At 40.8% G+C, this 144179-nt stretch overlaps 2 long non-coding RNA genes and 1 pseudogene across 3 annotated transcripts; 1 reads left to right on the forward strand and 2 right to left on the reverse strand.

The window, feature by feature from the left end:
• The first annotated feature begins 48989 nt into the window (after positions 1-48989).
• Positions 48990-98637, forward strand: LOC124237848 (uncharacterized). The gene is made up of 4 exons (XR_006888158.1): positions 48990-49086; positions 56320-56406; positions 70764-70949; positions 96367-98637. It is a non-coding gene; the product is annotated as an uncharacterized LOC124237848 (long non-coding RNA).
• Positions 66006-72708, reverse strand: LOC124237849 (uncharacterized). Of its 2 annotated transcripts, none has more exons than XR_006888160.1 (3): positions 71998-72708; positions 70997-71155; positions 66006-66686 (listed from the first exon to the last, which is right to left on the reverse strand). It is a non-coding gene; the product is annotated as an uncharacterized LOC124237849 (long non-coding RNA). The 2 variants fall into 2 exon arrangements; XR_006888159.1 differs by having other exon boundaries at positions 66006-66689.
• A 28172-nt stretch (positions 98638-126809) lies between the features above and the next one.
• On the reverse strand, positions 126810-128574 carry LOC124238145 (tigger transposable element-derived protein 1-like; annotated as a pseudogene).
• Positions 128575-144179: the final 15605 nt, after the last annotated feature.

Here is a 144179-nt window from a genome sequence, read left to right on the forward strand (position 1 = left end):
AGAACCCAGCTAAGGCCAGATGGTATGATTTTGGAATGAAAACAATTGATCCACATTCAAGATTTTCTCTGGTAATATTCAGCAGCCTGACACACGAGCAGACAATGTGAATAACAGAGTTTGCTCAGAACTGGGGCTTGCTAAGGCAAATGTCATGGAAGAGGGAAGGCACAGAGGATTCTGAGGTACTAATGGGAATAATAACAAATGGTTCATTATCAGAACCAAGAGTGGATAAGGAAGCAAGTAAAGGAGGACATGAACGTAATGGAGGAAATAGAGGAACAAGCAGGCCGAAAGCTGTGATGGGGTGATTGCAGCAATTTTAGTATATGTCAAAGGGGAGGGAGGATTCAAAGAGGGGAAATTTAGGCTGAAAAACCTCATAAGGGAGCAATTCTGCAGAATAACAGATGCAAAGGGAGATGTGGGTGCTTCAGTGGAGGTGCAGAGAAACTGAAGGGTCTAGAGGTTGGTAGAAAACGGTAGCAAGGAGGGAGTTGGGAGTCAAAAGGCTAGGCTGAGAGCTGGTGGTAGAATGAGGGTATGGGAGTGGCTGGGAGGAGGCAAGAGTGTGTTTCCTCCTAAATTATGATAATTCTGAGGAGTAGCAGGAGTAGACACTGCTGGGGAGTTTTGACATCCTGTCAGGTCAAGGTCAGGGGAGGAACAATCCAAGAGAAGGCCGATGACGTCGTTGAGCTAGATTCAATTGGATTCCCCAGGGCACGATGTTGAGTGTTGGCTTACATACCTGCGGTTCTGCTGGGAGTCCTTGTACCCATATCTATCTCTAATCTCTGTCTTTACAGCACCTCCACTACGTCACCATTAAATATCCTCTTCATCTAATACTCCTCAGGTCTTCAGAGTCTCCCAAATGTTCACTACATTCCTGTGAGCTCAAAGAAAGATTCTACCAGAATCTGCCGGACAGGTGAAATGAGTTGGCCAGAATAACAGAATAAGTCGGTGTTGAATCTGGGAAAGGAAAAGACAATAACAAGGACAATGGCAGTTACATCAAGGAACTCAAATCTCAAGGTGGGGACGAGCATAGATGAGTCTAGAGCTCTCATGCTCTGTTTCTCCCTTGAAAGTATCTATGCAGTTTTGGCAACAGTCAAACTGAAAACAAGGTTTTCTCAAGCCCTTTATAGCATCTGTTTGCTGTCTCTGACCATGGGAAATCAGTACCTTTAATTACAGCAATTGAAAACCAGAAATAACAAAGTCAGACAAATTTTCAACTAGTTGTAATTTTTACCTTGGCTTTATCTTTAAGCACATATATTATCTATCAATGTTGGAACTATAGGCCGTATCCCTCTCTATATTTGTGCCTTACTGTCTTACTCCAGGATAGTTTTGAGCATGGGTTTATAAAAATTTTCCAGCAATGCTATGAAGCCTAGGAATCAGGATGGAGAAACCAGATGCAGGAGTTTAACAAGGGGTGGGAATTAGTGAAGATACTACTCTCTTCTATTTGAGAGAAGTTTAGATTATTGGTTTGAAGGAATTATAAATGAGAACATTTTAAACTCTACCTTTTTGTTAGGTTATAAAGTCTGCTTTATATCACCAGATACAATGTCTTGACATGTAGAACTCCTAAAAGAATTTCATGTGGTACGTGAAATACAAACAAATTGTGCAATCTACAGGTGCATATGATTTGGCATAGATGCCAGAACAAGATGGAGTTATTGGATAGCTTTCCCAATAAGAGTAAATGATGGGGACTCTCCCTCCGTATACCAGATAAAAGTGAAACTCTTCAATGCAGTTCATGTACTTTTTATAGTGCTGTCAAATGCGATTCACATAACTTTGTCAATAAAAGGCAGATTTTGTTAATTGGCAAATCAGCGATCAGCTGAGTGTTTCTTGATGGATTATTATATGATAGACATTGAGTTAGAAAGAGATCTATTCCCTTTCCTGGAGGAACTGACGATCTAAGTGGAGTGACAAAGCACACAGACACACACAAATAAAAAATTGTGTTGAGGGAAAAAGGGACTCATTAGGGACCCCTAAAATATTGGTCTGTTTCCTTGTTGGGTTCCAAGAAACTGGAGAAATTGAGTCTTTCAGAGATTTCTGTTACATATGGGTTGTCTATATAAGAGGTTTAGTTTTACTGAGTTCACTTTCCCATAGTATTGTTTTTATTAACTTTAAGGTTGACTATTTTTACTTTCATATATATATGACCCTTGGAACATAGTCATAGAATCTCAGAGCTTCAGTAGACTCTGGAGCCACCTAGCCCTAGAGATAAAGGCACTGAATCCCAGAGAGGGGACACGACTGGCCTGAGGCCTCATAGCTTTGCTGGGTAGTTGCAGAGGCAAGACTTCAGGAGGGATCTTTAGCAACGTTTACGATGTTGGCCACTAGACTGTTCCTAGCGCAATGATGTGGGGACTTGTGCTTCTGCGACTGTGGAAGAGAGAGGGGCAAAGGGGAAATTAAGGCCTATCCTTCAGCTAACTAAAGGAGGGAAACCAGAAGTTGACGAGAAGAACCATCATCAAAAAAGAGCTAAGAGAGCGGGAAGCCCTAGATCCTTGGTTTGGTTATAATTTCAAGGAAGGGGACTTTAAATTAATGAAAGTCAGGAGAGTTACCGAGATTTGGTATTGAAATAGACAACATTAGTTAAATATTAATGAAAAAGCTACCGAAGTGTTGCCCTTTGGTATTTATTTATTTATTTTTAGATCATTAGCTCTGAAATGTGTGATCTGTATATTAATTATATATTTAAACCTATAGCTCTATTTTATCATACCAAATAAAAAAAGCACATGTATTTCCATCTCAGGTAAACTACACCTGAAGCATGGTTAGTGGACTGAAAGCCAAGAGATCTGACAGGGAGACTTTGGGCAAAAACCTTCCCTAGTTTGGTAAAATGCACAAAGGAGACAAGTTGATTTCTGCTGCTCAGGCCGTAAAGACGTCAACATCATCTCGTGGCTCCTTACCTTAACTGCAGGGGCAATACATCAGGATTTAAATAACCTCTTGAGTGATGATAGAAATATGCTAGCACCTTAGGCTCAGTTTCCTTCAATGATTTGTTCAAGGTCAAGCAGCCAGTGGCTGACCTCAGTGGACTCCAAAGCTGGCTTATGCTGTGTCACTGTTAAACCTAAAATGTGGAGTGATGGCAGCCAAAAGTACTTGCAGCCTATCAGTAGTTTCAAATTCTTCATGTCTGGTTCTCTTGTTGGTAGTATGTACTGTCAAATGCATCAGAACTATCCTCTTGAGTTTATACAGGGAGAGAATATGTCTTTTTCTCAAAGCATTCCTTTCCACCCAAAAGGTTTGGAGACTAAGAAAAACCCCCAAAAGATTAAAGAGAATTGATCACATATATTTGCAAGGTATGTAAAAATGGGGATCTCAGATATTCAAAAATGTGTAAGAAAACAAAACAGCTCTTCTGAGGATTGACTCTCTTTAAAAAATAAATATGGCCAAACACTTGAGGTGGCTCTGGGTTTATGATGGCAGGGAGATGGGGGCCTTCTGGCTGCAGAATGGCTGCTGATGATACAGGAGAAGTTGTGGAAAGAAAGGGTTAATTTCTAGTGCGATTCATTAATTAACTCAACAAATATTTACTAACAGCTTACTAGGTGTCAGGCACTATTCTAGATGCTCAAGGTATAGCAGTTAGCAAAGCAGACCAAACCCCCACCTTCATGGAGCTGATCTTCCATCAGTTGACTCATTAATTTGCAGAAGAAAAAAATGCAATTCGGAGTGAATTAATCTCTTAGGGCCAGGGGAAGAGTTGAGCAGAAGAGCCCTAAGATGGTGGTCAGGTAGAGATGAATGAGAAATGGAATGTGGGAGCTAGGGACTTGGGAGGCAAAAAATGCTGATGGAGATGGGGGCCTCGAATCAGGAAGCAGGTGCTGGACCCCAGGGGAAAGGCCAAGGAGAAGTTTCCAGGGCAGGGTCTGAAACAATAGCGGCAGGCAAGCAGGCAAGTGAAGCCTTGAAAAGGTGGACCTGGAACCGAGACAGGAAGAGCTGACATTTCCAAGTACCTAAGGATGGGGAAGAGAGCACTCCAGCTCTGTCTGAACGGCGCTCTCCCTAGGGAATGAGCCATTGCCAAAACATGTGAGCAACTCTCCACTGTGTAATTCACCTGCGTGGCAGCCCGTTCCTTTACTACTGAGGGGATTGTCTCAGCGGGCCTTCAGCCAGGCCATCACCTGCAGGTGGATTTTCCTCATTGCCCAGCAGTCCACGGTGAGGGGCTGGGGATGCCCTCACATGGTTTTGATGAGGAAATTAGTGACTCACTCTCCCGCAGCTGAAACCACACTGAACCCCAGTGAAGTCTCACACGGTTTTTCACTGGAGAGTTTAGGTAATTTTCTCAAAGTTCTATGAGTTTGTAGGTGGGGAGAGGAAACTGGGCGCCTCGTCAGCTTTGTGTGTCTCCACAGCTTCCTTGCTCTCTTGCTCCCTCAAGGACCGAGGCTCACTGCTTAGGCCTTGGGCCCCGTCCCACAGGGACCATCCCTTTCTTAATACCTCTCCCTTCTTTTATTTCTAGCATTTCCTCTAACCCCTTCTCTGTTGGTGTTTTTGACCTACCCCCACACTTTTCCCTAGGACCCTCACTATAATAATCAAATTTCTAGGCTCTCAGTCCTTTCTTATGAATTGCAAATTTTGCAGCCTCAGGCATTACTGATTGTCAGTGTTTAGCCTAATACTCTGACCTTATTTTCTCCTGAATGAATAACTGGTTAATATCGCTACCACAGTATTCACTGGTTCTGTGGCCCTGAGTTACATTACAACGTGTTCTCATGCTGGCTGGTGATAAATGATGTCTGGTTCCAATCACTCCCCTCTGATCCTTAGATTCACCTCTACCTAGGAACATGGAGGAGACGAGAGATGCTTCAAAGGACTCTACAAACAACCAGAACGACAATTTGAAGGTAAATAATACGCTGGGAAAATCTACGAGACAAATATGACAGATGAAGACCTAAAAATTTAGAGACGCCTCAGCTTTCAGGAGAGAAATATGAAAGCAAGGCTTTATTTACTTCAGATATAAATGCTTTTTAAGATATAGCTCATTATTTCATTTTGCTGAGAAGTTTTTGGAGCTAATTGTCAATAACTTTTATAATTTTAAGTTGGACCAATTTGATAACCGCGATATTTAGGTCCCCATGGAGGCACTTGAAAAATGGGTTAAGTAACACAGGGCTGAGGATGAGCCCTGTAACAAGCCACTTGACAGCTCCCTCAGGTGGGCGCGGATCCTAAGCCCAGGGGCTGGCCATTCACCTCAAAGAGAAGTCCCCCAACCGTACTGGCGTCCAGCCCCCACTTCTTCGTCAGGATTCATGAAGATTGTGAAAGACAGCACGTCTCATGAAGTCAAGAAACACAGTAGTTACGGAGTTCTCCAGCTCTTTCACTAGTTGAATTTTCAAAAATGGAAGTGAACTCAATTTCATACGACTTGTTCTTACTGCATACATGATATCTTCTGGTGAGCCACCATTTCCTCTTAAGTTCACAAACCATCTGTTTATTAATGTCTTTCGTGATTGTTTTCATTATTTATCTAGAGTTGATGGCTTTTGATTTCATTCCTCTTTTGAAAATGATGACTGTAATTTGCTTTCCCTCAGTTGCCGGGCACAGCTTTCCTTCTCTGCATTTTCTTAAAGATTCTTGAGATTCTTTCCCTTCCCATTCTCTCAAAATAGAAAAACTGGGAAGCATAGGTGAATTATCAGTAAGGCCAAAGAACATTTTATGTGAGCTTGCATGTTTTGGGTGGGAATTACCATTTCCAAAGGACTGAGTGAGTGTGCGTGTGTTTGTGTGCTGGGGAAGAGGTTGGGAAGAAGGCAGGGCAGGGGGAGGGACTCGTGGCTTGTGGCTTGCTTTTCTTCTCCTGTGGATGTCTGAGGCCTGGAAAGCGTTAGGGGAAAAAAGCTGCAAGAATGGAACTTGTGCAGTTAGGATTTTACTATGTTGAGTTTACTCTTCATTTTTTTTCTACCTCGTATGATTATTGGGTTGAGTATAGACTCAATAGGAGAGTCTTACAGAAGGAAAAAACCCAAGAATCTGCTGCCTTCATAGAATTCCTTTCTACATTGCAAATCCTTGAGCATGTTAACTTCAAGATCCGTTCAAACTGAACCAAATTAAACTAAATAAACAGGCAAACAAAAAAATCCCCAAACAATAATGGTTATTTCAGACCAGAGGGAGGATAAATCAAAGCTTGAATGCTTAAAACCTTTGTTTTCGACAAAAATCATTACAGTTGAGGATGCTTCTGCCAAAAATTCAGAATGCCAGAAGGCTCAGTAGCTAACAACATGGCTTTTCCTCCAGTCGAAGTTTTCAACTTTAAGTGATATGAATAAAAAAGACCACATAGTTTTTATTTTAAAAAAATGCCACCACATTCATTTTCATTTGTTTGTTTTATTGGCAGCTAAGAGCTATCTCATAAGCTTGACATTGTAAGCGTTCTTCTAAATAAAACTCTGGGGTTTGCTATTTCAGGCTTTCCGCTCAGCAAGCCCCATGCCTTGTGACATTACTTCTGCTCTGTTTACCAATAGTGTGAGTCAGGGCTTGTGGTTGTGGCAAAGTCATCTCCCCAGCAGCTTTATCTTCTCTGACTTCAGGAAAGGCACCCATGGACTGGAAGAGAAACCTGGAAGATCCAGTGGTCCGAGATGTATCATCTCTGCATGGCAGCCTTTGGCCTAGTGAAGTTTAGAAACTATAGGCCAGATTGTCCCTGGCTTCAGCCTGAAAGGTTTCTGTTCATAAAATAATTCTTTTGCGAAATGGCACATAATTACTTCACAGTTGAACTTTGGTATTAGCTGCTTTCTTTGTGTACAATCTTCAACCCATTCAACAATAAAAATGTCATCAGATTAATCTTTCCAAATCATGGTCCTGATTGTCAAGATGGCGACTACTCCCAACCCCAACTCTAGATTGAATTTGCTTCTTATCTGGAAACGTGAAGGAAAAAAAATCATATGCCCACTTTATAACCATCCAACATTTTCTTGATTGGAAAAAAGTTTATGGATAAATATTATTTCTCAGTAAATAAAGCAGTCGCCTTTAAAATAAGTCTTCGAGTGAGGGTTACCCAAACAAGGGTGCAATTTACTAGGTAATTTCAAATTTTATTGAGTTGACATTTGTTGAAATTATTTCAATATTGTCTAATTTGTCTTGAATTTTTTCATAGAAAGAATTTTCAGTATAGTTTACAATGTCTGGACTTAAAAGCAAAGTAAGAATATGTGTGCAACTCATGCTAAGTAAACTGATATTTTCTTCAATATTCCAAACACTCATCCTGAGAGAACTGTTTCTAAAAAAAATTAAAATTGTTATAAAATCTATTCAGTCGTAAGTTAGAGAACCAGTGCTCACTAAATATTCTGTGTGTTTCCCTTCATTTCCTAGCCTCCTTTGCCATTAGGTTGGGGCCACATGACTAATTCTGGCCAATGGATAGTAAGTAGGAGGGACACATGTCTCTCTGGGACTGGGGCAAACTGGGAGGCCACCCGTTCCAGATGGTGCAGGCACGAGATGGTGGAGGCTCTGTCAGCCTGGCTTCCTGGATGCTGTGCAGGAGAGCACTCCACACACCAGTGCTGGACATGAAACTGGAGCAAGAAATAAACTTTCTGAGATTTGAGAGTTAACTTGTTACCCCACATAACCTAGCCTTTCCTAACACTGCAGTTCAACAATAAGTACCACGCATTAGGTACTCCTGCAACTGTATTGAAACAAATGGAATATGAATTCCTGTCTCCTCTTCCCGTGGTTTTCTGTGCTGTGGAGGACACCTGGCTCCTTGTTGACTGCCAGTTGAGACCTCCTGCCATTTCACCTTGAAGTCTTGGTCCTGGGTATATTCTGTACTGAGGCTGAAGATGACCAAGCTCTTCAACACTGCCTAGCAGAATCTCAGCTGGTGCTGGCCTACAGGGCAGGACCAGTGCTAGGTCCTGCTCCTCCCCTTGCTGCCCTATCTTGTCATGAAGAAGCTGCCAGCTCATGACACTGGATCGTATGCACCGAGAATCATGACTTATGGATTAGAAGTCACTGTGCCCTCTGAGTGCATTCTATACAGTCTCAAATTTTAGCCTGACCTTCCAAAGTCCTATCCCAATCTACCTCTCAAATCTCAGGTGTTACCACAACCCTTCCCAACTGATTTCTGTGGACTTCCTGGTCAGGCCTATCTCCCACTACATCTTTCAGTCGCGTCATTGCTTCTGTCTGAATGTCTTTCTTCCCTCCCTTTCAAGTCCTGCCTAGTCTTCAAGATGCAACTCAAGTTTCACTTGGTTCTGATACTTTCTCTGAACAATGCTAAATTTGCTACAGATTCACAATCCCTTATCTTCAATTCTAAAATCCAGGAATATCTGAAAATGGAAAGTTTTTAAATAACTCATTTGGCAGCAAAACCTAGACTGATCTGAAAACATTTGGAGAAAAAACTTGAACTGCACTGACTTGTCTTTATTTATCTGTGTTTTTTATCTCATGCAGTGTGTCTATTCCTATCCTGTTTGATGTGATGTGTTCCCCTAGGCCATTCTGGGGCTGTTATATAATATTTAGGATTGTGTGTCTAAAATCTGAAATATTCTGAGTTCACAAACATCTGCCCCCAGGGGTTTTGGTAATAAGATGTGCCTCTGTTGTTTTCCCTGTGGAAAAACTGCTGTGTATCTGTTTTCAAATTTCATGATTTATCTTAATGTGCTTTAATAAGACTAGTTTCAAGCATAGATTGAGATTTTTGATAAAAATATTTTTTATTAGTGTTTTGGGTACAAATTTCTACAAATCATAAATTCAGTTGTACAAAAATGTGCTTTCTTTATTTTCTTATAACTGCACTCAGTTTTTACTTCAAGCCCCCATCTCCACCTGCAGAAAACATCAGGTAAATTCGTTTAAATGAGTGACTACTCAGTCATTGGAGGTTTTGACTCAGTCACTTCAGGGAAATAAGCCTCAAATTCCTGCCCCACTCGAAGGGCCCTCTCCTGGCCACTTCCCACGCTCCTCGTGGAGGACAGGATGCTTTCTGCTACTTATCTGTGGCTCTTTGGGACCCAGAGTCTTGCCGTGCCACTCTGCCTCCACGATTTTCACTCTCCTGTTGCCAGACCGTCCCATGTGGGTAAACGTATCGAAATCTGCACCAGGTTTGCCGTCTCTTGGGTCTGGGCACGGGAGGTGAGGCCCAGCTTTCAGAACTCTCCAGACTTGATGGAACTTTGATCATTTTTCCCTCCCAACTCCCAAGGTGTAGGAATGGGCCCACACAGTCAGAATGTCCATGTCTTCTCTGATTCCAGTAAGATTATTAATGAACTTTTATTCTCCTCCTCAAGTGACCAGGCAAGAACTCTTCTAAACTTATTTTTTATGCTGACAACTCAGTTTTTGATATTTAAAAAGCCACGTCTCACAAAGCTATTTTATATGACACGGATTTACAGAAGAATATTTTAAGGCTTGAAGTGTGTACAGCTAGAACGGATGTGACTGGAACTCTGTTCTCTGGCTGTGATTGCTTTGGCTCTGACCCTGAGGAATTAGCGTTATCTGACTCCTGGATAAAGGCTCCAAGACAAAGAATAGGTGGGAGGTGGGGTGGGTGGCGAGTACCTAGTTAATACGTTAGAAGTTCCTTCTATTACATGTGTTCTCCCATTTGGCATCATTCAGACTCCACCTGAAAGAGCGGCCTCCTGTGCAAAGGTAGAAGCTTTATTTTTCCTTGCATAAGTGGTTTTCAAACTGGTTTCCGGGAGGAGCACAGAGGAGGCTGCTGAGAGAGCATTTCTTTCTTTCTTGCCCTCTTCCCCATGCCAGCCTCAAACACGTCTCATGCATATTTAGTCAAAACAGTTCAGTCTTTTATGTCTTTTACACATTGTGGGTCTGTTTATGATCTAATTTAAATAAAGAGTAAGGCTAAGAAAAATATTTTGAAAATCCTTGTTGTGTCTAAATAGGGTTATGCAAAAGAATTTTGAACGGCCTAACCAGAACCAGCTTCTACTTTAGCTGTGAGTGAACAATTCAGTGAGAACCTTCTCACTCAGCGATGGACGCTGATCAGTCCTCAGGTCTGGTGCCTGCAGGGTTCAGGCTCCTGGAAGTGTAATTTCAGAAGGCCTTGCCATCAGTTTCCTTTCAGCGTCGCTCCCTGCAAAGCCGTATGAAACCTGGGCTGCTTGTGTAGAGGGCCCAGGGAGAAAAGCATTGTTTATCATTCTTACTGCTCTCTCTTTTCCACTTGGGAGACACAGAGAGAATGAAACAAAAGGAAGACTTTCCTATGCTCACTTGGATATCCTTGTTCCTGCTGACTGAGAATAAACATGATTAGTTTGTATGTTTTGGCCAGATTCAGTGTAACTCCTCAGACCTTGGTGCACACCCTTCATGTGTCACCTGAAACCTCGTCCTGGCCTCCAAACTACTCTCCCTCCCTCTATTGCTCCCTGATCTTGCCCACTTTTAAAGTCACCCGAGTGTTCTTTTTCTAAAATGTACGTCTAGTCATATCATTCTTAAATACGTGTATATTTTTTTCCTGAGGAAGATTTGCCCTGAGCTAACATCCGTTGCCAATCCTCCTCTTTTTGCTTGAGGAAGATTAGCCTGGGCTAACATCTGTGCCAATCCTCCTCTAGCTTTTGTATGTGGGTCCTTCATAGCATGGCTGGCAAGCGGCGTAGGTCTGTGCCTGGGATCTGAACCCGCGAACCTGGGCTGCCAAAGCAGAGCACACAGAACTGTAACCACTAGGCCATGGGGCCGGGTCCCTCAAATATTTTTTAAAGATTTAGAAGAAAACCCCCTTATTGGCTTTGCATTTTTACAGGATGTAATTCAAATTCTTTGACTTGGATCACAAGATCTTTCACGATTTCCAGCATAATACTGGACAATTATTATTAACATTATTAACAGGACAGTCATTAACAATTGTGTGTATTTTGCTAGTCAATGTGACAGGACATTTCTATCATTTAACTTTCACAACAACTCTGTGAGTTTAGATTTATCTCTGTGTTTTAAAATGAGAAAGCTGTGCTTAGAGCAACTAAACAATTTTCCCAAAGATAATGAATGGCATATTCTCTTCTGTTGCTGGTCCTTTCTCCACACCCTCAGGTAACCAAAGCACTGCAGGCCTCATTGAGACCAGCGCTGAAATACACACGATTGCCCAGCATGCTTTCTACCTTCCTCATGCTGGGTCCTCTGCCTGCAATGGGAAGAAAGCTTATTCACTGGTCAGTCTTTAAGCCTCAGATCCAGAGCACTGGTTCCTTTCTCTATTTCATGCCTTGGGGGTAGAAATGGCTAGACGCCCCCTCCCTTGTGAACCAGTGACCCTTTGTGGACATGTCATATCACTAGATGGTGAAACGTAGGTGTGAAAATTGTTCCCCACCTCACTCCTCACTCAGGGACTGTTGGTTCCATCGGAAGACAATGATTTCAGGAAACTGAGGAAGAGTAGACTAGAGAGGAACTTTCAGTGACAGTGGTGTTCCCACCAACTAATGCCTGCTGATTTTTCCCTTCTTTTAAAACATGTTTTTGATATTTTGAGACCAATGTGCCTGCACAAGGAGTTGGTGCCCATGTGTTCAACTGTCCAACAGAGAGATTTCTCTTATTTTCTAGGTGTGCTTTTTTAATGAAAGAAATTTTAATTGTAGTAAAATATGAATAACGTAAGATTTACCATCTTAACCATTTTTAAGCGTACGGTTCAGCAGTGTTAAGTTTATTCACGCTGCTGTGCAACCCATCTCCAGAACTTCTATGTCCTGCAAAACTGAAACTCTATACCCATTAAACAACAACTCCCCATTTCCCCTCCACCCAGCTCCTGACAACCGCCCTCTCCTTTCCATTTCTATCAGTTTGACGGCCTAGGGACCTCATGTAAGTGGAAGCAGACGGTATTTGTCTCTCTGTGACTGGCTTATTTCCCTGAGCATGGTGTCCTCAAGGTTCACCCATATAGCATATGTCAGAATTTCCTTCTTTTTTAAGCCTGAAAAATATTCCATTGTATGTATACTCCACATTTTGTTTATCCATTCCTCTGTCAATGGACTCTGGGGTTGCTTCCACATTTTGGCTATTGCAAGCAACGCTGCTAGGAACATGGGAGTGCAAATATCTCTTTGAGATCCTGCTTTCAGTTTTTTGGGGGAGTGGAATCCCTAGATCATATGGTAATTATATTTTTAATTTTGTGAGGACCTGCTGTACTGTTTTCCATAGTGGCTGCACCATTTATATTTCCACAATAGTGCTCGGGGTTCCAATTCCTCCACATGCTCTCCAACACTTGTTATTTCCTGTTTTTTTTTCTTTTTTAAAAATATTAGTCATCCTAATGGGTGTGCTAGGTGTGGTTTTGAATCAAGAAAAACTCTAAAAGATCAGTCGGATACTTTGTACTATGGGCTTCTCTGACTTGAGTTATATATAAAAAAAGATTGACTATTATCATTTGCTATTTTAATAAAAAATCATTGTTCATAGAAAAAGCACAATTGAGTGAAAGCAAAAGAAGCTAAGATCTTTGTGCAAGCTAGCAACATCTACGTGAAACCAGGCAGTTCGGCCACAAAACCACAGCCCATAAACTACCCTCTTTCTGGAGGCATCTTCCCTCAGGGGCTGTCGCAGTGTCTTAGAGGAACTAAGCAGTTTCTAGAGTGTTAGCCTGAGATATGTGACTTTATAAGGTATTAGCAATTGTCAAACTCCCCAACTAAACCAAGAGTTTCTGGGGGGCAGGGGCTGTGCCTGTAAATTTTTGTGTAGTGCCTGGCATTGTGCAAGGCCTGTGGCATTTCATTTAAAAAAATGCATGTGTATGGCGCCCGCCATATGCCAATTGGTCATCGTGGGAGTCATTGGGGAAATGGCAGTGAACACAATAGACGAAAGTCTCGGCTCTCAAGCATCTTAGAAAATAGTGGTGGGGACCGACTATAAGCATGTGGGTGTAAATGTGATAGGTATATATGTATATAAATGGTATGGAAAAAAACAAAGCAGGAAAGGAGACTAGCACGTAGCAAGAGGGAGGAGGTTGCAATTTTGAACTAGTTCAAGGAAAGCTCGCTGAGATGTGGCATTTGGCCAAATACCTAAAGAAGGAAGGGAGTGAGGTATGCAGCTTGCTTTCTAGGGGAAGTGTATTCCAGGTAGAGACAACAGCAAGGGCAGAAAGTCTGAGATGGGAGTGTGTTTGATGTGCTGGAGAAGAGCGAGAAGACAGGTGTGTCTAGAGCAGAGGGGGCAGGAGGCAGGAGAAGGGGTAAGATACACGACAGGGAGCCAGACTGCACAGGCCTTGTAGCAGCTTAAAGACCTTTGGTTTGGGAGGCCTTTGAGGAGGGGAGAGGGTGGCTTCTGAGCAGAAGAGAGACAAGATCTGACCTACATTTAGATGGATCCCTTTGGCTACTGCATTGAGAAGAAACTAGGGGCCAAGGGTGGAAGTAAGCTCTCAGAAGATATTTATTGGTTGATGGACGTGGAGTCCATGGCCTTTGGACTTGGGTGTTCTGTGGAGGGTGGGCAGGGCTGGCAGACTTCACACAATTGACCGCGCAAACTCCAAGGAGGCCAGGACCCTGGGCACTGTTCCTGCACAACTTGAGCAAGGCGGGCATGCTCCAGAGAGTGCCCCCTGACGTCGGGGAGGATGGCCAGGGACCTGCAGTGCAAGGCCTGCTGTCTGCTCTGGGGTTAGGGCAGTTGGTCTGCTGGAGGCCCTGTGATCTAAGCCACATGTTGAGGTTAGCAAAAAGGACAGTTGCCCACAGAGGAACTCCTTCTTTCTGAGTGAATGGGTTAGACTCACCTTGAGAAAATTCTGCAGGGCTTAGATTGGAGGGAATTTGAGAAAAATGTCAGCGGGTTTTCAGTGGTGGCTATGGGTGGTGGACCACAGCTGGGTGGTTCCCGCCAGAGAAATTCTCCTTTATTCCTTCATGACTGCTAAAGAAACTCACGATGGCGAAAGGAAATCACATGACGAGACCACAGCTGTTTCGCCGAGAGTGCTGCTCACTCGAGGTGAAAAGCCGTTCGTAACCTCTAACCTTGGACCTGTGCCTCAAGGAAATAAACCGAAAAGAAACAACCAAAAAAGTAATCTGTACAGACATGTTTTGAATTTAAAAGGGCTTATAACTGAGCACGTCTAAGGAAGAAAGTAATAGCTGAACAAATAATCAAAAACTCATTAGAAGAAGGGGGAAGGCTGCAAAGCCGCTCGGAATAGATGCTCAGGGGGCTCTTTAGCTGCACTGAAAAGTGTGTAGGAGATGGTTTAGGTGAATGATGCATGACACAAAATAGAATATTTATACAGTGTAGCTACATCAAAGATGTGTACCCACCAACGAGTGGATTCAGAGAAATGGAAATAGAGTTTGCAAATGAATTTAGAGAAATGAAAATTGAGCTTACGCTCCTTGAGTGCTTTTAAGTAAAGTGATTAGATTATAAACATAAAGAATACAGTCTCCAAAGGCAATGGGGGTAGGCATTGAAAGTGCAGGATAAGGCTGCTGGCCTTTTGTCCTCATACGCTATGTACACTTTAATTACTATCCAATATCTATGCCCCGTCTTCCTGAATATGGCCCCTTCCCTATGTGCTCAGAAGACTGAGGAAGGAGCAGGAGAGGTGAGAGTACTGGATTGTTGGCCTCGAAAGCCCACCCTAGGAAGGTGGAAAATTCTAGGTTTCCTGTGCACGTGGTCACTGGTGAGGCGCCAAAGGCCATATGCATCTTGGCCAGCTCTAAGAACAGTCCTGCCGCTTGATTTCAGGGTGAAAGGTCAGAAAGCTGCCTCTATGTGGCTGCTTTGTCAACAAGCCGAGGCATTTACATTGTGATGGCTAAAAGTAGGACTGAATTTTACTAGCAAAGTCCCTCTGTTTAGCAAAGAGAATGATGTACACTATAAGAATATACCCTTTTTTTTTTTCTCCAAGGGGCTCAATAAACTTGTAAAGAAAGTATTTTCTGTAGTATTTAAAATATAGACCACCATGGACAGTAGGATTTATGGTTAATTTTACTTTCTTCTTTAAATGTTCCTATACCTTTGAATTTTTTTAAACAATGAATACATTATTTTCATAACAAAAGGTAAATTTGTTCTATTTGAAAGAAAAAAAGTACCTAGTCAATATTTTTATTTTTCCTAAATTGGCACTTATAAAGATTACTAGATCAGACTACATAAAATTAAAAATCTCTCTGTGACAACTTTCCTCAATCCCACCATTAATAACGTTTAAAGGTAGGTGACAAACTGATAGGGACTATCAGTTAATATCACTAATACACAAACATTTTATAAGTCACTAAGGAAATAGTGAGAAAAGATCCAGAGATATAAATAGGCAATTTACTGTAGAAATGGCCATAAACATGAAAAAAAGGGCTAACCGTATTTGTGGTTAAATAAATGCAAATTAGCAGAATAATCAGCGATTGGTTTTCATCTGTTGGAGGGAGAAAGCTTAATTGCTACTATTCATGGTTGCCTGCAGTCCAGGACCACGGGCGTTCTCCCCAGCTAGTGAGAATGTACCTTGGTACGAACTGAGGGCAACAGCTACGACAGTTTTAAATTCGAATACTTTGACCCACCCATGGCCTTGCAAGGAATTTCCTAAGGAAGTAATTGTAAAGTTTTACACAGGTTTTATGATTAGATTGCTTGTAGAATTGCTATGTTATATAGCCACTGAAATAGCTTGAGAATGACAAAACGGAAGGCCTACAGGCTCCGGATTTGAGGGGGAATGGGAAGAGGTGGGCGCGGGGAGACCTTGAGCAAACACTCCAAACCCAAAGGGGGTTGCTGTCCCCACGCGGCTACTCCCCCCTCAGGACTGGGCTCAGGGTTGCCAGATCTTCCAATTTTTCAAAAGAAGGATTTTTACATAACATTTTCCATATTTAAAAAGGTGGGCCAGGCCGTCAAAACTTTTAAACGCCATATAGGCCAACACGATATGGCCAAAATCTAGGCTTTGGTCAAATTTTTTCAACCTACTTATAATTTTTTTACTTCTAAAATTCGTGTAAAGTATGTACAGAAGGGTGAAAATAACATATATGTCGTGTCTGAAAAATCGTTTAAGAAAACCGAAATCATGTTACTACTCTCCACCCTGAGAAACAGAACACGCTGGAAATCTGTCCACTCTGCTGCTGTCACTTGTGACTCATTTCCTTTCGGAGGCAATCACTGCCTGAATACTGTTTGAATTCCTTGGTTTTCTTTACGTTTTCAGCACCTCATCTGTCTAAACACTGTATTGCTTAGTTTTTATTGTTTGTGAACTTTGACAAGGAAATTAGACTATAATGTATTTTCCTGAGACTAACTTTTTAAGATTCATCTCTTTTTTGGTCTGAATAAATCATGCTTTTAGATTTAATGTAAAATGTGTTTATGTACGCCCAATTAAATTACTTTAGAGCATTAATAAAGGAGAGGGGCTGTCAGCCCAGCTGGTTTGCGATCCCCTACCATCCTCTGGCCGTGTGGGGTCACCAGGCTGCCCTCTCCTCACCTAGGGCATCAGGGCCGCCCTGAGCACTGGCTCTGGGTTTGGGGCCCTTCAGACACTTGCTAATGGTTGGCCTCAGCATGTGTAGAGTCGTTTCTGGTCACCAGGCTCCTACGTGCTGCCATTGTCTCCTCAGAGACCTCCACAGTGCTGCCTGCCTGGACCGCCAAGGCCACCGCATCTCCCAACGTGGAACCTCTGGGTCCCCTTCATGGCTGCAGGGGCTGGCTGAAGGCTCCACCCCTCCCCGGTGCTCTTGTGTTCCATTTATCCCTTCATGACTGGCCCGGGGGTACATGAGACAGTAATGCAGAGAACTCAACTTGTTCTAAATGTTCCCTACATGAAATTGAAGTCCAGGAGGGAGTAGTCCGGCCAGACCTCCTGGGCCTGCCAGCCCCACCCCTAGGGACGTGTGGGTGCCTCACTGGGGTGAACTCAAGAGGCAGGCTCCTTCTCCTGGCCTATTTTTGGTCCCCAACTCCTCAGCCACGCCTCAACCCAGGGTGAAGGGCACACCAGACACCCTTGGACAGGGCCAGAGTGACTGGGCGAAGAAAGGGAGTCACCATCCACCGGCTGGAGAAACCACATACGGAGGACAGCAATGACTTGCTGACCAGTCTGTCTGCACCATCCATCTCGGGGCATCCAGGTCGCATCCTGGACTCTTTCCTGTCATTCCCCCTGACATCCAGTCCGTCTCCAAGTCACATCGGTTCCTTCCTCCAAAATATCTGTTTGGATTTGTTTCCTTCTCTCTTCTTTGCTGCCATCAATCTGTTCAGGCAGCGTCTCAGGCCGAGGGTACTTTCGGTCCTTGCATGGTCACCGAGCAGCAGGGAACAAACCCGCGAGGCCCTCGCACTCTCAGATCCTGTCTCACTCCGGTGGGCCGGCCCCTGCACCCTCCCACCCTCTTCTGCCTTTGGCAGAGGCTCAGACTTGCCTCTCCCCCTGGACCTCCGCCGGGGGTGGGAGGAAGCCTCGCTGCATCTTGCGCATCCTCCATGCCTCCCTCGCTCTCTGCACTGGTCTCCGTTCTCTTCTCCAACCTGCCCTTGCGCCTTTGCACCTGCTGTTCTCTGTGTGTGCAGCGCTGCCCTTCCATTTGGGTCTCAGTTGAAAGGTCACCTCCTTGGAGATGCCTCCCCTTTCGCGCCAAATCGCTTGCCCTGTCTCATGCTCTTGGTTTCTTGGCCGCACTACTCGCCCGCCTCTCCTCGAGGCTGAGTTGTGCCGACGCGGAGGCCAGGGCTCCGTGGTCCCTCCGCACCCCATGAGTGATTTCTGACGGAGGAAGGAAGCCACGGCCCGTGACAGCCCCACGCCCGGAGCCTCTCGGCCCTGCGCGCCCTGGAGTGCCTCATCTCCCACAGCCCCGCAGCCACCCATCCATATTTGGAAGATCCATCCACGTGGATGTGTGAAGCTGTATAACATTTCATTGTATGAACACACCACAAGTGATTTATGCATAGAGAGACCCACATTTTCTGGCATAAAAAATGACAAATGAAGAAGGCTGATAGCAACATAAGTAGAACTATTCTCCTTTGTAAAAAGTGGAGAGATATATATACATATTTCATGCACACACCCTCACACCTGTTTTGGAAGACTGTGGCATCGCAGACTGTGACAGTGATACGATTAAACCTAACCTGAGATTCAATACCTTGGCCTTGAAAGAGTCAGACATTTTCTCAAAATGTTTGCTAGTTCCGGGAGTAATTTCCATGAGCTTTCACATTCCTGCCTTTCGACATGCTATCTCGCTCGTGTTTAATGTCACGAAATTCAAAACTTTGATGAGTTCCTGTAAAAGTTTCCTTGTCCTGAAACATTTCATGAGTTTAGTAATTTTATTAGAGGGACCTAAGGAAGTCAGGGGGAAAATGTCACCTTCTAGAACTCACACCCTCTACCATGCCCTCGGCTTTCCTCTCATGCTCTTCTTAAATTCTCTTCTCATTGCTTTGGGCAACAGGAAATCCCCTCCCTCACCTCACATAGAGAGGGTCTGCTCAGCTCAGGGCCTCTCAACCTTGAGTCTTAAGGCTCATCAAATATTTTATTCCCCATATACAATTCTTCAACAGAAATTCTAGTGAATACAAGTGTCTATCCTTTTTACACAACAAAATGAGTGGTGGGATTATAAGTAATTTAAAAAAATCTTTAGCATACATTTCTGTAACAGAACAATGAAAAAATATGTGTTTTACGTGTATAATTAGAAAAAATAACAAATTTACATTTTAGAAAAAAATGCTATGAAGGAGCTTTAACATAAGCCAGAAATTGGTAACAGCGGCTTTCAAACTGTCTTGAACATCATCCCCAATAAGAAATAAATATACAGCTACCGGTAAACTCAACTGAAACAAAGTTTCTTGAAACAGTATTCATCCCTATTATGTAAGCTGGTGACTCACTAAATTGATTTCACAATCCAGTAATGGATCTTTAACGGAATTTTGAAAACATGGATCTACTAAATTCTCCAAATTTGTCAAACTAATTTTGAAAATTAGAAATAAATTAATCCAATTATTTATTTCTCATTGTTCATATAAGAAAGCTGATTGCATGTCTTTCTTATTCTCTTGCTGCTTGTCATAATCCCACGCAAACCCAAGCTCACAAAGAAATGCGGTTTATGCTCTGTCTAAAGGTTCTCCTCTGCGTTTTCTTTGCCAACAAAGGAGTATTTGTAAGATTGTCTGTTCTGATTCTGCTGTGGGAACTCACACTCACAGTGTCATTTAAGTTTTTTAATTTCTGGGAGACACTTTTGTGTTTGGAAAGGACGATATGTGGTCTTAAATTACTATTCAATTGACTAAAGTTCTAATTAAAAAAATGTTTTTCTTAAGCTAAGTTCAATCTTCAAATTTGTATTCTATAAATGGAATAATTTTTCTATAGAAAAAAACAATTATTTCCACTTGTTCTTTAATTACAGAGTAATTAAACACGACTTCATTAAAATTTAATAAATTAAATTCCCTTAAACATTAAAAAAAATGTATAGAACATTAGTATCCTGATTTTCTCAAACACTTGAAATGCCCTTAGGCAATCCTTGTATATCTAATAAAACAATTTATAACTCTAATAAATCAGGTTCTCAGCTTTCAAATGCCATTCATAAACAAATCAAAGAGTTTTATACTTTTTGGATTAAAACCTCAAATCAAATATCAATTACACTTCAAATTGAAATCATAAGGATTACATGTAAGATCGTTTCAAATTAAATAACAAGTGCTCCTAGGCTATCCTGATGATTGAAAAATGTATTCCCAGAGGCAGAGCACATAAAACTATAGGCAGCATGTCATAATTGCCTTAGTTATTTCTATACCTTCACAGGGCTGAAAATTAACTTACTCAACTGAGGCAAGGCTCTACCATCTGCCTCACGTGGGCCGAGGCAATTGTGTTGAAGATTTCAGAGTGCACTCCAGATTCACGACTGAGCTACAGAGAGCGTCTTCCAAAATCACGGGTGGACAGGCTGAGCTGAGTCGGGGGTTCTCTGGCACTGGATTCTGCAACCGGGTGCATTGTGTGTGGTCGACATCTATTTTAAGTTTCTTTTTAATTTTTCTTCTCCAAATTTTCAGTGTAAACTCTCAATGTTTTAACTTCTTTTTACTGGAGAACTTTAAGCATACAAGAGGGGTAAGAATGGCGTAAATCCCTATACCCATTAACTAGGTTTGACAATCATTAATTCATGACCAATCTTCTTTTATCTACACTCCCATCCATTCCCCTCCACCTTGTTTATTTTTAGAAGAAAACCTCAGACATTACATCGTTTAACAACCCACTTGAGTCACTCACATTTCCCTAGAAGATAAAGCCTTAAAAATAAAAAGAACCACAATATCGCATCTGAAATTAATAATCATTTCTTACTATCATCAAATATTTAGGCAGTGTTCAAATTTTAAATTGTTTTATATGTGAATTTTTTTTTTTTTTTTTTTTTAGTTTGTGTGACTGTATCCAAATAAGATTTCTGTAATTGGTTAATATTTTTCTGAAGTTTCTTTTAACCTATTGGTTTTCTCTTCCATCTCTTATGTTTTCCTTTGACATTTATTTGTTGAAGAAACTGGATAGTTTGTTTTATAGAGTTTCCCAGTCTGGGGTTTGCTGACTTGATCTCCATGGAATCATTTAATGGAGTCATGTTCCTTAACCTCTGTTATTCTTATAAATTGTTTGACGCAGAGGCAGATTCAAGTGTGTTCTTATGTTGTGTATGTGTGTGTATGTGTGTCACCATAGCAAAACTAATCCCTAAGTAGTGGACTATCCCAGTCATGAATAGTGTCTAGCTGTCTCTTCAATGTTTTTGAAATCAGTTGACTTGTGGAAATCAAATTGGGCACCCCACCCAGGTTGCTGCTAACTTGGTTGCTGAGGGATTGGAGTTATTTGAATTCTTCTGTCCTCTTTCCTGTTTGTAACACTTTCCTTTTTGTGGGAGTACCACACGGGAATTCCTCATCTGTTATGTTTTACTTTATCACGTCTTGTAAACCACATTTTATAATTATTTTAACAATAAGCTACTGCTGTGAAGGTGCAGGGAGAATGCTATGTACAAGCCAAGGAAGATCTGAGGCCCCCAGAAGCTGGGAGAGAGGTGTGGGGCAGCTTCTCCCTTACAGCCCTCAGAAGGAACCCACCCTCCTGACACCTTGCTCTTGGACTTCTAGCCTCTGGAAGCGTGAGAGAATATTTTTCTGTTGTTTAACTCATCTAGTTTGTGGTATTTTGTTACGGCAACCCTAGAAAACTAAGGCAGTTGAGAAGCCCAGTGAAAAAGTACTCTTGGAAAACTGGGAGTGGGCGAGAGACAGTGGCGGGGTAAAATGAGGGCAGATAGACCTCAAAATCTTTAAATAAAAAAGACAAATTTTCATTAGTAAAGGATCTAGGCCGAGACTTTCTTGAATCTCCAGGCCTTTTTTTCCCCATCATTTCTTCCTAATATCCCTCCCAACCTCCTCCCTCCCTGCCTTTCTGGGTGGCATCCACAATGCATTCAATACTACACACTGAGTTCCCCCTGTGTGCCACGTCCCGTGCTGGACAGTGAGGCATGCAGCCCTAACGGAGCACACAGTCCAGAAGGGGTAACAGTCCTGCAAGCCGGCTTTCAAGCACAGTGCGGGAAGTGCGGCAGCAGAGTGACTCTACGGGCAGCTTAGGCTGCTCTTAGGAGGGACACCTAATCTGATTTTTGTTAGTCACAGAGAGCTTCCTGGAGGAACTGATTCTGAGGTTTGTTGAGACATAAAGGATGAAGGCAAAATGGGCAGGGAAAAGTGCTCCACATAGAGGGAACGGCACGTGAAGAAGTCTGGAGGTGAAGTTCGTGGCTGCTTCTGAGAATGTAAGTTGGCAAACAGTGAGACATGAGTCTGAAGAGGTGGGCAGAAGTCAGGCCATAAGATGCCTTTTGATTTATCCAGAAAGAGTAGGGGAGCTGTGAAGGGCCTTATGTTGAAGAGAGTAGTCATATTTATATTTTGACTGGCTGCTCCATCGACTTGCAGATGGCAAATGGAACATCAACAAATTGAACAGGCAGGAATCCCCCTTCTACTCTGGACATGGAGAAATGATATCAATATAGTAAAATTGTATTATTAAAAGCACTTTCATGCTTGAAAACAGAAAATAAAGGGAACTCTTCATAAATCAGAAATCCAGAAGTTTGCCAAAAAATGAGGGGCGGGAAGTAGGCAGGAACACATAGTAGTAAGAAAGGTCAAAGCCATCGGGCTTCCAGGAGACTGACATTGTAGGACCTGATCCTTCCAATATTTGGGATCAGGACTGACACTGTTCCATCTGCCCATGGCTGGGGGCTGAGAGGGGCCCACCTGCTCCCAGCAGAGTCCTAGAGATCCTCTGCCTCACAAGAACAGGGTTTGGAAAGGGTGTGATCCTTTGTGCACCAGGTCCAGGCCTGCTGTGGAGCTGTCCCCGATGCAGGGCTGGGGATGAGGCCATTGCAGGACCATCCATCTGGAGACTGTCACAAGTTAGGATGCACTTAGGAGAAACCCACGAAAGACGAGCCTATAGAAAAGGACTACAAAGTATCAGAAGAAGAGCAAAACCATGAGACACAGACAGCAAACAGAATAATTGGGATAAGGTGGGAGAGGTGAGGAGCCAGAGATAATACAGGAACAAAGAAAGGACTTTAAAATAAATATTTATATTATTATCCAAGAGACAAAGTAAGAAATGGCAACTGTAAAATAAGCTGAAGAGCAAATTACTAAACTCGAAGGTGAACCAGAAGAAGTCTCTTAGAATGTAGCATGAAGAATATAGACAAGAGAAATATCAAAGAAAAGTTAAGAGAGAGAATGGATTCAGGTGATCCAATATGCATTTACTAAAATACGTGGGAGAGAATTTCGAATAGGCAATACAGAAATGAGAGTTTTCCAGGGGCTGGTTCTGCGGCCGAGTGGTGAATTCCCGTGCTCCGCTGCGGCGGCCCAGGGTTCGGATCCTGGGCACGGACATGGCACCACTCGTCAGACCACATTGAGGCAGCGTCCCACATCCCACAACTAGAAGGGCCTGCAACTAAGATATACAACTATGTACAGGGGGGTTGGGAAGATAAAGCAGGAAAAAAAAAAAAAAAAAGAATAAATGAGAGTTTTCCAGAAGGAAAGACAGATATGAATCCTTGGGTTGAAAAAAAAAGTCCCAAGAAGTACTAAATAAGACAAAAAAAAATTTGTATCTAGACACTATGTTAAAAAGTTTGTAACATTAGATATAATGGGAACACCCTAAAATCTGCCAAAGATATAATATAGACTAAAAGAATGAGTGTTAAGATAATATCAGCTTTCTCATCAACAATGTTAGATGCCATAAAACTAAAAACTCTGATAAAAAATCTTTTAATACAGAAATACTTATTATTCAAACTTTGCATCAGGAATTAAGGTTTACGGATATTTTCAGACCACAAAGATGCTGAGATTTGTCACATGTAGACCCTTGCTGAAAGAACTTCTGTAGTGTATATACTCCAGCAAGAAGGAGTGACTCCAAATGGTAAGAAAGATGTTGGTAAAACACATTGGTGAATTAAGATATTTATTGATTTTAAAAGCAACATTAGGGGAAACATGGGTTTAGTGACAACCTAGGAAGTGATTACTACATGGTCAATGTGAGGGGGGAATATTGAGGGAACCGAAGTCATGCTAAGTTTCTCATCTTCTTCAGGAAGAAGACAGATATAACGAATAAATTTAAACTTTATTAGAAAAGTATATTTAAGAACCTATGGTGAAAATTTAAGGGCAATTATTAAATGAATAGCAATACATAACAGCCCTTTTCAAGACATTTGATGAAAAAAATGTAACAAAGTAAAATGGGTTAGTATGACGGAATGAGGAAAGGAGAAAGAATAGGAACAAAGTGAAGACGTAGCAAGGAGAAAATACGAAATACTTAGAAACAGCACACACACCAGTAACCGAGTAACGAGGACAGGCTGACCAGCCCCGGGAGAAGACGGACCTTGTCTTTCCATTTGTCCCTAAACCCTCACCATGAAGTCCGGCACGTGCAGGCATTTGTTTTATGAATAAAAGATACAGTCTCTTAGATTGGACTTTTAAAAAGCCTCTATATGTTGATAAAAAGAGACTCACTGAAAGAGATTCCTGAAAGGCAGAAAATTCAGGGATGAAAAAGGATAGGCTTCCTGCTCAATTTTGCTGTGAACTTAAAACTGCTCTAAAAAATAAAGTCTATTAAAAATTATACTAAAAAAAGAGGGTAGATCTCCTGTTGTGTTCTTATTCCTCCCCTCCCCCAAAAGCCCCCCACAAAGAGTCACAAGGAAACTTTGTGAGGTGATGGATATGGTGATGGTTTTGTGGGTTTATGCATATGTCTAAACATCAAATTATATATATTAAATATGTGCAGTTTTTCATATGTCAATTATACCTCAATAAAGCTGTGAAAAAAAAGATATGCCAGACAATTGCTAACAGCAACAACAAATATCTAGTACAGCAAGATTAGAATCACAGATAACAAAATTCAGGGCAAAATGTGTTAAAAGGGACACGTTGGCAGTTCATATTGGTAAAAGGAACAATCTACTAAAAGACACAACAGTCTTTAACTGTTATGCATCTTAAACACGGCCTTAAATGATAAAGAAATAAAATCAGATAGAGCTATGGTTGGAAATTAAAAATTATAGTGGGAAATAAAAGCGAGGCTCTACTTCAACAAGAAAAATCCAAACAGCTCAGTTAAAAAATGGGCACAGGACTTGACTAGACATTTCTCCATAGAAGAAATACAAATGTCCAATAAGCGCATGGGAAGATGCTCAACATCGCTAATCATTAAGGAAATGCAAATCAAAACAACAATGAGATACCACCCATTAAGATGGCTACTATCAAAAAACCAGAAAATAACAAGTGTTGATGAGAATACGGAGAAATTGGAACCCTTGCACACTGTTAGTGGGAATGTAAAATGGTGCAGTAGCTATGGAAACAGTATGGCAGGTCCTCAAAAAATTAAAAATAATATTATCGTATGACCTAGCAATTCCACTTCTAGGTATATACACCAAAAGAATTGAAAGCAGAGACTCAAAGAGACATTTGTACACCCATGTTCGTGGCAGCATTATTCACAATAGCCAAAGGCAGAAGCAATGGATAAACAAAATGTAGTATATATACACAATGGAATATTATTCAGCCTTAAAAAAGACACATGCTACAACATGGATGAACTTTGGGAGTATTACACTAAGTCAAATAAGCCAGTCACAAAAGGACAAATACTGGATGAATCCACATCTCTGAGGTACCTAGTGTCGTCAAAGTCACGGAGACAGAAAATGGAATGAAGTTTGTCAGGAGCTGGGAGGAGGACGGAATGGGGAGTTCTTGTTAATAGGTATAGAATTTCAGTTTTGCAAGACGAAAAGAGTTCCGTGGATAGACAGTGCTAATGGTAGGAGAACAGTGTGAACATACTTAATACCATTGACTACACAATTGAAAATGGTTCAGATGGGACATTTTATGTGTATTTTACCACAATTAAAATAAAAAATGAGACTACTTTTGACGTACTTGGAGAATGGTTTAATGGGCAAACAAGACAGAGACCAGGTGGAAAATTTTTCTGCCAATCAGGGAGGAGAAAACGGTGACCTTAATTCAGAGAATAAGTGGGGTTGAAGTCAAAGGGAGGAATTGAGAAATAATTAGAAGGTAGGAACAAAAGGACTCTGTGATTGGCTAGATGTGAGTGGAAAGGGAGAGACAAGCCACTTTTGATGCTTGGTTTCAGGCTTGGACAGCTGGGTAGATATTGGAGCCATTTACTGAGGCAAGGACACTGGGGGACAAGATGGTGAGTTTAGTTTTGATGAAGATGAGTGTGATATGTCTGTGAGACACCAAGAGAACAAAATTTCTTTCTGTGACTGCTTAACACTCTCTCTACTTCTTCCCCTAAGACACACGCTTGGCTTTCTTTCTATGTATCCTTTACACAAAGGAACAGTTTTGTTCCCTTCAGGAGTGTGACTCTATCACTGCAGTGTTGCGTCAGAGGTAGATCCTGGGATTACTCAAATGTGTGCTTGTCTCAAACAGGATCTATTTCCCTAAGGTCAAAGAACGCCTAACGCAATGGGACAATCGTGTTTCCAGTGGACGTTGGAATCCCAGAGGCAGAATCCTGACAAGAAGTTTGCATAGGCACAAGACCAAGTTCATTTCATTCTCAACCACTGTAATGCATCCCTTCTCGAATTTCGCTGATGGTGTAGATAAGAAGACTCACAGCTGTCACTGGGACCTGCCAACTGTTCTCTTTTGCTGTTTTCCTTCCTTCATTTCCATTTACATAAAATGCTTTTGTGAAAGTAACTTATGGGTCTCTAAGTTTGGCTTGTTTATATTTAGTGATGAGTTGTGATGCTAACAGAGCATATTCAGGACACAATACTTAATGTAGAATGGTTGCGAATCCATCAGGTTTTGATGTTTTCCATTTGGTAGCAGACACTGCATCTTTCCTAAGTGCAAGGACAACGGGGAAAGCAAGGACCCTACACTCAGTGAATCGGGTGCAGTCCGAGCCAACTGTGTGATCCCGGGCAGGTAATTTCACCACCCTGAACCTCAGGGTCTCCGCCTTTAATTAACAGAGGCATACAAGCGCCTGGTTTGTGGAGTCATTAGAAAGACTGAATGACATATGTGTAAATGTACTTATCACGATACCCAACATATAGTAGACATTTAACAAATGTTAATGTCTTTCCCCTGGTGAACTGTTTTTTGATTAAATACCACATTTCCTCAAGCCATCCCAGCCTGAAGGTAAAAAGAGAACCACAAGAATAGCATAAATGTCCCCACGATCTTAGGTAGAGCCTTACAAATTCTCTGCAGAGAAATCCTCCTGAACTTGCAGAATCCCTGGGATTAACTCGCATGCGCTCGAGTGTAGTGCTCTCAGCCCACACCCGCTTTGCCATGTCCTTCTCTCCTTTGACTGGACGTGACCATTTGCTCCTGGTTCTGCCGATCCTGGTGAAGCAAATGCAAAAGGTGCCAAGAACCTTCTGGTGCCTTTGGGAAGATGTTGGGAAATCCCCTCCTGCCACTGCCAGCTTCCACCTCCTGTCATGAGGCTAGACATGGTGCAGGGTCATTACCGTTCCCTGGGCCCGTGTTGCTAGCATTGCTGCCACAGCGCACCAGAACCACTTCATTTTCTTCCCTAAAGCAGCGAGAATCTCTTTTCTGTCTTCGTATTAAGCTGAATTCTTTTCCTTATTGCATTCAGCCCTTTTCTCCTTGGGGACTTGCTGATAAGTCCACGGGGCCTGAGCCAGAGGAAAATTCGACAACTGGTGTCACACCCAGAATCTGCCCCCTGTTCCACCACTGAAGCCTTATTGTCAGACCGGGCTTGCCAGTGAGGGCCTCTCTTCTTCGAGGATGAGTTATTTTTCATCTCTCATGCCAGTCAGACTCCCTCCTCCCACATCCCTTAGGGACATCTCAACCGTCTTCCAGACATTCTAAGTGAACACTTATGCTCCAGTTGAGAATTCTGCTACAGTTTCATGTGCAGCTAGGAGAATCTTTAGAAGAGAGGGAGGGAGACTAAAAGGAGGAAGAAAGAGCGTTAGGAAATGATAGTGTGAAGTTAGGACATGAGGTAGGGGTCCTAAATTTGGCTGGTGGCCATGGAAAGAAAGGGGAAGATGCAAGAGGCTTGATGAGAGAACAGACAAATGTAACCAGCGACTGGACTGGAGAAAGATGCTCTGACAGTTGTCATGGATGATTCTGAGTTTTCTGGGAATTGCTGGGAAATCTGACGTGTTTGTACAGCAAAAATGGAAATTCCAGATCCTCAATGGCTATTTTCAGGATCCTGTACCCCCAGCCCTCACCCGACCTTAAAACCACTGATTTCCTTAACTTCCTCTGGGTCTGCATTGAAGGCCCTGCTTCCTTTGCTGTTCCCTAAGCACCAGGCTTGTGAGGGAGTTGCCGTAACTTGTCTGCTCCCCCATGTGTAATGGTGACACGCTAGTCCTCATAAAGCTACCGGTGAATTGGACTCCCAGGGCCATCTGTCTGTCAGTTTTGGTAGTATTGCCTGTTCTCAGTACGAGATGGAAGGGAGACCCCCGGCGTTCCTCTGGGACTGAAGACAGATAACGTTCTCTGCATTCAACTTTGCTTTGAGTGAGCATTGTTCACATGCCCATGGTCAGGAACAATTTAAGGGGCATTTATAATCAAAAAGTTGCTTGGATTTTCCCCTACTTTCTTCACAGTCTATAGTTAGGCTCCAGTCTATTAAAAACTATTTAAGAAGAGTATTTGACACATTTCTGAGATATTAATCTGACCCTTTAAGCAAATGAACAAGAGCAGGGACAGCTTTGGACAGGGACTCTGAAGGGGCCCTTCCTCTTCTTTATCAGTGTCCTCAGCCTTGGCCCCTGGACCCCCGGAGCTCTTCCCAGGGGACTTCACCACCACCCGCCTTCAAGAGCTCTGTGGCTAAGCATTTCCTTCCCAGGATCCAATCTCAGATTGTCATGTCCCCAGAAGTCAGGTTAATAAGAAATAATGGGAGGGTTAATAAGAAATAAGAATAATAATAGATATGGTTTATTGAGTGCCTGGCATTGTGCTTTTCACGCATTATCTCATTTAATCCTTATACCAATCTTAGGAGATGAGTGTTACCATCCCTCTTTACAAAAGAGGACAGACTGAAATCTGAGAGGGTAAGTGAGTTGTCAAAGGCCTTGTGGCTTGTAAGTGCCAGAGGCAGAAGAGGACTGCAGATGTCCCGCGTAAGTGACACCACTTAAGTCTCTTCCTTCCAAGCAACCGTTTCTCTGGGGGTGCCAGGAGCCCAGGCCGGCTCTCAGAGCCTCTTTCTTTGATAAGGGCTTTATTCCAGGGGGGACTTTCTTCTCTTAAACTTGCTTCTTAATGAAGTAAGCTCTCTGCAAAGCTCTCTTTAGCAGAGAAAAGCCACATGTCCTAGTTCAAAATGTACTTTGAAATCTCATAACCTGTACCTTTTTCAGCATATGGGGGCAGGTGAGGTGTTTAGCTTAAACGTTTTTTTTTTTTCACCTCCTTACCGCCTTTCAATAAGAGTTATTTAATCACATTGTGTTAAAAAGGCTGAAGCAGAAGTGAGGTCTGTAAAAATATTTGCCGTCTTTGGCTTTTCGGTTTCCTGATTCTGAGTGACTCTGAGCGTTGTGGGTCAAACGCCTCCGCACCTGCACCCGGCAGGCCTGCTCGCACTGGGCTGGGCCCTGGGCAAGATGGCGGAGCGGCTGGCGTTTGAAAGCAAGCACGCATTCACAGCTCCCAGCTCCCGGCTTCGTCCTCGCCAGTCTTTTCCCTGCTTTCTGTTGCTTTTTTAGAAAAAAATAAAATAAAATGCAAATAAGACAAACTTTCCCTTTCCCCTCCACCCAAAGGAGTATCTTCAGACGGGATCAGCATTTTTGTGTGATTTACAGTAAATGTGATTTTTAATCTCATGATATTGGCATTTTCAGCTATACCTTTAATCACAGAACAAAAGATTTTCTTTTTGGTCTCCGGCTGAGGGAATTTCGGGTGGAGAAGCCTTGGTGGTGAAGCGATGGGGGACACCAGGAGGAAGACGTGGGGTGGTGAGCCCCACACCCTTGCTCGTCTCCCCAGAGGGGACAGGTTTCACCAGAAAAGACGTGAAGTAGCTACTTCTTTGCTTACTTTTTTCTTTAAGTGGATTTTGATAGCTCTCCTCTGTCAGATGATACTTAAGACCCATTTTTCACCCTGCATGACAGGGAAAGAATGGGGTTTAAAGGAAATGAGCTCTCCTCTGCTCCTGGCTTGTTGATCTGGGCAAGGTCCTTACTGCCTAGTGCCCTCAAGGGATGGAGGGACGAGTTCCTGCTGCCATTCTGAAAGGGTTTAGAGAATGAATCAAAGTTTACAAAGTGCATTGACTGAACAATCAAATGGAAAAGTTTTTTTTTTCTGAGGCGGATTAGCCCTGAGCTAACATCTGTGCCAATCTCCCTCCACTTTCTATGTGGGTCTCTGTGACAGCATGGCCCACCAGCAGTGTAGGTCCACATCTGAGATCCAAACCTGTGAACTGGGCCGCTGAAGTGGAGCATGCTGAACTTAACCACTACAGCATGGGGCCAGCCCTGAGAAGTTTTTAACAAATACAAAATATTATTAAAATGGAGCGTGGGTTATGTGCAGTAACTTTGGTTTGAAACAGTCTCTTAAAAATTGAATTATCATTTTTCCCCTCTGATTATAAAAATACTTAATAGCAGTGTCATCTTGTCTTACACCCGTTGCACAAGGGTGGTAGAGAAGAGGGTCAAAATGCAGTGATAAGCATATGATGGCTTGTGTGGGGAACCACAGAGAGCTCGCAGCATTGTGCTGCCCACCCTGTAGCTGCTATGTCAGGAAGTGATCAGGAAGATGGCTCTTCTGTTCTTGCCTCATCAAGTCCCCCTACTTCCTATTTTCTGACTGGACTACGAGTTTTGTGCTAGTTTGAAAGTTTCTCACGTCTTTGGACCATGGCAAAAAGCAATCCCACGCTCTTGCTGCTGGAATGTTTTTCGTGTTCATTGAATTTATTGTGACCTGAGGGCTCCCATCATACAGGGAACTATCATGAGAAAATCTCCCATGATCTCACCCTTGTGTTGCATGGTCACAGCTCACTGGTCATCCCTTACCTCCTTGATGAGTTCCTTTCCCTTGACCCACAAAACAATACTGGCTTAGAGCCTAATCATCCTACGGCAAAGTCTGCTGTCAGGTCTTTCCTATTTTCACAGAGTTTCTAATCTGCTTTTTGTGTCTTAAATAAGTTCCTCCTGAATGTGAGTGGACAGTTAAAGATCCCTAGTTATTTGAGGAAAAACTTTAACATGAAATGAACCCAGAAGAAGCAAAAGCAATGTAGGAAACAAAGAAAAAAGAAAAGACCAAACAGATTCTCAGAGAGATAAGAGAAGATAATGAATCTATGAACAAGAAAAGGACACAAAAAAAATAAATAGTAAGAGAATAAAAAGAAGTCTACGTATAAAAGTTAGGAGCAGAAGTTTAAAATTAAACCAAAGGGGTGATAGGAATTTGAGTAAACGTTAAGTCTGAATTGTGTCCCTCCACCACAGCCCCACATGGAAGCCGCAACCTGCAGGGCCTCAGAACGTGCCTTTGAATGTACTTCAGAGACCGGGCTTTAAAGAGGTGATGAGTTCAACGAGGTTCCTCGGGCGGCTCCAATCCACTCTGACTGGGGGTCTCGTAAGAAGAGGAGATTAGAACACACAGAGAGACGGCAGGGGCTGTGCGCACAGAGGAATGACCACGTGAAGAGGCAGCAAGAAGATGGCCATCTGCAAGTTGAGGAGAAAGCCTCGGAGGAGACCAACTCCACCTGCAACTTGACCTTTGACTTCCAGCATCTGGAACCGTGCGGAAAGTGAATTTCTGTTGTTTAAACCACCCATTCTGTGGTACTGTGTTATGGCAGCCCTAACAAACTATTACAGTAAATTTCCCAGAAAATCGAATTACAACAAACAAAACAAAACAATATGAACAAACCAAAACGAGAAGATGGAAAATGTGCAATGAAAGGAGAAAATGAGAAACAATCCGAGCAGTTCAAAATTTCACAAAGAGAAAATGGACAAATAGAAGGAAGAAAGGTATAAAATAAGTAATATAAGAAAATAAGATTAAAAATTTTGCCAAGTGCCTGGTATAACAATTGAAACAAACCACACACCCAATCATACCATTGTGAAATTTCAGAACGCTGAGAATAAAGAGCAGATCTTAAAATCATCCAGAGACAATGAGAAAGAAAAAGAAAGGTCAAAAGTTGATCCCACTTAGAATGAAACAGAAACCAGAATGATGTCGAATTTGTAAAGAAGAAAAAGTGTACGTGAACAATTGTAGTGAGTAATTATTAACTCATTTTATTGATTGAATTTGTTTCTATGACAATATCTTGCGAAATTTCCAGGAACTTTTCTACCAGAGTAGGAATGACTTGTGTCTAACCCAAATTATTAAACACCATTACACTTAGTAAGTTGTGATGTTTTCTGCATCCGTGCTCAATAAAAGTTAAAGGAAAAGAAGAGGACAGACTAAAGGTGATATGGCAGCAGGATATGCTGCCACCAAAGAATTGTACCATTGTGCTCATCTGATGACATTTGGGTAACAGGATTGTCTTCTAAGCCACAGAACTAAAAGAGACTTTTTCAGAAGACAGAGAATAAGAAAGCAAATTAAGTTGGAGTCTACTCAAGCAAGAAAATAATGAAGGAAATAAGGATGTCAATGCTGAAAAAGAAATGTCTTAGTGCAGCCAAGTTTTAGTCTTCAAATAATTAAAGTGCCCTCACGTGGAAGAGAGATTAACCTCTTCAATGTGGACCAGAGACCAATGGATGGAAGCTTCAGGAAGAGCTATTTTGGTTCAATAGAAGGTGTATTAGTTTTCTTTTGCTGCTGTAACAAATCGCCACAAACTTAGTGACTGAAAAGGCCACGAATGTATTATCTTGTGGTTCCAGAGGTCAGAAGTGTGAAATGGGTCTCACCGGCTAACACCGAGGTGTCATAGGGCTACATTCCTTCCAGAGGCTCCAGGGAGAATCTACTTGCTCATCTTTTCCAGCTTCTTCAGGCTGCCTGCATTCCTTGGCTCATGGCCCCTTCCTCCATCTTCAAAGCCAGCAGTGTAACATCCTCCAATCTCCAACTCTGACCCTCCTGTCTCCCTCTTATTAGGAACCTTGTGCTTACACTGGGTCCACCCCAATAATCCAGGATAATCTCCCCATCTCAAGATCCTTGACTTAATCAGAGCTGCAAAGTCCTTTTGCCCTATAAGGTCACATATTCACAGGTTTTGGGGATTAAGATATAAAATCTTTGGAGGGCCATTATTCTGCCTACCACAGTAGGCAAAAATTTTCTAATGGCCATGGTGATTTAGACATAGAATGGATTTCTTGGGAACCAGTAACTTCCATCCATTGCTGGGAATGTCCAATCAGTAGGAATGCTGAGGGGGAATATTACAGGCAATTGCAGTAGGTGACTCTTAAAGTCCTAATAATATTGACTTTTTTTTTTGGTGAGGAAAATTGGCCCTGAGCTAACATCTCTTGCCAATCCTCCTCTTTTTGCTTGAGGAAGACTGGCCTGGAGCTAACATTTGTGCCAATCTTCCTCCACTTTGTATGTGGGTTGCTGCCACAGCATGGCTTGGTGAGTGGTGTATGCTTGCGCCCAGGATCTGAACCTGTGAACCCGGGCCGCTGGAGAGGAGCACGTGGAACTTAACCACTACACCACTGGGCCAGGCCCCACAATCTTGACATTTAAAAAGATAATTATTCTGTTTTTCATGATGTAGAAAATTGAGTCTGAGAGTGTATGACACTAGAGCAGCTGGATGAAAAGAAAAAAACTTAATTAATGTTATAATCTATGGTGTTGCATGCACATATTTTAGAATTATGCATGCACAATCTAAAAGTTAAGTAAGAAAAATAGTTTGATGCTCTACCCTATAGAATCAACAAGTGGATGGGGATGATGGAATATGTGTGGTATTTTCCGTTGGTCAGCTCTAATAATCAGAAAGCCTTTTTAAAAACATGTTTCCCTATCCCATCAACTCATTGGTCCTATTCTGCTTTCTGGGGCCACACAGATTAAGCTCCACCTTTTACATAAGACAGCCCTTCAGATACATAAAGAGGTCTGTCATATGCCCCAAGTTTATTCTTTAGTCTAAACATCTTCTGTTCTTTGAATAGACTATAGTGCATAGGCATTTATTTCATACTAATTTTGGACATTACGTTTCTTTTCAATTTAATCTCAATGGTTAAATCAATTGGCTAATTAAATTTTAACCAATTTAATCTCTTTGGTCTATCATTCTGGCCAACAATATATTTTTAAAAATTTGTTCTTCACAGTTTTTAAAAACTTTTGAGATCCCACGAGTAAAACATTATTTTCATGACACTTGTAGTCAAGTAGGGACCTCTGTTTGTTGGGATTCATTCCTGCATTGGGTGGAAAGTTTTAGTAAATAGTGTTTCAGTTAACCAGTGCAGCAAACTTCATTGAACATTCCTAAACTAAAGCAATTTGGGGAAATATAAAGAAGTGGCCTTTGCTTTCAAGAAGCAGCTTTGATATTCTGTGATGCTGTGCTTTGCCTATTTGTCAGGCTGATCACGGAACCAAACAAACTTGTTATCAGTACTATACACAAGAGGCTGCCCTCCACTGATGAAACCCACGAGAGCTAAACTCTATTGCTTGGTTTATTCCTCTATTACTCAAAACAGGAGGGGAAGAAGGAAGCATTTTTGTTTACTCTAGAGAATTCTTACTCTTCCAAATAGAATATTTCCTCTCTTATTACCCCTAAGCACCAGGGATGCCCCAAGGATCAAGATCAGACTAAGGCATAGGAGAGAAGGTGGCCAGCTGTGTGGTGTCTACTCTCATATATTTCTCACCGTAGCCTGTGTGTGTTGGATATTCAGTTATTTACCATTCATTCCTTTATGCTCAGCCTTGCCCACTCCTAGTAATCTCCTTTAGAATTCAGGATTTTTTCCCCCGCAAATCTCTCAGTGTGGATTAGTTTAATAAGGCAAATTTATTCTCTAAGTTTTAGAATTAGGCTGCATCAGATGATTGAGAAAGGTCTTGGGCAGAAACCCTAAAACAGGGAGCTGAAGAAAGGAGCTGGAGATTCCAACCATTGGCCTGTTCCACAGGTGTGCCCACTACCTGCCCCATCTAGGATGGTTTGAACCGCGACCTCCCTGCCCCAGGAGGCCGTGGAGCTGGGCGACAGGAGCTGAGCGCTAAATGAGTGTTGACGGTCCAGGAATAGACAATGCATTTGGCATCTTGAATACAAACAACATTTAAACATAAAAAGGTCTAAAAGTTAGTTAGCATTTGGGTCAGTTTAAAAATACACACATACATAAAACCCTGAAGAAACAAACAGTGTCCTGCAATTGAGTCAGGAGAGAAAAACTAGGTCATTTTGACCCAAATATTTACCTTTCTCCAACTTTCTGGCCAGTTTAGATAAAATATAAGCACATTGCCCTCATTACTCAGATAATCCTGTTTCCATTAATTTGGCATTTTATTCAGTAGATAAAAATAACATACGTGGTTTATTTCAGAAATGATAATTTTATGAAGTTATCTTCTTTTCAATGCAGCCAATTCACCAGACTTCACGAGAATGGAATGAATAAGTATTACACATTTTTTGGCAGACTTTACTGAAGATTTGGAGGGTCCTAAAGAAGGGTCATGTCACACACGGCAATCCATCATTTTCCTTGCCCTCATTCCCCCTCTTTTTTGATTCGCATTTCCCCGATGATTAGTGATGTTGAGCATCGTTTCACACACCTGTTGGTGATTTATATGTCTTCTTTTGAGAAATGTTTATTCAAGTCCTTTCCCCATTTTTTAATCGTTATTTGTTTTTTTACTATTGAGTTGTAAAAGTTCCTTATGTATTTTTGATATTAACCTTTTATCAGACTATGTGGTTTGCAAATATCTTCTCCAATTCCATAGGTTGTCTTTTCACTCAGTTGATTGTTTGCTGTGAAGCAGCTTTTTAGTTTGATGTAGTCCCACTTCCCTATTTTTGCTTTTCTTGCCTGTGTTTTCAGTGTCATATCCAAGAAATCATTGCCAAGTCCAACATTCTGAAGCTTTTCCCTTATCATACTTTTAGATTTTTTGAGTTGCCAATTGGTGCGGTAGATGGTAGACGTTATTACCTTATTCTTGAGTCTTTCCTCTTCCTTCACCTCTACTCATCGCTGACATCACCAGCTTGAATCAGAGCTGCTTATGTGCATGACGCCCCTTCGGCTGGGCAGTGCATCATCTGTCCTGCTTTGAAAGGTGGCCTCAAATGGAATATGTTTGAAAGTATTCAATATTTTCTATCTTCAGGCAGGCTGTTGCTAATTGGTAATGATATGGACATCCTTTGGCTGCTTGAAAGTCCATTAAAAGGGATAAAAGGGGAAAGGAGGTGTTGGGAATGACGGAGTGAGGCTCAGGAATTGCATCTCTCTTTGCAAAAAGTACACTTAAGTCTTTTTATTTTCACCTTTCTCTGGCCCACCGAAATGACTATCTTGGTATATGCGCTGACAAAAAGAATGTAAGTCTACCGTCTCCACTTAATCCCCACCCACTCACTTCTTAACCTCCTGTAGCCTGACTTCTGTCCCATGCGTCGTGGAGAGCATATTGCTTCCAAGAACACTACTGACCGCTTAATTATGACTGTCAAGCAATATGACAGACATCCTTCCAGAGGAAGCTCTCTAGTGTGAAGAAAGCTCAAACTAGGAATGTGTTAGTTAACTTTTAATGTCTCTCCACCAATCAACTTTTTTTAAAAGACAGAAGTAATGTATTTGGAGGCAACAGTTTAGACAATGCAGAGTTGTTTAAAGAAATGTTTAATTATTTCGTCTCTTCCACTCCAGTCTCTGAGTTATCAAATGTTAACCGTATGGTGTGTATCCTTCCAGAACTTCCTCTATATTTATACAAAGATGTACAATAAAATTGCACACACACACACACACACAGTGTTTTTAATTTTAAAAATGAGATTATGAAGTGTAAGTAGTTCCACAGTTTACTTTACTGACTGATATATTATTGCCATCTTTCTAGGTCAATATATGTGTATGTCACTCATTCTAAAATAGCTGTATCATCTTGCACATAAGGGAGATCCCGTAATTTATTCAAGCATTCACATACTGATAGATATTATATCAGGAGTCTCATGGCACATTCCCTTGACCACTCTGATTTCAGACACACTTGAAGTGGACAGTTCCATTTGAAAATAGAATCAGCTTGAGCTGACTGCATGTTGCTCCAAGCATGTGCCTTGAGTCTTCCTGCTTTTTACCTCCGGAGCTTCTCTAAGGCTGTGCTCCCACCTCCTGACCTCGGTGGACCATGCTGTAAGCTATTCAGGTGGCCAGATCAAGGGCCTGTTGCCCTCAGGGGTGATCAGTTCCACTCTTAATTTGGCTCTTCTGTCTTCCCTGTCTCACTCTCCCTGGTCTCTCATTCTTGCCTCTGGAATCGCCTCCCAAATAAACTGCCTGCACGCAAGTCCTTCTCACTGATGACCAACAAACAGATGGCTTTTACTGTTGAGAAACAGTGCTCCTTGAAACTTTTCTTTTTTTAATGTTGCGTATCAAAACTTCTTAAAATTTCTAAGTGTTAAATTCCCAAAATGAAATGTGTTGTCAGATTGCATTTCTGAATGGCTACAGAAAATCACAGGCCTGTCGGCAGTCATACGAATGCCTGTTTATAGACGTGCTAACCAGCAGGGGCGTATTACCCTAGAATTTTTGCCTCTCTGCTTTGAACAAAACAGTACGTCACATTGCTGTAATTTTCCTTTCAGTGACATTAAGGAGGTCTGTATCTTTTCATGTTCTTAGAGATTTATTTACTTCAATCCATGCAACAAAAATAAATCCCAGATTGATTAAGGATATAAATGAAGAAACATAGTAAAAGTATTCTGAGCTATTTCGGGAGAAAGTTTGTTTAACCATGCCTGAGGGAAGACATTCTTAAGTATAAAGGAAAGACATTCTCACCCATAAATAAAGATGGACAGATTCAACGACATTAAAATTGCATTTTTAAAATTTTAGTTGAGCAAATGATACCGAGAGAAATTTAATGAAAAAATGCAATTGCCAAAAGGCAAATGATGGATTGGCAAAAATATCCACAAAGCGTTTAACAGATGCTATGAGTTGATATGAGAAAGTCAAACTGTCTTACAGAAAAATAGGCGAAGAATGAAAACAGAAGAGAAAAGCCGTGGTGCCTGCCCTGCTCTTAGCAGTGTGATTTTCCGTGTTATTTGAAGTGCGTACAGAGACACGCAAACGGAGGCCCGTGAGCCCAGGACCGATCTTTTCATGAGAATTTGCCCGACAGTTTACTTTGACTTGGGAAATACAAGTCAACTGCTCTGGAATTTGAAGGCCACGTCTATGTAATACAATGGAGGTTGGAAATGATCTGATACATTTTGTCTACCTAGACTTGAGCATAATTTCCTTGTATTATCTGGACTGCTATTCACACACCTAAATTCACTTGGCCTGCATCATTCAACTGATTGCTCCCGATATATTGGGTTAGGCAATTCCCAGACCTTATAAATCCACTTTATGTTTCTTTATAGTTCTCCCCATAATACCAGCCACCAGATAGAACCCCCAAGGCGCCACCAGTCTGCACAATTTATTTTGATATCTTAAAAGCATTTTTTTAAAAATCTCATTTTACACGGAACATAAACTAGATATATTGCCATGCAGAGATGCGAGGTTGGTTAACACTTCTATTTCATCTTTACTCAATGCTCCATGGTGAAATAAAAGTCTTTCTTTATCCTTGTTTGTACTGACTGAAACACCATGAGTTATGGCTCTGTTCCAAAGCTGGTGAGTTATAGAGCCATAATTCTGCTCACACACAAATAAAATGTTTATCTATATTTGGCCTTTGGACATAGCTTCAGCGGGGGAAAATCTCATGAGATCTCAGATCTGTGAGCTGTATCAGGTGTGTCAGAGGTTCTGTCAACATGAGCTTTCTAGATTAATTCTAAGTTTAAGATTTTAATAGGCTAGCGAAGCACGAAGGTTGGAGCCAGTTTTCCTTCTCCATTGAATTAATCACTTATTGCATGCAGTCTATTTATCCTAAGTGTAGCTAGAGAGAGGAAAACGTCTGCAATGCAAGTGCTTGTTGGGAGAGAAAGGATCAGTTCTTCCTGGTGTGGTTGCTGTTGTTAACTTCCCCATGAAAAGATGTTCCCACTGCGAAAAGTGACTTCAGATGATGTTTTTAGAGCCTGGGATAAACAGAAATCCGATAGTGAACTAGATATGCAAACAACTGAGCTGATTTCATCGACCTTTTACCAAATTGTCTAAACTCTTAGCTTGGAGGATATTTTGCAGTAGCTTAGGTTCAAACTTAAATTCCTTAAAAGCAACTAATGCATATTTAAAAAGGGAAATAAAGCTTTCCTCTACATATTTTATTTTATATCCGGAGCACGAGGTTGTGTGTTTTGTCCACGGCTGATCACATGCTCCTAGTTTACCAGGATTTAGTGTCTTGGGTAGTTAACTGTGACTACCTGTGAAGTCCAGAAGGGTGCATTTATGGTCCTCACATGAAAGACCGCAGCACAGGTTTATCTGCGAGGCGGTTATGGGAAGGTTATAAAGTGATCTCAGTTGTCTGCTGCGTCTTCCATTGACGTCAAGAGCATTTCATAGTTTGGTATATTTTTAGATTCTAAAGGCATGGCCAATGTATTTAGTAGCATTAATCTCTGACACAGATTCATTGTTACCCCTTTTCATTTGTTTTGAATAGAGAAGTAGCTATGGGTTGGCAAAACTTCCCCACTCTTTCAAGTGCTCTTTTTACTTGGAAAAAGAGGTTCTTAAATATTTCACTCACATGCTATGAAATTAGGAGGCTTTAGTAATTAGTTTAGAAAGAAAATGTGATTGGGAACAAGAGCAGGGGACGTGGAATCCCACAGTGCAAGTGCTATTTACTGTATTTATATATACTCTTCAATTCTTTGTGTATATATGCGTATATATATAACCATCTTTCTCGCTCTATATGTACGCCGCATGAGGGCTATCTTTCAAAGTTATCATCCTAGGAAGGTTTATAGTTACTTCAATGGTGGAAACTTGGCTCAAAAAATATTTAGATTAGAATTTTAAATTTTAAATTTCTGACAATAGTCTGCTTTAATTACGTGAGGTAGCTTCTAAGTTTATGCACCCATATGTATCCAACAAGGATCTGAAAAGACTGAAGACTGTTCAGTGGTGACTCCACACACCCTCGCTTCCATCTCATTTCATGATGTGAAGAAGCAAGAAAGACACTTGACAGAGAGAGCCCTGGGGTGGGAGTCCCAAGGGGGCTCCTGTTTCTGGCCCTGCCATTTGATTTGTATAACCTTAGGTGAATCTTTTAGCTCCTGAGACAGATGTAAAAGAAAGAAATAATGTTTGCCCCTGGGAAATGCTACGAATTTCTTTGATAGTCACGGAGGAAAGGTTCCATGTGAAACCAGGTTATAATATTTGTCTTCTCAAGAAGCTGACGTGGCTAGTCTTTTGTGAAATGGGTAGGTAGATAGTTGGCAGCTGCAAATGAGCTCCCTGAAGAATTTTCACTTTGTTCATTTTGAAGTTTCACAGCCATTTCTAGGACACAAGATAATAAAGATTTAAGACCGTTACCACTGAAAAAATCTCTAGGTCTGGAGGTGGAAGGAAGCCATATAATGGTCTGGGCACCTTATTTTACAGGTGTAAGGACAAGAAAGGGTACTTCATTCTTGTGATAACTTTTTTATTTACTTTAGCAGAGTCTAGACGTTAGTGTGTCCTACCAGTTATTAGTACATACAAGTTAATCCCTGATTATCCCAGAAATCACTTCTAGTAACAAACAATGCTGCCCGCACAACATCGACTGTTAGATGACTGGACTTACGCAACAGCTCTTTCACAGAGTCCAACAAATTGTATATTACTCAAAATTGATTGGCTTCATTTTAGTAAAAGGCTATTTCAATGTTATATACCCTAGGTTGATTATTTAATTTTTCTCAATTTTAGTCTTCCTATTAGAGAAATGATTTACAGAGTGTTTCTCATAACACATACACACACACACACAAATCCAATAACTGTTTTTTTCTTTAAAGTTGGCACCTGAGCTAACATCTGTTGCCAATCTTCTTTTTCTTCTTCTTCTCCCTTCTCCTTCTGGTTGTGTTACGTGGGACACTGCCTCAGTGTGGCCTGATGAGCAGCGCCATGTCCGTGCCCAGGATCCGAACGAATGAGACCCTGGGCCACCAAAGTGGAGCGTACAAACTTAACCACTCGGCCACAGGGCCGGCCTCTCGGTACTACTTACTAACTTTTTAAAGAAATAAATAATAGAAATAAGAAAGAAATACAAATTCTGTATCATAAAAATACTAATAGCTATTATTTATCAAGTACTTATTGTGGGATAGTCTCTGTGCTAAACATTTTACCTGCATGATTTCACTTAAGCTCCTCAATAAATATACGCGGTATCTACTATTGTTATCATCCCAAGTTTGCAGGTGAAGAAATAGGCTTAAAGAGGTTCATTAACTCACGCAAGTTCGGTCAGATAACTGGTAAGTGGCAAAATGGGGTTGAAACCTAGACCATGTGGCTCTAAATCAGTCCTTTATTAAGTGAGCACATACTGAGAATTACACCATATGAAGTAGTGGCTTATAAAAAAATGATTAAAGGACAAAGTCTATCATTTCATTCATACTGAGCCTGATTTCCTCAGGGCCTTGATTTCCAATGGTCAGTAAATATAGCTGGCAGCCAAGGCCAGTCCTGCCAATGCCCTGGCCCAGGGTGGGCTGAGCAAGTCAGCATTAGGAGGCCATCAGACCATAGCTACCTGCCTCATCTATAAGCCTGAGAAGTGCAACAGTGATGGGGCCTGACCAGCCCTGGCCTGGAACCCTCAGGGGATGTGTTAATGAACAGAGAACTGTTGTGTGCTCAATCTGATGACCAGGTCTCCCATGGAGCCCAGGCTGCCCTTTGCTCCTGCAATGACTTTCTGGAAAGGTCTTCTTCCGTTAGCGTTATCTGTGATGGCTGCAGACAGCTTAAAGGGCAAGTCATCCATTCATAATCCTAAACCTGGATGTTGAAGATGATGGTGAAGAGTGTGTGCTGTGTAGTATAAATGATTCTAAACTGTGCTTCCCCGAAAGCCTGTGAGGGGCAGGCTCTAAGCCTCCCCTTCCTACCTCAACCAACCCCTGCAACACTCTTCCTTCTACCTGATATCTGCCGTGGGACTCTGTGTGAGATTTCATGTGCATATTTCCTGGTAACAAAACATTCACACCCATTAGTGTAGTGCGGAGATGGATTCATTATTCCATTAGGGGGAAGAGGCACTCAGACCCCAGGGATGCATTCATTATTGCATCCTTTCAAGATTCACATGAAGGGTGCAATTCATAAGATATGGCACTTTTGCAACTGACAGATCTTTATTTTACGCCTTTTTCTTGTTAGGATATTAAGCCTAAGAAGGATTTGAAGACAAGGCATTTAGAATGATTTTTAAAAATTCCTGTAGAGGAAAGGAAACCCTTTCATAAGTTGGTGTTAATAAAAAAACTTTGGCTCTTATTCCGGAAAAAGAATAATGCATGGAAAATCCCCAATTGAAAGGTCACTTTTAACTGAAACTGAAAGAAACAAGTTCAGGCTATAAAACCAGAGAGAGAGGGACAAGCTAATATTCTTTACGCTGAAAAGAAATGGGATACTTTTCTAAAGTGTTATCTTTGGGAAAGTTGTGAAATCATTTGTCGTTTTTCTTGTTCTAAATTATTTCATCATCTGTTTAGAAAACAGAACTAAATTTCTTAAGAACTTTGAGGAGAATGAATCTAGCCCTACACACAGGGAATCCTCTTTTCTTCTTGGACTTCCTTTAAGGGGAATTTTTCTTGTTGAAGGAAGGGTTTCATTCACATTTTATGTAAAGTTCCCTTACAAGCGGGTCTGATTGGTGGGGGCTCTGTAACGTGGTTAATGTTGGCGTTGAGGATTTTCTGTGTAATTTGTCAGTAGGGGCTACTTCATCTTCAGGGGTCACGGAATGCCTGGGGAGATGATTCCTGTGCTTTGGAAGGCAGCTGGGGTCTTAGAGTTGTCTCCGTGACAGAAAAGTTGTATTCCTGGGTTCTCTTCTGAAGAGGATGGCGCTGGAGGTTGGCTTACCTGCTGGAGTAGTTCTGATACCAGAATTGTCCGCTGGTGTTGGCCCCCTTACATCCTTTAGAAACTCTCCCCTGTATTGCCACAGCCAGAAGCTTGGGAACTAATTTTCCTGGGCTCCTTTGCTAGCACGGTTCCAAATTAGCAGAGCTCTGCCACTGAGATGCTCTCACAGGGGACCAGAAAGGTGGCAGAGGGAAGAGGGCAGACATTTTCTTTCCCCTGGCCGTGGTGGGGGGCTGAGGAGGAGGTTCCTTGATGTCCTCATGTGGGTGGTTCCCTTTCACCCACTTTGGAGCATGAGAACCTGAGAGTTGGCCACAGCTCCTTGCATGCTTCTGATTTTGAGTGGCAGCAGCTTCCTTTCTGCTAGTGGTCACAAACCTGAAACTTAGGGCAGCTCCTCCTGACTCTGCTCCTCCAGTCTTTCCAATAGTCTTATAAGCACCTACTTCTTCTCTTGAACGCATTCCTGGTTAAAATACTTAGCACAGTTTCTGATCTCCTGGCTGAATCCTGACTGACATAGGGATTTTCCCCATATTTATGTTTTTCCAGTGAAGGAGACTTTCGTTCTTGGTTGCTGGAGCCCACCAAGCTTTGGAAGAGAAACTTTTAGATGGGTCCCATCTTTAGCAAGCCAATGAGATGTGGTTTTTGATTTTATTTTTTAAAGTCAATTCAGGAGACCATACAGTTTTTAATCAAAATGATACGTGGCATCGGCTGTGGGTTGGACTCCAGTGGCCTTGGGTGCCATCACTGTGCTAGGAAGACACTTGTGCCTTAGCCTTGGCTGTTAAACTCTGTAAATGTCAAGAGGGAGAGATGAAGAGGCTTCCTGTTAAATTAGCAGTGCTGCCCACCAAGTCAATCATCGCCCTTCTCTTCTTCAATCAATGCACGGTGCTTTTGTCTACTTGTTAGGAACATAGATGAGAATCAGAAAGGAAGTAAAGAGATTCTGAGTAACCCAAATAGATGCTGCAAAGTCCTTCCATTGAGTCTTATATTCTTTTTCCCTCTAGCTTTATTGAGGTATAATGGAGAAATAAAAGTGTATATATTTAAGGCGTACATGTGATGTTTTGATATACGTATACGTATATTGTGAAATGACACTTGTTGTGAAATACGTATATTGTGAAATGATTACACAAGCTAATCACCATATTCATCACCTCTCATAGTTACCTTTTTCGTGTGTGTGCATGTGGTGAGAACCTAATATCTATCGTCTTAGCAAATTTCAAGTAAAAAATACAGTATCATTTACTATAGTCACCATGCTGTGCCTTAGGGCTCCAGAACTTATTCATCCTGCCTAACGGAAACATTGTACCCTTTGACCAACATTTCCCCATTTCCCCTACCTCCTTCTCCTGCCCCCACCTCCCAGTCCCTGGCAACCGCCATTCTACTCTGCTTTCACAAATTCAACTGTTTCAGATCCCACATATAAGTGATATCACGGAGTGTTTGTCTTTCTGTGTCTGTCTTATTTCATTTAGCATAATGTTCCCCAGGTTCATCAATGTTGTTGCAAATGGCACTCTCCTTCTTTTTATGACTGAATAAAATTCCACATATAAAATTATTTATATGTTTATTCCATATATATTAATATTTTCTTTATCCATTCTTCCTTCATTGGAAACTTAGGTTGTTTCTATATCTTGGCTACTGTGAATAATGCTGCGATGAACATGGAGTGTAGATATCTCTTTGAGACACTGATTTTGTTCCTTTTGATATATATCCAGAAATGAGATTTATGGATCGTATGGTAGTTCTATTTTTAATTTCTTGAGGAATCTCCATACTGTTTTCCACAGTAGTTGTATCAGTTTACTTTCCCACCAACAGTGCACAAGGCTTCCCTTTTCTCCACATCCTCACCAAAACTTATCTCTTGTCCTTTTTTTTATTTGAGGAAGATTAGCCCTGACCTAACATCCATGCCCATCTTCCTCTACTTTATGTGTGGGACGCCTACCACAGCATGGCTTGACAAGCGATGCCATGTCTGCACCCAGGATCTGAACCGGTGAACCCCGGGCAGCCGAAGCAGAACGTGCACACTTAACTGCTGTGCCACCGGGGCGGCCCGTATCTCTTGTCTTTTTAGTACAGCCATCCTAACAGGTGTAAGGTGGTATGTCATTGTGGTTTTGATTTGCATTTCCGTGATGATTAGTGATGTTGAGCACCTTTTCATGTACCTGTTGGCCATTGTATGTCTTCTTTTGAGAAATGTCTATTTACGTCCTTCGCCTACTTATTTATTTAGTTTTCTTATTGAGTTGTAAGAGTTCCTTATCTATTTTGGATATTAACACCTTATCAGATGTATGGTTTGACAATATTTTCTCCCATTCCATAGGTTGTCTCTATTCACTCTGTTGATTATTTCTTTTGCTATGCAGAAGTGTTTTAGTTTGATGTAATTCCACTTGTCTATTTTTGCTTTTGTTGCCTTTGCTTTTCGTGTCATATCCAAAAAGTCACTGCCCAGACCAACGTCAAGAATCTTTTCCCCTATGTTTTCTTCTAGTGGTTTTACACTTTCAGGTCTTATGTTTCAGTCTTTAATCCATTTTGAGTTCAGTCTTGTATGTGGTGTGAGATAAAGGTCCAATATCATTCTTCTGCATGTAGATGTCTAGTTTTCCCAACACCATTTATTGAAGTGACTATCTTTTCTCTATTGTGTGTATTCTTGGCATCCTTATTGAAGGACACCATAAGAGAAGAAAATTATGGGCCAATATCCCTGAGTAACACAGATACAAAAATCCTCAACAAAATACAAGCAAACTAAATTCAACGGCTACATTAAAAGGGTCATATACTATGAACAGGTGAGATCAACCTTTGGGACGCAAGGATGGTTCAGCCTAAACAAATCAATAAATGTGATACACCACATTAACAGAATGAAGGATAAAAATCATAGGATCATCTCAACAGAGGCAGAAAAGCATTTGAGAAAATTCAACATCTTTTCCTGATAAAAACTCCCAACAAATTAGTTATGGAAGGAATCTACCTCCACATAATGTCCCTGCACATTATTTTTCTAAAGACAAGAAGGAATGAGTAAATATAAAAGAATGCTTTATTGTCCAACCGTGGTAGTGAAGGAGAAGATTAGAAGAAGAACAATGAGAACAAGAGGAGGGATTTTCCAGATGCACTTGGTAGGAAACAGGACTTCTGCCCTTAAATCAGAAGAGGAGCTAGACACGGTAGTCAGTGTCAGTGGGAATTCCAGTTGGGTAGACTAACCAGGGCAGGTGGGCCAGAGAGACAACAAGCATTGTTATATTGCTCACTGCCTGGTTTGTGAAACCTGGTGGTATTACTCTTATTATCCCAGCCAAGTGGTATAGAATCACTGTGGGGAGGAGGTATATGTATGGCAAGTGGTTGGAACAAGCAGCTCAGCATCAGCAGCATCATAGACTCTTCAGGGACTGTCTGAGTGAGTTCCCCCCAGCTGAAACAGCGCTCAGTCAATAGATTCACTCCACTCTGATGTTATACTTGCTCAAAACAGAAACAAGAAAAAGAAAAGTGATTAAGTCATACTACTTCCCAGTGCTTCTTGGAATTTTCCCAGAATTTCCATTCCAATACCAAGATATATTAATTAAAATAGGATCAAGTAAACAAAATATAGAAGATTTTGAGGTGGGAGAATGGTAAACTGCTTGATAGAATTTTACTTACCAGAATAGTCTAGTAAAAATCTTCTTCTGTAGGATTTCTCCTTTATTTTTAACAAAAAAAAGGAAAGGAGTGTGCTGCAAATACGGTATTTGCTTCTACATAGTGGAATCGGCTCTATTTCATATTAAATTTTTTTAAAAATCCGATTGTGCATACTGAAATACTGGTGTTTTCCAGCACTTACTAACACAAGGGGTGCTCTTTTGGACATGAGGGATTTTATTGACACTTTTCAGTTTCTGAAGGGGCAGGTATTACATGGAAGGTCTGATGTTTAGCCTTCCATGTAGAGTTGTAATTCGGGTGTGATATCCTTCACCCATTCAACAAATATTTATTGGGCAGTGAGTATGTGCCATGGACTGTGTTGTTTTGAGGCTGTCAAAATGACTGGATATGAAACTATCGGATAATTTCCAGGCTTGAGATCAGCAGGCATAGGGTCCTTAAGAGAGTAAAAAGAAACAGGTGAAATTAATTTAAACAATACATTTTACTTAAACTACCATATCAAAAATATTATAATTCCAACATGTAATCAATAAGAACTTTATCCATGAGATATTTTACATCCCTATTTTTCTGGTACCAGCTCTTTGAAATCTGGTGTGTATTTTCTACGTAGCACATCTCTGTTTGGACCAGCCACATTCAGGTGCTCAACAGCCGCATGTGGCTAGTAGCTTCCATACTGGACAGTGCCGATCTGAGACTGTCTTCTCTACCCTTCCTATTCCAGATGAAAAATCATGATAAATCGTCAAGCATTAAAATTCCTCTGTTAAGAATCTCCAGCCACCCGTTAACCTCATTTGTTTTCAGATCTTGTTCCTGGTGGAGTAGATCTGGTTGCTCTATCTCTAAAATGACTCTTTTCTGCCTTTATCCCTTTTCACACACCCTTCATCTGCCAACCCACCAACACTACCTGGTTCAAGAGCTGAATCCACTTCCTCTCTCAGGAAGCCTTTACCACATCTTGCTCTCTGCTCTCCTTGTACTAAGATTGATAATGAGGTTACCAGTCAATATCTACCTGTGGATGTAGCACCTGGTTCACATCATCTCCTCAACGAGAATCCTTTAACTCTTCTATAGCCTCTCTTTACAAGAGGTCAGAATGAGTGTTCATTGATTGGCTGACCAAGATTTGGTATGCTAAATTTTATAGAAGCATGAATAAATTAAACCATTGCACTGTATTTCTTATTCTATGTAATTTCACTGTTTCGTTCATTCATTTATCTACCAATTCTTAATTGAGCACTTATTCAGAGTCGAAGACTGTGCTAGGCAATGGCAATACAGTATTTCCAATACATCATGTGCATCTTTCAACGTCAGCACAATGTCTCACTCTGAATTTCACAAATGTGGAAACTGAAGTTCGTAAAGTTTCAGGAATTTACCTGGGTTGGGGAACTTATTGGTGGTGGAGCTGGGACGAGAAATAATGTCTTATTTTTTCTCTACCACATTATGCTTCCTCTGCATTGTGATCCCTGGAACCAGTGCACGAGTTTACAAATCCTGTGTAACAATCCTGGATTTTATAGCATACAGCACAGCTAACTAACACCGTTGCATACTGGCACCAATTTTCTGCCTGAAAAATTTCTGTCTCAAGCAGTTTTCCTTTTCTTTACTGTGGCAGATTTTCAAAAGTTCTGCAATTTTCATGAGCAAATCTTAACTTGTGGATTAGAGGCCTTTAGAAGGAAGACAACATGTTCCCAAAAGTTAATTACAGATTTCATTTTTCCATAACTTTCTGCTTCCAGGATTCTGACTCATCAGTCAGTACAACTTTGGCGTGCTCTCACCAACGGGAAGGGCTGCAAGGAAATTTGACCAATGCCATTTCAAGGGTAAAATTCAGTTTAGCCTGGAGCTAGACCTCAAAAGATGAAAATCCAACTTCACAACACTGTCTTCCACCTTGACAAGTGACAGAGTAAGCAGAGTTTGTAATGTTGGCAGTGTAAGTAGTATATATAATATTCTTTACTTAATATCTGAGTCTATATACACAGCTATGACATTTCTTAAACAAAATCTACTTAACTTTTTTCTGCTTTGAGTATTTTGAAAAAGTGTTTTCCTTAATTAGGGTGCTATTTTTAAAGCTGTTATTGTGGTAGAATATTATCTTCACAAAATATGTTTATTAAAGTATTTAAAATGATATATTTTAAGGAATAGTCTTCGTATTACTGGATCTGAATAACTTGAGGTGCTTATTCCTGGTGTTCACCCCAAACGTACTGGATTTGCATTTTTAACAAATCTGTCAGATGGTTTTTATGCACATGAAATTTTGAGAACCTCTGATTTGATGGAGAGAAGAGTATATGTTTAAAAATATTTGTGTCCCTCAAGACACTGATGTTTTCCTTGCCAGCTGTTTTTCCATGTTATGTTACTAGCTGCAAAATCATCTGCTTTAGAAAGCAGTAACTTCTAGTAACGTCTACGTTACTAGAGGTAAAATCAAGCCATGAAATTTATTGACATTACCAGTTATTCTGAAGATTCTAGCTGAATCATTTGCTCAGTTAAATGGATGCATTTATTTAGTTTATTTGAATTTCAATCAGTTAAGTGATCAATAACTATTCTTGGAATAGCTACTTGAGTAATGCTCTGCAGAGAATGCTTACTAATCAAATGCATCACAGAGCTGAGTTTCCAGAGCATGTTGCTAACACTGCCATCATACTGTCAGCCCATTGTATTTACCACTGTGCTCAGTTGCTGTGTCTATCTCCCTACCTCCACGTGAATTCCATGATGGTTAGGCAACAAATCTTACTCATTTTTATGTCTCCAGCTCCCAGGACCATCCTTGGTATGTTATAAGCACCTATTTTATGTCTGTATTTGAATTTTCAAGGAACAAATATGTGGCGGCACAAACATGCGTGACCAGAATATGTTGCAGGAAGTAGAATAGAACGATCAGTGGTTGAATTTGAAAACCAGATGTGTTCAGAGAACACAGGTGACTCTAGAGAAATGTTCAAGGAAGGAAGTCTAGGTGGGTTTCAATTTATGCTTATTATTTCAGTTAAATGTAATGAAAATATACTCTATTAAATGTCATATGATACTTTTCCACATATTATTTCATAAGAATTTCCCAATGCTATTAAAAATTCTCTAAGCAGCATCAATGATTGTATAATGTTTAATTGAATTAATGTACACGTTTTGTACTAATCCCCTCAGGATTTTTCCTAATGTTTTCTTTTTTTCTCTCATAAAGATTGCTTCATTGAATATCATTTTACACATTTCTTTTCTGTCTTTGAATTACATTGGGTCAAATCATATTCACGTATTTTTGAGGTTATTTAAATATGAGATCAAAACACTTTACAAAGTCATACATATATCTTTCTATATATGAATGCCTGAATAGGGCATTTCTTAAAGCTATTTCTTAAGGGAATTGCTTGAAATTTAGTGATTTCTCATAGAAGTGACATTCTAAACTGCAGTTGGGTTCCCAGACTGCTTTCTGAATTTTATTTTATCCTTAGAACTGGCTGAAATATTACTTATAATCCCAAATCCGACCTTACTCCAACACATTCAAGTATTGAAACTTGAACCCGATTGCAGAATCCAAGCCAGGTCCAGAGGCTTCACACTCCACATCCTTTGAAGCTTAAAGACGTCTCTAAATCTTCACTTCCTCTGAGCCCCAAGGGAGAAGAAGGGGAGAGGTTGTGGTTGGTGGGTGGGATCTCCCAAGGCTGGGTGGTCTGGTCCCATGGCAGCTTGAGGAGGGGCTGGTAGCAGGGGATGTGTGTAAGGATAGATGGAGTGGCAGTGTCCACGAAGGTGATACTCATGCTGGTCACTGTACATTCAGGAAAATAAGCTTGATTATATTGGACCTCGACAAATCTGGATTTTACTCTGTAGCGGTGGGGTGCTGTTGAAAGTACTTTCTTTCTGTGTTTCTGCATGGTTCAAACACATGATTGAAATGAAATTGAAAAGGAAAAGACTCACTGTGTGGATTTGTTAATGCTCTGCCCAGATCCCCTTTGGTCCCTTTTACTGCTTCTGTGCACCCCTCCCCCAGCTTCTGTGAGCTTTCTCTCCTCTTTTTCTTTTAACAGCTTTATTGAGGTATCTTTGAAATATAAAAATTGTATATTTTTAGAGTGTACAACCTGTTGTTTTGATATATGTATATATTGTAAAAAGATCACCACAGTCAAGCTAATTAACATATTCACCCACCTCTACATAGTTACCATTGCGTATGTGTGTGTAATACCACCTGCACCTGCCACTCTCTTCAGAGGACTGCCTTGGGGCTGTGGGAGCCACTTTGCCACCGGCATGGGGAGCCTGGAATGCTTGGGACCTCACTTGGCAGCTGTTAGCTAGTGACTGCCCCTGGTTCCAAAAGATCGAAAGCTCAGCACTCTTGCCTTGAGTAGGAAAAACGGTGAAGTGTAGTTGCACTTGAGAATTCCCCGCAGGACCAGGCTGAGACTGCTCTGGGAAAGACTGCCTGAAAGTCGCACTGCGCTTGGCTCCTTCCCTGCCTTTAGCTGCTCCCTCGACTCCTTTTCCAATGTCTGCTGGGAGCACTTCCGCAGTAAATGGTTTGCTTGCAAATCCTCGTTCCAGGGCCTGCTTTTGGGGAAGCCGACCTAAGACACCCTGCCATCATGTGGGTTCAGGCTTCTATGCTTTCTCCTGTTCTTTTAATATCTAAAAACACCTCTTATTTTGAAATCGTACCACATATACAATCTACTTTTATCCCGTTCAATATTATTTCAACTTTGTTATTAGCAGCTATATAATCTTCCACTGGTATCTGAGTTTAATAAACACTTTTGAATTGTCAAATATTTATGCTGTTGCTGTAATTTTATAAGTAATGCTGTGATGAATAATTCAGTCTTTTCCTTACTGTATCACTCTAGGATACATTCACAAAAGGCATGGACATTGTTATAACTTGAACTCTGCCAAAGTTAGACCATTTTAAAGACACTATTAATGAATGGGTGCACTAGTTTTGCCACCCCCTTACTGATACCCAATGAGAATATTATAAGTATTATGTTAACTTCTTAGGTATTACACGGTAATAACCACAGTAACATAATAACAACCATTTATTAAGCACTTCCTTTGTGTTGGGTATTTTATTAGGTGTTTTGCCAAGATTATTTTATTTAATCCTTCAAACAACCATGTGAGATGAGTATAATCATGTGATGAGGGAACTGAAATTGAGAGATGTAAACACTTTGCACGAATCTTATGGCATGGGAGTGGCCCTGCTGGGACTTGAGGTAGTGTCTGGTTCCAACTCTCTGCTCTCCTTCCATTTTCTATCTACCTTGTTGTTAATTTGTATTTCTGTTTTTGTTACTAGCTACATTAAGCATTTCCTCCACTTATTTTTTTGAAAATTATATTTCTTCTTGCATGAATTTTCTGTTTGTGTCTTGCCAGTTCATCTACTGGAGTATCAATGGTTTTTCTCACCAATTTGTGTGATCTTTTTGTATACTGTAGTTGGGAACCCTCTGTGAATAATATTTATTGAAAATATTGGTGTCTATTTCATTTTTTACATTGTATTTATTATAAATATTGAGTTGTTAGATTACTCTTTTTTCTCTATATAAGTTTTTCAAATTTGTCAAAGCATAGAATATTATTCTTCTAAAAAGCTGGTATGCTTTTCTATTTGTTACAATTTCTATGTTTAGATTTTAAAAACGTTTATTTAATCTAAATTGAGTAATATATGTGTGTATAATATATGTATGTGTATAGTCTTCTTTTGGTATATTGACCATTTTCGAGGCAGGAAGAGTAAACTGATGTAGTATAGTGTTTTAGCAAATGAATGTGGAAGTAGGATGGGGTTGTGTGAGGGGAAGTGTTAACACGCATGGAGCGTGTGCTATGTGCTCAGCGTTTTTTGTATAGTCATGGGATCTGGTTAGGAGACTTTCCTATCAACCCACTCTGAATAAGACAGGAGCCTAAAGTAGGGTCATTGCAATATGCGAAGAAAGAGGGAGCAGTCAGACAGGCTCAGATAACTGCTGCATCTCTCCTTTTCTCTTTATGCCACACATTCTGTGTCTAACACTATATCAGGTGGAGAATTTTGAGAATTCTTAGTAATTTTGGGTTTTACATAGAAAAACATTATTTTCTGGTAAGAATGGTTATATGAGCAATTCAGGTAAAAGCAGGTTAATTATTTTTTTCTGAAGAAGATTCACCCTGAGCTAACATCTGTGGCCAATCTTCCTCTTTTTGTATGTGAGCCACCACCACAGCATGGCCACTGACAGATGAGTGATGCAGGTCCATGCCTGGGAACCGAACCCAGGCTGCTGAAGCAGAGCGTGTGGAAGTTAACCACTAGGCCACTGGGGCTGGCCCAGCAGGTTAATTTTTTGGACCAATTTGTGGGTCTTTAGAAATGATTTTAGCTGATCAAGCTATAATCATGAGATTATTGTCTACTAAACCAGAGAAATCATGTTTGCATCTATCTATTGTGACTTAAGCATTTTTATGGATTTGATGCTATCGAGAAGAGATTGTTGGAAGTAAATTATGTACTTTTGCTCTTTAGCTGTCGTCTGTAGCTGGTTGCTCATCTTCTGGTTTCTGTGATTTGTTGCAAAGGCAGTTCTTGTGGTGTTGGAAATAGGATAACAGAGTACAACCCACAAGTGGCCCTACTTAAAACCAGTCAAACTAGTTAACCCAGTTACTTTTACAGTTTGGGTGACAAAGTTTTATGACATTTGAGGAATATAAGGAAACAATATATATAATAATGGCTAACATTTGAATAGAATCTTACTGTTTACACATACTTTCACAATACATTATTTAATTTTCATAATAGCATAAGATAGAATTATCTTGAACCTGGAACCCCACTTCAGTTTCCATGCGTTACACAGGGCTGGAATTACTAGAAAAGAAGGTTTAGAATTGCCTAGTAACAAACTTCATATATAAAGGGTTGTGACACAAAAGAGATTCTCCTTCTTAACTTGGAAAGAAAACACAGACAAACGGACAAACAAAAGGAGAGAGGCAGAACCTAAAAAGCAGATCTAAGGAAGAAATTCTTCATAGTGATGACAGTGTCTGAAGGAAGTTTCAGCATTTATTCTCTAGTTTAAATCTACTCTTTGGGATGATTTGTAAATACTTAAGCCTGACAGCTAGAAACTCAATAATTGACATCTCCAAATCACATGGGAGATTTTTAAAAAACTTTTTATTAAGATTATGATAGTTTACAACCTTGTGAAATTTCAGTTGTACGTTATTGTTAGTCGTGTTGTAGGTGCACCACTTCACCCTTTGTGCCCCCCCCCCCCCGCCCTTTCCCCTGGTAATCACCAATCAGTTCTCTTTGTCTCTATGTTTAACTTCCACCTATGAGTGGAGTCATACAGAGTTCGTCTTTCTCTATCTGGCTTATTTCACTTAACATAATACCTTCAAGGTCCATCCATTTTGTTGTGAATGGGACGATTTTATCTTTTTTATGGCCTAGTAGTATTCCATTGTATATATATACACCGTATCTTCTTTATCCAATCATGTGTCGATGGGCACTTAGGTTGCTTCCACGTCTTGGCTATTGTAAATAATGCTGCAGTGAACATAGGGGTGCATGGGACTTTTGGAATTGCTGATTTCAAGTTCTTTGGATAGATACCCAGTAGTGGGATGGCTGGGTCATATGGTATTTCTATTTTTAACTTTTTGAGAAATATCCAGGCTGTTTTCCATAGTGGCTGCACCAGTTTGCATTCCCACCAACAGTGTATGAGGGTTCCTTTTTCTCTACAACCTCTCCAACATTTGTCACTTTTTGTTTTGGATATTTTTGCCATTTTAACAGGTATAAGGTGATATCTTAGTGCAGTTTTGATTTGCATTTCCCTAATGATTAGTGATGATGAGCATCTTTTCATGTGCCTATTGGCCATCCGTATATATTCTTTGGAGAAATATCTGTTCATGTCCTCTGCCCATTTTTTGATCGGGTTGTTTGATTTTTTGTTGTTGAGCTGTGTGAGTTCTTTATATATTATGGAGATTAACCCTTTGTCAGATAAATAACTTGTAAATATTTTTTCCCAATTAGTGGGTTGTTTTTTTGTTTCAATTCTGTTTTCCCTTGCCTTGAAGAAGCTCTTTAGTCTGATGAAGTCCACATGGGAGATTTTTAAGTAGTGACTCTCCACTCTTCAATGTTGATGGTGGCGGTGATGAAAGTTAATGTTTACTGAGACTGTGGATCATGTATCATGCTGACAGATTGATATGAAATATATCATAATGCTCACAATAACCTGAGGAAACCAGCCCCATTACCCTCATTTTCAAACTAGGGAAGATGAAGCCTAGACAGATTGATTAACAGCCAGGAAGTCACTGGGCTGTGATTGGATATCAGATTACCTGACTGAAAAGTTTGCCTATGTAGAGATTATACTCCACTGTAGGACAGGTATTCGGGACCTCCTGGAGGAGTTGCCTGAACGAAAAGATTGCTATTTAGCACTATGTTCTAACCAGGTCAGCTGCTCAGCCCAATTTCACACAATAGTCACTGGTTATTCATGTTGGCCTTCGCCAAGCAGCCTGGAGAACCTGTTATGCAGGCCATAGGGCTGAGTTCACTTCTCCACTGGCCCACTGAGAAGTGCCTGGTGCCCTCGTGAGGCAGCACTCACGGCCAGAAGTGGGAAGGAGGGTGAGGCCACTCAGCATCAACTCCGTTATCTCAACATCTGGCTTTGCTCTGTTGCTAATCATGCCTATTTTATAGATGAGAAACCTGAGGCTCAGAGAGATTTTCCTGCTTTTCTTAAATGTTTATCCTTTTAATAGCAGGAAGAGCAGGAAATGTTTTGGACTTGAAGAGGTTTCCATCAAACATAAATGGTGTGGAAGATAAAGATCTCAAGATCTCCTCCTTTGGAAAGCACCTCTGGAAACTCAATACACTCCAGAACATCCATCACTCTAGATTATTTCTTTAGGGAGTAAAAAGCTTTCTATATTTGGTTCAGTTCTAAAAATACTAGGCTCTGATAGAGAAGAGATATTTCTCTGCTGTGAAAATAAAGTTTCTTCTTTTTTCTTCTCGGAACGGTGACTTCCTTGTTTTTTGCCTTTTCAGAGAATGTGTGTTCTGTCAGCAGCTAAGAGCACAGATCTGGGTGCTGATCAAGACCCTGAAGCAGGCCTGAGAAAACACAGAACTGAGGTAAAGAGTTCCAGGAAACACTGCAAAGGCTGTCACGATGTTCTGTGGTATTTCAAGTGCTTAGAAGAAGGTGAACCTGAGGTGACTATGAAGAAGGTAGAGGCGCAGAAGAAGGTAGTCTGAGAAATGGAAAACTCTGAAAAGAAAAATGTGAATTTTTCTTTTCAGAGTAATGTAAGGATGGCTTTTTGTTTTTTTTTTGTTAAAAAGAGGAAATGTTAGCCAACTTGAGTTTGGGTCATGCTTTGGATAAAATTGAAATCCTTTATTACGCTCTTCAAGGCTTCTCATCTGTGGCTTCACTGAGCTCACCGCCTGCCACTCTCTCCTCACGCACGGTGCTCGAGGCACACTGGCCTTCCTGCATTTCTGCGTCCACTTGCTTTGGCCTGAGGGCCATCAGCATTTGCCATTCCCTCTGCCTGAGATGCCTTCCCTACTCTGTTCCTCTGGCGGGTCATTCTCATCCAGCAGGTCTCCCTCGAATGCCTTTGCCAGATGGCCCTGGTGAGCCTGGTGCTCCCCGCCCCAGTCTGCTGCTCTCATCCGTGGTCCTCCTCTCCTCTGGGACACGTGAGAAGATCATACTTTCCTCACACCTTGTAGTCAGGCAGGATTGTGGTACAAGTTTTGGCCAACGGGGCATAGATGAAAGCGATGTGATGGTGCAGGCTCATCAGCCTTGGTGGTACCCAGGGGTGAGAACACGGAGCAGAGCCCCGCTGAGGCATGGGGTATGGGGCATGCATAAAAGAAAAACTCCAACTGTCTTGCCTTAGGACACTGAGATTTTGGGGGTTGTTTATTATTGCAAGGTAATTACCCCATCTGGTCTAAAACACCATCCTTCTGTTTTATTTTCTTCAGAGGACCTGTCCCTCTTTGAAAGGTTTCATTTCTTTATTATTAATCTGTCTGCCCCTTCCAAACATGGCCAGGTGCATCAGTAGCACACACTACAGTAAGAGATTAGCTTTCCATTTGTCTGTGGATCCCCATCCATCTCAGACAATCTTAAACAAGTCTTTCAGAATAGCCCTGACACGGGCTCTGACACGGATCTGGTGGATAAGGAGCGACCCGTGAACGGCCCTTGCTGAAGTAGGCTGGGTGCCCAGGCCCTCGATGCTCTCCCTGCCCCAGCCCTTTCCTCTGAGAGGGAAGTGCCTAACTTGTTCTAGAAGGGTTATAAACTGAGCAGGACCAGACAGAATGTGTATTGTTTCCCGTCCCTAAAGTGGGTCTCCTCCCAACACGTACACTAGGAAAGAAGAGGGTGTGTGTTTCTGGAACCTCCACAGATTCTGTTCTTTCCATTCATCACTCTATTCACCTAGATAGAACCAATACCCCCCAGGTAAGTGCAACATGGTGACCCCGACTGTTGCAGCTCCCTAGTCCTGCCTTGGATGGGAATTCAGGGTGAAAAACCTTTATGGAATGCCTCCATTAGAAAATGAAGGGATTGTGCTGCATCGGCAGTTTCCAGACGGCGTCCCCTGAGGTGCCGTGGGGCTTCACAGGGGGAACGGCGGGCATCTATTGCAAGCCGACCTTCATCTCTCTTTCCCTCGCTTGCTCCCTCTTCAACCAAAGCATCTCTGTTGGTTTAATCTGTTTTATACATTTTGAGGGGTCTGTATAGTTTTCATTTGAAAAGGGATTTATTATTTTTAAAAAAATTTCAAAAAAATTGGACTAGATATTTCTAAAACCCCTTCTGCTTCTAACATTCTAGGAATCTAGGAGCCTAGTATGGTCAAAGTACTGGCTGGGCATGGGGCACAGTGGGCCACCTGGAAGTGAGGAAGACATCACCGCTGACCTTCCAGGAACTGACTGTAGCAGAAGAAAGATACTCTTACATGAATAATATCAGGATATGAGTAAAGGTGGGGGAAGGAGGGAGGAGAGAACCAAGTGTGGAATGTCGATGAAAGTCACCACCAAATGCAAACCCTACTCTTGTGGGCCCTTCCCAACCCCATCCCAGCAGCATGGTTGATGATGGGGAACCTTCTCCAAGTCTGGACACAGGCCCTGACTGCTTCTAAACTGACTTTGGTACCCCAGTTCCCCAGTACTGACCTTCTGGCTTTGTTTTTTTTTTTTCATTCATGAGACTTTTTGTCTGATATATTCCATGTCCTTAGCAATCTTATTTCTTATTAAAAATGTTGGTAACACATATCTTGGCAATTTCAATTAGAAGTTAAATACTATAAAGACATAAAATTTACTCCAATGTCAGTAACTTCAGAGATGGGAAATGTTGACAGCTATGGCATATCAAATTTATAGATTTCAGTGTCACTGGCCACCCTGCCACCTGTGACCACGTGGATATGAAGGTGTTGCCGTGTCTTACTTTAGCAGAGTGGTCCAACTCTCCGTGCTTCCAGCACAGGCTCTGCCACGAGCTGCCTTGGAATTTCAGGCTATTTCATTTCTCTTGGCTTCAGTTTCTTCTGTGCACAGAAAGGTTAGACCTTATTATATTATTGTATTTTAATCTTTCTCTTCTTTTTGGTCATGCATTTATTTATTTAAATTTCTAATTTTTAATAAAGACAATATGTTCATAGGCCTTAAAATCTAAATGGTACCCACACATATACAGTCAGGCTTCTTGCTCCCACTCCTGTCTTCTGTTTGATCTCCACCCCTTCCCATAGGTAACTATTTTTATTAGTCTTTTTGGGTCTTCTTCCAGAAATTCTTCTTGCAGCCAGTCTGATAACAAATATGTTGTCCCCCTTGTTCTTAATACGACAGGAGCACATTGTATGTGTCCTCTGCACCTAAAAATCTACCTTTTCTATAGATAGAATGTGCCTTCATTCTTGTACAGCTGGTTAGCATTCCATTTTATTGATATAGTTTAATGTTTTTGGCTAATCTGCTAATGATAGCTGTATGGATTGCTTATCTTTTTCTATTATAACTATGTTGTGATAAATAATCTTGTGCATATGTCCTTTCTAATGTGTGCAAATAAAACTGAGAATAAATTCCTAACAGTGGAATTGCTAGGTCAAAGGGTGTACACCCTTCGTAAATTTGATAGCTATTGTCAAATTGCCCTCCATAGGCATTGCACTACCTGACCCTTCCGCTAGGAATGTATGAAAGTGCCTGTTTCTCCACAGCCTCACCATCAGAATGTGGCATCAAACTCTTGAATTCATGCTAATCTAGTAGCTTAGATATGGTATTTCAATGCAATTTTTATTTGCATTTCTCTCTTTATGATTCAGGTTAATCATCTTTTAAACATTCAAGAACTATTTGTAATTTTAAGAATCTGTTCTTGAGCCTGAGTTTTCTCATAGGCTTATGGCAAAACAACGCTCCTCTGGTTTATCCACAGCTTCATCAAGCCACATCCCCAAACTATGGATGCCCACAGTGTTCTCTCTAGCCTTCTCATTGATTTTACCCTGGGAAACACTCTTAGCCTATCTTTCATCTTCCCCTGTTCATTTCCTTTTATGTCAACATTATGCTTTCCTTTGTATGGAATTGCTTTCCAGTAGGAACTCTCGTAGCCAAAGCACTTGCTGATACATTCACTAGGATTACCTCATTGCTACACAATTCCCTACGGTCTCATTAAGTATAAAAATCAAAAACAAAAGAACAAGGAACAACAACCAAAAACTAGACCTTTCCCTCTTTGTGTTCAAATCCAAGAAGACTGGATATTCTTTCACTGAAGAGAGAGTGATCAGTGTCATCAACATGTGGAATTTTCTTGTGATTTTGGCCTGACAGGACTATTTGTACATAGATACTGTGTAAAGTCATATTTGTATCCAGATGCTAATTCGAGGTGGAGACCGAGAGGGACTTGGCAAAGAGGATGATATGTGAGGGTTCTTGGCAAATATGAAAGCGTGTAGAAAGAGATCGTGGGGTGTGGTAGCATCTGATCTCTACATCCTGATGCATCCATCAACTTTGTTGCTTTTAAAGTATCTGGGTTATAGTATTGGACATGACACAGCGTCTATATCCTCTGGCTGAGGGCTTTCAAAGACAAAGCACAGCACCTCAGCTTTCCTTACGCATAATAAGCCCCCAAGCACATTATCTGGATAGTCACCAGTGTAATGCAGATAATTTTGACAGGATGGATGTGACCCAGGGTTGGCTTCATGGGTGTGTGAACTGTGCAACTGCATAGAGCCCTGTACTCAAAGGGCCTCATGCTTGGTTAATGCTCTGCTGTCACCATAGCGAAATTCTTAATAATTTTTGACCAAGGGGGCTGGTCTCTCATTTTTATTCTGACTGAGTCCCACAAATTATGTAGCTGCTCCTGAAGTTAAATTGCCTGGTAAATCAAGTCTGTTTGTAGAGCAGAGTCCAAGGGATTAGTATTATGAAACATCTGCAAATATCCTTCCTTCTATTAAGGTAATTGACACTTCTGTTTGTAAATTTTGGTTGGAAGTGATACCTCTATCATCGGTTTCGACAGAAAACAACGTGTATTTATTTTAATCTTTCATACCCTACTTTAAAGAGCAGACCAGATACAGCCATGAGTGCAAAAGGATGAGTGAAGTATTTTCCCTGTGCTCCTGTGAGTCAAGACAGAGAACACCACTAAAATCTATTTGAAAATTGTACTAAGAGTAGCCATTTCCTTCCCCCATAGACATGCTATGTCTCATTCCCGCATATAAATTTAAGTTTAAAATCTTAATTCAAGTTACTTGCAAAGAAGACATCCAAAAAGACTTGAAGATTCAAATTTGCCTCTTGGGACCTAGAGTTTTAACCATTGTTTGATAAGTGGTTACAAAATAATCCAATACTAAAATAACCTTCCAAATTAAGATACTCAAAAGTTTGACCTGAAGATATTCTAAATAATTTCATTCCCTTCTTTGAGTCTACAAATTTAAGAAGAAAGTGAGTAATCTGCATTCAGAGGGTAAAACTCAAGGCAAGCATGTATTGTTCTGGGTTGGGATGAAAAAACAAACACACCCTCTAGAAGCAAAAACAAAGTTAGGCTGACTTCAATGTTAGGGATGCTGTTGCACAATCAATTCGCTGTGTTGTAATTGGAAGTGTGAGAACCCCGTTTAATAAAGAGGTTGAAGCCCTAGAGAAGGGAGGAGTACGTATGAAGTTATTTTTGTTTTTACCAACTGGGACCTCTGTGATTTGGTGACAGCCACTGCATATGGTAGGTAGGCTTGATTTAGATACAGTGCCTTACTCTGTGTGCTTAAATACAGGGCCACAGTTTAATTTTCTCATCAGCACTTCTAGCCCCGATGTAATATTCCTTTTGAAAACTCCTTAAATAAATATTGCCAGAGATCCAGAGAGCTCCCTTGATGCCAGTGAACTGAAAACATAGGTCACTTTCTTCAGCTACAAGAGCAGCATAGCAAGTGTGGTAGAGGTATTGTCTCTAGGGGCTGATCCTTTTTATCCATCTACGTGATTTTGAATTTAACCCATTTTTCAACTTGGATAATTCACTTTCTTAAATTTTAATGCATTTCAGTTGGTAGTTTCATGGTTGTCTTTCATTATCTCAAGAGGTATTGCTTTCCAATTTCCCATAATTTTTAGATATAGCTAAACAAGCAGTAGAACACATTTGTTGACTCAACCTGATTCCACCATGATCTGTGTATAATAATTAAGAAGCTATTGCTTTAGTCTTTGGAGATTGATGAGTCCAATAGGAGCAGTTAATTTAATTTTAAGTGTCTTCAGTCTTATTGTCATTGAGAACCTGTCCTTGGCTGAGATTACATTTGCTTGGTCATTTCAATGAGGCTGCTCTCTGGGAACTTGACCACAGGATCACTGGTTTCCACTGATTTGAGCTAAAGTTGGAATAGCAAGTAGGGAAGATGGGGTGTTGGGAAGCTCAGTATATTATGAGTTTAACAAGTCATTCAAAATCTAATGCATAATGCTAGTGCCATTCGTTGGGTTTCTTGTGCACATTAAACTCTTTATTTTTTTAAAGCTTTTTTAAAGATTGGCCCTGAGCTAACATCTGTTGCCAATGTGTTTTTTTCTTCTTCTCCCTAAAGCCCCCCAGTACGTAGTTATATATTCTAGTTGTAGATCCTTCTAGTTCTGCTATGTGGCGCGCCGCCTCAGCATGGCCTGATGACCAGGGCTAGGTTCGCGCCCAGGATCTGAACTGGCGGAACCCTAGGCCGCCGAAGCGGAGCGCACAAACTTAATGACTCAGCCATGGGGCCAGCCCCTAAACCCTTTAAAGATATGTGTTCATCTAACTTCTCCTCCCCTGCCCCCAGTAATCTCGTATAGTGTTATGATCAAAGAGGTAAGAACTTGCTTGAGCTCTTAGAATGTAACAGTGTTGAAGGTGTGCTGACTCCAGGTCCCACTCCAAAAATCCAGGTTTTAACCACTCTCTCTTACTTGAATTTTTTAATATGGAAACCAAATGATTTTTATTATTGAGTCCTATTAGGGTACAATTATTTCCTTCAAGTCCTTTGGTAAGTAAACAATAACATCATAGGACACTTAGGTTCCAGCTAGTGTCATCTGTGGCTTTTTATCCTTGATTTGCTCTTATGGTTTTTTAGGAAGACAGATACTCCGCACATGTACATTATCGCTCTCAGGGGAGAATTATGCTTCTTGGTAATGCTAATTTCACTTATTACAGAGCACAAAATAAGACCATCACTAACCGTCTACCAGAGAATCATTTCCACTGCCGGATATAGCGAGTTTAGGGGCAGTTATGCAGTTCCAGGCACCATCATCCCCATCATGATCAATAATAGCAGCTACATGTATTGAGCACTTACTCTTTGCCCAGCTCTACTCTAAGGGATTTATAAATGCTGTATCTAATCTTCACAGTAACTGCACAAAATAGGTCGTCCTGATCTTCCCATTTTATGGTGGGGAAAGCTGGATTCAGAGTTAAATAAATTTGCCCAAGATAATGGAACGAACTCATGACTTAGAGTTGAACATCTTAGATTCACATCCAACTCTGTATCCTACCAACTTCTCTGTAGCTTCAGTTATGTTATTTAACGTCTCTAGGCTTGCATTTTTGCATTATAAAAGTAATAAATGTTCATGCTGGATAATTTGGAAAATATAGAAAAAATATTGGGGCAAGGAGAACAATCACCTAGGTCCTACTCCCCAAACACAGTCACTGTTGACGTGTTGGTAGCTTTTATTTATATACTTAGTAATGAAGAGAGCTGTTTTCCTTTTTCTTTTAAAAACAGAGTTGTAATCTCACCATATGTAGAATTTTTAAAAATAGATTTTATTGTCTAGGACTGTTTTAGATTGAAAGAAAAAAATTTTGGAAGATAGTACAGAAAGTGCCACATTCAATTTCCCCGGTTATTAGCATCTTAATTTAGTACAGTGCATTTGTTATAGTTAATTAGCCAATATCAATACATTATTATTATATTAAAATATTATATGTTATGGGGCTGGCCCCGTGGCCAAATGGTTAAGTTCACGCGCTCTGCTGCAGGCGGCCCAGTGTTTCGTTGGTTCGAATCCTGGGCGCGGACATGACACTGCTCATCAAACCACGCTGAGGCAGCGTCCCACATGCCACAACTAGAAGGACCCACAGCGAAGAATATACAACTATGTACGGGGGGGCTTTGGGGAGAAAAAGGAAAAAAATAAAATCTTTAAAAAAAAAATTATATGTTATATATTATATTATTATAATCCCCATAGTTTATTCAGACTTCCTTAACTTTTTCTAATGTCCTTTTTCTGTCCAGGATCCCATCCAGAACCCCACATTGCATTTAGTTGCTATGTCTCCTTAGTTTCCTCTTGGCTGTAACGGCTTATCAAACTTATCTTGTTTTTAATGACCTTGACAATTTTGAGGAGTACTGCGCATGTATTTTGAAAGGGTTTGCCAAATCTGAATTTTGATAGTAATTTTAAGGTAGGAGAGTTCCGAGTGATAGGGCTTATTATCAAACTAAAAATTTTGATTTGGGAAAGGATATGGTAGCTTTAAGAAGTTATTAAACAGGTGTCAATTATTAAATTGATTAAATTAAATTGGGTTGAAAATTGGTAGTTCATATAAAATGCATTTAGGAAATATATAAAATAGTTCATGTGATGAGACAGAAATTAAGGTATGGCGGTTTCACAGCCTGTCTCTCACCTTTTCACCCACAGCCAACTAACTCCACCCCAATCTTTGAGGATAAAAAGGGCAGAAGTTGTATAAGTAGGTTTTCTCAAGAAAATTAATCAAGAAAACAGGAACTAAATTCCCCTGGGTCCTGCTTCCAGTGAGGGGATGGCAAATAGTAGCAGTGTTCAACATAGTTAATGTAAATATTTTGAAGTCTAATGTGTTTTGTCACATTGTTGATCCCGTTGATTTGCATAGATCGACACCAAAAAGACTCAGAAGGATAGATTAATTATGCTGAGGTCGATATTGTTGCTGTGTGGAGATGGGGCCAGAGAAATAGTGTCTGATCCTGTTTAGGATGCAGAAATCATCTGTCTTAGCTCAGATTGCCAAACAAAATACCATAGACTGAGTGGCTGAAACAACAGAAATTTATTTCTCATAGTTCTGGAGGTTAGGCATCCAAGGTCAGGGTCTGGCCAGGTAGGTTTCATTCTGAGGTCTCTTCTCTTGACTTGTAGGTCACTATGTGCTCACATCACCTCTTCTTTGTGTGCTCATGGAGAGGGAGAGAGCAAGCTCTCTAATGTCTCTTCTTATAAGAGCATTAATCCCATCATGAGGGCCCCACCCTCATGATTTCTTCTAACCTAATTACCTCCCCAAGGCTTCATCTCCAAATATCGTCGAATTGGGAAGTAGGGCTCCAACATATGAATTTTGAGATGACAACATTCAGCCCATAATAACATCTGAGATTTAACGAAGCATACTTGCCACAGCATGGCTTGACAAGCAGTGCATGTGTGTATACACCACGTTCATACACACCACGTACACAAAAGGAAAGATTCATGGTAGATCATGGACTGCATATTAGTCACTTCTGTTATTTCCCATTTAAGCTACTACATCAGTTTTTAAAAAAGTCAGGCGCATATAATAGTAAACATGAATGTTAGTAATTAACTAAAGAGTGGTTTATTTTCTCATGTAACAAGAAACCCAGAGATGGATGGTTGTGGTGGTGTTGGCTCAACAGCTTGAGGCTGTTGGTACTGAAGTCTTTATGATTCTCTTGTCTTTCTTTCATGGCTGCAAAATGATGGCTGTAGCTGCCTTTTCAGCGTTCGTATCCACATTCCAGGGAGGGGAAAGGAAAAATGGGAAAAAGCAAAAAGGTGCATGCCAGCTGAGTCTTTTAAGGACTTTTCTAGAAGCCCCACCCAATGACTTCAACTTACATTTTTTTTTTTTTTTGGAAGATTAACCCTGAGCTAACATCTGTCAATCCTCCTGTTTTTGCTGAGGAAGACTGGCCCTGAGCTAACATCTGTGCCCATCTTCCTCTACTTTATATGTGGGACGCTTGCCACAGCATGGCTTGACAAGCAGTGCCATGTCTGCATCCAGGATATCCGAACCAGTGAACCTCGGGCTGCTGAAGCAGAATGTGGGCACTTAACCGCTGCGCCACCAGGCCAGCCCCTCAACTTACATTTTATCGACCAGAACTATGTTCCATGGCTACAATTACCTGTAAGGAAAGCTGGGAAATATAAATTTTATCAGGGAACATTAGTATACCCTCTAATGTGGATTCTGTTAATAAGCGAGAAGAGAAATGGATATTAGGTGGGAAGCCAGCAGTGTGTGCTGTAGCTGCATCCCAAGAGCTGAAAAAAAAAAAGGGAATTGACAGACCCTCTCTCAATGGGTAGATAGTCCTCTCACACAGCAAAAGAGAAGTTTAGGAAATTCCTGCCCCAAAGAGTTGTTTAAACAGTATACCTCAAAAGGAAGTCTTATTTAAGGGATAGGAGAAGACAGCATACTTTGGACACCGGAGTTTTTACTGAGAGGACAGCCATTGGTTTAATTCACTTCCAACCTGAGGACAGTTTTTGGTAGTTGGCAGGTGTGCTACTTCAAGACTGACTTTCGGCTCTCATGGTGGTTTCCGCTTCCGGCTTCCTGTGATTGGAGTACACTGTTTTCTTTCATTCAGAGACATCTTGTTCTTGTCTGAGTCACTATACCATTACTCATCTTGTGTTGGCTCCTTGCTGGGGTTTCCTTAAGGCCATCCAAAGAGATTTAGGGCCACGAAAACACTGAACTGCTGAAGATCAAGGGTAGGGTGTTAGGAGATGTGCACTATTTGTAGTTCTTTCGGGGTCACACTGAGCAAGTCAAGGTCTTTAAATTTGTAAATCAATGAATAGCTACTCTCTTTTCTGATATAAGAAAGATGGAAAGGAAATTCACTTGCTTCCTAAAAAAGCTAAGGTTCTAGATCACTATGGTCACAATGCATAACGTGAGTCATGTGGAGGATGGAATAGAAGCCAGAGACACTTGGATGGGACTTTCAGTAACCCAGGTGAGGGGTTATGAGAGAAAATAGGAGATTCATGCAAGAAACAAAGCTGGGACAGAAGGCACGTGGTGTGGCTACTGATCGGATGTATAAGAAGAAGGAGACAGAGGAGAGAAGGCAGAGGGAGGAGTCACAGTTGACTTAGGCTTCAGGACTCTTGAGTCTGAGAGAATGGAGCTGCCGTGGGGGTAGAGAAACTCAGGGTGGGATGTGTTTGGGGGTAACAGTAGGGACGATGCGTCCTGTGTCTGTCCCTCATATACATTCTGGGAGGTAGAGGATGGAAGTCTGGTTGAATGGGCGGACTGAGAGAGGGTCTGCTATGGCTATTAAAGTGCTCAGTTGCAAATCTCTTCCCAAGCACTTTGTGACAGCATTGAATTTGAATCTTGAATTCAGATCCTTTGGGCAGTGTGCATAAAACTACATTCTACATTAAATGCAGTCAGAATTTGCATTTCCTCACTATCCCATCTCTTCCCATCTCTTCCATATCCCTGAGCCTGAATTATCACATGCTCCAGAAAGAGGCAAATTAAGCTTAATGTTTTAAATACTTTTTTCTTTAAAAATTTAAAATAATATTGCCTATTTCAGATTTAAGAGAGCATCATTTTGTGTTTGCCAAATTGCCACCTGGTTTTACCAGTCCAACAGTTTCCAACTGGCAGAGTTCCATCCCTGAGAGATGAGGGCACACCAAAACAGGATCCTATCTCTTTTGAAGACCTTTAAGCTTGCTGTTATATAGCTCTGCTAGTAAGTGTGTATGCTTTGTTAGCTCTATCTTGGTTCCATTTTATGTTCCCATCCTTGTTTATTTAAATCTATTTAAAGTAATATTTTATATATCATATATCTCACTGTAAGCTTCTTCAAGTGATTTTTAGAACAGGAAGTACCTGTGTAGGCTTCAGTGAGGTCCCAGAAGCTCCCTCAAGTCTGATTGTGGAAGTGGATTAGTGATAGAAATCTTTTCTGTTTTTGCTGAAGAAGTTATTTCTTTCATATATTTTCTTAGATGTCACCAGTCAGTGGGTACACATATCAGTCAAAAAAACAACAAGAAAAAAACCTAGAGTTTGTTGAGCATTTTTTATGTCAGAAACCCTTCGAAGGTCTTCATTATTTAATCCTCATAACAATTCCATGAGTTAGGGCCTACGATTATCCCCATTTTACAGATGTGCAAATTGAGACTGAGAGATATTAGCGAATGGTTTGCACACTGTCACACAGCCAGTTAGTGTGGAGCCTAGTTTGAGCCCAGGCCATTGGATTCCTGAGCCCACATGATTAACTAGAGCATGATCTTGTTCCGTTATAACAGGAATAACACCAGTTATACAGGCCCTGGCCCCTCTGTTCTCACAGAAACTCAGTTCCATACATTGTGCCCCTGAATGTGTTTTTTGCCAACAGAGATTATGTCATGTGCTCACAAACTGCTTAACTATTAAAGGTCACCCCTATGGATCCTTCCATGTCCTCCAGGCACTAATGGATCCTGGGATCCTTGAGAAGTCACTGCTGTGGAGTGGCGCAGGCAGTGACAGTGGGGAGAAAAATCCTTTTCCTGCTGTGTCACACTCCGGGAACGAGGCCTCAGAACTGTGATGAGGTCTTCCTGAGTTTAAACCGCCTTTTCAAACTTTTATTCACAGCTCCCTCTTCTCTAGTCCTCAGATATGAGTCCAACGGCAGACATAGAGTAACAGCCACCATGTTGGTCTCGCCCTCTCCCGCCCATCCCTTCATACAACCAATGTTGTGATTAGGCTCGTTATGCATGGCTCCTTCTTCAATGTGAATACTCTCCTTAGAGGCTTCTCAGACACACAAGAAATAGCTTCTAGCAGCCTGTCTTCAGTTTCCTAAACCAAATCAGGCATGCCTGAATCACACAGGAGGCCCATCTCGACCCTCATACCGTCCCATGAGCAGCCACCAGTTCCCACACATCATAGCTTTCCTTCTTTCTTAGACTCCCACAGCTGCCATCGGCTCCATCCAGCCCAGAAGGGCAGGGAAAAATCAGGCTGCTTCTCTGACTTGCACCTGCTCAAGCCAGGGTCTAGAGGCTAACACCCCAGACATTGTCGTTTTATGGGTTTCCTCTGACAGGCTGTAATGATCAACTTGTTTTGCCCATCTGCCTTAACCTGGTAGTGAAAAAGTACATGTGGCTCATCGAGCCTTGAGGTTTATCTCGGGGAAAGCGGAGGTTCTTTCATTCCCAGAGCTTTCACTTGTGTTGACAAGGTTTTAGATTTCTCACAGCATTCTCACTTGTACATTCTACAAAGGCATGAGTGACAATTTTGCTGCCGTTCAGGCAGTTGGCACGTTTTCTCATAAAATCCAAGATGGCTGCTCTCTCTTTACCTTGTGTCACTGAGTAGCCTCACCAGGGGTGAGAATCTGGCGATTCTTCCTGCCTCCCTGGAAGCCTGAGCTTCCTCACAAGCTTTCCCTGGGAACACCCTTTATAGGCCTTGATCGAAGTGTGTCTCATCTGCTTGCCATTTCGCTACCTCCTTGGCTCTTCTCTGCTTTGACTATTTTATTTTTAACAAAACTACAAGCATTTTCCCCACTGCCTTGTGATGTGCATTTAGAAAGGTAACCTCCTCTCCTCTATGCTCCCCAACACCATACGTGTGTCTTTTGATACGAGAGGGTGATGACAGAGGTATCCTAGGTCCTTGATGCTCTTAAGTACCAGAGCCTTGGCACACTTTGGTTTATTTTCCTTCTCTTTCTATTCACTCGCATTTACATCTTGCTCCACTTCATCCCACCCCAGAAGACTTGTGCTGTGGGGGCTGCTGTCTGTCTATGGCACTCCCTGTATGTTGGCCAATCACCAGGGGATTCTTTGGGGCAACTGGGATGGTTTCCGCACTTTTTAGATTAACTCAGCTTGCTAGGGGTCTTGCACCACTTTGAGGAGTCATACAATATTTTTACAGATTTAATGCCCATACAAGAGGGCTACAAATAAACTCCCAAGGCTTACTTCTGAGTCACTTTGGGAAGGAGCTTGCGACATTGTGCAATCTTGGGCAGGTCATTAAAAACCATGTAGATCTTCCTGTAGGTATATCTGGATACACTCATCCCTGTGGGTTCCAATGGTCCCTGCAAGGTGGTTTCCATAATTCCCTCTCACTTCCCTGGGGATACACAGCCCCACATGCATCTTTGGCGTTGCTTGGCCTGTAATTTGGCAGGCTGTTGAGGAGGAACTGACAAATCCTAATAACAATAACAATAACAACTACTAATAGCCATATTTCAAATGTACCCATCAGGTTCCAGACACTCTACCAGAGACGTTCTGTATATTATCTTATTTTATCTTCATATAATGGGGTAGGTATTTTCCATATTTTACATATGACTAAGCTCAGATTAAGTAACATATACAAGGTCACCCAAGTTCCCAGTGCCTCAGCAGGATGGCTATAAGCTCATGCACTTTCCACTGTGCTCACCTCTGCTTGTAGGAACCTGGGTAACAGAGGCACGCAGACAAACCATTAGCTAGTCCAGAAATTAGCAATGATGTCCTATTGGAGCACTCCCAAATGATAACTTGAATTTCAGATGCTACTGGGAAATAGCCTTTTGTCTCAAAAACCCAGTTTGAGCCTTCCACCAATTTGATAGGCTTTCTGAAAACTGGAAATTGGAGGATGGTAGGATGGAATCTGATGGACTGAGAGAACTTTTGGTGGTCTACCTTGGGACCTCTTGCCAATAGCTACTGATTGTTCCTTCTTCTTCCTCTTCCTTCCTGATTTTCTCTATTAGAATGTAAACTTCACGAAGGAAAATTTTGTTCACTGCTGTGTGCCTCGAAAGGACAGTTCCAGACACTGAGAAGAAGATAAATAAATATTTGTGGAGTGAATGAAAAATTGAATGAAAAGATGACTGCCAGACCTCTGAGCACGAGCTGTTCCTGACATTGTTTCTGTCAATTTCCTAGAGACCCAGGTAATCTATTGTGTGTATCTGCTGTTTGTTGATTGGCCTGATCTTACCACTGCTGTGTAACAGGCAAATCCCACCTTCTTCTGGACAGTTGTTGAGGCCCCTAAACAGTCAAAGAGCCGAAGACACCTGTAGGACTTGGACTGGAGGGCATCTGGTTGGCCTCCTGTGTCTCTCTACATTTTCATGTCTCGAACTCTTCCTGATTCCTGCATGAAAGAGGGAGCGCCCACAGCATTCATCATGGCTTGCCCGGGAGACCATTCTTGAGAGAAGTACTGTGTCCTTACAGTTAACCCCGAATGTGTTGGGGACTCTGATTCTTTGTTTCCTCATTCTGTAAGCACTAGCCTTACTTTTCCTAATTGAAAGTTTCTGGTACTAAAAAACAAAAACAGCAGCGAAAAACAAAACCAAACCCATAAACAATAGAATATAGATGCAAACATATTTCTGCATCATCCTTTGAAGCCAAAGTCCTGTGGTAGAAGTTTTCTCATCATCTGGCCCTCTTCATTAGGCAGAAGTCCTGACTTCCAGGATTTCCTGTGGATTAACTGCTTCTACGGCATTGGGAGAAAACAGATGCATGTCCCCCATAACTTAAATAAAATAAATGTATAAACTTCACATAGTCAAAGGAGGAGATGCCAAGTGCAGCCTCTAGATTTTGTGTATTTACCTTTCTATGGAATCTCATAAATATGGTGAGTAGATTTTTGATGTGCCAAGTTCTGTTTCACTATCAAATTGACTTTTAAGAGAGTTTTGTATGGGCCAGCCTGGTGGCGTAGTGGTTAAGTTTACATGCTCCGCTTCAGCAGCCTGGGTTCACAGGTTTGGATCCTGGGCATGGACCTAGCACTGCTTGTCAAGCCACGCTGAGGCAGCATCCCACACAAAATAGAGGAAGATTGACACAGACGTTAGCTCAGTGGCAATCTTGCTCAAAAAAGAGGAAGATTGGCAGCAGATGTTAGCTCAGGGCTGATCTTCCTCACAAGAAAAAGAAAGAGTTCTGTAAATGGACGTAAGCAATAGATATACTCACTTCTGTTGGTGTGAATGAACAGAGCCTTCTGGAAGGACGGCTTCTGATGAGTTAGTTCCTGAGCCTTGGCCTGGGGTGCATTCTCCCACCAAGCCAACCTCCCAGCTCTGGGGTTGCAGACCAGACCCCAGCACTGGAACTGTTGACTTTGCAAGTCAAACAGTAAGTTTCCTTGGTTTCTCCCGTAAGGTGTGTTGTTGAAGATGGCTATCTGAAGAGCAATGTGCAGAAGTGTTTTCAGGAAGAACGAGTGGACTAGAGTGGAGCTAGCTGGGGAAGGACACAGCACAGTACCTGGCACATAGTAGAAGCCAACATGTGTTTGTTGAATAAATAAACAAAAGAATGAATAAATGAGTTTGGAAACCGGCACTGTTTTGAGCCACTGGTAACCCAGTGCTCTATATGGAGGCTAATTTCTTGCTCTCAATTTTGCCATCATTTGGAAAGCATTTCTCTGAGTAGCTTAGTAGGTGGGGGAGCAGAGGGGTGAGCGATGACTTTGCCAACTGAAGGAGAGGTTTCAAGGCAGTGTGCACCTGTGACGGGAAGTGTAACGACAGACCCCTGAGGGATGTTGACTTTCCAGCTTGTGAGTTTGTCTTCACGCTTGAATGAAGTGGGCTGACCTGCAGAGTGTATAGCTGTGTGACCAGAGTCAGTTTATTGGTAATGCGAACGTAGCAATAGATATGCTTTAGTTTTTACGACATTCCGTGGTTTTCAAGACATATTTACTTATTTTTACTTAGTTAACATTTTCCTTATTCACATGCTCACTCCATCCTGCCTCTCTCCTTTCTTCAGTTTTGCTGTTCATGTTGATATACAAAATATATCAAGTTCTTCAATGATGGAAACAAGTTGTTTTTCTTTTTCTCTGTTTGCACACATTGTGTGACCCTGAATGTACTTCAAAAGGGGAAACAGTAAACGGAAATTAATCAGAATATCTGTGTGTTTCCATGGCAGCCATAAAGAATGGACTTTTCATGGATAAAACAAGCTTTAGTTTAAATTGTCTTCCCTTGAGAGATATCAGTTAAGGTCAGCCATACAATTGCCCACTAGAGAGCAGACCCGGAGTACTGCTACTAGGTTAAGACATTTATAAAATCATATTCTCAGGGTTGGCTTGTATTTCCACAACTAGGAATGAAACCCATGCTTGTTGTGGGATAGGAAGTTAATCATATTCGCCCTCCATCAGAGATGAGTATTTTTCTGCTGCAACAGAGCTGGGCCTGTCATCCCTCTCAGCTGCTGGCTCTTTCAAGGTCCAGCTGGGCTTTATTCATCCATGCACCTCCCCGCAGACCAAGGAGTTCTTGGCACATAGTGAGTCAGTATTTCTCTAACTTTTCCACTAAAGTTTTCTAAGCGTAGTGTGAATTTGTATTCCTTGGGCCTCGGTGGGGTCTGGGGGCAAATTTAGAAGCACCTCATGGCACCCATGACAGTTCTCTGCTATTGTGTCTTTAAAATCCATTTGTATTTTGTGTTCTAAATAACGATGTATCCCTTTGTTTGAATTTTAAAAATTCAAGTACCGTCAATGCCCTTGAAGGATGCCCCACGTTTACACTGTGGCTTTGGGTACCCACTGGCTCACCACCACGTATTCCCAGAGGTACAGCAAACTTCAGGTTTAAAAATAACTGTAAAAAGGATTTGTCTTAGTCACTTTGGGCTGCTATAACAAGAATATCACAGATTGTGTGGCTTAAACAGTGCACATTTTTTTTCTCACAATTTTAGAGGCTGAGTAGTTCGAGATGGGGTGCGAGCAGGATGGGGTTCTGGTGAGGACTCGCTTCTTGGTTTCCTCCTGTGGTGGAGAGAGCTCTGGTCCCTTCGTCTCCTTATAAGGGCACTAATCCCATTCACGAGGCTCCATTTTTATGACCTCATTACTCCCAAATGCCCCGCCTTCGAACACCATCAGTGAGTGTTTAGGCTTCAACATATGAGTTTTGGAAGGACACAAATATTCAGTGCCCGGCAGTATTCAAGAAATACTTGTTGAATGAACAAATGACAGTGACTGAAGAGTTGGGGGGACATGTAGAACTTAGGAACACAGTCTTTTTTCCAATTCAGCAATTCCTTCTGCAGTGTTCCTGAAAGTCATTCTCTCAGCCTCTACTTACAGTAACAGACAGATCACTGCCTCTCAAAGAAGTTCAGTGTATTTTGGGATGTTATTTTTAAAATTAATAGGCCTTCTTTTTTTAGAGCAGTTTTAGGTTCACAGCAAAATTAAGCAGAAAATACAAGAGTTTCCACACCTCCCCTCCCCCAAAACCCATACAGTCTCCCACCCTATCAACATCCCCCACCGGAGTGTTACACTGCTGTAATTGATAAACCAGCACTGACACATCATTATCCACTGAAGTCCACAGTTTATGTTAGGCTTCGCTCTTCATGTGTATTCTGTGGGTTTGGACAGATGTATAATGGCCCGTGTCCACCACTATGGTATCATACAGAATACTTTCACTGCCCTAAAAATCCTCTGGGCTTAGCCTATTCCTGCCTCCCTTTCCACTAACACCTGATCTTTTTACTGTCTTCATAGTTTTGCCTTTTCCAGAATGTCGTATATTTGGAATCAAACCGTATATAACCTTTTCAAACTGTCTTCTTTCACTTATTAATTCGCATTTCAGGTTCCTTTATGTCTTTTCATGGCTTGATAGCTCATTTCTTTTTAGCACTGAATAATAGTGATTGTCTGGACGCACCACAATTTATTTATCTGTTCACCTACTGAAGGACATCTTGGTTGGTTCCAAGTCTTGGCAATGAGGAAGAAAGCTGCTGTAAACGTTTGTGTGTAGGTTTTTGTGAGCTTAGTGTAATTTTTACTTGCTCTTTTTCCTTACACAACGAGGAAGTCTAACGTCCGGAAACTTCTCTGCATTGGTGACCTGATATGCTGTCTAGTCTCTCTTTTGTACGTGAAGACAGCTATCTAGGAGTTCCTATGGTTTTTCAATTTTAAGCTGAAGAGCATAAATTCCGCCAATTTTTTCTCATGTTGTAGGATCTCCTGTCCTTCCGGTTTCCTGGTTACCTACCTCTGGGTAAGCTCCACTGTATGAAACAAGGAGACAGTGAGCAGATACGGTGGCATCGCCCCAGAGTACACAGGGGCCATTACTCCCCTGTTCTGGGCAAGATATCCTGTTACTGTGACTTAAGTTTCTATTCACTTTTTTGGAAACTGTGCTAGTAAATTCATTTAATAGTTGTATGTTTATTTTATCAAATTTATTGTTAGGCTAGTCTTCTCCAAATTGTACTTTTCCAGAGGACTTTAACTTAAAAGTTAGACTATCTACATATACCTATTAATCTTCCTCTTGTTAATTTTGGTCCATTGTTCTAGCTTCTTGAATGTGTTTTCTCTCCTTTGAATACTGGTTCTTTTGTCCAATATATTATCCATTGCTCCTTATTAAAAATGTTGTTCTTATGATAAAGGATCATCTATTCATGACAGAACTTTTAGAAAGTATAGATCAGCTAAAAGAAGAAAACAAAACTGTTCCCTAACTCATTACCAGAGATAAATATTATTAGCATTTTAATATATCTCTGCCTACTTTTCTTCTCTATGCACATATGTATGTCCCTGCATGCACACATACAGTACATATACGTTTATTACCATACCATATACATATGATATATATGATCATACCAGGCAGTTTGTTTTATAATTTTCTTTTTTCCTCGCTTCATTCAACTTTTATTGACATATATTTTAAATTCCCACAAAGTGCATAGTATTGTAGGGGGCGCTGGGAATACACTGGTGGTCAATGCAAATGTACTGCAGTTTATTTAATTAGTCTTCTATTGTTTGACATTGAGATTTTTCCTAATATTTTGCTATGACTAACATGTATGTAGCTAGATCTTTGCAAACATCCATGACTATTTCCTGAGGAAGTGGAACTGTGAGTCAGAGTAAGTAAAATTATAAAAGGTTTTTATATGTTTTGGCAAATTGTCCTCTAGAAAGTTATGAAATAATCTCACTGTTATTTAGTTGTTTGAAAACTTGATATCTGTTCTTTTTATTTGCCCAGCAAATTATTGATAAATACATTGAGTAAGAAAGGATCAATGACAAGATTTTGGAGAAAACTGGTAAATCATTTTCCCTCGAAATCTATTAGTTCATTAATCAACATTCTTTGGGGACAATTGTTGGCTTAATTGCATTATATCATGTCCACATTTCCTTATTTTTATCAACTATGATTTTCATAAGAAATGTTTTGGGATGTTTTGCTGAAATCAAGATAATCTATATCTAGGTACTCCTTGTCTCCTACAGTATAACGACCCCATGAAATGAGAGAAATTTTATTAGTTCAGTATAACATTCTCTGTACATTATACCAGTTGCTAATGCTTACTGCTGTCTTTAACAGCACTGTCCAGTAGAACTTTCTGCCATGATGGAACAGTTCTATGATCCTTGCTCTCCAATATGGTAGCCCCTAGCTATATGTGGCTTTTGAGTGCTTAAAATGTGGCTAGTATGACTCAAGAACTAATTATTATTTTTTTAAAGTTTTAAATAATTTCAATTTAAGTAGTGAGATGTGACTGGTGGTTACAATATTGGACATCACAGCTTTGCAATATCTGACAAACCATCTGTCTAATAACTATTGCATAATTTAAATTGGAGTTTAATATTAAGCTGAGATTCACGGTTCTTGAAATGCATGGGTCTCTCTTTCATTCCATTTTTAACTGCAATATTTTTTCACTGCACAAACTCATAATTTCTTAAAGATCTCTGATGAAATGAGTCATCTCAGCAAGTTGTGTTCATACCCTGGGATATAATTGAATCTAGCGATAATCATTTCTTTCAAATAAACCAACCTGGTTTCATTCCTGCTAACAAGATTTTTTTACCCCTTCTAATGTGAACATCATTCTCCTTGATGAAAAAAGATGTAAGCAAAAAGAAGTTGAGTAATTTTATTTTCTACTTTTCATCTTTGACATTATTCCCCTCTTTCCCAAACAATGGGTTTTCCCGTTACTTATTCTTCTTGAAGTTGATGTGGCTAATGGGGCCCTTTCTGTTGTCAATAGCATTTTGTTTTTCAAGCCTAGATCATTCTGGTTACTAGAATTTCTAATAGAGTACTTGTAGCTTAAACTACTCCTTTATGTCCTTCCATATTCGTAAGGTTTTATTTCCTCCCTAGTTTTTTTTATGTCATTTTAAAATTTGAGTTTGATAGGAACATGCATAGCCATATAGGTTTCTTTAACTGCTTCTTCCTTTGCACCCCCTGGGAATCAGATTTGATTATATTTTAATTCGGTTCAACTGATCCAGGGGTGTTGACTGACCCCTAATTGCCAGGTCCTGAGTTGGGGCTGGGGATTCCTAGGTGAATTAAACATGGACCTTGCCATCGAAGGACTTATACCCAATTAAGAGAATCAATCTCATCTGCTACAAGCCACATGCAGTGCAGCATATACTCATCAACAGTATTCACAGTGTCCTGGGGGAGCCGAGCAGAGAGACAGTGTTAATTCTGCTTTCAGGGCATGTAGAATGGGACAGGGAGGTTGCGAAGAATCAGAGGTCTGTCTGAAACAGAAATGGTGTCTGAACAAAAATGATGAAGAATTTGCAGGACAGAGAAGCTGGGTAACATGGTCTCCTATTCATGAATGAATAACATGAACAGAGCCAGAGTAGGTGATATATTCTTGGCTTCATAACTTAACTATTCCGGCAGCTGGAGTGTAGAGTACTTCTTAGAGGGGTGAACAGAGATGAGGCTGAAATTAAAGAGTGGCTAAATCGTGAGGGACCTTGTATGTTATGCTAAGGAATTTGGATTTATTCCAAATGGAATAAACTTGAATGTTCTTGAACAGAGAAGGAAAATAGATTTTTCTTTCAGAAAAGCAATTCTGGTGACATCAACTTAAGATATGTTAGACTTTGGAAAACTTGTGGATGGGAAATCATTAGTCAAGAGGAAGAGGAAAGTACCGACTAGTGCAGTGCGGAGTAATAGGGAGGAGGAGCTCAAGCTCAGCGACGTTTAGGAGGTGGAATTGACAGCACACGAGGCTGTTGGATATGAGGGGAAGGAAGAGGCAGGAGGATGGCTCAGAAGTTCCTCATATATTTTGTTGTTTTTGTTAGAGTCCACTTTTTCTCTTGAATCACTTTCCCTTCAGGATCTCTGGATGTGAGATCATGTCTGTCTTTTCTCTGAACTTTTGGAAACTCTCTTCCCAATGATGAGTGAGTGTGTGCTGATTTTATTCAGTGTTCCCGTCCTCCTGTCTGTCCTAGGAATTCCAAGATGTGCTCATCACACTTTGTTAAACTTCTGTGTTTCGAGACCATTTTAGATTTACAGAAGTGTTGCAGAAATAGTTCAGTGAGTTACCATATATCCTTCAACTAGCTTCTCCTTGTTAACATCTTATGTAACCATAGAACAATATCAAAACTAAGAAATTAACCTTAGAACTAAATTACTATTGATTGAATTATAGAATTTATTTGGATTTCACCAGTTTTTCCATTAATGTCATTTTTTCTATTCCAGGATCCAGTTAAGGATCACGCATTGTATTTAGTTGCCACATTTCCTTAGTATCTTCTAATTTGTGACAATTCCTCTTGTCTTCCTAAAAGACAAGTCTTTCCTTGTCTTTTATGACCTTGACATTTTTGAAAAGTGCTGGTCAGTTATTTTTGTGGGATGCCCATCAACGTGGGCTCATCTGATGTTTTCTCATGATTGCATTGAGGACATGCTTTGTTGTAAAGGAGACCACAGACACGATGCGCCCTTCTTGGTGCTTCACATCAGGAAGTATATGATGTCGATAAGTATTACCAGTCGTGTTACCCTTCATCACTTAGCTAGGATGATGGCTTCCAGGATCTCCACTACAAAGTTACTATGTTTTGCCTTCTTCTTATTCAATATTTTGTGGGAGATAAATTGAGAGTATGCAAACATCCTGTTTTTGCTTAAACTTTCACCCACTAATTTTAGCATCCTTCAGTGCATTTTGCCTCCAGCAATTATTACTGTGGTGTTCTAATGGTTATTTTCTATTCATTAATTGAAATGCTTCTTTTTTTTAAAAAAAAGGCTGATTTAAACCAAACTTAAGGAGATAAAAGTGTGCTAAATTTTTTCAGCTTTATTGAGATATTATTGACAAATAACGTATGTAAGTCTAAGGTGTACAACATGATGATTTGATATCCATATATATTGCAAAATAATTACCCTGATAAGCTTAGTTAACACCTCTATCCCCTCACATAATTACCATGTTTGTGTGTGTGTGAAAATAACATTCAAGATTTACTCTTTTAGCTTTCAGGTATATAATACAGTATTGTTAACTACATTCACCATGCTGTACCTTAGATTCCCCAGGATTTATTCATTTCATAGCTGAAAGTTTGTAGCATTTGACTAACATCCCCCCATTGCCCCCATGCACCCCCTGCCCCAGCCCCTGGCAACCACCAGTCTACTCTCTATTTCTATGAGTTCAGCTTTCTTAGAGTCCACATGTCAGTGAGAACATATAGCATTTGCCTTCCTATGTCTGACATTTCATTTAGCATAATGCTTTCTGGGTCCTTCTATGTTGTTACAAAAGGCAGGATTTCCTTCTGTTTTACAGTTGAATTATCTATATCTATACACACACACATATATGGTTGGATAATGTAAATATAATATCTATCTATCTCACATTTTCTTTCTTTATTCATCCCTCAATGTACACTTAGTTTGTTTTCATGTCTTGGCTGTTGTGCATAGTGTTGTAATAAACATGGGGGGGGTGCAGATATCTCTTCCAGGTGTTGTCTTCTTTTCCTTTGGATATATACCCAGATGTGAGATTGCTGGATCATATGGTAGTTCTATTTTTAATTTTTTGATGAAATCCATACTGTTTTCCATAGTGGCTGCACCAATTTACCTTCTCACCAACAGTGCACATGGGCTCCCTTTCCTCCACATCCTCACCAACACTTATTGTCACTGCCTTGTTGATGACAGCCTGATAGCCAATCTAATAGATGTGAGGTGATATCTTAGGAAAACTTTTCATAAGAAAGAATTGTCTCTTCTTACCCATTTATTTATATTAGGGTGGATTCATGGATATTAATTTTATTATTAGGATTATAATCCTACATTACTATCGCTTGATTTGTTCATGAAATTTTTCCAACCTTGACCATTGGCTGCTCTTTCAGGCTCCTATGCCTTTTTCACATGCTTGGTCCTTTCTTTTTGAGCACTTCCCTGTTTTTTAGCATCACGAGATGCTTTGAGCTCTTCCCGTATTTCCCAGCCCCAGCCCTAGAGTCAGCCAGATCACCATGGAGTACTCACAACTTTTTAGCATGTTCATATAGCTTCCGCTTCACCAAGAAGTTCTTCATTGTTGATTGGAATTGAGTCAAAAATGACAGAATGACAGATTAAGAGTTCTCTTTTGTTCTTCCTCAAACTTTGGAGAGAGAAAAATTTTCAGTGAGACATGTTGAATTTGCCTTCAACAGATATTTGTTAAGAGGCCCCTCTATGGCAGTGCTGGGTTAGGTATGAGCATGTGTGCGGCCCCTGGCACCCGAAGGAGTGTTCTTTCGGCCCCTTGATCCATATTTTGATACCTCCTACTGGTACGAGAGCTCTTCTTTAAGGAACCTGAGTTTTGCTTGTCATGCCTCATCTGATAGCATAGGACTCCATTAATCTCAGAGGTCCCTCAACTCCCAGCGTGTGAGGTGCACTCAGGGGGTGTCTCATATGTGCTCAAAAACAAGGCCAGTGAGTCATGTTCAGTCACCATGAGGAAGCCTCTGTTTGTTCCCTGTCCTGTTCCAGCTCCCTTTCTCTGTCATGAGTCAACAGAAAAAAATGTTTTCCCCTTGAAAGAACTTTTAGTTATTATGGCTCCAAAGCAGGGCTACTTTGCTCCAAAGTTTTACGGAATTGTTAGTGAAAATGATACTTTTGGTTACTACTTATGGCACTCATCCATCTACCTCCTCACCTCTCTTTCTTAGGATCCAGTCACGAGTCCCTCATGGGGCTGGATCAGGAGACATCACCATGCATTTGTCAGAGTCCATTACGCCCCCTGCTGAAGAAGGCTGTGATCTTCAGCCGACCTCTTTGTGTCCACTGTCCTCTTCACTTCCAGTGAACGTATTCCGGACGATCCTCAGTCTGTCTTGCGAATAGACTTGGACATGTCCCTTCAGATCGGCAGACAGGCCTGACTCCAGCAGTGTGTTGGGCTTGAGCTCAAAGCCGGGACACAAACGATGCTTATATTGAGCTGAAAACAATCACTCTGCATTTATTACCCCAAAGCCCTTCTTATACTCCCTAGGACTACACAGAACAAGCATAATTCCCTTCTAACATGCCCACCCAACAAGACTGAAGCCAGCTCTCTTTTCCTGCTCCCCTTAAAACTATTTTCTAGGTAAAGCACGCTCAGGACTTTCTACCATTCTTCAGATGACACGTTTCATGTTTTTTCATCATTTGGGCCCCTTTCCTCTTAATATGCTCTGGCCTGTCTGTGACCTTCTAAACATGTGAGGTCAAAGAGACTATCTGCCTGGCCAGGAAAGATTGGAGTAGACTATCACCTCTTTTATTCTGCCTACTATGCATTTTGTGGTAGTATAACACACGATTCTTTAATATTGGATTTACTGTTAAGCCATAGCTCTACAAATAACTGAGAAGTTCAGAATTGAGAAGTCATTATTTAATAATCAAAGATGTGATGAAAAATAACCATACTGATTTTGGTATGTACCTTTTTAAAATAACGTAATTTCTTAACTATATCTAGTTACATCCTTGAAGATGTAAGTGTTAACGAGAAACACTAACAAAAACCAGGAAAAAAGGGAAAGGGTCGGAAAAGCTAAGTTATGTAACTTCTGGACATCCTAAAATTTAAACATGTGTTCTTGAATTTTTCTCAGCACAAATGATAAACTAGTGTGTCTATTGGCTGAACCCAACCAGGGTCAGAGAGCAAGGGGGTCTGTTGATGCTCTCCATACAGGCCAGCATTTCTGGACACAAAGTGGAGTGCAGAGAAGTTCTTCAGGGGCAAACAGCGCATATCCAGCATACCGTAGACAAGGGTCACAAAAGAAGGAAACGGGAGGACGGTAGACTTTTACCTTATGTAGCCTGACTCTGAGAATTCAAGAATTAAATTGTTGCTCATTAATTTCATATTTCAGCCATACTAAGTAGCATTATTCTTAGGGGTCTTTGCACCTGAAGAGCAAAGGTTAAGAGTGCAGTTTTGGAATTAGATTGACCTGGGTTTAAATTCTGGCTCCATTCTGTAGATTATATTTCTTCGATAAAATTATTAATGTCTTTTAATCCTGTAGTTCTTCACCCAAGAAGAGTGTCTGCCTCGTTGTTTATTGGAGTCTTAAATGAGATGGTGCATATAAAGTTCTTAGCACAGAACCTCTCACATTAGTAAGCATTCAGTAATGTCAGCTACTGTCATTTTGAATTATTGCTTACTGAAATAATAACTAGAATTTTCTTCTTTGCATCTTGCAAAGAATATTCACATATTTTATATCATCTCTTTCTTGTGACAACTTGTCAAGTAGGTACGTAGGTATTATTATTACATTTGGAAGGTGGAGTTAAGTGACTTGACTTTAATTAATAGAAGAACAAAGAGTGGAAGCCAGTCTTCAGACTCAAAATTCCATGAATTTTCAAATAAATCACAATGCCAGTGTAAATTCCATCCATGGGGAACAGACAGAAGAGCTGGTGTGTACAAAGTAGAACTGCTAATATTAGTATCTGACAAAGACATAAAAACACAAAATGTATATAGATAGTGTCTTTTTAGGGGTGCTCTGAAGATGCTCTGAGGAAGATGTAACCTTGAGTTTCCTTCTGTGGAATGCATTCTTGTCATTAAACATGAAGATGATTGAAGTCTACAGAGATTTTTTTTTGGCAGAAGGAAATTAGAGCTCAGAATAAATAACTTTTAAACAACTACCTCTGATATTTGGTGACTAAAACTGTGTTCTGGATTGAGAAGAAAATAATTATTTTCTTTATGGAATAGTGAGTATTGTTAATTTAGAGGACCTAAATTATAGAACAGTGATGAAAAGATACAGTATTAAAGTTCTAGTTGGCCATCCTGCACGAGTTGTTTTGGCTGCTGGATGACTTTGGTCAAGTCTCTACCTCACTTAGGATAACTTGATCAGAAACTGACTGAGGTATAGCTCATTAGTGGAGCAAAACTCCCTTGGGGAATAAGATGTAATTTGAAGATTAATCTTAAATTGAAGGCTAGAGAGCATTTAAACCATTCAATTTAAAGGTTACCTTGCTTCTCTTAAAAACTTTCCAGAGAAGATGATTCAACGCTAGAGGCATACATAGTTTACCAACTAATTGTGAAAATGCAATTTCTTCATACCTCCATTTCTTTTTTAATAAAATAGGAGTAAGCTGTCCTGATTAAAAAGCTCAAGAAAGGCCACGAAAACTCCCACACAACTAATTTCATGGAAAATTGTAAATGAAAAAAAAAAGCCAAACAAAATACGTGCAAATCAATTCTAGGAATATTCTACAAATAATACACAAATAACAAGTAGAACCGAATCTAGGAATGTGACAAACAAAATAATCCAATAATAGGTTACAGGAAGAAAAACATATTAATAAATGAACAAGAGGAATTTGATTTAGTTCAATATCTACTGTTAAACTCTTGGTAAAGTCAGAATAGAAGAAACAGGGTTTTCAAAATAAGTAGAAAAGAGGTTCATGGACCTATAAGGAGAAGTATGTCATGAACTAAGAGTTTTGACTTTCCTTTCTCCATCGTATTTTCTTGATTCCTTTGTTGAAGATTAGCTGTCTGTAGAAATGTGGTTTTATTTCTGGGCTTTCAATTCTATTCCATTGATCTGTGTGTCTGTTTCTCTGTCCGTACCATTTTCTTTTGATTACTATAACTTTGTAGTATATTTTGAAGTCAAGGATTATGATGCCTCCAGCTTTGTTCTTTTTTACTGGGTTGCTTTAGTTATTCGGGGTCTTTTGCTGCCCCATATGAATTTTAGAATTCTTTGTTGTATTTCCATGAAGAATCTCTTTGGGATTCTGATTGGGATTGCATTGAATCTGTAGATTTCTTTAGGTAGTATGGACATTTTTACTATGTTTATTCTTCTAATCCATGTGCATGGAATATCTTTCCATTTCTTTATGTCATCATGGATTTCTTTCAGTAATGCCTTATAGTTTTCATTGTATAAGCCTTTCACCAACTTGATTAAATTTATTCCCAGATATCTTTGATTCTTTTTGTTGTGATTGTAAGTAGGATTGTATTGTTGACTTCTTTTTCTGTTAGTTCATTATTAGAGCATAGAAATGCAACTGATTTTTGTAAGTTGATTTTGTACCCTGCAATTTTGCTGTAGTTGTTGATTATTTCTAATAGCTTTCTGATGGATTCTTTAGGGTTTTCTATATATAACATCATGTCATCTGCAAACAGTGAGAGTTTCACTTCTTCATTGTTTATTTGGATTCCTTTTATTTCTTTTTATTGCCTAATTGCTCTGGCCAAAACCTCCAGCACTATGTTGAATAAGAGTAGTGAGAGTGGGCACCCTTATTTTATTCCTATTTTCAGAGTGATGGCTTTCAGTTTTTCCCCATTGAGTATGATGTTGGCTGTGGGTTTGTCATATATGGCCTTTATTATGTTGAGGCACTTTTCTTCTATACCCATTTATTCAAAGTTTTTATCATAAATGGATATTGGATCTGGTCAAATGCTTTCTCTGCATCTATTGAGATGATCATGTGGTTTTTATTCTTCATTTTGTTAATGTGGTATATCACTGATTGATTTGCAGATGGTGAACCATCGTTCTGTTCTTGATATAAATCCCACTTGATCATGGTGTATGATCCTTTTAATGTATTGCTGTATTCAGTTTGCCAATACTTTATTGAGGATTTTTGCATCTATGTTCATCAGTGATATTGGCCTGTAATTTTTCTTCTTTGTGTTGTCTTTGTCCAGCTTTGGGATCAGGATGATGTTGGCCTTGTAACATGTATTAGGAAGTGTTCTTCAACTTTTTGGAGTAGTTTGAGAAGGATAGGTATTAAATCTTCTTTGAATGTTTGGTAGAATTCTCCAGAGAAGCCATCTGGTCCTAGACTTTTATTTTTTGGGAGGTTTTTGATTACTGTTTCAGCCTCTTAACCTGTGATTGGTCTATTCAGATTCTCTATTTCTTCTTGATTCAGTTTTGGGAGGTTGTATGAGTCTAAGAATTTATCCATTTATTCTAGATTGTCCAGTTTGTTGGCATATAGTTTTTCATAGCCTTCTCTTATAATCTTTTGTATTTCTGTAGTATCTGTTTTAATTTCTCCTGTTTCATTTCTAATTTTATTTATTTGATACTTCTCCCTTTTTTTCTTAGTGAATTTGGCTAAGGGCTTGTCACTTTTATCTTCTCAAAAAACCAACTCTTAGTTTCATTGATCCTTTCTCTGTTTTTTTTTTGTTTGTTTGTTTCAATTTCACTTATTTCTGTTCTAGCTTTTGTTATTTCCCTCCTGCTGACTTTGGGCTTTGTTTGTTCATCTTTTTCTAATTCTGTTAGGTTTAGTTTAAGATTGCTTATTTGAGATTTTTCTTTTTTGTTAAGGTGGGCCTGTATTGCTATGAATTTCCCTGGTAAGGACTGCTTTTGCTACATCCCATATGAGTTGGTATGGTGTATTTTCATTTTCATTTGTCTCCTGATATTTTTTGATTTCTCCTTTAATTTCTTCAATGATCAATTGTTTGTTCAGTAGCATGTTGTTTAGTCTCCACATAGGTATCCCTTTCCCAGCTTTTTTCTTGTAGTTGGTTTCTAGTTTCATAGCATTATGGCCAGAAAAGACACTTGATATGATTTCAATCTTATTAAATTTATTGAGGCTTGCCTTATTTCCCAACATATGGTCTATCCTTGAGAATGTTCCATGTGCATTTGAGAAGAAAGAATGTGTGTTCTGCTGTTTTTGGATGGAGTGTTCTATATATATCTATTAAGTCCATCTGGTCTAGTTTTTCATTTAGTTCCACTATTTACTTGTGGACTTTCTGTCTGGATGATCTATCCATTGATGTAAGTGGTGTGTTAAGGTCCCCTACTATTGTTGTGTTGTTAATACCCTCTTTTAGGTTTGTTAATAGTTGCTTTACATACTTTGGTGCTCCTGTGTTGGGTGCATATCTATATAAGTGTCATGTTTTCTTGGTGGAGTATCCCTTTGATCATTATATACTCCCCTGTTTGTGTCTTATCGCCTGTTTTATCTTGAACCTACTTTGTCTGATGTACGTTTGGCGATACCTGCTTTCTTTTGTTTGCCATTAGCTTGAAGTGTCATCTTCCATCCCTTCACTCTCAGCCTGCATTTCTCTTTAGAGGTGAGATGTGTTTCCTGGATGCAGCACATTGTTGGGTTTTGTTTTTTAATCCATCCTACCACTCTGTGTCTTTTGATTGGAGAATTCAATCCATTTACCTTTAGGGTGATTACTGATATATTAGGGCTCAATGCTGCCATTTTATCACTCATTTTTGATTGTTCTGCATTTCTCTTGTTTCTCATCCAATGTACTTTGGACTACCAATTCCCTTTGCTAGTTCTCTATGATCTCTTTATTTATCATTTGTGTCTCTGTTTTAATTATTTGTTTAGTGGTTACCATGAGGTTTGTATAAAAAATCTCATAGATTAGATAGTCCATTTTCTGATAGCCTCTTATTTCCTTAGTCTAAGCCAATTCCATCCCTTTTCTCTTCCCCTTCTAAGTTATTGTTGCCACAACTTATTCCATCTTGTATTGTGAGCTTGTGGTTAAAATGACAAGATTATAGTTATTTTTGATGTTTTTCTTCCCTTTGTCTTTAATGTTATAATTAAGTATTTGCTAACCTGTTCTGATAGAGAGCTGCAATTTTCTGATTTTGTCTGCCTATTTATCTCCTTGCTCAAGGCTTTGTAAACCTTTCTTTTTTTTGTTTCAGATACAAGGACCTTCTTGATCATTTCTTGTAGAGGGAGTCTTGTGGCAATGAATTCCCTTAGCTTTTATTTATCTGTGAAAGTTTTTATTTCTCCATCATATCTGAAAGGTATTTTCACTGAATAGAATATTCTTGGCTGAAAGTTTTGTCTTTCAGAATTTTGAATATTTTGTTCCACTCTCTCCTAGCTTGTAAGGTTTCTGCTGAGAAATCCACTGAAAGCCTGATTGGGGTTCCTTTGTAAGTTATTTTCCTAGGACTCTCTGAAAATTGCCTTGATGTCAGTGGAGGTGGAGGATCCTGTCTGTGACTATTGAGTACTTGAAATGTGGTTAGTGTGACTGAGAACTGAATTTTAAATTTAATTTACTTTTAATTAAAATTTAAATAGCCACATGGCTACTGGCCCCCATATTGGATGGTGCATGTCTAGATGAAGGATATGCGGGTTGTGGAAAAAAATCACAGAAAGGCAAATGTGGGGCAACCAGAGATATATTTTACTGATTTCACACTTTCTATGGTATCACTTTGTATTCCCAGGCAACAAGTAGTTTACAAATTACAAGTTATATTTAGCCAATTAACCCTATACGTCATTTTGTGTAGAATAAATAGATTGTTTACAGTAAGCCAAATTGATTAGATTTTCCATGTCCTTCATGATCTTATTTTACTCATATGAACTCAGCCAATGAAGGAAAGGAGAACATTGACTCAGAATTATCAGAATGGAGATTCTTTGCTGAATATTCAAGAAAGGCTGCAATTATTTTTCCCAATATGTAATTGCAAGTTTTGCTATATTTTTTCTCTTTGAATAACGGTTGTTTTTCTTCACTGCCTGTTGCCTAGATCAAGGCACTTACAAGGGCCACAGTCACATTCACTGAACCTCAACTAGGGTGAAGCCAAGGCCATTCTTCCTACCACTCTGAGAAGTATTGCCACCTCTTGGAAGAAGCAATCAATCAAACAAACAAGTCCAACAACCTCTCTTTCAATGTTAGTTGGACATACTGGCATAGAAATAGAATTTTCCTTCCTGGTATTACTGAGATGAATAATGAAAGTATTTTTTGATTGTTTTTTTTTTCTTTTATTAAGGCTAAGCTGTTCAGAAAGTATTAATTAACTGGCACCAGAAATTTTGCCTAAATCACTTGGTGGCTGCTGGGAGCCCTGGAACCTAGATAGGAATGCAAATAATCTCTTTAAGCACAGCATAAGCCAGAACAATCCTTCTGCTGTTGTTCAGGAGGAGGAAGGGTGCCCTGTGGAATCTTTGAAAGGTCCTCTTAATTAACGTGGGCATAGTTAGCATGTCATTCCCATGCCAGATGGTTACACTAGAAATAGAATTTTGTCCACTCTCCATTTCAAGCCACGTAAAAATCTCTTGCCCCAAACTTTCTGCCTGTTTGTAGAATTCTTACATTCTTGTGGTCACCCATGACTCCAAAATGCTGTTTCCTCTGAATTAATTGGATTGGGTCATGAATCATCTTGCCATCCTGTAGCTGGTTTCTGTTCTGTATTGTGTCAAACCAAATGTGAAACTTATTTCTTTACTCAGTTTCCACAGATTTTTGCCACCACAAAGCATGGGTATCAGAATTAAAGATTTTATTTATGTCTAAGTTAAGACCTAGGACTCTCTGAAAATTGCCTTGATGTCAGTGGAGGTGGAGGATCCTGCCTGTGATACTTAAATGGGGAGAGAGCAAAGAACTGGTGCCACCCCTCAGGGAAAGCGTAGGGAAGTGGACCTGCGGCCAGAAGTTAGCAAACTTCAAAAAAGCTTTTCGAAAGGGATGAATATATGTTTGAAAGGAGCCATGTTATATAAACAGTAAATACAAGGATGTAGCATTTTGCTGAAATTGTCTGCTTCTCACTACCAACATGTAAGGCTGTCTTAATGCGGAAGGCCAATTTCCTTCCCAGTGGGAACCCAGAGTTCATTCTTTTAATAAGGGCGCTTTTGTTCTGTGGTGACCTATGTGGAAGAGAGGTGCAGGTGCAACATCATGAAGTAGAAATAAAACAATTCTACTCATCCTTACCAGCTGTCTTGGTAAGCTGTGCCACCACCTTTGCACTGTCCCCGCGGGTTCACCAGCAGCTTCTTGGAGTTCCTGAGGAGTTCATTCCATTTTCAAACCCTCAGTCAGGAGCTAGTTGTCCAAATATCAGTGCTGTTCTTTCTACCTCTTCTGGTTTCTTTCATGGACAGTTCCCCCCTGGACCTGCTTGAAATTTTGTTGAGGAGCTGCTTCAGAAAATTTATAAAGTTAGGACTCCAACTTAATCCCAGAGCCTAATCATTTAAAAAAATCTGCGTTTAATTGTATGAGTAATTAAACATTCTCTTAATGGAAAGAATGGCCTAGAAAATTGTCTTCAGAGTATGCAATTTCTTAGGGAGGCCAAATAGACTAAGTTATTAAGAAATGGGAACATATTCTTCCTGGGATGTTCAGTAACAGATTATGCAGAGGATTTAGCTGTGTTTGTAATAAGGAGCTTAGAGACTGGACTCCAAGATTTCTGAAGCTTTCATGGCTAGAAGCAGGAGAAGATTACTAAATAATCTTCAAGATAAAATTTATTTATGGTGAAATTCACGAGTCCAAGGTGTAAAACTGAATGAGTTTTGATGAATGAATACATTTGTCTAACTACCACACAAATCAAGATAAGAAACATTTCCATCATCCCTGAAACTCCCCTATGCTCCTTTTCAGACAATCAGCACTCTCCACAGGCAACCACTGTTCTGAGAAATAGCTTAATTTTGCATCATGTAAATGAAATAATAAAGAACATATTCCTTTATGGCTGACTTCTTTCGTTCAACATAATGTTTTAAAAATTCATCCATGTTGTTGCATGCTTCAGATTTTTTTGCTGAGGGAGATTTGCCCTGAGCTAACAGATGTTGTCAATCTTCCTCTTTTTGTTTGAGCAAGATTCATCCTGAGCTAATGTCTGTGCCAATCTTCCTTTATTTTTTTGTATGTGGGTTCCTGCCACAGCATGGCCTCTGATGAGTGGTGTAGGTTGGTACCTGGGAACTGAAGCCTGGCTGCCAGAGTAGAAAGCGCCAAATTTAACCACTAAGTCATGGGACCAGCCCCTTTGTTCTTTTTTTATTGCTGAGTAGTATTTGTCATATATCTCCATTTACTTAACACTTCCTTTATTTTTTTATCAGTGTTCTGAATACAGATTCTGCATATATTTTCGAGATTTATACTTAATTGTTTCTTTGATTTTTGTTTATTTATTGGAACTGTTGTATATGATAATTTCAAAAATTTAACTGTCCAATTGTTTGTTACCATATGGAAATACTATTAATATTTGAACGTTGATTTTGTATCCTAAGATCTTGCTAAATTTACTTATAAGTTCTAGGAGCTTCCCCAACATTTAAAAAAATCCCTTCAAATTTTCTATGTAGACAGTCAAGCCTATCAGGTTAAGTAAGTTCCCCTCTATTTCTAGTTTTCTGGCAGTTTTCATCATGAAAGATGCTTGAAGTTTTTCAAATGTTTTTTCTACATGAGTTGATACGATCATGTGGCTTTTCTTCTTTAGCTTGTTAGTATGATGGATTACATTGATTGATTTTCACATAGTGAATCTACCTGACATTCTTGGGGGAAACCCCCCCAGTAGTGGTGTATTATTCTTTTTGTATACTGCTGGATTTAATGTGTTAATATTTTGTTAAGGATTTTTGCATTTATGTTCATCAGATATATTGGTGTGTAATTTTCTTTTCTTGTACTGTCTTTTTTTCTGGTTTTGGTAGAAGAGTAAGTCTGGCCTTGCAGAATGAGTTGGGAAGTGTTACTTCCTCTTCTATTTTCTGGAAGATACTTGCAGAGTTGACGTTATTTCTTTTTTAAATCTTTGGTAGAATTCACCAGGGAAATCATCTAGGCATGGAGTTTTCATTTTAGAAAGGTTTATAAACTATGAGTTAAATTTCTTTAATTGGTATAGACTCATTCAAATTATATTTTTCAGATTAGATGAGTTGTGGTAGTTTGAGTTTTTTGAGAAATGGGTCCATTTATCTAAGTTGTCAGATTTATGTGTGTAGAGTTGTTGGTGGCATTCTCTTTCCTTTTGGTGTCTGCAGAGGCTGTAGAGATATCCCCTAATCTGGCCCTGATATTGTTAATTTGTGGCTTGTCTTTTTCTTTGTCAGTCTAGTTAGAGGTTATTAGTTTTATCATTGGTTTCAAAGGAGCAGCTTTTGGTTTTGTTGATTTTCTGTATTATTTTTCTGTTTTCAATTTCATCAGTTTCTGCTCTTCATTATTTCCTTCCTTTTGCTTGCTTTTGGTATATTTTGATCTTTTTTTTTTCCAGTTTAAGGTAGATTTTTATATTGTTGATTTGAGAAATGTCCTCTTTGATCCATAGATTATTTAGAATTGTGTTATTTAATTACCAGATATTTGGAGATTTTCTATTTATCTTCCTGTTGTTGAATTCAAGTTCAATCCCATTGTGATCAGAGAACATATTTTGTATGTTTTCATTAAAAAAATTTCATTGAGGTTTGTTTTGACCAAGGATACGGTCTATCTTGGACCATGTTTCATCTACCCTTGAGTAAATGTGTATTCTGTCACTCAGTGGAATTTTATAAATGTTAATCAGCCCCATTTATCTATCAGTCTGTTCTTCTACATCTTTGCTAACTTTTAAAATCTTCTTCTTCTATTGATTACTGAATGAGAATTTTGAGGTCTCCAACTACAATCGGAACCTTCTTTTTAATTCTATCAATTTTTGTCTCATATTTTGAGGCTCTGTTGTTGGATAATGAACGTCTAGGATTGTTATGTCTTCTTGGCAAATTAACCCTTTAATCATTAGGTAATGCTCCTCCTCACCCCTGGTAACTTTTTCTTGCTCTAAGGTTTCTTTTTTTCTGTTATTAATAGTCACTCATTTTATTTTGATTAGTATTGCATGTCACATATTTCCTATTCTTTTACTTCTAACTTACTTATATTTAAAGTGGGTTTATTGTAGTGTATAGTTGTGTCTTTTTTTGTATATTCTGAAATTTCCATTTTTAAGTTGTTGCATTTAAAGCATTTACTTTTAATGTAATTATTTACATGTTTAAAATTTTTAAATATGTTTAAAACAGATAGGTCTACTGTTTTATAATTTTTTTCTGTTGTTTTCTATAATTTTTTATTCCTCTATTTCTACTTTCCTGCCTTCTTTCATGATATTTGAATATTTTTTAGTATTCCTTTTTTGTGTGTGTGTGTGAGGAAGATTGGCCTTAAGCTAACTTCTGCTGCCAATCCTCCTCTTTTTGCTTGAGGAAGATTGTCACTGAGCTAACATCTGTGCCAATCTTGCTCTATTTTGTGTGGGATGCCACCACAGTGTGGCTTGATGAGCAGTGCTAGGTCTGCGCATGGGATCCAAACCTGTGAACTCCAGGTGGCCAAAGTGGAGTGAGCAAACTTAACCACTATGCTGCCAGGCTGGCCCCTTTTAGTATTCCTTTTTAATTTATCTGTTGAGTTTTTGACTATGCCTCTGTGTGTGTATGTATTTTAATGGTTGCTGTAGAGATCACAACATATTTATACTTAAATTTTCACAGTCTACTTAGAATTAATATTTTATCACTTCACATGGAATAGAAAAATCTTACCATCCTCTGGATTCCTTAATGTGGTTATTTTCATATGCATTATACTGACATACATTGAGGCCTCATGGGATATTATCATTTTTGATTTCATCCATTATAAATATTTTAAAGAACTTAGCAGAAAAATAGTCTCATATTTATTCAGGTAGTTGCCATTTCTGTTGACCTTCCTTCATTTCCAAAACTTCAAGTTTCCCTTTGAGATCATTTTCCTTCTTTCTTCATATCTTCCTTTGGCATTTCTTTCAGTGTAGGTTTGCTGTTGACAAATTTTGTAGTTTTTCTTCATCTGATAATGTTTTAATTTCTTCTTCATTTTTGAAGGATATGTTCACTGGAGGTAGAACACTGAGTTGACAATTCTTCTATTTCAGCACATTAAAAATTGTGTCCTTCAGGCATCCGTGGTTTCTCATGAGAAATCTACACTCCTTCATGTTGCTGCTGCCCTCTATGTAAAGGATTACTTTTCTTTGGCTGCTTTCGAGAAATTTTCTTGATTTTTAGTTTTCAGAAGCTTCATAATGATATGTTTGGGCATAAATTTCATTTAATCTATCCTGTTTTGAGATTCACTGAGCTTGAATCATAAGTTTGTATCTTTTTCCAAATTTAAGAAGTTTTCAGCCATTATTTATTCAAATATTTTTCTCTGTACCTCATTTTTTCTCCCTTTCTTTTGGGATTTCAATGGCATGAGTGTTAGATCTTTTGATATTGTTCTATAGGTCCCTGAGTCTCTGTTTATTTTTTAAAATCTTTTTTCTCTGTTTCATTCAGATTAGGTAATTTCTATTGATTTATTTTCGAGTTCACTAAGACTTTCCTCTATCATCTCTATTTTGCTATTGAGCTCATTCAGTGAACTTTTAAATTTGGTTATTACATTTTTTAGTTCTAAAATTCATATTTGGTTGTTTTTTTTTTTTTTTTAAAGATTTCATTTTTTTCCTTTTTATCCCCAAAGCCCCCTGGTACATAGTTGTGTATTCTTCGTTGTGGGTTCTTCTAGTTGTGGCATGTGGGACGCTGCCTCAGCATGGTCTGACGAGCAGTGCCATGTCTGCGCCCAGGTTTTGAACCAACGAAACACTGGGCCGCCTGCAGCGGAGCGCGCGAACTTAACCACTCGGCCACGGGGCAAGCCCCCATATTTGGTTGTTTTTTATATATTCTATTTCTATGCTAAGACTTTCCATCTTTCTATTTGTTTCCTGAGTGCTTACCTTTACTTCTTGAAGCACAGTTATAATAGCTGCTTTATACGTATTGTCTAATAACTTCAACATTCATGTCATCTTGGGGTTAGCATCTACCAATTTCCTTTTCCTTGCTAGATGTTGAGATTTTCCTAGCATTTTGTATATCAAATAATTTTGGAATGTATTGAAATTTTGAATATTCTGTTATGTGACTGTAGATCTTATTTAAATCATATGGTAATTTTTTTTTCAGCAGACTGTCAACCTGGTTAGGTTCAGGTCCCACTCACCTTCTGTGACCTGTGGCTTCCCATCAGTTTAGTTTTCAAAGCTGGTGTATTGCTTTTCTGATCCATACTGTGTGTGTATCACCAGTGGCCAGTCTTGGATCTGGTCAGTCAGTGATCTACCTTATAGTTCACTTCTCAAAACCTGTGGTATGCTGTTTGGGGTTAGAGCCACACATTTACAGCTTTAAAGGGAGCCCAAGAGTTCATACACAACCTTAAGAGGTCATTTTCTTTAGCTCCATCCTTCTTGTAATGTGCCTGACTCTTTCTGGCTGCGGGTCTCCACCTCTCTTTCCCATTCCTCCAGCAGGAAAGTAAGAGCTTTAGTCTCTCCACTCTGTTGCACATTTCCTACAACAGCTTCTGCTTCTGGGGTTAAGCAGCAATAGGACAGAGAGAGAAAAAAGCAATCGGATTCCTTGTGCGTTATTAGTACCACCATGAATCAGGCCATCTGGTCAGCAAGAAGGGTTCCCCTCCTTCTGCTCATCCACTGCTGCCATCACCATCACCAGTACTGAGGGATTGCCTGGGAGCTGAGGTTTGCACACATAGTAATTTAATTTCCTGCTAGAAAAACAAATCAACACACTTCAGAGGAAGACAATAGAATCCAGAGTCTCTATAACGTATCATTCACTATGTCTAGTATATAATAACACAGTAGACAATTAAATTACTGGATGATAAACTGAAATTTGATTTTAAGTTTGTTAGGTAGAAGACTGGTTTTCAGTTTCGTTTGGGTGAGTATGTGGGAAGCTCAAGACGTTTACCAAACCCATGCTCTACACTTTAGACTCTTCTTCCTCACAGGGTGCAGATCAAATCTCTGCTAACTTCTTTCAGTCTTCCGGTTGTTATTTTCCACTAGGATCCTGGGAGCCAAACTCTGTCCTCTCACAGCTCAGACCAACAAGCTTGTAGCTTTCTGCTTGAATTCTTGGTGAGCCATGCAGACCAGGGAATATCCTAGTGGAAAAACCTTATACACTGAGATTACACACAATGTGTTTCCTTCTTCCAGTTTCTACCTTCTTCTGGTCACTCTACAGTGGTTCTGAACAGTTACTTCTTATATCTTGGCCAGAGTTTATGATTGTTTCTGTGGGAGGGTTTCTCTGCTACGAGCTACTCTGCACATACCAGAACCAGAACTGCTAAATATATTTATTCATTCCTTTATCTACCACCTACATTCATAGTATGTTAATACTTTGCCATATTTTTTTCGTTTTATTTTCAAAAATAAAATCTTACAGAGTTGAAGCCCCATTTATATCACATCCTCAGCCCCATTCTCCTCTCTTCTTCCCCAAAGACAACCAATGTTTGAAGATAGATGACCCTCTCTGCTCATGTCTCTGTAGATTACTGTCAATTAGTATATTTATATGAAATATACTTACATAAGTTATTTCACGTTATTATTCTACAACAGTCTTCTAGTTTCCAGGTCTATCCATATTGTAGATCTAATTTATTCATTCAAACTATTAGGTTACTATTTTAAAACTGTTAGTGATTTTCTCTGTTGCTTTAAGGGGGGGACACATAATTATCTTTTGGTCAGGGTTGTGCCTTTCTTTTGGGAAAAACTTTAATGCCCCTTCAAGTTATCTGTAGGTAAATCCAAAATATCATTTGGGATGGAGAAGTTACAGACAGGAGAAACTCAGCTGTTCTATAACGGGAAGCCTGGACTCTGATGTGGGTAGAGTGGTGTCTCTGCAAATTGTATGATCTCATGTTGATGAGCTGGGGGAGCAATGGAAGCTGAGGACCCCTTTGGGATGTTTCTGTCTATAATAGATAAGATGGACCCTGAAAATGGCAGCGAGCCGTGACACTAAAGAAGGAGAAGATGAGCTGAGAGACTTCCGGTGAAGAGCTGTGACCAATTCTCTCTAGAAGTAGAAATAGCTGATATCCAATTTTAAGTTTTCTTTGTCTGACTTTAAATTCCCCTTTATAACGTTCTAGTCTCCAGTGAAGATGGCTGGACTTTGGAGAGGTGCGGCAGCAGAGATCCTTGGAGCATCTGCCTGAATTGACAATGGATATAGAACAACCTACACAGACTTGCAGAACGTCTATGTGCAATCATTGGGACCATTAAAAATACTTAGAGAGAGGATCCTGTAAAAGATTGAACATCACGTTCAAGTGGAATGAGAGACTTTGGTTACTGTTATTTGGGGAAGTAAAGGGAAGACCCGTGAACACTGGAGTCTTTGTAATGTGCTTAATAAAAGGACAGAGAAAATGATTCACCTCAGGAGTACAAAACAACCATTTCCAAAATTATTAATCTCACCATTTAGTTTCATTTGGCAACCTCAGAATGCTCAATGCAATACTTGAGTTGTAGCAGGTGTTTCTGTAAGTGAGCTTTTTATAGAATCATGAAATAACAATGCTTTACTCCCTTAATGGGTTCAAGTTCTGGGTGGAGATAACGGGTCGATGTTTGATAGTTACCAGGGCCAAGTGCAGATCAAGAATTGCCTTAAAAAATACAATTCAGTAGGAAAAAGGAAATGTTTAATTTTCAAATGTCTTTTAAATTGGAAAATAAGCTTTTCAGTTAAAAGAAATATAAGCACTTTGGTGAATCCTACAGCAATTTTTGGTACTAATCCTTTCTTATTGTAGACATTTTCAAGCATTAGTGCCGAATGTTGCCATTCTTCAGGCTGCACTAATGAAGACTTCTAGGTAAGAGTCTTAGAGCACTGTGGGTTTATGAGTAAGAAACAATGAAAAAAAAGAAAACTCAAAATAGTGGTTTTCAATTTTATTTTAAATTAAATAAATTGTTTTTAATTAAGTGACTTTTAGAACCAGTAGTCTCCTTTTTAATCTGATTTCCAAGGTATTCATGTTAATTGAACCAGGTCATTATTTTCAAATGTTTCTTAAAAATTACTTTTTCTCATAGAACAGATGAATATTTTTTCTAAAATGATAATATAATTTATACTGACAACTACTCAGAAAATCTGGCTATAGATTCTGTCCTTGGATTGTCTATTGATCAGTCGGTTTTTGGAAAAAAACATTTTATTACTATTTTTGTCTTAGAGGCCTCATCATCTAAACTGAACTTTAAATCTTCCTTACAACATAAATTATTTGAACTGATTGGAGGCTGATGTTGTTACGTTAAAATTTAGATTTTGGCAAATCTCCTACAGTTTAGAAATCTGATAAGGAAAGCTTTGGCAGGCTGGCTTACAGCTTTAACTTATAAGCGATAACTGTGAGGGTCCTTGCTAAGCTCTGGAGGAAGTTTCAGTTGCTTTTTGTCTGTTAGGACATATAAGTTGCTGATCTATAAGTTATTCTAAAGCAATGCCTATTGTCCTGGAAGTCTTGGGTTTTGATAATATTTTGACTTCTTGAAGTACAGCTAGTTGGTCTGTTTATTAATTTCCTAATTGGTGTTTAAAGGATTCATTAAAAAAATGCCCTGGTCATTTGACAAATTAATGAGCTAATTTCAGACAGAGATAAAATAATGATGATAATAATCAGGATGATGAGATGTAAGCGACTGGGTGGCCCCTTCCGATGGAGTCTTTGTGAAAGACTTCTCTGAGAGGGGACCTTGGAGCTGAGCATGGATGGAAACATGAGGTGGCCTGGCAGAGAAGGAGCTGGAGGAGGAGCAGTGCAGGGACAAGGAAACAGGCAAGACAGAGGCCCTGGGGTGGGAAGAAGCTTCCGGTGCTTGAGGGATAACAAAGAGGCAAGTGGAAGTGCAATGGCTGAAGGGACGAGAAGTCTCAGGAGAGCCAGGAGAGAGATTGAGGTTCAGACTGCGTGAGCCTTGCTGCAAGGAGTTCTGGTTATGAACGTGGAATTACGCCTAAGATACGGTAGAGTGAAAAAACATTGTTTCAAACAGCCTTAGTGGAAAGACGCCCTTCGTGTCAAACTGGATACTCATTTCCATATGTATCAATAAGCACAGAGATAGTTTGGGGTGTGTGTTCAGCAAAACGCTAACACTGGAAATCACTGGGTGCGGGACCTCAAGTGATACTTGTTCTCCTTTTTGTATTTTTCTGTATTGCTTGAATTGTTTACAAAAAACAACAGAGACATATCAAATATGCATTTCTGAAGAAAGAGCTGTGGTCCTTTTCAGCTAAGATTTGATATTAAGACAACATTGACATTATTGTGGCTTCCAAACTCATGAGAAGTGGGAAGAAGAGAGACTGATGAAGAAGAGTTTATTGACTTTCATTAAGAAATATAGAAATAAAGTGACACACATTTTTTTTGTTTTCATTGACTGTGGAAGATAGAAAGAGGCTCAAAAAATCTAGAGTGCACAGAACACAACTAACCAAATCTCCCTCATTATGTACCAACATAAGCTTTCCACATACAACCTACGAAGTGCAAAAAGAATGATAAAACGTTAAAAAAAAAGATAACTGAAGGAAGGAGGTGGGAAGGTAAGAAGGAGAAATAGTATTCAAGCTCCACATGAGTTCAATTACTCATTCTTTCAATACAGATTTTAACACAATCTGTATTAAATAACAAGGGTTATGTGCAAGAAGTTGAGCTGGGTTAAATTCTCATGAGTGTAAGAATGAAATGAGGCCACAAAGGGAAGCAAGTAGGGCAGAAAGACAGAGCCTAGAGCTGCTGCCTTCTTGACAGAATGGTCGGACTCAGTCAGGGTGTCAATGTTCCACCAAAAAATAAAGGGAAAATCCTCCTTAACCTTACTTCTTCCTTCAGAATCTTTCCATTGTTTTTGGCTATGCTACTCGTTTTCACTTCTCCACATTTATCTCTTGTTTCCACCCTCATGTTTCTGTGGTATCCATGGAGTTCTGATACAGAGAATTCACTTGAACCAGCTTTGTATTTGATGTGTAACCAGTTCCATGGAAAACTACCGGGAGAGCTTTACTGTCCCAATGTTGGACTCCTTCCATAGATTCTCTGAGACAACTTATAAAAGTGGCTTGGGTTCCATTCCATATATGGAGAACAGGGTTTCCTGTCTCGATTCAATTAAGCAAATGCCTGTGTTTTGGCAAGGAAAAAAGACAAGCATTAATCATTTCCAGCTTATCCATATCAGGATGTTTACTCCCAAAAGACAAAGATTCAATTCATATCTTTTTTATTAGGACTTCCAGGTATTTTTCTCAATGTAGAAGATTCTAGAAAACTAGAAAAGATTCTTTGTAGACACATCCTTGCTCAGAAGAATAGCAGGGAGGCTGTAGCCGAAGAACACCTTGACCATGCTCGCGGATAACCGGCTGTTTGCACTGGTCTGCTGTGACTAGAGTCCATTCGTTATAGTGAATCAAGTTTGACGGTGGTCTCTGACGCTTCTGGCTGCTTTTGCCCTGCTCCCATCTCCACCCTTCCAAAGGTAGTAGGTTGTTGTCAGGGTGGGATCTGATCTGCGGCCATATTGAAATCCACCCTCTTCTCTCCCACCTGAGCTCTGTTCCTCCATCCTGCAGGATTGCACCTAACTTTTTGCTTACCTGGGTTTCATGGGCTTAGATTTGACTCTCAAGTCTTGCCCCAGTAGCTGCTACAGTTGGCTTGGTGGCCACTGCAACAGAGTTCCCTCTTACACTCTGTTTCAGCAACTGTATGAGCCGAGCTGAGGCTAGCACCCAGGCCACAGCAGAACCATCTAGGTAGCGGCGAGCCTGGGCCACTTGGAGAAGAGATAAAGCCGAAGAAACAGAGTGGAAAACATGAAAATTCACGAGTCAATATGTCTTTAGACATACTGTCATTTTGTCTTCAATAGAAGACAGGGGCCCATGCTTGTGAAGGGCTGCACTTGTCACCAGTGACTTCCAATATATATATACCTCCCTGGCCACCCCAGCCACTAAAGGCTGTAGGTGGCAGCTGGGTATGCTTTTTTTCCTAGCCAGTTCTGACCACCAGTAAGAATCTTTAAGAGGACTGTGACATTTGAAATTACTTGCTAGCATTTCTGATTTGCAGACTCTATTTTCAGAAGGTTAGTTCACTTTCTTTTTTGGTGAGGAAGATTTGCCCTGAGCTAACATCTGTTGCCAATCTTCCTCTATTTTTTGCTCGAGGAAGATTAGCCCTGAGCTAATGTCTGTCCCATCTTCCTCTATTTCATATGTGGGATGCTGCCACAGCATGGCTGACGAGTGGTGTAGGTCTGTGCCTAGGATCCGAACCCATAAACTTGGGCCACTGAAGTGGATAACATCGAACTAACCACTATGCCATGGGGCTGGCCCCAGTTAACTCACGTTTTAATTAAACTAGTTTGGCTCCCATTTGGATAGTGATGGGGTACCTTGATTATGTTCTGGAACTAGGCATAATCTTTGGTAAACATTAGATTGACATATTTTCTTATCTATTAATTTTTTTCATAAAAATTTCTTTTTTAAACAAGCAATGCAACAAAACTTACTTAAAAGAAAATATTTAAAGTAATATGTATTTTAAAAGAAAAAATATGTGTACCTTAGTTACTAATCCATAACTGTTGATAAACACAGTTTAATCTGACTTTAGCTTTATTCTTAGATTTTGACTGAGTATTTCCTTTTATCTCACTCCAAATCTTTTCATAAAGTTGATACATAGAATTCTGGGCTTGTACAAGTTAGTCTGGTATTAAAAGCCGTTGTAGTTTCTCAGGACTGGCATGACACATCAACTTCCAAATAAGAGATTTTCTTGACTACCATCATTCATAACTTTGTGCTAAACAGTTCTTTCCTTTGTGTAACAGAATAACTAAAAAAGAGAAAAACAGAACAGCATTCTATGCTGATAGTACAAAAGCTTAACAGTTTTTGATATAATCACATGGAAGTGACTTTTGTCACTAGTCTTAAATAAATGATAAATAACTAATTTCCATCAATTTATTAGTTGGAAGCTGGTAACCATATGTTACTCAAGACTGAAACATTATACAGATCTTTCTCCCTTGTTTTATCTCATTGTGTTCCTGAAACTACATTCTCAAGTTGACTGTGTGGATTCAAACAATACTTACGTATCATAGGATTGGATTTATGTCCAGAAAGAAAAAAAAACCTCACAAAAAATGCCAAATTCTTGCTCCACCCAGGCCACCCAAGTGGTTAGGACCTATCCTTGACTTCTACTGCATATGAGTATGTCTAGCCATACAGCCTTGGGCTTTTACAAAGAATTTCCAGACCAGTTGGTAAGATTTGTTGCTGAATGTAATGGATATAGCTTACATCTATAATTTGTAGGGTTTTTTTTTTTTTTGAGGAAGATTAGCCCTGAGATAACACCTGCCGCCAATCCTCCTCTTTTTGCTGAGGAAGACAGGCCCTGAGCTAACATCTGTGCCCATCTTCCTCTACTTTATATGTGGGACGCCTGCCACAGCACGGCTGGACAAGCGATGCGTAGGTCCGCACCCGGGATCTGAACCGGCGAACCCTAGGCCACCGAAGTGGAACTTGCAAACTTAACTGCTGCGCTACTGGGCCGGCCCCTAGAACTTATAGTTTTAACCTTTACAAACAAAAAAAGGGTATTTTTTATTCACGGGAAGAGAAACTTCTCAGGCAAGGATCTCAGGAATACGGAGCGATATTCACGGAGGCAGAAGCGGTTGGTTCTATTGCCCTTGTACCTTGCGTTGAGTACCTAAGCTCCTGCGCCCCATCAACCGGTTCTAGTTTACAGATAGCCACAGGAACTTGGCATTGTCAAAAATCAATATTCTAGTTCCCTTGAGGCGTCCTCTCGATTTCCTTTTGATCACATCCTTTAGTTACTTGTCTCCTTTTTCTGTTGTCTCCTCCTTCACTCCAATCTGGGACCACAGTTGAGAAGAAGTCTCATTTCCCCACAGCACTAGCACACGCTGCTCTGGGATTCCTCTCGGTGGAATGCTGGAGGATATTTGGAGATAAGATCCCTGGCGTGAGGGGTTGGTATCCCCAAAATAAACAGTGGCGGCAATGGGGTAACTCCAATGGTGTTAATGCCTTATTTCCTTTTTCTAAAAGAAAATAATTTATTTATTTAAAATATTAAAAAGATCACTCATGAGCATTTTTTTCTCATATAGAATCAGTGAATATAACTGATAGGAAGTAAAGAAATACAATCAAATCCAAGAAATAATGGCAGGCATGTCTTATTCTACAGCAAATGTTCATACTTAACAAAAAATATAAAAAACAAAAAAAAAAGAAACCCTCCCAAAATGAAGGGGTTCAGTTTCTAGCTATGCTTTTCTGTATCACGCTCCTTCCTCTTCCTGCTGTGAATGACAGCAAGGCGAATAGTTGGCTTATGGGTTAGGGTGTCTGGCTTGTTTGTATGGCCATTTGCCTTTTTTTTTTTTTTTTCAGGACTAGCTAGAGGAAATGAGCTGTTGGTGGGGTGTACCAAGGATATGAACAATTTAGCTCACGTGCTTTAGTTTTCCTTTCCAACAAATAATAAATGGAAAAGGAAGCTGAGTTTGTGAGTAAATGTAATGTGTGAATAAACATGTCTATGATATCAATCCTGCACTTACACTACTCCTGTCATGTCTGTGTTGATGGTCCCAGTGGACAAAGTGGTTGGAATTGAAGGCCACCCAGTTCAGGGATTAGTTCTAGTCATGGTCCCAATTATTATTGTTGCTGTTGTTATAAAAACCGAGTTGTAATCCTCAGAGTCGAATGTTTTGATCCGTGTTATGTCAAGACAGCTAAGGCGGTCAAATTCCCCATATCAAGCAGCCATTTGGCAGCCATGATCATTATCACTCTCAGTGTAAACTAACTTCTACATACTCTGAGTAGATAGCTATGGGCTTTTAGATGGCTAAGCGAGCCTCACTTTAACTGAGGAAAGAAAAGAAAAAAAAGTTAATTTATCTACTGATTTCTTTCCAGGTTTTACTGAAAGTCAGGGCCCGATCTTAGTCAGTTTCCTGGAGTTTACAGGGAGCCTGCTTCTTTGCCGCAGTACTGAGCGTTCATTACCTTAAAGCAGCAAAAAGGACATCGGCTTCCTTATCAGCTTCTCAGTTCCTGGATTTGCTGTTTTTAGAATAGGAAAGCAGTAGCTGCCCAGAATCCACAATCTGAAGAGCTGCTGGAAAAATAGATCTTTCTTGTTTCTTGGAATCAGAGGGAGATATTTCTTGGCTTGCTGGTGCACAATTTTAGTTGTCTTCATATCTGTTCATACCAGTGAAAAAAATGGTTCATTCATTTCTTCTAGTATGTTCATCTATGTCTTTATGTGTGTGTGTGTGTGTGTGTGTGTGTGTGTGTGCGCGTAGCTGGGTGTATTTTCAGATCACGGTCGTCAATATATTTTTGGAACATTAATTCTAAAGATGATTTCTGAACGTTGCACTGGTCTTACAGTATTTCCCTTCTTGAAGCTCCATAATACCTATTATTATATTAAAGACTCTAGAAAGTCCCCAACTGAAGAGACATTTGACCTCGGTTTGACCCAGGATTTCCCCAACTTCATTTGCCCATGAAGTCCTTTTTCAGATAATGATTAGTAGTATCTCAGTTCTGTAAATGTGTTTAGGAAATGCTGAACTAGATGATTTTTTTCGAAGGATTTTGATGGCTACAACAGCCTGTTACACAGAGACACGCAGAGGAATGTGAAGACGTAGGCTGACGCCAGTTTCAAAGTTTCCACCAGGTCCTTTAAGCTTGGCTTAGCCAGTTTGACTTCTCCAAGCTGTGATCTCCCGAAGCGCTGCGAGACCACTAGACTCTGTGAAATTCTTTCTGTGCAAGTGGCAGCTGAGAAACGGGCTTACTAAGATTTAAAAAAAAAACAAAACTTAACTGGAACGTTCCTTTTCCTGAAGTAAACTGCCAAGCCAATTTTATTAGGCAAATCCACAAAGCTATTTTCTGTTTCTTCTACCATTTGATACTTGGTGAAGCTGGGATCAAAAATATACAGGTTTTTTCCAGGAACATATGCTCATCCCAGGAAAAAAAAATAGAAATGAAGAAAAGTGTTCCTTAGGTATCTGAGGATTCCAATCCCTGGTGGTATTTGCTGAGGGCAAAAAGCAACATTTAACATGACAAGTGCTTTTGGTGCCTGAGATTACTCAGTGAACAGCAATTTGAGTCGGTTTTGATCAAAACTAAGGACAAAGGTTCCGAATTTTTTTGATCTTTGCCTGATGTTGAGAAAAAAAGGGTAGAGGAAAGGACAGAGTTATTAATTAACTTCTGTAAAAGGCATTTTGTTTGATTAATGGTTCAGAGTTAGGTTTAAATTAGGGCCAGGTGTACTGGATAATTAAGTACTTAGTCAGATTATTACCAGGAGATCCTGCCAGGAAATTTATTAACTTATAGGCTACTTCTGAGCCTATTTTCCTCCATCTTCCCCTTCCCTGTTTTTAAATATATGTTTTATAACTGACTTTTTAAAAACATAGCTATGACTTCAAGAAACAACAAAAAACAAACATCAAAGAACTAGTCTATTGGGATAAGGCTGAAATCTTGATCAAGGACCCAACGTAAATAATTTTAGCGTGCTTGACGGTGAAAGCACAGATATATTCCAGGTTGTGCTGCACGTCTAGAGCTGTCTGACTTACTAAACAGAGAACGTCACACAGCAGTGACTTAGAATAGTCTAGATTAAATCAAAAGGCACAGACCGGTGATCTAGATAATAAAAAAATTCTCCTTTCTCCCCCTTATTTGTCATTTCGGGCAAAAATTTTATCTGGAGATCAGCTAGATAAGGATAACTATTGCCTTAAAAAACAATTTTCTTTTAAATTTTTTATTGTAGAAATGTTTTAGCACACAATAGTAGAAAAAAATAGTATAATGAGCTCCCACATACTAATCCGTTAAAACTTATCAACTTTTCCCAATCTTGTGATTTCTTCCCATTCCTCCTTTTTTCTCTTGAGTATTTCAAAGCAAATCCCAGAAATCACGTCATTTCGCAGCATGCCTCTCTAACTGATAAAGCTTATTTCATAACAAGCATGCCATTACTCAATCCGACAAAATTGAAAATAATTTCTTAATGTCATCTAATACCTAAGTCCATATAAATATCCTCTGTTATCCTCGCAAGTTCTCCCCCGATCTAGCTGTCCATCCAGGAAGGAGAAGATCAATAAAGGGGATAAGTGGAGAGCATCTGTGCTCTTTTTTCAGTCCAAAGCTCCAACTTAAATCCATCATTCCCAAGTTCCCCTCTTTCTGAATTCTGCTGCACTACTTAGAGCCGTGTTTCAATATCCATGAAGTGAGAGCAAGGCCAAGCTATTTTGGTGACAAGCTGGAGATGGAATTCTAGAATTCATTCCTCCTTGAGCCTACCTCCCAAGCCCTCGAGAGGCACTCGAGCAGGAAGTGGACTTAGCTGTTAGTTAAAAAGCAGGATTTCCTCAGAGGGAGTTAAGTATTTTCTTTTCATTAAGATGATATATCTGTTTACCTTTTCAAGTAATCTATGGTAGCCTTAGTTGTAGCGGGGTCACTAGTTCATACCTTCAATAAACACTTATTTAGTGCCAGCTGTGTGCAAGGCATTGTGCTAGTAAGGAAAATACAGGCTATAAAACAAAGACCACTGTACAGAAAATAAAATAAAGTACAGTGGGAATTCAGAAGCAAACTATTTTTTACTTGGATTGATGACAGACAAAAGGAGCATTTGACCTGAACCTTAAAAGACTTCTAGAACTTAAACAATTGGAGAGGAAGAAAGGCCATTTTGGGTGGAACGAAGAGAGGGAGCAAGGCTACCAAGGTCGGAAAAGCAACACATGTTAAGCAAATAATAAGCAGATCCGTCTCATCCATAGGACACTCTTCGTGTCAAACATAAGGAAATATGGTGCCTCGCTGTGCAGATAGGTGTAGCTGTTATGTAATCACCCAGTAAGCAGAGATTCCAGGAACTGCTATCAGCCACTGCTGCCAGGAACGACTAATCAGGCAGCATGTTTAGAATGTCAAGATGATGATTGTTAATATGTGACCAACCAAGAAAACTGATGCACGGTAGAGGCATCCAGTCCAGTGGCATCTAATAATTAATCCAACCGGATAATATTTTACCTCCGAATCCAGCTGAGTGCTCGGGTCAATAGGCAAACGCTGTTTACTGTTCATGCAAGGAGAATTCCTTGGCAGCTTTGGGGGGCTTGAGAAATGCAGGCTCCATTAAGTGAAGCTTCTCTGGCTGTGGGGCTGGAGCTTCCTTAGGTCTTTCCTGTGGCAACCTCATATGATCTTTTGGTTTCCTTCCTACAGGTGAAATGCTGAAACTACGTCATTAACCTAGAAATATCAAAATCCTCCTGACCCCACCCCCACACTTGCGATTGCTGTTATCTTTCAGCTAAAGAATAGATTCACGTGCTGGTAACACAGCATGTTTGCGTTTGCTCTGCTGCATTTGTCATGCAGCTAAAATGCCCGGATCAGATTGTGACTTCATATCAGACTAGTCCAAGGTCCTAGTCCAGGCCGTCTCTTTTGTGCGGCCTGAGAAAAAGCCTCTTCTCTTCTTCCCCAATGTTAGCTAGAAAGGCACTTTAACTAACTTTTATCGTGTGTTTATTATGTGCAAGGTACTGTGTCAGGTGTCTCCCAAGGATCATCTGATTTAATCTTCATAACAACTCTCCGACAGAGGTTAATATCATTATCTCCATTTCAGAGATGAGGAAACTGGGGCTTAGAGAGGATTAGCAACTTAAACCAGGTGACACAGCTAAAGTGGCAGGACTGGTTTTTGAGCCCTGCTGGTCTGTTATGGCAAACCACAGAGCCCTGAGCGCGGGTAGAGGCCTGTGCGCTGTGATGGGAAGCCTGTGGGAAGAGCCCATCGCTTTCCGCTGCTCCCTGCCTCTTCAATTTCCACCCTGCTCTTCTTCTTGCTTCCTTATTTATTGCCATTTCTTACCTCAACTCATCTCCCTGTTCCTTGTATATCACTTAAAAAAATTTATATATTAATTTATTTTCTCTTTCACTTATTGATTTATGTCTAGAGTGCCAGGCCTTGTCTGCTAGAAAATGACAAGGAGAGCTAGCAAGCGAATGAATGAACACAGCACAATACAATGAATGCTGGATTAGGGTTGCTCTGAGGACACAAAGAAGAAAAAAATCAAAATTTGATGCCTGGGAGAGGGTGTGTGACTTGTGTGCTGAAAGAAGAATTGGACAGGCAAAGAAGTGGGAAGAGCTTTCCAGGCAGAGATGCTAACGTTTGTATAGTCACTGAATTGGGGCAACAGCCAGACCCAGCTGAGACCTGCCGTCCGTTGGGGAAGGCCGGAATGAACGCAGAGCACTTCCAGGGAGGGTTGAGAGATGAGGCCGGAGAGAAAGGCAGGGGCCAGACCAGGATGCACTTGTGTACTAAGTTAAGAGTTCAAATGTCAGCCTGAAAGTTATAGGAGATCATTGAAAGGTGTTAAGCTAGGGAAACACATGATTTTGTATTTTAAAAATAGCATTCTGGCTGTAATTGTCATTTGCATAGCCAATTTCTATGCCTGGAAAAGGAGACTCTGAGTTTGCACGAAGACTGTCTACAACCCGCCTGGAGAGATGTCACATCCCTTCATCACCCTGCGAGCTTCTCTGACGGAGGAGCCGAGTCTGCCATCCTACCTCCTGACCTCGGAGGTCCTGTTCAGCCGGTCACCAGGCACGATTTGTAGGCTGGTCGACGAGATGGGGTTTGTGGTAACCCCCTGCTGCCAGGCAGAAGGTGCTCAGGCTTCACACAGACATTCAAATCCCACTTCCTCTCGGGACTGCCCCCACCCACATTCTCACGTCTCTCTAGGTTCCGGGCTACCGAATCCTACAATCATCTTTTGTGTTTTTCTTTTCTCTATTGTTAATCCTGAAGTCTGGGGGCATCCAGGTGGGCTGCTCTGCAGAGGGCAAGTCAAGTGAGGCAAGTGGGAGGATGTGTTGTCTGGTCAGGAGCAGCTGGTGGCATCACATGAGTCGCATCCAACAATCCGGGTGCCAACCATACAACCAACATACAACCAGCATACAACCAACATACAACCAACATACAACCATGGTCCGCTTGGAGCCAGGATGGCCGAGCATTTTTGCTCCCAGACCCCTTCAAATACTCGGGCAGCACTATACCTCATCATATATTTTGAAGTTGGCACCTACCGTTTTTCATTCTATGCTTAAGTAGTTGCAAATGTAATTTCTAGTGTGGTGTACATATGGACATTTTACACTGCTATGGTTATAACAGTCTATCTGAAGCTGATGACAATCTAACTTCAAATGCATATGAAAGCTCTACATTTTTACACTCCCCTCCCCACATTTTATGTTTTTGATGTCACAATTTACATCTTTTATGTTGTGTATCCATTAACAAATTATTGTGGTTATAGTTTTTTTAATACTTTTGTCTTTTAACCTTTATACTAGAGTTATAAGTGATTTAACCCTCTACCATTGCAGTGTTGGAGTATTCTGAATTTAACTACATATTTACCTTGACCAGTGTGTTGCATATTTTCATGTTACTAATTAGCATCCTTTCTTTTCAGCTTGAAGAACTCTAACGTTTCTTGTAAGGCTGATCTAGTGGTGCTGAACTTCTTCAGCTTTTGCTTGTTTGGGAAACTCTTTACCTCTTCTTCAGTTCTGAAGGACACCTTGGCCAGGTAGAGTGTTGTTGGTCAGCAGCTTTTTTTCTCTGAGCACTTTGAATACCTCACGTCACTCCCTTCTGGCCTGTAAAGTGTCTGCTGAAAAATCTACTGATGGTCTTATGGGGGTTCCCTTGTAGCTAAAAACTGTTTTTCCCTTGCTGCTAAGATTCTCTCCTTTCCTTTAACTTTTGACAACTTAATTATAATGTGTCTTGGCATGGGTCTCTTTAGATTCACCTTATTTGGCACTTTTTGGGCTTCTTGGATCTGGGTGTTTGTTTCTTTCCCAAGGTTAGGAAAGTCTTCAGCCATTATTTCATTGAATAAGCTTTCTGCCCCTTTCTCTCCCTTTTCTCCTTCTGGGAGAAGAGTGTATTGATTGGTTGATTGGTTGATGTTGTTTCTCTTTTTCGTTCTTTTTTTCTTTTTGCTCCTCTGACTCGATGACTTCCGCTCCCCTGTCTTTGAATGCATCGATCCTTTCTTCCGCTGACCTGGTCTGCTGTTTGCTGTAGAACCTCTCTATTCGGTTTCTCAGTCCAGTTATTGTATTCTTCAGCTCTATGCTGTCTGTTTGGTATATTTTTACACTGTCTATGTCTTTGTCGAAATTCTTTGTTCAGGCATGCTCTCCTGACCTAGGTGAGCATCTTTATGACTGCCATTTTGACTCTCTATTGGGTAAATCTCTGTTTCATTAAGATCTATTTCTGGAGATTTATCTTGTGTTTTTGCTTGGAACATATTCCCTTGTTTTGTATTTTCCTTGACTCTCTGTTGATTTCTGTGCACTAGATAAAACAGTCACTTCTCCCAGTTTTGACAGACCTGTGTTATATAGGAGATGAACCTTGTCAATCAGCCTGGCCTGAGCCCCTGGTTGTCTCCCAAATTTTTGTGATTGTCCAAGCTGCCATCTTTGTTCTTGTGGCTCCCAGAGGTGAGAATGTGCCAAGACCCTTCAGCATCGTCCCCTCGTGGGCTAGCAGAGTTAGGTGATTTGGGGGCTGGTCCTTTGAGTGGCAGCTGTAAAAGGTGGGTGCTAGATGTGTGGACAAGCTCCTTCTAGGGAGTAACTGGTGACTTTTTCTTGGTGAAGGGAGAAGGAGGGAGAAGGTGGGGAAAGTGCCCACCAGCTTTTTAGGGCTCCAGATGGCAGTCGGCACGTAGATGCATGCTAATTAGAAGCTGGACCCTCAGGCAGCAGCTTGTGAACTACGCAGACAAATCCTTTCCCATGAAAGACTAGGAGATGGGCATTTTTGTCTATTCCTTTTGCCATGAGCGCTAGGGGAACACCCACTCTGAGCACTCATGGTCCATGAAGAGCTGCTACTTTGTTTGCTACGGTCTGTGGGACTCAAGCCCTGATGGCTTTCAGAGCTAGGAGCTTTGAGGGCCTGTATCTCAGGTGGTAGTTACAAAAGTTGGGGGACTAGATGTGTGGTCCAAACCCTTCTGTCTTCAGGGAGAAGCCAGGAGTGGGGGTTCCCTCTTGATGGTGTGGTACTGCACTGAGGGTGGGGTTTATGGTGAGACTAAGTCTCAGACATTCCAACCCGTTTCCAGGTGGGTATTTTCTCTGTTACCCAATGGGTAGGAGTCACTCAGGTAGTTTCTGGATTTCTCTCAGGGGAATGGCTCTGTATGTAGCTTGTACATTCAGTGTGTCCGTGGGAGGAGGAATGTGTGGGAGCCTCCTCTGTCACCATTTTGGTCCCTCCCTCCATCTGATGTAATTTTGTTAGCTTCTTAAACTTATATTTCAATTCCACTCTCCCTTCTTAATTTTACCCTAATATATTATCTTATTTTTGAAAGCCTTTTCTTAATTACCTTATCACACTTTTCTGTTACAAAAATATATACTGGAACTTAAATTATTTTTTAAATTTCCTATTACTACAAGACTTACATGCAAAAAATAAATAGCATATAAGTGACTAAAATAAAAATAATTCGAAACGTAATCATTTAATATAAAAGTAAGATCTTGTTGGAAATGCATCTCTTGTGGAGCTGGGTGGCTGCTATTTTTTCCTCAATTGGCCCCGTGTCTGTAGATGATTGTGACCATTTTCTAGAATGAGATGGAGTTCAGCACTCACTTAATTACTATTTTTCATTTTCATAAATGTAAGTATTGAGAACATTTGTTTATATAAAAATAAATGGCAGTGGAAGGAGTTTCATGACAGCTGGGTAGAGCAGTGGGAAATGCGCAGTGTTGGGAGTCATGGCCCCTACTTCTGTTTTTGACATAAAAATGACATTTTTTTGGCAAATCACTTGCCAGGTCTTGGTTTCCTCATCTATAAAATTAGAGAGGTGGCCTAGAAGAGTTTTAAGTCTCTTTATAGCTCTACCATTCTATAATATGAAAAACGGCAGATTAACTCTATTTAGGCATTATTAAGTAGGAAACATATGTATAAATAAATATAAATAAACAGAATTGATATAAATATGAGGCCAATACTTGCTTTCAAGATGATTATAATCAAACTGGGTAGCAAGTAACACTAATTCAGTGGGGAACACATCAAGATTGCATGTGGTTTGAGTGTTAAGTGCTGTGATACAGGCAAGATCAGTTACATTAAATGTTCAGAGATGGGCCTATTAATGGGGGCTGAGCTTCATGGAGAAGGTGCAGTCTGAAGAGGACTCTGATGGTCCACATGGTAGAACAACATACAGGAAAGCCTAGAGGAGCCATAGACCACAGAAGCATGGTCTGGCACCGGCGAGGTGGCTGGGGTGCACATTGCCTGCTAAGGGGAAGACGGACTGAGGTAATGGGCTTAGTACAGCCGGGTTGCTAAAGCCCCTGGGAAGCAGTTAGAGGCAATTTACAGTCAATCCTAATTATTCATGCTAAATATGTTCTATAAAGTCACCACAAACACTGGATTAGCTCATACTGAACCGTTGCTTCTAAGGGAAATGCAGCGTTAAGTTTCTGTGAGCCTCTGGTCACAACATTTTCTTCAACTGACCAATACATAATTTTATTTTATGTGTATTTCTGTTTAAAGCCATCATATTTAATATCCATTGTTGATTCATCTAGACTGAACTCATGGCCAACAACATTATAGCTCAGGCCTGGACAGAGATGTGGAACACGTGTGCTTTCTCCAAAAGGTGCATCACAAGCTCCTCGTGCTTAGGAACTCTAGACAGCACTTCAGCACTACACTGGGGGGCCATTTTAAACAGGAAAATCACCAACAAACAGCACAAAAATGTGAAAAACATAGCCGTAAACAGAACACAAAACGGACACTTGTTTATAGTCTGACAGCTAAGACGAGAAGGCAGAGCGTCACATTGTTTGAACTTAGCTGGGAACAAGCATGTTGGGCAACTCTAGTTCATTACTGCTCTGAGCGTGTCTGTGCATGATCTTGAAAGTGCCGAAGTATTTTAAATATTTTGGGATTACAAATAAATTTTAGCGAGTAGGTAAATTTGCAAATATAGAATCTGCGAATAATGACAATCAGCTACGTTTTGATGAGGTAGGCGTAGTCAGCCAGTAATGAGACCTGAGCAGAGGAATGATGCGATGAGTAATGTTTAGGAAGCTCATTCAATTATTCACTCACTCAATCACCAAACGTTGAAGGAGCCCCCTCATTAAAGCAGGAGGCTTGTGGAGGGAAATTGGTCCTTCTTTTTCCTCATGACAGCTGTGTGCTTCAGCTGTCATTGTCATTATGCTCAGAATGATGACAACTGTGTTCTTGAAAATTAAGAATAAAATAAAACAAAACCAAAAGACTAGATTTACTCCTGCAGGCAGATCACAGAAAGTTTCCAGATGCCACAGATCTTGTTGATTCTTACTTGGATTGGTTCTGAAAAGTTAAGTAACAATATTCTGTTTGTTGAGCTCAGGTATTCACACTGCCCAGCACAGTAACTTTGGTTAAGCAGCAAAGAACGTAACTGTTAACCTTCCCTCGGCACATGCATGGATGCTTTAATTATCTGTTTTTATTTTCTATGCTTTTTGAAGATAATTCCCCTTGTCTTTAAGGCAAGAAGTACGTCACGTCTAGATTTATTAATGCATAGCATCCTCCTGACGCTGCTTGGGAGGACCTGACAGTTCTCCTGGGTCTGTTACTACTGTGCTGACTCCCTGTACCCCAACAAGCTTCTGCTCTTACTTGGGGGGGGGTGTCACAGACCAGATGGATGTTAATTTTGACTCAAGTAAATTCATCAAGTTATCACCCCTCCCTACATGTCAGGCATTGTGCTAGACCTGGGGACGAGAAAGATGGATAAAGCTCCTGTCTTCAAAGAGCTGGTGATTGTCAAAACCTACAGAATTCTCCAGACATTAAAATGCTACTGAACACTTCAAGCTGCAGGTGCTTACCTCTTAGCACTAATGTAAAATGCGGGGCGAGAAAAGGCCGCCTGTCTTCTTTGGAGGAATGTCTATTCAAGTTCTTAGCCCATTTTAAAATCAGGTTATTAGTTTTTTGTTGTTGAGTTGTGGGAGTTCCTTATATATTTTGGAGATTAACTTCTTATCAGATATATGGCTTGAAAATATTTTCTCCCATTGCACAAATTGCTTTTTCACTCTGTTGATTGTTGTCTTTGCTGTGTGAATGCTTTTTAGTTTGATGTAGTCCTAGTTGTTTATTTTTGTTTTGTTGCCTGTGATTTGGTGTCACATCCATGAAATCGTTGTCAAGATCAATGTCAAGAAGCTATTCACCTGTTTTCTTCTAGGAGTTTTACAGTTTCAGGTCTTACGTTTAAATCTTTAGTCCATTTTGAATTGACTTTTTGTGTATGGTGTGAGATAAGAGTCCAATCTCATTCCTTTGCAGGGGGATATCCAGTTTTCCTAACACCATTTGTTGAAGAGACTATCCTGTCTCCGTTGTGTATTCTTGGCTCCCTGGTTGAGGATTAGTTGACTGCATATGATTGGATTTGTAGCTGGGCTCTCTGTTCTGTTCCATTGGTCTATTTTTCTGTCTTTATGCCAGTAACATACTGTTTTCATCACTGTAGCTTTGTATTTTGAAATCAGGAAGTGTGATGCCTCCAGCTTTGCTTTTCTTTTTAAATATTGATTTGGTTATTTGTGATCCTTTGTGATTCCATCTGAATTTTAGAATTTTTCTTTCTATTTTTGTAAAAAATGCCATTGGGATTTAATGTAAATCAATACCACAATGAGATATCATCTCACACCTGTCAATATAGTTATTATCAAACAAAAAACCAAAAACAAAGACAAGAAGTGTGGCAAGGATGTAGAGAAATTGGAGCACTTGCACACTGTTGGGCAGAATGCAAAATGGTGCAGCTGCTATGGAAAACAGTATGGAGGTTCCTCAAAAAATTAAAAATAGAACTACCATATGATCCAGCAATATCACTTCTGGATATTTATCCACAATAATTGAAATCAGGATCTCGAAGAGATATTAGCATTCCCATGTTCATTGCAGCACTATTCACAATAGACAGAATGTGGAAACAACCTAAATGTCCACTGATAGATGAATGGATAAAGAAAATATTGTATATACATATAATGGAATACTATTCAACCTTAAAAAAGAGGGAAATTCTGCAATATGCAACAACGTGGATGAACCTTGAGGACATTATGCTAAGTGAAAGATGCCAGTCATGGAAGGACAGATACTACATGATTCCACTTATATGAGGTGTATAAAATAATCAGATTCATAGAATTGAAGAGCGGTGGTTGCCAGGGGTCGGGAGGGAGGGAGAAATGCGGGATTACTAATCAACAGCCATGAGTTTCAGTTAAGCAAGATGAGTAAGTTCTAGAGATCTGATGTACAACATTGTACCTAGAGTCAGCAATACTGTCTGGTACACAAAATTCATTAAGAGGGTAAGTCTCATGTTAAGTGTTCTTGCTACAATAAAGTAAAATTAAAAAAAGACAAGGAGAAGAAGACTGCTCAGCTGAGCCTCTGCTTTCAGATGCCTCTGAAAAGCTTTCACACTCACTGTGCGAAAAGGGCTTTCAGAGTTAATCCTTTAGGAGGAGACGGAAGTCAGAAATCAAGTTCTGGAGGAAATGGGACTCAGGATAAGTATCTTTCCTGAAGAAGTTTTCCCGCTTCCCTCTTTTTATTCATTTATTTTTTTCTTCTCCAAAACGTTTAGCCCAGGAAAACACTCTGATTGTCTACTTTATACTATGAACGCTTTCTTGTTAGGCAATAAACAGCAAGCTCAGTGCATCAACAAGTAATGCAAATTTTCATGCAGAAGCATAAACAGCAGTAAAACACTTCAGGTTGGCTTCTCTTGAGGGCTGCCTCTCCGGAAAGAGTGTGACTGGGGAGTGTTCCATGTAGCATTTCACTTGCAGGTACATGCTCAGGGTTATTCTGTCCTTGGTTAGCTGGAGATTAAATTCTCATGTCTTTTCTTGGCTTGTATTACCAGACAACATGGTCTTTGTTTTGATAAATACCTAAGCCCATAAGGATTATTCTAGGAAGACCATGATACCAGTATATTTGAGGCGGTATCTCGTGCAGAGAAGTTTAAATCAAAGAAAATTTGTTCAAGTGGAGAATTCTGTAAATAGAACATTGTGGGTGTTGTTGAGAAATGAGTCCAACAGGCTGTTTTAGTCATATGCCTCTTCATGTAGTTGCTGAAAGCAATATGAAATCATTTGGTCCCATCTCTGGAATGTGATGGGGCCTGTCTGCAGCAGGAAAGAGAAGGTAGCTGCCTGTGGGTGTGGCGAGGGGCGAAGGGGTCCACCCACTCAAAGGGTGAGTCTTTCTGGCCCTGAAGTCCCATCTTTCCAGTACTAGGAGTAGAACACTAGGCACTTGAAGGACAGTCAAATAGAAATTTCCTGCTTGGTGAAGTTGCAATAATAGTGATTTCTCTCATAGGATTGTTGCATATGTTAAATGAGCTCATCTATATAAAGTACTTTGTACATGTGTCTATCTAAGCTGATGCTTTTATTATAATAATGCTTCTATGAACAGCAGCCCTTGCACTTCTCGTCAGGATCTGAAGAATTTACTGGTCAAACCTCACTTCCTCTTAAGTGATGCCTCTTTTGTTTTTAAACAGGTTTATTGAAGTATAATTGATATACAAAACTGTACATACTTCATGTAGAAATTTGATGAGCTGGACGTATGCACAGACTTGTGAAACCAAAGTGCTTGGTTCTTTGTTTTGACTGAGCCCCACCGTTGGTACAAGTCACTGGGTAAGCTCACACATGGGTGCAGCTGTGTCCAGCTGAGTAATATGGGTGTCCCATATTTTTCACTCTTGATGACTAGATGAAACAAGATCAACATGGAGCAATTTGAAGCCTGATAAACCATATCCCATTCCAAGAGATGTATTTGAAGCCTAATCAATCATACCCCATTTCCAAGAGACGTATTTGAAGCCTAGTCAATCATACTCTATTTCCAAGAGATGTATTTTGACTAACAAACTCCTTCCTAGGGTGTGAGTAAGCTTGGTCGTGTTTTTCCTCCAAGTCCATAACCAAGATCAGATAAAGGATGAGGATGTGATGATGTCTGGAGTGGGCAGGAAGGGGAATCTCGGGCTTGGGACCATGGGTGAAAGACTGACTCTGTTGGGAGGAGTGGCCCCATGGGTGCCAAGCTCTAGGCGCCTCCAGGACCAGGCTGAGGCGGGTGGCGGGAGGAGTGTGTGGGAGTGTACTTTGCGGAGGGCAGGTGAGTGGTGGATGTGTCACTGAAATTCCCCAGCAGGCTGCCTGTGGCAATCTGGCTGTGGGGCAGGTTGCCCATGCCCGAAGAGGAGAGATGTCAGGACTAGTTTGGAAGGCGGCAAATTAAAAAAGATTTATATTTTTGGCCAGTTTGATCTCTCTGCATCCAGTTTCTCCCATTTATTCCAGTTCAGCCCAGTATCCCTCCTCTCAGTCTCGGCTTCCCCTTCTGGGCGGTGAAATTAAAAAGAGACAGAAAAGGGAAGACGGGGAAAAGGGACAGAGCATTTCCTTCCTTTTCCTGGTGGAAAAGTAGATCAGACTTCTGGACCACTTATTTCTACCTTCTGTTTTATCTTTACCACGTGCACAAACCAGGTCTTTTAAAACCTATTCCTAGGAATGCGTACGGTCTTCTGTAATTTTTTTCAAATTGACTTTCTATGAAGAAATGGCCACTTTCCCTAATGGCTAATAGAAATAGTATCCTTTCAAAAGTCAACATTTTAGCCTCTTCTATGTGGGGTTAACAAGTTACCACTGGGTGAAAGTTTTATACTTACTTGAAAATCACAAGTGGTTCCCTTCAGTTATGTCAACACAGGAGTCTGATATTTTAAAGAAAGGGTCCCAAAGGGTCTCTTGGGCTTTATAAAGGCAGCGTCTCTTGGCGTCCCCTCTTGGTAGGCAGTTGTCTTAGGAAAACCAGTTGGGATTTAAATGATAAATTAGAAAAGAAAAATAGATGTAACCGTGTGTATCCCTCAGACTGAAGTGGCTCAGACCACGTGTAGTCCCCAGCGGGTTACGGAAATTCAATTAGGGCACTGGAGTGGTCGATCACCTGGAGGAAATTCAAAGAAACACATCAAATGGTGGGCACCAGGCTCTGGGGGCCATGCCTGTTGACAACAGAGAAGTACAGCGGGTTCAGAGAACATACCTGAGTCAGCTGGGTACTTACTAAGGATACTTTCTGTCAACTTGGAGAGAAGGATGAGCTGAACTCTCAGGAAAGACACCAGACATAGAGAGCACGCTCAGCTCACTCTTGGCGGATGCACACAGGCATTCTCTGTCCCCACCGCCTGCAAAGCCCCCTTCCCAGCTCTTCTCTGTCTCCCACTCCCTCACCACTCGTGAATGACTTCCATGTGGGCAGAGGTTTTGTCCGTGTTGTTCACGATTGAAACCCCCGGACTTAGAACAGTGTCTGGTTCCCAGTGAGCACTCAATAAATTACATATTTTTGAATTAATAAATGGATACATTTAAACTGGGGGGAATATTGAAGTTGTTGAATGACACAGTTAGGATCTAAAGAGATCTGCTGGAATAATAAGCTGAATCTACCAAGATGAAATTTAATAGGAAAAATTGGACAAACCTGCCCTTAGGTTAAAGAATCAACTATACAAGGTCTCCAAATGGGGAGCTATAACTTGGTGATATCTTACGTGAAAAATTTAGTTGACAGTAAACACAATATAAATTAGCAATGTGCTCTGACTGCAATAAAAATTTAATATGATCACAGACCATGTTAATTAAGATATGATATCTAGAATAGAGAAGGTGACAGTACTTTTCTTTATGCTGACCAGGTGGTATTGGAGTACTATGTTCTATTCTGTATACTACACTCAAAAGAAATGTAAGTAAATGAGTGTATTTAATGGAGACCAGCCAGAGAATGAGGGGATTTGGAATGTGAGGACTAACTGATAATATTGAGGACATTTTTAGTTAGCCCAACAAAAGGTTCCATGAGCTTCAGTCTTCAAATATTTGAGGAGCTATTCGATGAAGAGGTATTAGATTTGTTCTCTGTGCTATCATGGGCTAAAATTAGGGCAACCGGGCAAAGGTTTCGGGAAGATGGATTCTATCGTACTGCAAAGAAGGATTTCTAAATTTGTCTGAGCTCTAGGGAGCCTCGGCGGGAAGTGAATCTTCTGTATTTGGAAGTATCCAAACTGAGGCTGCACACAGTCTGCATGAGGCCTCGCGTGCCTGGCTGAACCCGGGGATCTACAAGACATCTTCACTAGGAGATGTGTGGGAGGAGAATCTGCCAGGAGCAGCGAGATGCTTCACCGATCTCAGGGCCAGCCCGACGCTGGAACTCTTGCCATGGACCACGCAGCTGGGCGGCACGTTAAAAGTATTCTAATTTGTCTGGCCTGGCTCTGGGACACCTGAATAATATAACTCAGATCACCTGGCATTTGTAAGTGGGTGCAATCATTCCTTTAACAACTATTTATCGGGCACTGGCTCTGTGCTAGGTACTTGCTGGGGGTTGGGATAGAATAATGAACAAGGTTAGGAACCGGAAGGCAGAGTGCTCACAGGAGCTCTGCACCACCAGTCCAACAGTCCAGCCTGGAGGCTCCACTCTCAGGCTTCACTGAGCGTTTGGTTCACTTCCTTGTGTACTCTAATCTCTATGCTCATTGGTACTCCAGACAGACCGGCGTTTCCTCGAGGGCAAGGATTCTCATTGTCTTTGAATTTTCACAGAATCACAAAGCACAGAGCTTGGCATAACAGTAGGTATTCAATAAATGCTTGTGTAAACAAAACGAGCCATAGAGATCACTTCTTGGCGAATGAGTTAAGAACCAGAAGCAACCCTAAGAAAGACCAGTGGAGGGACGGGGGCTTAAAAACTGGAGGAATCATTAAGAAGTCTCCTTCTAGGCCTTGGGGAGGGGAACTGGAGTGGGTTGGGGGTGCGTAGGGGCTGACAAGGTCAGATTGGCTGAAGGATGATGGTGTCTGAGCCACAGAGCCACCAGATGGGCCTCCACAAAGAAGCTGGTCTTTGCTAAGGGATCTGAGCAGCTTCAGGAATCACCTAGTCAGATGCATCATTCAGTGCCACACGGCGCACACGGTGATGGGTTGTGGAAGCTTTGGAACTTGCCAGTTTGTGTCATCCAGAGAGGAGCGGGAGGTAGTCCCAGGGCAGCCAGAAGCTCCGGGTTAAGGGGGGCAGGAGCCTTCCTTATTGCAGGGGAGGCATTGGGCTCCAAGGCCCAGACCAGGGCATGAGAGGAGCCCACTATCAGAGGGCAGAGGCTGACTAAGAAGAGCGTTCGGGAGACGTTGAGGAGCCCACCGGATCCAGGAGCCAGGGCTTCTTGGGCAAAGAGTCTGCGTGGTTTGGTGTAGCCCCCAGAGAGAGGATTGTGGTGAGGAGAGGGCCGGGCTGGGCCAGGCTGACGCAGGTGGACGCCATCACATTTGAACCAGCAGTCTGTTCTTTGTGCCTTAATCCATCCGTACAGTTTGAATTTTGTTTTCTTTTCGTACGGTTCTCAGTAAAAATTCCTTTTGCAAAAGCCCAGACTTCTCGAGTCTTTTCATCAGAGCGTGGAGCTAAGAGCACAGCTCTGGGCTGCGGAGGTGGAGGGTGTCATCAGACTGTTGGCTCTGCCGCTGACTTGCTGGGCGCCTCTGAGCAAGAGTCTCCGCCTTCCTAGGCTTCAGCTTTCTGGTTGTAAAGCGGAGGTGATGTAGGGTTTACCTCAGTGGATTAAATGTGAGGATTAAACGAGGTAATTTCTGTAAAGCTCTGAACATAGTATTTGAGTTCCATCCATGTTAGCTCTGCGTTTATCAAATGTGACCCAGAGGAGGAGGAAGCCGCACTGCGGCGTTTTTGTCTCCAAGCTTCAAGGGAGACATCTTCACGTTTGAGAAGAAAGAAGGACAAGGTGTGCTTTGGGCATGTTGCGTTTAACAAGTCAGTGGGGAATCTGGGTTGAACTACAGCTAAGGGTCTAAAATTCAGGAGACAGGACAAGGCTGAAGATTTGAATTTGTGTGTCAAAATGCAGAGGTGGTGGGTAAATGAGAATGACCCAGAAGAGCGTTTAAAATGAGAGGGGAGGCAGCGTTTCCAGGGGAGTGTCTTCCATGTTCAAGGGTTACCAGAAGAAAATGGTTGTGAAGAGGATCAGAGGGAGCAGCCAGAGTGGGTAGGAAAACAGGAGAGAGGGATGTTGAGGAAGTCAAGGGGGTTTGAACACGGAAGGAGGGCCAAGGAAGGTAAGTCAAGTGCACCGGGACGGGAGGCGGCCATCAGATCTGGCAATTACAGTATCACTGCTTTCTTTGGTCAGGGCAGGCAGTGGGACAGTGGTGGCCAAAGACCCAGCTGCTGTAGGTTGAGAAATTAAAGGGTATATTCATACTCTCGTATGGGCAAAAGCAGATCGCAAAGTCATATGTCTAGAAAGACCCATTTTTATTAAAAAATGAAAAGAAATGAAAGAAATCTTTGCACTAGTGATGGTCTTTGAGGCATAATAATTTATTTGGTAATACCAACTGCTGACTGTGCAGAATGGAGCCCAAGCTTCCCCGACTCTTCCTTCAGTTTCGGGCCGCTCCTGCCAGCTTCTGCCTTGCAGACATTGCACCCAGTTTTCCATCTGCTCCAATCTCCAGGGCCGAACTCCGCTTCCTGTGCCTGCTTTTCGGTGCTCTCCAAAGCCGGAGCAATTACGCAGCCCTGGCCTTCCTGGGACAGACTGTTTCGAAACCCACTCCACCTCCACCCATCCAGCCTGACTCCTGGGACACACATCCCAGCAGGAGGTGGTGCTCACACTAGCTGCTGGGGGGGGGGGGGGGGCTGAGGCAAGGGGACCACCCAGGAGTCGCATGATGGAGACATAGGTATTTCTAAGGAAGCCTTGCTGGTTAGCAAATTGAAGCCCCAGCGAAATCGGACTCTCCTAAGGTTACCATAGGAGACGTTCCCACAAAATCACTTCCCGCTTTCCCACGCTGAGTCACGTCCTGGTTTCAGTTTCTCAAGCCAGATAACAACTACTGTCGATGACACAAAGCCGTGATATCACTGATTAGAGAGTTTTATACACTTGAAAACGAATTTTATTTTTAAGCCCAGTTATGAGAGAAGAAGCCAGCCCTGAGTTTTGGGAACCAATGTTTCTGCTCACCTCATGCCTTCACAGCACCCCACTGGTCTGCGTGGCTTTGGACAAATTCTGAACATTTCCTTGCCTTGGATTCTTATCTGTGAAAGTGAATGAAGACACCAACCTCAGCTATTTGTTGTGAGAAATTCATGTCATCATGGTGCACAGGGCCAGCACGGTTCATTGCTTTTTTGTAAGTTTTCTCCAACTCTCTCTCATCCTATCCCTAGAAAGTGCCTTAGCTTTTTCCTGACTGAGAAGTTCCATTCCATGAAAAGGGAAACGTCTGAGAACATACAGCCATTTAGGTGAATTGTAATCTCCACCTCAAAGTGTGCCTTTACTGCCAACCTTTCTCCTCCCCTGTAACTCTGAGCTCAGCCTGCTCGATTCTGTGGGGAACAATATGTTTGAAATATTAACCAGTGTTATTTTTTTCCTCAGGTCCTTCCTTTCCTCTCTTTGCCTCTTCCTCGCCCCCATAAAAATAGCTAGCCCATAGTCACTGTCTCAGGACAGGGGGACGACTTTGGGATTTTGTTTTCCCCTTAGGGATTAGGGGAAGAGAGAGACCCAGACAGAGGCGCCCTGAAGAGTAAGGAGCAGAACTTCTCACTGCCCGCCTCCCTCCCCGCTAAGGATTCCTTGGGCTGTCAGAAGAGAAACGGATGCAAAAAAAGCGGTGGGGGAGGGAGTGAGATAGGAGAGAAATGGCTCTGTAGTCTTATTCTAGCCAGATGGGACTTTGGAAGCCACTTAGAGTTTCTCACACCGCGCTGTGGGGAGGGGTGTGGTCAGTGGTACCTTAGCACCCGCGAGTGGCCCAGAAAGAGTCTCTGCAGGGAATCACGCAGGTAGAAACAAAGGACATTTCTGCAGGCGCCCAGATGAACTGCCACCAAGGACAAGATGTGACAATGGAAGAGTCAGCAGATGCCAATGTGGAGAGATGAATTTGAGGTTCAAATGCAAGTGCTCCTTCAATTTCCCACCCCTGCTACAGACACATACAGACATGCAGACACACACACACACACACACACTCCAGCCTCACATGTACACATCAACCATATACGTATACAGTCTCAAGCAACGGCTACAGCTTCTCTTTGTTTCTGGCTCCTTCTGGATGACCTTCCTCTGTGTCCCAGTTCCCACTTGTTCCAGTTCCTGCTGGACCAGGTGGCCCAGCTCCTGGGCTCTGGTACCATCACCTCTTAAGGAGATGGAAGAAGAATGCTCTGAAAATGGCAATAAGAAATAGGGAGATAACTAGCTCATGTCTGGACCCAATGAGGGGAAAAACTGCCCAAAATGGAAAGTGCCACAGGGGAAGTAGGATCCTCAGGGAGGGCCCTGGTTTTGGTCAGAGCAGGAAGGTGAACAAAACTGTAGCCTTCAGGGTCCAGTCAGGAGAAGAGAGCCCACACCAGGTAGCTTGTTTTCTTGTTTTATTTGAAGAACTGGTTGCAAAGGTATTGGAAGAGCTTAAAAGCCCAACAGGTGCAGTGAAGAAACTCAGAGATTAGCCAGCGCTGGTCCCTAGTGCAGATCTGGCTGGAGAGCCAGGAGGAGGAGGTGATGGCTCGCATCTGAGACAAGACTAATCAGCTCACTGTGACTGCGTCTAGTTGGATCCTTTGTCAACAACAACACAAGAAAGCTCAGCAAAGAGAGTACAGACAAAGATAAGATGGAGAAGCACTGAGCTAGTCAGAAGCTCTGATGTCTACTAGATAAATGTATATAATTATTAGATAAATTAATCTTCACAATGACCCTATGAGGGAGGTAATAGTATCCCCCCCCACTTTACAGATGAGGAAAGTGAGCTTAGAGAGTTTAGCACCTTGCCAAAGTTACAAGGTTGTGATTGACAGAGCCAGAACTCGAATCCAGCTCGGCCTCCACCGTGGTTACCTACCGCCTCCCTTGTACATAAAAGAGCTCAACATGGAGGCCGAGTTAACCTAACAGAGAGGCACCACCAGGCCCTGGAGAGCCAAAGGCTTAAATTGCTGACTCCAAAGCCGGTGACATATAGAGAATTCCATTTGGAGAACAAGACCTATTATGTCCATTGATTATCAATTCTGTGCTTTCAGGTGCTAGGAACAGGGAAGTTAACAAATTATGATGGAGAGGGATGTCACGTGACTATAGCATCTGTGACTCTGGGCAAATGAAAGCTTTGCCTCTTGAGTCTGCATTTACTATGAACACCTTGCCAATCTCCTTGGGATTAATAACCCACAATGGACCTCATTTTGTCTAAACCACTAAAGTAAGTTCTTTCCTACCATATGTGAGGTATTCATGAGTAACACCATCAAAAGAGAGTATAAGAATATAAATATTTGGTTCCTTTAAAGGTTCGTTTCCAAGCTTTTTAAGTGATCTGTAAGGTTAATTAAAAAAATTATAAAAAGATTTAACTCTGCCATCTAGATAAATATATATATTTGTTAGATAAATATACATGCATATATATATATATACCTTTACTATATATATATATTTAAATCTTCAGCACATTACTTTGCTTTTCTGTACCTCAGTTTGTCAACTATAAAATGGGGATAAAAATGTCCTACCACACCTATATGCTAGAGTTTTGTGAAACTCAAACTGCATCTGCTCATTTGATTTTTAATATAAAAACATGAAAAACATGCATTCCAGAGAAGATAACCTCAACTCTCTATTGTAGATTTTGTTCAATAAAAATGTAATAATGTAATAATGTTCAGTCAAATGTAAATAATGTCTGTTCAGTGGAACCTAAAGGTTATTGTTTATGGCCCTGTTGGACACTACCCAGTTTTGTGTCTAATCAAGAAATCTGATAAATTGCCATAAATCTAATTAAAAAAAGCAAGTCAGTCATATCACTTTCTGTAATATCCTATAATAATTCCCCTTTCATCCAGAGTAAGATCTAAGTCTTTACCGTGGCCTAAAGATTCCCTGTCGCCTTGACCTGCCACACTTCTTTGCATCACTGCCCTTAGACTCTGCTCCCACCACCGAGGCCTCCTAGCGGATCCTCTGTAAACCCAGCACCCAAACACCAGTTCTACTTTAGGGCCTTTGCACTGGCTGTCCCCTCTGCCTAGACGTCCCTTCCAAATGAATTCCTCACCTTCTTACAGTCCTTGTTCAAATCTTACCCTCACAATGAGGCCAATTGGAGCACTTATTTAAAATTGCAATGCACTCGGCACTGAGTCACTCCCTTACCCTCTGCTTTTTCTATTTCTGTCACCATGGAACTCGTCATCTCTTAACATTCTGTATAATTTATTTATTTGTCTGTTTAGTGCCTAGCCAAACAGTCCATAAGTTCCATGTGGACTTTGTGTCTCCAGTAAAAAGAAACATTCCTGGAATGTAGCAGTTACTCAATGACAATGACTAAACGTGAAGGTTGACACACCATGTTGGGATTCTGTCTAATAACTCAGAGGAAAGGAAGGTCTTCAGACATCTTGGATGCATAAGAATGTCCTCTCAGGGTGGGAAATGTTCACTTCTCAAATACACGTGGTAGATCAGTGCTATGTGTGGTGATGTGTAAGTGACAGAACTTGGAGTCTCTGGCCTTTATCGGGTCCTGGAGCAGTTCCATGTGCCTGTGGACCTCAGGTCAATCCCTCAGAAAGATGTCTGGCAGAAGACTTAGCCAGAAACTTCTGCCTGCATTATGCCTGGGCGCTTGGCGAGAATGAAAACTCACATCCCCTGGGGGTGGGGCTGATGAATCTGCATTTTGATTTAGTACCCCTGTGACTGTTTTAACAGGGTCCACAGTTAAAGAAAACTGCCTAATTTATGTACAAATCAAGGCCACTAGTTTTCACAGGAAATTCATATCCTGCCAGGGTTTTTTTTTTTTATTGAGGTCATATTGGCTTATAACATTGTATAAATTTCAGGTGTACATTATTATATTTCAGCTCTGTATAGACTGCATCATGTTGACCAGCAGTAGTCTAGTTTCCGTCTGTCACCATACAAATGTGCCTCTTTACCCCTTTCACCATCCCCCCACCCCCTTCCCCGCTGGTAATCACCAATCTGTTCTCTGTATCTATGTGTTTGTTTGTGGTTGTTTTTTATCTTTCATTTATGAGTGAAATCATATGGTATTTGCCTTTCTTCATCTGACTTATTTCGCTTAGCATAATGCTCTCAAGGTCTGTACATGGCAAGATTTTGTCTTTTTTTATGTCTGAGTTGTATTCTGTTGTAGATATACACCACATCTTCTTTATCCATTAATCCATTGAAGGACATTTAGGTTGTTTGAAAGTCTTGGCTATTGTGAATAATGCTGCAATGAAAATAGGGGTGCATATATCTTTTTGAGTTAGTGTTTTCCTGTTTTTTTGGATAAATACCCAGACGTAGAATAGCTGTATCATATGGTATTTCTATTTTTAATTTTCTGAGGAATCTCCACACTGTTTTCCTGCCAGGGTTTTAAAGACATGTCTCAAGGTTGCTCCATTCCCAGAAGGGGGTGGGATGGGCTTCCCTGGGCAGTGAGGGGTGTTGGGGGACTAACTGTGTGACTCCCAGTTTCCAGGAAGCTCTCTTCACAACCTTTCCTCACAGATGGATTTCAAAAAGCAATTAATTATCAGGATGAATTCAGTTCTGGGCATTCCATGGCCAATTTTTAGCACACAATTTCATCTCCATCTTGTCAAAAGAAATTCTGAGGAAAACCTGAGAGATTCAGAACAGAAGGTCCAGTGACAGGAGTTATTTTGGCCATATGAAGTGTCTTCAGATCCTGATTCTGAGCCAGTAAGGACTCCTACAGGCATACCTCGGAGATCTTGCAGGCGTGGTTCCAGACAACCACAATAAAGCAAATATTGCAATAAAGCAAGTCACATGAATTTTTTGGTTTCCCAAAACCAAAGTTAGTTCTACACTATACTATAAACTCTTAATTATACAATAGCATTGTGTCTAAAAAAATTACATATCTTAATTAAAAAATAATTTATTGCTAAAATTGCTAACCATTTTCTGAGCCTTCAGTGGGTCATGATCTTTTTGCTGGTGGAGGGTCCTGTCTTAAAGTTGATGGCTGTCAACTGATAAGGGTGGTGGTTGCTGAGGGTTGAGGGGGCTGTGGCAATTTCTTAAAACAAGACAACAATGAAGTTAGCTGCATTGATTGACTCTTCCTTTCACGAACGATTTCTCTGTAGCATGTGATGCTGTTTGATAGCATTTTACCCATGGTAGGACTTCTTTCAAAATTGGAGGCAATCCTCTCAAACCCTGCTGCTGCTTTATCAACTAAGTTCATGTAATATTCTAAATCCTTTGTTGTCATTTTAACTATCTTCACAGCATCTTCACCAGTAGAGCCCACCTCAAGAAATCACTTTCTTTCCTCATCCCTAAGAAGCACCTCCTCATCCACTAAAGTTTTATCGCGAGATTGCAGCAATTTAGTTACAACTTCAGGCTCCACTTCTAATTCTAGTTCTCTTGCTATTTCCACTGTATCTGCAGCAGCTTCCTCCACTGAAGCCCTAAACCCCACAGAGTCGTCCATGAGAGTTGGGATCAACTTCTCCCAAACTCCTGTTAATGTTGATATTTTGACCTCTTCGCATGGATCACAAATGTTTTTAAAGACAGCTAGAATAGTGAATCCTTTCCAGAAGGTTTTCAATTTACTCTGCCCGGATCCAATAGAGCAATCACTATCTATGGCAGCCATAGTTTTATGAAATATATTTCTTAAATAATAAGACTTGAAAGTCGAAATTACTCCTTGATCCTGGAGCTGCAGAATGGATGTTGTCTTAGCAGGCATGAAAACAACATTAATCTTGTGGTACATCTCCATGAGAGCTCTGGGGTGACTCGGTGAATTGTCATTGAGCGGTAACATTTTGAAAGGAATCTTTTTTTCTGAGCAGTAGGTCTCAACAGTGGGCTTAAAATATTCAGTAAACCATGTTGTAAACATATGTGCTGTCATCCAGGCTTTGCTGTTCCATTTATAGAGCACAGGCAGAGTAGGTTTAGCATAATTCTTAAGGGCCCTAGGATTTTCACAATGGTAAATGAGCATTAGCTTCACCTTAACATCACCAGCCTCTTTAGCCCCTAATAGGAGAGTCCGCCTGTCCTTTGAAGGTTTGAAGCCAGACCTTGACTTTTCCTCTCTAGCTATGAAAGTCTTAGATGGCATCTTCTTCCAACGTAAGGCTGTTTTGTGTACATTGAAAATCTGTTGTTCAGTGCAGACACCATCAATTATCTGAGCTAGATCTTCTGGATAACTTGCTGCAGCTTCTGCGTGAGCACTTGCTGCTTCACGTTGAACTTTTATGTTATGGAGATGGCTTCTTTCCTTAAACTCCATGAACCAACCTCTGCTGGCTTCAAACTTTTCTTCTGCAGCTTCCTCACCTCTCTCAGCCTTCATAGAGTAGAATAGAGTTAGGGCCTTGCTCTAGATTAGGCTTTGGCTTAAGGGAACGTTGTGGCTGTTTTGCTCTTCTGTCCAGACCACTAAAACGCTCCCCCATATCAGCAATATGGCTTTTTCTCTTTCTTATCATTCATATGTTCATCGAAATAGCACTTTCAATTTCCTTCAAGAACTTTTCCTTTGCGTTCACAACTTGGCTAATTGTTTGGCTTAATAGGCCCAGCTTGGCTTTCAACATGCCTTCCTCACTGAGCTTAATCATATCTAGCTTTTGATTTAAAGTGACAGACATGTGGCTCTTCCTTTCACTTGAACACTTAGAGGCCATTGTAGGGTTATTAATTGGCCTAATTTACATATTTTTGTGTCTCAGAGAATAGGGAGGCCTGAGGAGAGGCAGAGAGATGGGGGAATGGCCGATCAGTGGAGCAGTCAGAACACACACAACGTTTACCGATTAAGGTCGCTGTCTTATATGGCCATGGTTCATAGTGCCCCAAAACAGTTAGGATTGTAACATCAAAGGTCACCATAACAAATATAATAAAAATGAGAAAGTTAGAAATATTGTGAGAACTACCAAAATGTGACACAGAGAACAAAGTGAACACTGTTGGAAAAATGGTGCTGATAGACTTGCTGGATGCAGGGTTGCCACGAACCTACAATTTGTAAAAAAACACTATCTATAAAGTGCAATAAAGTGAAGCACCAGAAAATGAGGTATGCCTGTCCTCTTCTGCGATCGCCCAGGATTCTTGTTGCACTCCTCGCAACCTTCATCTCCAAGTCTCCACCCCCCTCCCAATTTCTCAGTTAAGGGGCAAAGGTTGTTTGCGACATTTTCTGCTCCACACTCCTGCATATTTTGAATGTCTTTTGGCTTTGTTGTCTTTTTCTCACACTCTTATTTTAAAGGGAAAAGTCATGTAAATATTCTTCAGCTGTAATCTTACTTTCTCTAATGGGATCCTGGAAGAGCTCACTAATCCACTCTCAACATCCATGAACCTTTCCTCGTTGTGCATCTTCTCTCTCTTCCCTCCATTCTATTTCTTTTCCCCTTTTCCTCCCTCCTTTGAACTGTCCTGGTTAGACATTTTCTTCTCCTCTATTTCCACTTGTCTCTCTGGATTTGAACCTCATTTTCCCCCCAGTGCCTTAGACTCAGATTGTTGAGGCAAATCTTTAGAGATCATCTGCTTCAAGACTCACATTTAAGGTAAACATGCTGAAGCCCAGAGAGGTAACATGATTTGCCCAAAGTTCACAGCAAGACAGAGGTAGGAATGAGCCCCATCCTCTGCTCCCACGTCAGAGACCCTTCCCTTTGGGTTCTCTTTTCTTCTGTTTCCCAAAGGCAGAGCTTTCAAATTACCAGCTCAGGGGCCACATTTAACCCATGGACAAGTTTTGTTTGACCTGTGTATACATAAAAAAGAGATTTATTTGTTAATATTTAAAAATAGAGGATTTCAGATAAGATCTGGCGGTAGACAGTGTAGTGGTTAAGAGCATGACTCCCAGAGCCGAGAGCCCCAGGTCGGATCCCAGGTAGACGTCTTACTCACTGGTGACCGTGGAAGAGTTCATGGACCAAATCACCCTTCATTTTCTTCCTTTATAAAGTGGGGTCAACAATGGTCCTTACCTCATTGAGTTGTTAGAGGAACAAACAGTGATGTAAGTAAAGTGCTTACAACAGTGCCTGGCACTTGGCGAGTGCTGTTTGTGTCTGTTGTCACCTACTTTTTATCATTATTGTCATGCTGTTGTGTGTCTCACCCAGGGCCAGGACAGTTTGCCCATTGGCGTGACCTTCCTGGCCCCTGTGGGCAGCGCCCCCGCTCACCTGTGTACACACTATCCATCCTCTAAGCACGAAACCCCTGATTCTGGGTTCTCCAACAAGGCCTTTTAGGAACAGTGAAATTTTGCAAACTCATTCTTATTTGAAGGAACAACCTGTCTGAATTTTAAAAAGTATGGATTAATCTAATATCAAAAAAGAAGAGGGGCGGGCCTCATGGCCTAGTGGTTAAGTTCAGCATGTTCCACTTCAGTGGCCCAGGTACAGTTCCCGGGCATGGATCTACATCATTTGCCAGCAGCCATGCTGTGGCAGTGACCCACATACAAAACAGAGGAAGATTGGCACAGATGTTAGCTCAGGGCGAATCTTCCTCAGCTTAAAAAAAAAAAAAAAGAGTAGAAGAAGAAGAAATGCAACTGTATTACTTTAGATACATAGAATAATGCTGTAGTCAGTGGATGCTGAGCTGGGCTACTGATGCCAGAACAGTGTGTTTCAAATTGCAGGTGTAGACTCAGTGGAAAGGGAAGTCAATTCAGGAAGGGGTGACTAGAATTTAAAAAAATGAAATAAAATAGATATACTGTATTATGTTCTACACAATAAAGGCAAAAACTGTTTTGTGAAACCCTCTCCAATTGCATATTCATGCGTTTATTGGGATAGGATGTAAAATGCATTTCCCACTGTGAGTCTTCATCAAAAAGTTAAAAAGCTGCCATGCTGGAGAATCTTGTATTTTAAGAACTAGATAGGAATAATTCCTAGCTGACTGCTAACTGATCGAATGGGATACTTTCTTTGAATTCTTCTCTTTTGAGAAGGCTCTTCTTTATGCTACCTATTTGCTTAACAAACCACTTGGTCAAAGGTTCAGGGAGAGCTCCGTTATCAGAGGATTGCCTAAGAGGCTTGCCATCCAGCAGATTTGCTGAATTAATCTAATTGTAACAAATTCTCAACAGTAACAATAACCTCGTACAATAAATGCCTTTCCTGGTGCTTGTTCACGCACACGAGGAAAGTTCAAGACGATGCATAGCTAAATGTCGTTAGGATGGTGGAGAGATTTGGCTGTTAACAATTCTTTACTCTACCATTGGTAGCAATTTCCTCATCCCGTCTCACTCAGCACTCACCGAGGCCCATACTGTGGCTACCTGGCAACAAATCCCCTAAACAGAACTCTCGCTGAACTTTCATGACACACCCTATTCTTCCTTGTCACTCTCAGGCTGTCCTGAACATTCACTGCAACTTGATCTCACTTTCATAGACAGAGCAAAGGACGTCCTGAAGAACTGTTGAGACTGGAACATGAGGCTGCTTTAAGATTCCACCCCTCCGGGAGGCACTCCATCAGATAAAACAGATTAGCCAGCTAGCCCCCAAACATATACTTCTTTCATGTGAATATACTAGTATGCTGGTATATTCTACCTATTATAAAATACATACAACAGCAGAAGTAAAAAAGGCTGAGATGAAATAAGTCATATCTAAAAAAATTTTAAGTGCTAGAAATAATTGTCTTGCCAATAATAATAATATTTTTGTGGTTGAATGTCTTTATCATTTTAAAACAATGTGATATCAAATGTGAATCAAAGTTCTAGTTCCATGGTTAGCTCATTTCAATACTTGGTTTCAGTGGCATAATTTTATAGGTGAAATAGATACTTCAGGTCGATGTATGGACCCAAATGACGGAGAATGTCATTCGCTCTTATTGCTTCATGTAATGCTCACTTCTAAATCTCGCACATTCATTATGCTAAAGTTTTATTGAAATCCAGTTTGTAATATCTATCTTCCCTTCTGACAATCAGTTAGCCCTGTAAAACTCATCAAAATGGGTTTGATATCTAGTGAAACACTTCATTTGGAGGATTTTTATCTGGGTTAAATAATTCTGTTCTCATGTTTTAAAGGGTGTAGATATGAAAGATATGTAGATATATAGACATACATCATCTATAACAACACAGGCTCATAATGGTGAAAATATTTCTTAATATGCACTTTCAAAATCTTGTTTTTCTGAAAATCAGTCACTTCCTCATCCTCATCTCAGATTATTTTAAATCAATTCTCAGACAACATATCATTTTATCTATACATATTTCAGTATGTACCTCTACAAATCACTAATATGATGCTAAACACATAAAAATTAACAGTGCATTTAAAATATTACTGAAGCATCCCTTTTAATTTGAAGAGACAGGTTTTGTTTACTTGGTTATTTAAAAAATTACCTGTAAGGGTGCTTTCTACTGATAGCCACATGTCATTAAAGGAAAGTGCAGCAAATGTGGATCACTTGTCTTTTGTAGAAGAAAAACGGATATTTCTTCAGTAAGTTTGATATCTTTTAAGTACTTTGCTCTGGAATAACCAGGAGAATTTCATGAAGTACAAAAGATCTCCATGGTTACTCTCCAGCTCATCACAAAGTGTCGCAGAGATTTTGTTTCTGTAAAGTCAGCCGCATCAAGGACATTCTATAGCACTTCGTGTGCTTCTGTTTCATCTTTGCTGTAATTGCTTGTCTCTGAAGGATAGAGTGCATACATTTCATGTGATCTGCTTTCTCCGTAATGTACTCTGGAATTGTTATTACTTTTGATTGCATTCAAAGCTTCCACTCCATCAACGGTTAGCTTAAACTATTTTCATATACACATTAGTGAAGTAATTTACTCAATAGAATAAGTCTTTGAATACATTTTTCCTTTACTTGTTCACAAGAAAATCAGTGCTTCATATATACCATTATTGGAAAAAATCTAGGATATACCATAAGCATAGACATGTGAAAAACAAATACACTTTCATCCAATTGTATAGCAAACTTCCCATACTGGGTAATACACATTTCTTCAAATCTGCAATGTTTTTCTATCTTCTAATAGTATTTTTGACAAAAGACCGTATTTTAATTTGTAGCCATATTATTTCCTATGTATTTTCTCAACTGTTTTTACTGCAGGAGGACAATGTTTCCCAGTGGTATGTGGTTTTTCTTTTGTCCTTATGTAGGAAATTTAATATGTATTACATATTTAGTGAAATATTGTAAAGCCTGGGTAAACTATCGCGTGGTATTTTGAACCACTACTAAAAAGACTGTGGCCATTTGTCTTCATGTTCTGCACGCTTAGTGTGTGTCTTAGTAGCTACGATGGCTTTCAAACTATCATTAATTAATATTTCACGGTCCAATATCTACTTAGAGCAATATTAACCTTTAAAGAAAGTGGATAGAAGTGTATATTTCATAGAGTCTTCTTGATAATTTTGAATTATTTGGAGCAAATTCTTGTTAGGTTGAATTGCCATTGTTGTTACTTCTTTTTTTTTTAAAGATTTTTTTTTTTTTTCCTTTTTCTCCCCAAAGCCCCCCGGTACATAGTTGTGTATTCTTCGTTGTGGGTCCTTCTAGTTGTGGCATGTGGGACGCTGCCTCAGCGTGGTCTGATGAGCAGTGCCATGTCCGCGCCCAGGATTCGAACTAACGAAACACTGGGCCGCCTGCAGCAGAGCGCGCAAACTTAACCACTCGGCCACGGGGCCAGCCCCTATTTTTACTTCTTAATAAAGCTAACAAATAACTTACTTGGAATAAAAGTAGAAAGTCTAACATTGTCTTATTGCCTTACATTATTTAAGGCAACCCATTTAAAATTTTTCCATAACTGTATTATGGAATTTTGCAAACACGTGCCAAATAGAGAGAAGAGTATAATGAGCCTGATCTGCTTAGCACCCCATTTCGGTAATCACCACTGCGTAGTTTAATTTATTTCATCTGTATGTCCTCACTCACCCTGTCCTCTAATTGTTTTAAATCAGTTCTCAGACAACATATCATTTTATCAATATATTTCAGTATGTACCTCTAAAAATGACTGCAATACTAAACACACAAAAATTAACAATACATTTTACGTACTATTAAATACTCAATGTTCAAATTTCTTTTATGGTTTGTAATTTTATTTTTATTTTTGAAGATAAAGCAATGGGTTGAGGATGTGTTTTGGGAGTAGACTCTACTGTACTGTCTGTTTGTTTGGGTGAATGTGGGAGAAAAGAGAGAGGAAGAGTTTAAAGATGAAACTCAATTTTCTGGGTGGGTAGGGGTGTGGTACATTGAAATGAGGAAGAATGTAGAGGCAGTTAGGATGAGAAAATAAAGAGTTCAGTTTAAGACATGCAGAAATATCAAGCTGGCATTTGATGAAGAAATCTGGAACTCAAAAGGGGTGTGGATTAGAGACATAAATTTTGGAATAGATGTAGCATAGGTAATATTTAAAACTATGAGAATAAGGGAGAGGAATCAAGGACAGACTGACTCAAGGAGAGGAAGAAAATAAGAGAGCTCAGAACTAAGACTGGCCAATCCTAATGTCCTTAAAGAGATTGAGAAGAAGGGATCAGAGACAGTAGAAAAATTGAGAGTGTAGTGAGGTGGAGACCAAGAGAGAGAGGTTCAAAAAAGCAGTAGGAGGTCAACAGTGTCGGATGCTGCTGAGATGTTTCACACAACGAGGATCAAAAAACCCCTCAACCAGGTTGAGACCCTGCTCCTCCACTTGCAAACTTTCTGTTGTTCAGAGAGTCACCTAACATATTTGAGTCTCAATTCCATCATCTGTAAAATGATGCTTATGAACGGTGGTGTTGGACGGTGGGTCAGGAGGGAACAGGCATTCCATCAAGCGCTGTAAGGTGGTTGTGTGGAGGAGAGGCTGGAACAGATGATTTCCCACCAGCTCTAAAAATCTAGGAGGTCTGAGAATACAGATAATGATATTTAACCTCACAGGGCAGACGAAGGGATTTTCTGAGTCACTCTGTAAACTACTAAGTGCTCGGTAAATATAAGGTATTATTTCTGTTTACTGAGACTCTAAGTGTCAAAGAGAATTTTTGTTGGATACTTGTTGTGGCAGCTGTGCTTTAAGGCAGACATGACCATGATGGGGATTCCGTGCTGAAGAAGCTGGAGCCGGGACTGTCGGGGCTGTGATCCCGAGTGTTAGAGCATTGGCACCTTAGGAGATTAGAGGTCCCCGAGGCTTTGAGATTCGCTGCTGCTGGTGCTATTAAGTGATAGCCACTGGGAAATTTTGCCTTGTCCTCATACCGCAGAACCATCTGGAAATGATGAATAATCCAAGGCCCCCAGTATGGCGGTGAGCTCAGGACCCCATCCATCCATCCCCTCAGCATGATTCTCAGACCCCCCACCCCTGTCCCGGTTATTTAATGCTGTTTAGGGAGATGGAGGAAAGCAGAGGAAGATCCCCATTCTCCAGGTCCTTGCTGTGGAGACGGCACTGAGGCTCCAGCTCCAGAGCTGGTTCATGCCTCGTGCTGGGAGGAATCATCAGGTCCTCTGGAAGCAATCCCTGCATTAGGGAAGAGACTCAGGGCTCTCCTGGGTCAGGAACTCAGTTGAGCTTGCTTCTCAAGTGCAGAAACCTGACTCTGGGTCCTCACACAGAACCTCGAATGCATGCAGTGAATGCTCAATAAATGCTGTTAACAAAACAAAACAAAACCAACGGCCATTCACACTGTATGCATTACTGGGAGGCAAGGCCAGCCTCTGTCATTGTCCTCTGGTGTTGGCTCCTTGGGATGATTTTGAGGCTGCTGTCTATGATCCCCCTGCCCCATTACTACCTTTCTGGATGATTACAGTTCTGCTTTTGGAATCCCACCCGTTAATAGGCCTTGCTCTCTGTCAAAATGCAAGTGTGCCCAGGAGAGCGAAATCGCATCATCAGATTCTGTCTCACTGCATTTGAGTTCTTTGGATCTCTCCTGTTGCATTTTGACTAGGAATGTGGAGAAGAGAGAAAGTGGCAGTGATGGTGTCGGGGGGAAAACTACTCGGAGAATGTTAGCTACAAAATATCTGATTGTACAGACTGCACAGCTGTGCCTAGAGCTGGTCCCGATTGGTAGCTTGACAAGGTAAGTATCCAAGGAAGAGGCGTATTCCCTCTCGCACATTTTTTCTTCTACATTCATCCCTTTACGCCTCACCGTGAATACATTCTATGAGCCGAATGCCATGTGCACAGGCAAGCACATGTTGTTACATCTAGATGCATAAAGACGATGCAGGTAACATTGTTTAGTCTCGTCTTACAGTTCCACTTCCATGCAGTTGATTGATTAGCACAGTAACATGAGCAAACACCAAGCCCCAGAGCTTCAGGTGACACATTCGATTAACAGCATTCAGGCAGGCAAAGAAAGATAAGCATTCTGGGACCAGGCAGTTGCAAGTTACAGATTAATGAATGTTAATTTCTGGTTTCAGAGATTTTCCTATTTATTCTATAACACTGGGATCAACATTCATTATCTCAGAAGGGCCTGGGTGCAGGCCTGCCAGGCAAGACATCAATCTAAAGCAAGCTTTTGCATGCGCTTGATATGCATGCCAGATTGGATAGAATTACCAAGCTTAATCTGACCTCTAGTGGCACTTTGTATTAATGAGCACATTGAAATCCACTTCGAAGCTTTGCTGTGGGAATCCTGCCATCATTTCACCTTAAAACGGCAAGAAACCTTAGAGATGATCTGCTTGGTAAGCGTCCCACCTGCTGTCCCATTCTACAGGTGAGGAGCCTGAGGCCTGGAGATGCTGGGTGGTTTGATCAAGTTTGAAGAGCTAATTGATGGAAGAATCACTAATGACGGAATCCAAGCTTTCAGATTTCTGTGCTGTTGTGACAGTGCCATCAGAGAAAAACTAATATGCAAATATGTTAAAATGTTGATAAGGACACACTTGGATATATAGAAATAATGGCTTTCTGAATACCAGGAGTCAAAAACATTTTTGGCTCAAAAGTTGAATATTTTAGCTTAAAGTATGTTTTTGGAGTTAACTGAGTCAAATTTACTGACTTCAGTGGCCATAATTAAATGGTGAGTTTCTTTGATGTTTTTCTCTTTGAATCAGCCGTTTAGAACCATCATGACAATAATCAACAAATGGGACAATTTTAAGGATTCAATCAGACAAACATTCATTCATCCAATTCAACACTCAGTTCCAAATTTGGGGAATGTTCAAACAAGGACAAGAGATGAACCTGTGCGTACTCAGTTCCAGAGGCTTTGATCAAAAGAACTCAGGCTTCAAGTCTGAGCAGACCCAGGTCAGAATTGGGTTGACCTCTGCAGTAATTTCTATTGTCGCTGTAACACATTACCACAAACTGAGTGGCTTAAAACAACACAAATTTATTCTCCTACTTTTCTGGATGTTAGAAGTCCAAAATGAGTCTTAAGGGGCAACAAGATGTCAGCAGGGCTGGTTCCTTTTGGAGGCCCAGGGGAGATTCCATTTCTTGCCTCCACTTCTGGAGGCTGCTGGCATTCCTTGGCTCCTGGCTGCCTCACGCTGGTCTCTGCGTCCGTGGTTCTATCACCTTCTCCTCTTCTATAGTCAAACTTCCCTCCTATGAGGACACATATGCTTGTATTTAGAGGATCCCTGGATAATCTAGGATACTCTTCCCATCTCAAGATCTTTAATTTAATCTCATGCATGAAGCCTCTTTTGCCATACGAAATAATGGTCACAGGTTCTACGGATTTGGGGGCCACTATTCAGCCTGTCACTCCTCTTACTTGCTGTGTGATCCTGGTCTAATCATCTTAACCTCCCTTATAGAACTGGTTGCGAGGATTAAAATAGAGAACAGATAAAACATATCTAGCAAGCTGCCTGGTACGCAATAGATAATCAGCAATGTTCCCTACTTGTCCCTTAGTTTAATCAACAGATGGCATCTCTAACAGCAGATTATGCACATAACAGAGGAGTCACCTTTGGTGTCGTCCAGAATCTGGTTTTGGGAAGCAGGATTATCACCTGGTGGATGAGGGGACACCACAAGCCCCGGAAATGCGGTGCTGGATTCTCAGTCCTGGGCGTCCCAGGAGATGGGCTCCTCTCTCCGGGCTCCTGAATGGCGCATCTGGCATTCTGATTTTGCAAATTTGGTTCCTTTCCTCATCCTATTGCCTTTCTCCTAGTTTGCATTGGTAATTGCATAGATTCATTGCTGGTAATAGATTTGTCTTTTAAAGTGATTATGTCCTGTGACAATCAATTACACAAGGCTACCAGATCACGCATAAAGTGGGTGCTGAATGGAACGATCATTGCATTCAAGCTTACCCTGTTGTAGGGTCTCTGCCACAGGCTTGGTCTACCTGGGAGAGACTCTTTAAAAGTGTGCTCTTGTATTTGGCTCTCCAGGTTTTTCTTTCCTCTTTTTAATCATTCCTTCAACACAGACTTAGAGATGGTGGATGTCAAAGAACTCAGCTTCTTTGATGGGATGTGATTCACCGAGAGTGACTCTGGAAGCCTTCCTCTGGAAATCTCCCTTGGTGACGCCATATGTGACCTGGCTGCCATCGAGCTGAACGGGGCCTTCAGAACTGGTCTTCTCGGGCAGCACAGGCTTCACAATTGTTAAGTTTCATGCCTTCAGATGGGTAAACACTCTGCAGTCTTCACAGTGGTAATACCTACCACTTTGTAGGCTCCTGCGTGTATGGTTCCAGACAATTCTGTGACCCATCAGCTCTCTGAAGGCATTTCTCCAGGGCAGAAACTGACATCTGGAAAAAAAAAAAGTAAAGAAAGAAAGGCTGATATCTATTGCTCCTTTAAAAGATTTTTCTCTTGAATCAAAACCTCATGTCTCATCTCAGAGTCCTGTGGGCCTTGCATGCGGCTGCCTTTATCCTGTGACGGCCCTTCCTTTCTCGGTGTGGCAGATTTGCATCAGAGTTGTCTGCTGATGGCTCTGGACTTAAGTGGTTTTATGACTGTAGGCAAATTACTGAAAGTACCTAGAGCCTCTTCATAGAATGAGAGAAGTGGAACTGGATGGTTTGCAAAAATATGCTTGCTCAAACATTCTGTGATTCTATACTTTAATAATTCTCTCAGTGGAAGAGATAACTTTTTTCTGATGGAAAAAAAAAGCCCTAATAAACATGGGGAAGGAGGAAAGGGCTAGAAAGGCAAGTGAAGTGATCTAGAGAGAAAGGAGAGGAGGAGCAGCTCGTAGAATCTGCACTGGGACTCTGGCCCGGAACTGAGTTCTTTGGTCCATATCTCTCGTCTTTCCTTTGCTCTGCTTTAGTTTTCTCAGATGGTCATTAAGATTTCCTCAGCTCAACAGTTCTTTGGTTCCCTATTACTGCTTCTCGGTTTGACTTCTGTGCAGGCGAGATCCCAGAGAGCACTCAGAGCCACACTTATGTGTTAGCAACAGCTTCTACTTGTGTCAGTTCTCTGTTTTATTTTTGTGTGTGTTGCAGTGCAGCAAAAATTGCTGGCACGATCAAAAGACTCTAAAGTAGCGTTTTAAATATGAAATACTGTCAACACCACCAATTTTACCTTTACTGCTAAAACAACATGTTCAGAATGTGCAAATCTAGCCCTGGGCAGAACGCATACCTCAAGGTATTGGATTTCCACAGCTAAGTGGACACTCTGCCTCGTGAGAGGCAGGAGGGTTTTCCAGGCACCAAAGCCTGAGCCGACCTGCTGTTACAGACCCAGAGAAAAGCCCGTGCTGACCGCGGATTACGAAGTCAGGGCTGCAGATGACGCTCCATCCACTAGATGGAGGCAGAGGAGCACAGAAAAAAACCGACTTGGGCTGTTAATCAAGTTGACCGCGTAGACGCTAAGGGGGAAGCTGATCTGTCATTAGGTAAGATCCACAGGTAAAATTTATGGATTTCGTACCCTCAAACGCTAGCGAAAAACATTGGCTTGAGGCATAAGGCTGTTTGTAAGACCTTTTGATTTTCTGCAAAAATTCTGCTCCTCCACCGCCGTCAAACAGCAGGCCCTCCCTTTGCCCGGTTCTGGCATGTTTCAGCTGTTTACGGCTACGCACGGGCTTCGTTTTCAGCCCAGGCCAGCCCTGGTCCCGAGGCCGTGCCGCAGCAGGAAGGATGGCGCGCCGCGCGCAGCTGCGTGTGATAGGCAGAGGGGAGGTCGGATACCGAGGGGCATTAGCAGCTTCTCAGGGGGGATGTTTCTGCCTCTTACCAAGAGAAACGTGAGGAATTCATCCAATAGGAAAAGGACTTGGATGCTGGGTCAGGCAACAAATGACCATGATATTGGAATATCGACCAAGACTAAATTCAGGTGGTCGCTCATAGTTGGTGAGACACTTAAGCACTGACTAGTATCCCAACTTACTTCCCTTCTTCCCCTGACTCCCCCTCTCTCTTCCTCTCTTTTCCTTTCATCCGTCTCTCCCGCTCTTCTCCCTCTCTCCGGCTCCCTTGCTCTCTCTCTTCCTCCTTCCCCTTCTTTCCTTTAGTGAATCTTGGTACCCTTCCTGCTTTGGCTTCTCTAACAGTTTTCTCCCCGGCTTCACCTTTCGCAGGATTCTTCTACTCTGTCCTTGTGCGGAATTCCACCTGGTCATGGGAGCCTTCCTACCCAATCCTCCATCCTCTGCTAGGAGGCTGTAGTCCTAGGAACACGAACAGCTCATCTAAGTAAAACTGACCACTGCCACGTCTTGCCCATGTGCCTCTGCGCCTAGAATGCATCTCCTAATGTGGGCCATTGTCTGGGTCACACCTGAGCCCTTTAATGAAATGTTGAGTCAAATAAATACCCCGGGGAGGGGGCGGAGAGGAAAAGGCAGAGTCTGAGACATAGCCTCAGGTGAGACTCCTCCAAAAGACAATTTTTTTGGGGTGCCTTCTCTTTTATTTAAAAAATGTGTGTAAGCTTGTATTGTACTAATATGCATCCATGTTTGTTTTAATATATTAAAATGTATTAAGTGACTTTATTATTGAACAAAATTGCTCCAGGGAATGCATCATGTTTATTCTGTGACTTTGAGTCCTTCCGGCCACGTTGATGATTACCCCTGGCATTTGAACTTCCCGGTTAAGTTTAGGCAGGAGCAGTGGTAAAGATGGTCGGTGTTGGAGTCAGACGGAACAGGGTTTATCCCAGCTACTATAGTTCACTGGTTGTGTACCCTTAGGCACAAATAGCCCTTTCTCAGCCTCATATTTTCCCATCCATAAATAGGAATAATTGTGACTACATAGGATTACTGTGGGGATTAAATAAGTGGGCTGGCCTGGTGGCGCAGTGGTTAAGTGCGCATGTTCTGCTTCCGCGGCCTGGGGTTCCCTGGTTTGGATCCCAGGTGCGGACATGGCACTGCTTGTCAAGCCATGCTGTGGTAGGTGTCCCACATATAAAGTAGAGGAAGATGGGCATGGATGTTAGCTCAGGGCCAGTCTTCCTCAGCAAAAAAAGAGGAGGATTGGCAGTAGTTAGCTCAGGACTAATCTTCCTCAAAAAAAAAAAAAGAGAATGTGCACAAAAGGACAGAGTACTTAAAGCACTTAGTCTAGTACCAGATGCACAGTGAGCACATTTAACAAACATTCTCCATCGTTATTGTGAGTAAGCCATTCAGATACATTAAATCACCCATTTCTCCTCATTTGCTGCATGTGAACTTAGTCTTGTCAATAGTGTCAGGTTAAAATACGGCTTCTTGTAATGCAAAGCCAACCTGGAAAATATCAGAGTTTAGATCATATTGTTCTGTATGGTTTGTGCCTCTTTCCGTAAAGCAACCTACAAAAATAAAACATCTTCAGTTTAGAAAAAAGGAGTGGAGTGGGATGAGGACAGGGCTTGTGTTTTACTCCTGTAGCTTAGCTGTTTGGCTCTGAAATGATGGGTGATTTGGCAGTTGGCAGCTAATTGATGCCATAAGCTTTTTAGAAACCTGGGCAAAACAGCATTTCAAGGAAGACAGACAGTCGGACTTGGTTCTGGCTCTGGAACTTGGTTTTTAAGTTTGGTTTCTAATCTCTTACAGTGACGATATTCCCTTGATCACTCTTTGCTCCCAACAAAGCAGGGAGGAAACCCTGGAGGGTTCAGGGACCAGCTCATCTTCGTGTTGGCTCCGTAGATTTTGGGAGAGGATCTGAGATATGGTCATCTTAAATGATCTCTTGAGTAGAACTTTTATTAACATAGGGGAAGGAGGGAAATGTGTTTTGGTTCTGACCTGGTTCCAGTTTGTGCAACTAGAGTAGAGTAGTGTGAGTAGAGATAGGCTGCTGATGTCAAACACAAATGCCACATAGGTACCTACTAGGTTGAAGGCATTGCCTTGGATTCTCTGGGATATAGAGAAAGCTCACCTCCTGGCCTGGGACTCAAAAATACCTTACATTTGAGTGGGAAAAACAGCATATACCCCTGCAATGCTCTATTTAATACAATCGCCGATGTGAACTCCTTTAGCACAAGGACTCTCTTAGTCAAATAGTTCAACAAACATAAAGTATATACAAGGTCTGAAGCAATGCGGTGTGGATTTGATTGAGCAAGGTGTGGCTCTTGCACCTAAAGTTCTCGTAGTTTAGTTGGAGGGAGACATATCTAAAAAGATGATTGCGCTGCAGCCTCTGCAGGGCGGGGCTGGCTCTGCCTGAGGGCCTCTGTGCAGGCCTCGCATCTTGGTGGAGTCACGTCTTTGGAAGACATGTGGTTGTTGCAAGCAGAGTGGATTGGAAGAGGTCTGGTACCGCTGAGGGTTGGGCCTGGAGATAGAAAGGAAAAGGTGATTGCTTAAGTTGTTTGAAACTTTAGAATCTAAAGGAAAGCTTGTGGTCTCTGTGACCCACTGGGTAAAGAATTCCGGGAGGGGGAGAAGTCCGTGATGATTCCAAGGCAGAGAGCTGGGTGGGTGCCCAGTAGAATGGTGGTTTCATGGCCACGGAAGAAGAAGAAAAAGAGAGCAAAGAGTGCTCAGCTAATTAAAAGTAAGATAAGTTTAGGGTTTATAGTTAACTTTGAGATGTAATTTCTAGGTACATATTAAGGAATTTATTGGTGGCTAAGGCTATTGGGGAATTATTAATAGATCTTTACTCTCAATATCCACTAACAATCCCTACCGTGTTTAAATTTGTAAAATTGAAGTATACTTGGGTAGGGTGATCGTAATATGTGAGGAGGCAAGTTGGATTGAATAAAGGGATTTTGCAACATTCACTAACAGAGACATAAATCAAGGAGACGTGGAAATGCTAATGGAACAAGCAAAGCGAGAGAAGCTAAAGATAATTAAAGTGGTGTGCCCCCAGAAGACTTTTGTGACAGGAATCATTAATTTCCCCAAATATTCTTGACATTATTTCTTGAAAGTCTCTCAGATCTGTCTCCTTGTCTTCAATCATGTTTCTAGGATTTAGCTCAAGTTTTCTTCTTCATCTTCTGGGTCGGTAGGAGACGACTAACTTTCCTCTTTGCTGTCAGTGGCAGCCTGCCCTCCCCACCCTTACCTGAGTGGTCCGTCTGAAGGACATGTTACTGCAGCACGCTCTCTGTTTCAACTCATCCAATGGCTGTCTTTCTTCTCTAGAGTCTAATATTTGTACTTTCCACATCAGATTTGGGCCCTTGAGAGTTATATACACATCCATTTCCCCACACGAAGGTGTGTACTTTTTGAGGCCAGGGATCATGGCGCATTCGTTTCTGTATTTCCTGAGTCTGGTGCCATATCTCTCTCATATTAGGTCTCCATAAATATGGGTTTGTTATGGACTTAATTGTGTTTCCACAAAAATCATATGTTGAAGCTCTAACCTCTAATGGGACCGTATCTGGAGACAGGGCATTTAAGGAGGTAATGAAAGCTAAGTGAGGTCACATGTTTGGGGCCCTAATCCGACAGGATTAGTGCCCTTATAAGAACAGAAAGAGACACCAGAACTCTCACTCTGTGCACATACACAGGGAAAGGGCCACGTGAGGGCACAGTGGGAAGCTGTTGTCTGCAAGCCAAGAAGAGGAATCTCAGGAGAGACTGACCCTGCTGGCACGTTGACTGTGGACTGTGAGCCTCCAGAACTGGAAGAAAATAAATTGTGTGAGCCACTCGTCTGTGGTGGATTGTTATGGCAGCCTGAGCTGATTATTACAGGGCTGAATTAGGCAGATGTGGTGGCGTGTCTCTAGTAGCCGTTTCCCATGAACGGTC

The sequence above is a fragment of the Equus quagga genome, chromosome 4 (genome assembly GCF_021613505.1).
Source record: "Equus quagga isolate Etosha38 chromosome 4, UCLA_HA_Equagga_1.0, whole genome shotgun sequence".
Lineage (NCBI taxonomy): Eukaryota > Metazoa > Chordata > Mammalia > Perissodactyla > Equidae > Equus > Equus quagga.